This window comes from Gallinula chloropus (assembly GCF_964237585.1).
Source record: "Gallinula chloropus genome assembly, chromosome: 3".
Lineage (NCBI taxonomy): Eukaryota > Metazoa > Chordata > Aves > Gruiformes > Rallidae > Gallinula > Gallinula chloropus.
Window position 1 is genome coordinate 39,374,004 of NC_140087.1, and position 115,471 is coordinate 39,489,474.

At 37.3% G+C, this 115,471-nt stretch overlaps 1 protein-coding gene across 1 annotated transcript; it reads right to left on the minus strand.

Moving 5' to 3' along the window:
• Window positions 1–6,745: 6,745 nt before the first annotated feature.
• WDR27 (WD repeat domain 27) lies at window positions 6,746–114,292 on the minus strand (the record flags this gene model as incomplete). The annotated part of the gene is made up of 24 exons (XM_084261058.1): window positions 6,746–6,793; window positions 52,843–52,941; window positions 66,023–66,125; window positions 76,578–76,675; window positions 85,009–85,130; window positions 85,422–85,519; window positions 90,830–90,963; window positions 91,520–91,641; window positions 95,317–95,406; window positions 96,707–96,810; window positions 97,426–97,494; window positions 98,413–98,491; window positions 100,017–100,093; window positions 101,388–101,521; window positions 102,768–102,835; window positions 103,271–103,374; window positions 105,512–105,644; window positions 106,867–106,981; window positions 107,856–107,926; window positions 109,423–109,474; window positions 110,770–110,883; window positions 111,333–111,457; window positions 113,090–113,231; window positions 114,110–114,292. The coding sequence occupies 24 exons, from the start codon at window positions 114,290–114,292 to the stop codon at window positions 6,746–6,748; spliced, it is 2,484 nt and encodes an 827-aa protein (XP_084117184.1).
• Window positions 114,293–115,471: the final 1,179 nt, after the last annotated feature.

Genomic DNA, 115,471 nt, shown 5'->3' on the forward strand with positions numbered 1-115,471 from the left:
TGGCAGTGAATATATAAGCTAGAAGCCAAGTCAGCAGGTAATTTACTTCCTCCACCCACCGGAATCATTACTTATTTAATTTACAGACAATAATAAATGAGGACAGGCTGTGGACACACTTGGGAGACCAGGATCAGAATTCAGTGTGATGTCCAGTTGGAAAAATGAGCTGAAGTTCTGCAGGATCCAGCAAACCTAGGGAGCGAGTGTGAGTCTGTACTGCCCCGTAGCTGCAGACAAACTCAACACCACAGCGCAATGTCACATCATGAGCGCTGTATTTAAGACATGCCAAGCCTTCAGCCTACACAGCACTGACATAGCATGTAGTGCTGTGACCTTCTGGGAGCACTGCTCTTCCAGAAAGGGGAATGTGGAACTGGATAACGTACAGAAAACAACAAAAATTAGCAGAGGTCTAGAAAACATAACCTCTAAAGACAGATTGAAAGACCTGGCTTTGTTTAGACTAGAAAAGAGAAGTCTGCAGGGAGACATGGTAACAATTGCCAAGTATGTGGAAGGTTGCTACAGAAAGAATACAACTAATTATTCCCTGTGCCTAATGGATTAAGACAGAGAGTAATGGGTTTAAATTGTACCAAGCGGATCTCCCACCTGGGAAGGCTGTGGAATCTCTGTCACCAGAGGTTTTAAGGAACAGTTTAGACAAACATATATCAAGAATGATTTAGTAGCAGCTGCTTTGGACTAGTGGGATGATCTTTGGAGGCGGCTTCTCAGGCGTTCGTGTTCTGTGACTGGTTGATGGGATCAGCCTAATTGACACATTACCTTATAATACTTTTCTGCTCAGAACAGATTTTTGTCCAGTAACAGACAAAGCAAAACAAAACCCAACAAATCACAAACTCTTTTGTTTGAACAGAACAGAAGGCATGAGTTCATTTGTTTACATTAAATAAGAGAGTGCAAATCTTTCATTGTGTATTTAACTTTGGCCACAACGTAAAATTAATCTGGGAGCTCTTAATCTGAGAATGGAACGTATATAGCTGTAATCCTGCTCTTTCAGGGCACATCACTGTCTCTGTGTTTGGTTCAATATCTTCCTTCTGTCAACATTTGACTTTCATGAAAATATAACCTTCAGTTAAATGCTACCTTTTGGACTAAGGTGGGGATTTTTTTTAGGTAAAGATACCATATTCACATCACGCACAGGAAGATTTAACATTAACCAGTTAACACGGATATTACTTGCCACCAGTAACTTTTGTAGGCCTCCTGAGGTTGTATCCAGTTTTCAGAGCTTACACTGTTTCATCACTAAAACAATTGTTATTAACAGAGTATATTCTTCTCTTTTGGAAGTTACTCAAATGCCTGAGACAGAGTCCAGTCCAGCAGCACCATGTTCACAAAAGTAAGCAGAATTACCCTTATTTTTCACAAGTGCAGAATTCTGAAGAGCAGAATTTGGTTTAAGTGATTGTGGGAATGCTGGTAGACTAAAATCCAATTTAGCCAGTAAAATAAAAAGTCCTATCTCCAATCTTATTGTCCTTAAATTGAATCATAGAATGCATTAGATTGGAAGGGACCTTTAAAGACCATCTAGTCCAACCCCCCTGTAGTAAGCAGGGATGTCTTCACTAGATCAGGTCACTCAGGCCTCTACTACCTCTCTGGGAAACCTGTTCCAGTGATCTACAACCCTCATACTGAGGACTTGTTTTCCTAATATACAACCTAAATCTCCCCTTTTTGAGTTTAAAACCGTTATGCCTTGTCCTACTGCTACATGCCCTTGTGAACAGTTCTTCCCCAGCTTTCTTATAGGCACCTTTCAGGTATGAGAAGGCCACTATGAGGTCCCCCCAGAGCCTTCTCTTCTCCAAGCTGAACAAGCCCAATGCTCTCAGCCTGTCATCACAGGAGAGGTAATAAAATTACTTTTTTTAAACCTTCAAGGATTCCAAGGAAGGTACTGTTTTTCTTCCAGTTCTGTTGGTTTGTAATTTTTTTGCACTGAAGCAAGACATCCCAAATTATATTAACAGCAATATCATACCACATCATCCCATTTTTATTTATCATTTATTTAACATTTTTTAAATTGTTTTACACAATTTTTATTAATTTTTTTAGGGTTTTTTCATCCTGCAATAGAATACCGTAAGACAAACAGACCTGTTCATTGTTTGAAAGGGAAAATACCAGTCACGAGGCAGTTTTGAAAAGATAATTGGGTATGATTAAATGGAAGACTAAAGGAAGGAAGAAAAGAATGAGTTCCACTGACTACCTCCAAATATTCCAGGAGTATTTAACCGTGCATTAAAATGTAAGCGCCATGTAAAATGGAAAGACCATGTAGTCTTGAAGAATACATCCAAAGAGCACTTATTTTGTGGTGAATTAAGGAAGTGGCTAAAGGAAAGCTGAGTTTGTTTGTGGGCTCGCTCCTCCTCCTAAGAGCACAACCCAAACTTGCCATCTCTCATTCTACACTGAAAAATAGGTAGTGCCTGGTATTTTCCAAACCATTTAAAATCAAACAGTTTTTAAAAGGATCCACTTTCAGAACAGTGCTGGCTGGCCTCCCCTGTGCTTTCTGACCTTGCAGTTTTGTGAGGCTGTGCTGCTGAGACGGTTTCTTTAAGCAGCAGTTAGGAGTTTTCTGCCAGCCTAAACTATAAACAACGAGCAATTCAAGGCCAAAGTCGCGTCCCGAGAGATAGTTGAGCGCCTCTGAGAACCACATGTAGGAGAAAACAGCCCAGCAGCAGCTGCATTTTGCCACCAGAGAAGGGAGCGAGAAGATGGAAGGAGCTGTGCAGACACCAAGGCCGGGAAAGGGCGGGGGAGGAGGCGGCCCAGGTGTCGGAGAGGAAGATGGCCCTGCAGCCCATGGAGAAACCCATGGAAAAGGCCGAGACCCCACCTGCAGCCTGTGGAGGGGCTCCACGCTGGATGGAGCAGGTGGAGACATAGAGAAGCCGCTGTGACCCTACATTGGAACAAGCTGCTGCCAGCACTTGCAGCCATGAGGAGAACCAGAGACACAGAGATGAGAGAGAGTTTTGCATCGGAACAGGTTTGCTGGGGGAGGCTTATAACCCTGTGGGGGACTGGGACTGAGAGACACTGCGATAAAGAGATAAAGCCCTGTGGGAAAGGATTCACATTGGAGAAGTTTGTGGAGGACTGTCTCCTGTGGGTGAGACCCCCCGGTGCAGCAGGGGGAGGGTCTGGAATGAATGCCCCCGCCCCACCCCGGCCGAGAAGGAAACCAACTTGCAAGGGACTGACCAAAGCCCCCATCTCCCAGTCCGTGTCCCCCTGTGCTGCGATCAGGGGGAAGAAGGGAGTGAAATCATGACTAGAGTGAAGTCTGCTAAGAAGGGAACATGGGGTGGGGGGGAGGTTAGAGGTGTCTTAAGATATGGAAAACAGCTCATGAAGAAGTAACTGAGAACGCCATTTTCTCCTAGTCCCTGTGCCCCCTGTACTGCTAGCAGGGAGAAGAAGGGAGCAAGATCATGGCTAAAGGGAAGTCTGCTTAGATTGGAGGGGTGGGGGGAAAGTGTTTTAAGATCTGGTCATGCTCCCAACTTTTCACTGTTCTTTGTAGTGTAATGTAATAAATTAGGTAGTTTCTCTCTTCTTCACTGCGTTGAGTCTGCTTTGCCCATGTCATTGCTGACAGAATGATCTCTCCCTGTCCTGTTTTTTACTCCTGAGCCTCTTAATATATATTTTCTCCCCTGTCCAACTAAGAAGGGGAGTAATAGACTGACTTTGCTGGGCGTCTGGCCTCCAGCCACAGCTAAGCCATTCAAGAATTCTGCCACATTTGGTAAAAGGTGTTCTTAGGTGCTGAGGGATGTGGTTTGGTGGTGGACTTGGCAGTGCTAGGTTAACGGTTGGACTTCAGGATCTTAAAGGTCTTTTCCAACCCCAATGATTCTACAATTTTATGATCCTTCTATGATTCTATGTTCATTTGGGAAAGTCTCCCACACAACAGCACAAAACCACCATGCCTCTCCCCAGTGTATAGGACATTCAAGGACAGATGCTACATAATGACACAGCAAATGTTTAATGAAACTAGACTATTCTTCTTCCAACTGTTTTCCTCCCACACTGGCACATAGTCCTTAAAAGCCAGACTTCTAATTTCTGTAACATGTTTAGGAGATATACTACAGTCACTTTTTTTGGAAAAGCTTCTGAAAGCATACTCAAAATTCCTGACAATGACCTATTAAATATTCACACCTAAAGATGTCTCTGTGCCTTAGATAACCAAGAACTTTTCCTATCTGCTTTTAGGACCGTCTCATTTCAGTCTTGTCTTTATGCCAGAAACTGAAAATATAAACTGCCAGGTTTTTCTGTTTAAAGCTAAAGGTATAGTGCTTCTGTGGGTACAGCATTATGTTGAAGAGTAATTTTTTATAACTCTTTAGTACTTAAGTATAACCTCCTGTGTCCTTCCACCAAACAGATCTCAGAATGAAAACCTAGTGATTATGAAAATTTTAAATATAATATTGCAAGATGGTAGCACCATCCATGATTCTTTGTTCCTCCTATTTGCCATTAGAAAACCTGTTTTCAAGCATTTAACTTTGCCAGACTTGAAGTGTGTCAGCTAAAGTTTTCCATTCCCAAAACCACAGGCATTCAAGCATTTCTGAGGAGCCTACAGGGGATTTGTTTTATTATTTTTTTTAACATATGAAAAAATTGTGGTGAATTTCCATTTGAAAAGTTCTAGTGCTTGTGTGGTAGGGTAGATTCTCACTCCCTTGAAGGAAAAAAAGGCTAACAAATTCTTGGGCTACTAAAGAGCTGCCCATCTGCAAGTACTGATTTGGAAGAACTCCTCCAGCAGAGATCAAACTACCCCAAGATTAAGAGTGTTTTTGGGAGACAGACTGGTTGATGGGAACTGACAACAGCTAGTCCTAGGAGTTAGGACATCTAGAAAACTGAAGCCTTTCTCTTCTACTTCAGTCTTGTGGAGATTGAGAAAACCTCCATGCTTGCAGCAGGGATTCAGAGTTTATTCTGTTAGTCCTTTCCCTTGAGAATGTTCCTCTTCTGTTTCAGAAATGTGGAGCTTAAAAAAAAAAAAGTAATAATTACAGTTCACACCTCCTCAGGAGATGTTTCAAACTCTCCCCAAACAATGAATTACTGTTAAGCAAGTCACAACCCAGGTCTCCAGAACACTTCCCTTGCAAATACAGCAATGGACTATGCTATTTTTCCTTATTTCAATAGTGACTCCTGGTAGTGAGTCCAGAGCATGCAGATGAGAATGTTTGCTAGATGAAGTCTGAAGACGACAATCCTGAGGATCCCTGTGGCAGATCTAAAAACTACAATCTTGTTGATAATTCATAAGCGTAGTGTAATGCTGAGCAGCTACTACATAGAAGGTTATCTCTTGGTTAACCTGATTTTGAACTGAAAAAAATGATCAAGTTAGTTATTCCATGTTTGCTTTGATTGTATCTGGCCCAATTATGATATTCAGACTCCTGCTGAGTATGATCTAGCTGCACTACACTCCTACAGTTATTGACGAGGCCAATGTGTTGTGGAGAATATGGTACATAGTGGGAATATGTGATTTTTACTTAGCTAAAAACACCTAAAGCCTTTTCAAAATAACATCTGTTATGGAAATTAAACAACTTAGAGAAATACCTTGATTGACTTATACAGAATAGCATATGTATGAATTGGTGATTCCTATTAAATACAAACTTTACAATACTGAATGTGATCTGGCCATACTGATTGATGTTAAAGTGGTAATAGTAGTAATTCATTTTCTTTTTTTTTATTAATCTGATTAATAGAGTCTAGTGATTCTAATCTGGAAAATTTGACTGAAATGGTAGCACAATTTTGCAAGGAAAAGAAAAACATCTATCTCATTCCACCATTCACATGCTCTCTTACTTAGAGTTAATGAACACTTAGAATACCTCACTTTAAAAAAACAGTTGTCTAACAAATCTTTTCTAAGATCAAGTCAAGTAAACTAGTAAGAATACAGGCAATGAACATTTTTTCCCATAACCTTATTTTCATATTACTTAATTTAAAAAAAAAAGTTACTAAAAGACAAAAAATATTTCTTGACATTTAAAGCTGTTTTAATATCATACCAGAGGAACAAGATAATATTTTGAAAATAAGCTCTTTCACACGTATTCCCTAAGAAATTTACAGAAAATAGTATGGAGAATAAACCAGTAAAATTCTGCCTTCAAACTACATCCATGCTGATTGCAGTAACCCCAAAGGACTATGACAGAAGACTCTCAAATTAATTTAAATGTTTGGTCACAGGCAGATCTGGCCTTAAAAATGGAACAGTTGTTATTTTAACTGCACTTTCAATCTTGAGTAAAGTGGTCCCAGTCTAGGAAAGTACCACAGATTACACCAAACTGTAAGCATCCAAGAAGTCCTCTGAAAGCCACTTCTGTGATTATTTACTAGAATGAAGCCAGTATGAGTAGCCTCTTTCTTTTATTGATCTTTTGCCCTTATTTTTTGCAATAAGGGTGACAGATTGTACAATACAAAAACGTTGAGAACAGCTTGGAGAACTTGCAGAAAACAAAGTCAGAAGAAAACTGTAGCTAAAAAAGGGGTATTATGCGGCTTGCCTATGACCAGTTACCAGTCTTCTTTCGCTCAGCAAGTTGTTATTCTCAGAATACAGGGCCAAAGCTCCACAGCCTGGAAAATATCAGGGTAGAAACAATTGGAGTTTGCCATCCAAGGTGGCTGTGGTGAGCTGCAGTTCAAAAAAAAAGAAAAAGAACATAGGGCTTTAATAAAGCTCTTTACAGTGAGTGAAGTCTGCTTTAGAGCAACAAACTATACAATCATTAAGACGATATTTAAATTACTTCTACATTAAGAGATAGAGAATTCATTGCTAAAGGGAACAATTTAAGCTCTAGACTCTCCACAACCAAGCTAGTTTGAAAATTCCAGTTTGCTTCGATTTCTCTTTTCCAACTATTTTCAAACTTGTGTCAACATCCACTAACACATCAGCAGTCTGCAAAACCAAAGCATATGCTTAAACCACACAGAAAGTCGAAAAGACTTCACTGTGAATGACTCAAGACAGGAGCATGGAGGCAATAAGAAAGAGCTGGAATAAATGAAGATGGAAAATAATATTAATTAAATCCGGCATACCAACAAATGCAGTTTTCTGATTTTTATTGGTGTTAAATGTAGTACATGTATTCCTTTGTAAGAAGTATGTATGCTGAAAAAGGCCACAAACCGTTATGAACAGGCAAGCCTCAGAAAGATGCAAAAAGAGCCTTTAGCTGCCTTAGCTTTCTCTTACCAATCTCACAGAATCTTAATAAAAAACAAGAAATAGTACTATTTTCTGTAATTACTTCTAAAAAAAGCACTTGAAAACCCGCCGTAGCTCAGAAGGTGATAATCAACAAATGCCACCTTTTATTCAAGATGTTTACTCTTTGCATATTAGGATTTATAGTTATTCATACCAGTGACAAAAATCTGAAGAGCTGGAACCAAAATTCTACCTCACGCTCTAACCAGTTCATCCAGTTAACTTGTCTCAACCTTATTTTTCTTGATCTGTTCTTTGTTTGACATGTTTACACATTTGTTTTCTTCCTTTGGATAAAGTGGCTCTGTGGTCAATAAATTATCTTCTTGGCTTTGTATTCCTGTCTTCAACATATCCAATGATGAATTCTTTTAATCTCTCACAACTGTTATCTCTCAAGACAGTGACTTTTGTTCTCTTATTTTTTCTTTTTTTTCACTCTCACTTACGTAATCCTAAAGTATAGACTACCCAAAAATGTCCAATATAATTACTCTAACTGTATTTTTTACAGCTATCCAGACTATTACATCTTTCCAAAGACTTCTGTTAGCTCCTTATCTACCTCTGTAACTCACTATTGGAAAGATGCTATGTCTATAAAATATCTAAGGAATGTATCCTTTCTAAGTTTCTGTACCCATTTATCTTGTGGGGAAAAAAGAAAATGCTTTTATTTTTATTTCACCTTATGAGAGAAATCAGAGATGGATTCTATTCTAACTGAAATTATGCCAATGTTACATTTCTAAAAAGTGCAAGCATGTAACTTTGTTCATTCCCCTCAGCTCCCAACCATGCTACTCCAAACTTAATTCGAATTAAATTATAATTGCATTTGAAATCCTTATGGCAGCTAAGTCAATATACTACTTAAAATTTAAAAACATAAATAAAAAAATCCAGCTTACTGTTACATATTCAAATTGTGGCATCAGTTCTGCGAATAATTTGAAACCCATGTAAAGGTTTCCTATGGGACAAAGACTAGAACATTATGGAACATTAAAGCGAGTATGAGAACATGGACTACTTTTCGTATCAATGGATATATGAGTAAAGAAAAGACCTTTAAGTAGGGCAGAGAAGGTGATGTAGGTTTTGTGTGCCTTAGAAGCTTCAAGATTTAGAAAGCACCTATGACATCTGATGCAAGAACAGAGGGAGAGCAAGCTCTTGAACACAGCCCTTCTCTACTTGATGGGCTGCAGAAGATATGAGAGTTTACAGCAATAAAGTTAAAACTTTATATATATATATATATTTAGAATTATCTTTTGGGATGGGAAATATGCTTCTGTAGTGATGCCACCAAAAAAAAAAAAAAAAAAGAAGGAAAGAAAAAACCCACAAAAAATGGTGTACATTAGCGACCTGGAAGTTAAGCCACAAATACAAACAGTTGGCTTTGTAAAGGAATGCATATAACAAGTATGTTGTTTTAATATTTCACACAAGACGCTCGTGTATATATGGTGTAAGCTTCAAGACACGCTGTACTCAGGAAATAATAAGAATCAAAGCAATTCCAGCTAGTTCCACATTATAGGCACATAATATGATTTTGCTTTGTATTAATTTGTATAAATACATAAATAAGCACAATATGCAAATAGATATGAAAATACTGAAATGGTCTGCTAGAGGCACAACAAAAAGTATCATCTTGCCAAAATCCTGTATCTCAACAGACTAGACAGGAATGCAGATTTTAGCAATGTACTGTTTCTAGTTTTTATTATTCAAACCATTCTTTGAAAACAGCAAGGCACATGTAGAACCAAAACTGTCTGAAGCAGACGATGTAGACCTGCAAAAGTAGCTTTCAAGCTTCAAAAGATAAAGAAGTCTTCAGGTCAAGCTGTTATATGTGATTTATAGGAACAGCTGCCACAAACTGCATTTTCAAAGTAGCAATCGTTCAGGGAAACATGTTTATAGTTTTGCCAGTCAGTTAACCTTATTGTTCCCTTTATTTTCTTGTGTGCCATGTATTGATACTATAGAAATAAGTGATCAAAGCAGAAATTAAAGTATAGCATCTAGAATTGTTATTTAGTAATACCTGCATATAAGACTGGAGAAATATTTACATATAAATAACCTAAATGTTGTTGAAGCACCAATTGCAACTCCAACTTTTCCATGAGTCTGCAACTGCTGACTGATCAGTATGGACATTTAGAGCCTTTCTGCATTCCACCACGTACTTAAGAGGTAAAATAAACACACCGAGTTAGGTGAATGTACACATTTTCTACTCTAACTTACACTTTTTCACATCTGCTTTTGAACGTCCTGGTGGCATTTTTACATTACAGGCTTTAGTTCAAGAACATCTACTTAACATTTTCTGGACTCCTGTTCCACTTACTACAGAGGCTTGCAATTGCCTGTGCTTCAACAGGCCGAAACCTAATTTCACAATAAGTATCTGCTTTTCAAAGGAAATGCTAATTCACTACACAGCTATCAAACAGCATACACAGTAAGTTCAGGGTTTAAAGTACTTTCTGTTAGCTATACAGAGTGTCACCGACACCTCTTTTCCACACCTTTTACACTCGGGATAGCCAAACACAGGACAACCTCGCAATGTGGCTTAAGAGTGTAACCTACACTGAAGTCACAACAACCAAATACCAACTTAGCAAGTATTTTGAAAATTAACTTGGTGCTTTAGTTTCATGGCTTTCAGCTAATTATTAGAATTGAAAAGAAAAGCAGTGCTCAATGGGTTTGAAATGTGCTGCACAAGAACAAACGCCATCTCTTACTCCACATATTACGGTAGACAAACATTACTCACTGATACAATAAATCTCAATTTCAGGCCACTGGCGACAAGCCACATTCCAAATCAGTGCTGTAAATCCTACAGGAGTTTGACCACTGCTTTTATTTTTAAAGCTATAAACTTTAAATGCCAATGGAAATCTTTACATGCCAAGACTCTTCAAAAACTTTCAAGATAGAATTAACTCAGAACTAAACTTACATCAGAAATAACATTGTGACTGTAATGATTTTTAACATCAATTAAGTATTTATTTACATTGATGTTTACTTCAGGTACCTAAAATTCTTACACCATATTTTAAAACTCCAGATTCTTAATCAATATAGGTACCCTAGACTGACACAGGTTTTAGGAAACAACTCAGCTCTCTCTTCAGTGGGTACTGTCAATGTCTATTACAATGGATTTTTGTTTATGCTACCTTTGAACGAATAATCTCTGAATTTACTAATAGTGCACTCACATCTGCAATAGAAAACTGCCAGAAAGCCAATGATGTGGCTGAAATGAAATTGTTAGGAATACTACTAAATATTAGTGTTTATCAATGAAAACAAGACTACCAATATTGTAGTTCTTACTGTTGCTCTTGAATTCTGCATTGGCTTGACAGCTAGCAACAGTTGAGAGCAACAGGGAAAGGAGACACTACAGAACTGACTTTTATTACGTTTTTCCTTGTCAGAAAGTGGTGTCTGGAGCAATGCAGAATTCACCACCTTTACCCATGAAGTTCTACAGCACAGGAAGGCTTTACTAGATCTGGTTTGGTGGTTTAACCTAAGAAGGGAAGATATGTAAGTAGCACTTTGAAAGGATTTGTTTTCTTGAAAAGTTATTGTTCAATTTGACAGCTACACTCTTTAAGTGTTCAGTCACTCAGATCAAAGCCACATGTGTTTTCACAGACAAAGACAGAAGTTTTTATTGTTAAGATAGCTCTCCTACTGCAGAAATGAGAACTGAGGAGAAAATATAAAAAACAGGTTAGCAGCTTTATCCAGAATTCCTTGAGGTGTTACATATACAGGTGTTGAAGCTGAGTGTTCATTCAAGAGCTGACAACTTTTCTGTCTTCATAGCACCCATAGAATATGTTCACATTTTCCTTCTCATTATGCTCAGTGCATGGATAAATACGAATTGAGTACATTGCTGTAACTCTCTTTCAAACACAGAAACCAGGTCTCTTATCTCCAGAATGTAGGTGCACCTGTATTCAATGCTAGGGAAACTATCAGTGGGACCTAATCTAATTAACAGTTAGACTCGATGATCTTAAGGGTCTTTTGCAGCCAAAGTGATTCTATGATTTCCTGATTTCTATGATTTCCTGAGCCAGATCCAATTTCTACATATTTTGCACTGTAGTCAAGGGTTGAGTCTGGTGGTCTCCTTCACCACGGAAGTCATTCTTAGCACCTAAAATCTGATCTCTGTATACAGCCTCATATAGCAGGCTAGTGGACCTTGTTGCCCTTGCTGATCTAGAACACAGCCATCCTGGTCTTGTTATTAGGATGTAAGTCCAATACACTATTCTTCCTAAGGAGGCCTGGAATTTCAGTCTGCTCAGCAGTCCTTATTGCTTTGTGAGGTTTATTAATTTCTTCTATGCTGCCTTTATCACAAAGCACACCTTCACTGCCAGCAAGTTTTATTCTGTGTTCCCTCTACGTTTTGTAACCTCGTACTGGAGTGGCTCACTGATTACCCTTATTCCACCAAATTTGTGATAATGCTCACAGATCACCCAGGGCTGCCTTCACCCAGCACTGATTGTTCCATTTTCCTATCTTATTTCTTAGTATTTGTGCAAATGTATAGCTAGGTCCATTCTTTGGCAGCCTAACTTCTATTTTCTACATGAATGCTTTTACCCTCCGACATATCTGTGAGAATAGATGTGTCACCTCAAACCCCAGCTGAAGTTTTAAAACCTTAGCTCCCTTATGACTCAGATTAAGTTCATCTCTTTGCCACAGATTTTCATGGAACTGCCTGGGTAGTTTCCCTAAGGTACCTTATTTTTAAATGTTTTACCCATTGCAGCACATGCATCTCTCTGCTGTCAGCCATTAGTATTATTTATGTGCTTTGAAAAAGCAACATTCTCATCTATATTTAATGTGACTTTTTTATAAGTAAGTAAACTCAATATGTCTTTTGAAGCATGAAATTTACTTGACCAATAAACAACATGTGAAGCAAACTAAAATCAGTCTTCTTGCTTACATAATGACATTCAGAATTTTTTTTTTATTTAAATCTGGTATTGATGAAAGAAACATACAGGAATAAGCTATCCCAATTAACTAAAAACTCCTCTAATGGATCTAATTTGTTTAACTTAGCCTTCTCAAACATAGAAAAGAATCTAAATAAATATAATCCATATTTTTCTGCCTCTAGAGCTAATTAAGAAACAAATACATGAAAGAAGGTAATACTGCTTATGCCATTGTTGTAAGATAGGTCAACACCACAGCAATGCAAATCCTCAGAGGACAGATGTGATGCAGAATAGGATTTTATGGAAAGCTCTGCACATTTTCCAGCGTTAAGGTATAAGCCAACACTTGTTAAGTTTGGCAAGGGGCACTGAATCAGATCTTAATGTAAAAAGCGCCAATAACTGGAACGACACTAATGTGGAGTTACTCTTCACAACTCACAGCGATCAAAAAATCCAGTTTCACTGCTTGCTACTATACTAATAATGACAACTTACATTGGCCCCCAAATGCTGTTTTTCTTTTAATAGGCCATATTAAACATTTCCATTCCATAAAGTATGCCATTTTGGCAGTAGACCCTCATGTGTGCAGAGCACTAGGACAAAGTAGCTGTAAATGTTCCTTACACAATTAAATACATATCAGTACTTCAAATCCCAGCTGTGAGAATATAAATGAGAGAACTTAAAAACTAACTGAAAATAGAAATAAGTCATGCTTAATAAAAGGATGGGGTGAGCAGTGGCAACATTGGAGATTGGTTCAATAAACACAATATTCATATTTTAAGCACTCTCATATATGAAGTGCTGTTGGATGGGAGAACTACTGGGAGACTGTCTCATACAAGATCTGGTACCACAAACCTGAATAAACTATTTTTATCCTTTATTTAGTGTGAGCATTGCTCACCACAGATTTTTTCTTTCTCCAAACTTTCTATTTTTTAATGGAATCATTACACTGGCTTGGGCTTGATGACATCATACCTGTTTTTATGTAAGAAACTATTGTTATTGTTACTGATCTCAAAGCAAGCAGAAAGCTGAAGGGTAAAAGAACAGTTACTTTAAAAACCCCACACATCTTAGCAATAAAATGTGAACTTTTTCATCGGTTGTGATTTGCCATTGGTGTAATTTACAAGGCAACAGCAATGGAAGCAGGTAAATATGACGTATATACATTTTTTAAGTAGCCTTCCATCAGAATTATCCAGTCCTTTCAAACACACATCAACTGCTTAACTTTTAATCAAAATCATACATTGATGTAACACTCAGCTGATCTACAAGAAAGAAAAAAAATACTGTTTAGGAAATTTTCTTTGACTTATTCAGATCTAGAGGAAAAAATATAAGGAGCAAATCTAGTGAAAACACATCTCAGACAACAAAATCTGGCAAGGACACTTCTAATTTCTGCAGACTGCAGGGTTTCAATCCAGCTTGGCCAGTATTACATACATCCCCTGCATCCCTGGGGGGGTCACACAGAAGCTCCTTTCCTCCATCCCAGAGATGGTGGGATACCCCATCTTATGGTGCACCCAGCCCTCCATTACACATCAGTCCACCCACCCTGATTCTTACAGCAGAGGCCAAATGTGCCACCCTGTTCCCATCCACTTGTCTGTCTGTGGCACAGCGACACAGCGAGCCTTACTGGTGCAGGAATCCACATGCGGGGCAGCGAGTAAAATAACCAAAGCCACACATGTGCCCATCACCAGCCAGCAGAAAGACAGAAGAGGAAAAGTAAACCTTTCACAATTAAATAAGTTTTGGCAATGCCATCTTGCTCAGTATGATGTAATGTTCCCAGAGGACTGAGTTCAAGAATAAAGCATTTTGGAAATGCATGTGTGTGCTCCCAATGCAAAAAAAAAAAGGCAACGCACCACTAACACCACCTCTCCTGCTATAACCTTGCTTTCACCCCACAGTTGGTAAAACCATGTCATACATTAACAATAAATGTTTGTATGAGCATATATCCATGAGGTACTATCCACACACATATATAAAATTTAGTTGTTACTTTTTTCAGATTTCAGAAATTGGTTATGTGCTGGTTGTTTCAAAGAACACCCAGAGCCTCCCCTACTGAACCCACAAAGCTTCAGAAAGCTGCATTTAAACAAGAATGCTGTGTGGTATTACCATATCTTTATAAATACACATCAACGAACACAGAAAAACACACAACACAATGTAAAATACAGCTGGTTTGCCTCAGGATGTTATGCTGAGGGAATTAAAAATGTCTTTCTTTGCTGGTGCTTGTACTTAAAAGCAGCAGAATGATTACATCTTTCCATTGTTAGAATAATATAACCCAAACCTGTACTATTTGTTCAGAGTTCATGGTATCAGCCTGTGAACATTCATATCTGAGATTTCCTTTGAGAGTTCATGCTAGTCAGTGCTTCTTTGCTTTCTGATAAAAAACAGAAGAATGTCTGTGTTCCTGGATGAAGCTCTGGGACCACTGGACTCAAAAGGAAAGTCACCAGCAATTACAAAAAGTTGGAACTAATCTCTAGGAGTTTGTGGCTTGTACCACCAACAAAGTTTACCACTTCTGCTTTAGGTATTCATATCAACTGCTGCATCTGTTCTGTAGAGACTAATGAAGAATTATCTTTGCTTAAAAATCTTGAGGAGATGGAAATGTGGAACAGGAATGCCACAAAAATATTTTCAGTTGTAAGAACTGAGAGACTTTAGAACAGATTCTTATTTCTGATAGGATTTAAACTGGGTATCTCTACTGGTTTCCATATTGCAACTCCAAATTTCCATTGTTTTGACTGATACCATAATCAGTTACATCTCAGTTACAAATGATCCTTCTATCACAAAATTTGACCACACAGTTAATTTTCAAGATGGTCACCATAGCTCACCACAAAACAGCACAAGGTACAACCCCCAGAAAGGAATATGTAAGAGCAGCATGGTGAGGGGGAAGTGTCTTATTGTGGACTAGTCCATGGGAAGCTCATAGGAGACCTGATCTAGAACGTTCTGCTGCAAATTTTGGTTATGGGCTGCAATGCTGAGACTAAAGACTGACTAATGTGATTCATGAAGGATTTATTTTTTCTTCTGAATATTTCATTCAATGTTTGCTTCACCTATATATGTGTGTATATATATATAATCCAGACAGCAAGCTCCTCTAGACATGGACTGCCACTTTTTTGGGCACTTTCAAAGAACTGATACTACACAAGGGAAACTGATAGTAGGAAGACAACCTCCAATATATGTTATGGTATGTGGCTGCCATTATGTGCACAGCAGTTGTTTTAGTGTCACCCATTTCCAGATGAACCAAAAGATAACCTGCCCTGACATCTCCCAAAAAAGGTGGTATAGGACATGGAATACTAATTTTTTAAAAAAACAACCTAGATCAAGAAATGTTGATCTGTTTCATATATTATCAGGACTCATTCTACTCCCGCACGTCCAATCAGAAACCTGTTCCACATCCCCATGAATTTGATTATTGGGCATTAGGAAATGGTTTTAAAGTTTTTCCACAACTTCCGTGTCCAAGGATTTATTTTTGAAAGTTTCATGGCTATACTAAGAATTCTACTAAGAATTTCACATGTTCCAGATTCCAGAATATTTCCACAAAATTCTCCTTTCCTTGCAGTTCTTTAGCTCAAGTTCTGTGCAGCAGACACAAATTTGCACAAACCAGAGATCAGCTGCTAATCTGGGAGCTATTTTTGTCAGCCACATATCCAGACATATCTCTTACCTATTTCACTTTAAATGTAGGGTGCTGGAATAGAAGGTTTTTCATAGTTCCAGTAAACTGAAGACAATCTTGAAGCAGTCAGATTGCTGCTGTGGAGTCTCCATTCTTGGAGATATTCAAAAGCTGTCTGCACACCATGCTGAGCACCCTACTGTAGATGGCCCTGTTTGAGCAGAGGGGTTGGACTAGACGACCTCCCTTCTAACCTCAACCACTCTGTGATTCTGTGATACCAGAATGGTGAAGCAGGGATCTGAAGACACTGCATGATGAGCAACAACAAAGGGTGCAATGAAGTAGACTATATTATTGGCCTCAGTCATAATTATAGGGGAACGGATGCCCAAGGTTACTCAAACTCTTGGGTACACTAAAGAACTCCATTAAATTCAAAAGGATGAAAATACATAATCAGAAGGATGAAAGTGTCTAGTAAACTAATTTTTTTTAAATGCAGAAAAAAAAAATTACTATATTTTTACAATACCAGTTTTTGAAAGTCTGCAAAATACACTTGGAGCTCACATGGCTGGACAAATGTTCAGGAATGGTTTCCAGATCATTTTCTTTAATGATGGGTTTGAAAAAACTTCAATGTAATCTCAGACATTCTTCAAAAGACTGCCTTAATCTCTGAGGCTGCTAATGTTTGCATGACATCATTGTCATTACGATCCTGTCTCTTCACTCAGTAACGAGAAAAACTGAGGGAAACGTGAAAAAGAGTTTTTACTTGTGTCTTACTCAGGTGTACAATTTCAAATTCCACTTAAAAATCTGGACATTAGCTCACAACATAATACACTAAAACCCCAAAATTCTTTCATGCCAGGCTAACCACACAAGCATGGTCAGGCAGTCCCCTTACAAAGTAGCTGGTTTATAACCCTAATTATCTTTGATACACCAGAGGAATGGATTTTTCTTCCTAAAATTGAACCGTGTAACAGGCTCACATTTCTTCTTTCGTTATTCCACATTCAACTGACTGAACATGCTTACTTAAAGTATACGGCTGCTTTTGTTTTCCCCTCAAAACCCTGACATTCTCATATAACTTCTGCATTTAAAACAGTCACTTCATCATGAAATAATGTATCACAAGAGAAAGACAACTATCAAAAGAATAAACTTTTGTGTGAAGGTATTTCTGTGAGTTCTTGCATTCAATGTTTTCAAAACAAAATACAAGAGTAAATGGAAATTTTTTGTATTATTCATCTTGGGTGTGGTTTCTATCCCCATATGGAATTTACAAAATTTCTCCTACTGGCATAAAGTTCATGTGTTAGAAAATCAGGATGAAAGATCAACTTTTTTTAAAAAAAGTAGATGCTAAGTGCTGATCACGTAGGCACAAAGCACCATAAAGAAGTCATTTGTGACTGGCCAATCCGGACCCAGTTGAATGTAACTGCAAGTGGATTTATTTCTTCAGGGCATGCACAGATACACTTCAAATGGCCACCACAGTTTGAAAGATATTAAAAGATACAAAGGATTCTTATTCATAGAAAGTCAACATTGTCACAGCTGTCTAAAAGAAAGAGATACATATCACTAAAACATTTTGCAGTCACCAAAGTGACAGGAGGCATCTTAAATTTTGTTGGATTTACTTCTGGGTTAACAATTTCAATAAAGAAAAAAAGAAAAGTGATAAATTAGCAATCTTCTTGTATGCCCATACCAAAAAAGTCTGGTGAGATGTAGTAAATTTATTTTTAAATGTAATTTATACTAAAAATAACACCAAGGTAATTTTTAAAGAACATTACATTAATAGAAATGCTACACAACAACAGTTGTGCCTTAGCCCTACTAAATGTAGCACAATCTTTTTATATAAATTAACTTTACTAAAGTTTCTTTATATTTACTAATGATTTGTAGACACACTAAGTACTACATATCTATTCCAAAATTTATTAAAGTGAAAAAACAGTGACTAAATAAAAACAAATCCCAGATGTCTCTTCCTCTGGCCTAAAAAGGTAGAAAAGAAGGAAATGTGTATTTCCACCTTCCATAAATATCTGTATGCAAAAAAGCTTAACCTGAGAATAAAATGTAATTTTATACATGTAATTTGCACATGACTTTTATCTTCCTGATAGAGGTCATGAAAATGCAATTTCATAAAAAAAACCCCTTTGTACTAGTACTATACTATCACTTTCCTGAAGAAAGAAACAGAAAGCCCAGGGACATCACACTGTGTGAAAAATACTTCTGGCAGCAACTACTGAACGTATTTCTTAAGATGAACCTTGAAGAAAAGGAGAAGCCAAATGTGTTTTCCATGCATAATGAAGTATAGTTGTTGGCAGTCAAAAAGCATAAAACATAATGAGACTTCACCGCATGAAAAGAAGTGTCTTCCCAATACTTAGTGACACATTGCAACAGCTTGTACATGAAAGAGTTCAGGTAGCTCTGTGAATGGGCCTTTACAGTGTCCACAAGCTCTATTCTCAGAGACATGGGCTATTGTCTCTTAGAATCTAATACACTACAAAGCATGCATGAACCCTAACTCTGAGGGCTTTCCTGAGTTTAAAATCAGCAAGCTCACTTATCAAAGTATGGAAGATGACTTTTTACAGTGCTGGAAGCTACAAGGCAGTTACAAAACTCTATGGCAGCATCAGCCATGTGGGATAAATTTTCCATTCATGACCACTACAGCATGCATAACCATCTTGAAGAGAGGGAATGAATGTTCATTGCACTTCTGCCATTCTGCAGATGATTGTTCCAAACTTTTCCAAATAGACTTATATTTTGAGATGGTTGTTGACATTAGTAACTGCAAGAGCATTCTGAGATGCAAAGCATTAACAGCAAAATAGAGCACCATATATCTAAAGAAAAGAAAAACTGTAGACACGTAAAGATAGATCATTCTTGTTAAGAGGAATTTCTCAGAGATGCCATCTGTCTGAAGCCAGCAAAGCCTGCCCCTGGCTCTTCTGTTAGTGCAATAGCTGGAAAATTCTAGACTGTTGGATGAAAGCTCAAACTAATGATTGACAAGTAATCTGAAAACCATGCACACCATGCTGTGCTGATACATCTTGTTCACAGGTGTTTTCTACATGCCTGTTATCATGTAAAAGCACAGGTCAGGAAGCCTCCCTAGCAATCACTGGTATGTTAAGATGGCAAGGGTGCCTACCAGCTGGTCCTCTGAACTGCCAATGGATTTGGTCTGCCACGTAGCCAGTACACCTTCTCTCTTGTATCACCTGTGTAAAACAATTGTCCCAGTAACACATTTTCTGGCACCACACATAGCTCTTTCACTGAACAGCAAAAAAAAGTAGTTCTTTGAACCACCCTCGTGGAACCCTGCTGGACACCAGTTCATGATTGTCTTCAAGCCCACGCTACACTAGTCAGATTAGGTAACAGTCCAAATCCCTATTTTAATTCCACTGCATGTATTCAGGCTGCTTTTGGTTTTTATCAGGAAAACCAAACCTTTATGACCAAATGCAAAAAACAGCCTCTTAGTGCCCTGGTTATCCAATTAGGAAACCGGGAAAAGCAGACTTTCCTACTACCAATGGTAGGCTGCTGTGAAAGCACACAGAATAAAAAGGCAGGTATATCCGACAAGAGATCACAAGCAAGGAAAACAGAGAATTTATGTGTGTTATAGAGGTCAAGCTGTTTTTTTAAAGTATTGCTTTGCTGACCTTATAAATATATTCCTTGTTACATAATAGAATCATAGAATCACAGACTGGTTTGGGCTGGAAGGGACCTTATGGACCATCTGTTCCAACCCCCCCAGCCATGGGCAGGGACACCCTCCACTAGACTGATATCGAACATGAAAAAAACAAACAACTTGAGTCCTGTGTTTTGAAGAAGTTTAGAGTTTAAAAATAATTTTTTTAAGATAGTTAAAATCCTGTCTAGATTGACCTTTAAATCTTTTAAATCCATGCTGTAAGTCTTAGTGATACTTTAATATAAATGTCTCTTCAATAGTCTCCAATTCCTGCACGAAATAGGAGATGAGGGTGTAGGTATTTTTTAATTCGTAACCTTGCTGTGTTTGTAGAGTAGGTCATCACATCTGGAATGCTCTTCACTTCTTTCCCACAAAAGGAAGCAGGAGTAGAAGGAAAGCATGAACTGATTTTGCTTCTCACTTGTATTTTAATTTGGTTAAATTAGGAAGTTTGATGTTTCTGGTAGCTGAAATAATCCCATCAAAGGTGCAATTTCCAGATTCCTCACCAATGCAGTCTGAGGATGAAACAGGGGAATCACTACATGTGGAATTACTTATTGAAAATACAAAGACTATTTATAAAGAAATTATTTAATGCTGTTTGCTGCAACTTGGGAAATAAGGACTGTATTTTAAGTTCCTACAAATGATACACTTTGCTGTTTGTCAGTTCCTCACTAACCTGATACCTTTTGCTCAGCACATATTTTATAAATACACCTCATTGGAAAATTGCCAGTCATGCACTTTGAAAAGGGATTTTATATACATATATATGGGGAAGAGGGGAGAAGGGCACGACAAGACGGCATACTATGTACCAAGTTTATAAATATTCTGAGAATAAGATTCTCAGAAAAGAGGATTGCTCCTCAATTGACACATTCCTCAGATATGACTTCAGTGCACTTGGTGCTGGAGATCCGAGAGCTCAGCACATGAAGAACTGAGTGACTTGCCAGACTATTAGGAACAAATACCTTTCACTAGCCAGATACTAGATCAACAATCATAAAGAATAATCTGAACCAACTTCCATGGCCAAAGCCCAGGGACTTCAGGCATTTACAGAAGTATTGCAGATTTCAGTACCACAAATTGCCATATCAAATCTGTTATTTCACAAAAGAAAATAAAACACTTTTTTATTTTTTTTTTTTTTAGGGCATGTTTCATTTCTAAAAGCCAGTGTGCTCCAGTTGAGAAAATCCATTATTTAATACAAGAGGCTAAAGTCTTACCATTCATAACCCCTCTGAATTAAAACCAGTTATGTAAATTATCATTTTGGCTCTCTAGAAATATTTTTATGTCCTTGTGATTTTCTACTTTTTTTTTCTTTTCAAAGTAAGATGCTACAGACTATCTGAATTGTATTTTTCTTTTCTACTTTCGTGTCATTTCTATGAATAACAAACTGTTTATCCTATAGTAATGAGGGAAATATGATATTATTTATGTGAACATAATGTTAAATATCTTCATGCTACATATGATTTTGAATATAATCCTATAAAATATGAAAGCCCCTAAATATGCACCATGGGAAACATTCTCTAAGTCTATCAATATGGTGAACACACAAAATTAATAATATTTTAATTTTCAGAGCATTGAATATTGTTTTCAGAGCATTGAATATTGTTAACTTTTCAAAATTGTAAACATGGAGAAATATTCTGCAAGAAAAATTGCAATGCCACATTGAAATTTGGAACGGAAAAAAAAATACTAAAATAGTATACACTTACAAAATACCCAGAACACTAACTGAAGACTAACCAGAGTTAGTTTCCTGGAATTTCATAGCTCACAAAAAAAGAAAAAAAAATAGATTAATAGCTTTCTTAAAATGTGTTTTTCCTAAGTGCACGATTTGTACAGCCAAATGAGGAGACTAAATGTAGCATGTCAAGTAACAAGCTCATTCAGTGTGCTATACTTCAAATATACATATAAAAACATTTGCATTAAGTAACTCAAGGGTGGTTAGAATGTAAACATTAAATTTAAACCCAGGTTTTAAAACAGCTCTAAGTCTTATATGGAGAAGCCTGTTGTTTATGTTATAATAGAAACAAAACCAATGAACTTCAAGGCATGAAATCTAGGGTATGCCTATACTGTGAAATGGACCATGGTGCTGTTATCCTTGAGTCAACAGAGATTCCAGGTGGTATGTCCATATGGTTTGCTACAACACTGCAGAATTACTTGTGTGAGTTCATAGGCAATGTAGACATGTGAGTCTGGTATCACCTTCCAGTGAGCTAGTTAGTCCAACAAGAGTTATTAGCTCAGCTACAGTGCTGGAATAAAACAGTTAAACTGTCCCGAGCTGCAGTCTTCATGCACACCTACATAATTAGGTCCTCACTGCTGTCAGGACTTCAGCCTGTACTGACAAAGGGAGGTCATTTGTCAGTAACTCTGGGGTAATCTGCCCAGACATTCGCAGTCAGTGCATGCATGTGGAGTCAAGCATCGTAGACTGGGGATGTCTGCAAAGTTTGCACTCCCCTGTTCCCTCTCCTGCTGTCTGAACATATGGCAAAAGCCATAGGTAGTGCCCCACCTTGTTGGGTACAAACCCAACCTCTTTGAGAAAGGAATTCAAAGGGAAGGAATGCAGCTGTGAATATGCACAATGTCCCCCCCTAAGAATCTGCCCCCCTCACCGCCCCCCCCCCCCAAGTTTTAAGGAAACAATGTTTTCCTTCAAGCGATTATCCCTGCATACTCCCACACTGGGTGACCCCCAGCAGTATCACTCCTAGCATAACTGGTTAGACTAACACAGAGGTCCTAGAAGGACATGCACATCTGACTAGTGGCCTGATTCATAATAAAAGGACAGGTCAATTTTCAGGTGGCAAATAGCTGAGAAACACTTCCAGAATTTCCTTGTGAGTCCCTTTGGCTTGAGCTAACATCTTGCTGATGCTAATTCTCTCCAGGAGGTTCACAGTGGATTTACTCAAAGCTGGCACTGCTTTGGAGAGGAACTCAGCAAAAGTTTTAAGAATAATCATATCAGGAAAACAAAATAACATGCAGTAGTTCTTTTTGAAACTCTTGAAACTAATTTTTATTCTGAGACAAAGATACAAGGCTACAGACATTAAGGTTCACAGCAAGTTGATATTGCTTTTTATGATGTGGTCTGAAGAGGGAGCAAATGTCACTTGCTCAAAGCTAGGGGTGTCAGCTTATGAAAAAATTAAATACTCTTCCACAAAAGTACTAAGCAGAGATGGATGCCAAGTGCACCTTTGTGCAGTTCACATAAGTCCTCATGATAAAGGGGAAAGAAATTGGTCTTCTGGGATTGAAAGGGATCTGACTGCCTTCAACGTCAGAATGCCAGTCCACCTCACTAGATATCTGCAGGTTCCGTTCATTATTTATGTGTTCTGTTCATTAATTATGTGTCAAGTAAGCTCGTTTTAAACTTTAGACTTACACAATATTCCTGTAGTCTGGAGTAGATTGGTATAGTTTGTGTGAAAGCTTTACTCCAAGCTGTTAGACAAGTCTTTCATCAAACTTAAAGACTCCACTCATAAGCAGAGTAGGCCCTGAAATCAGGAGTTACCACTACCATGTATGTCAAGGAATTTTCTTGAACACATGCTGCCCCACTTTCCACTGCATTTATAGCACTAGAGGAAAATAGTTTGAAAAAGCACAAATAAAAGAATGTGTACTGGAGCCTCGGATGAAGACAAAAGATAGACCCAACAGGGATTCCCTAGACTGGTCCTGGAGCAGAGAAGCTGGCATGTTCTTACAGGTGGTCCTATTGGCAGGAGAGCTCGCAATAGAGGGAAACTGGGAAAAGGTTGATTGTGAGGCCAAGCCCTGGCTGGCAACAGAAACTCCTGGCATCAAGCCGACAGCACGGGCTGAGGCCACGACAGACACTGGCTGTTTCAGAGGAGGCAGAGCTCTGCTGGTGGGTTTGGGGTTTTTTTTAACCTCTATACTCATGTGAATGGTTCACATGCAACATACAGAAGTACCAGTTTTTGCATCCAAGTTGTAATGAACTGCCTGAGCTCCTTCTCTAGTGCAGCAGCCATAGAGAAGCCAGGAATGCCCTTCTTTACAAAGCCTGGACCAACAAAAAATCCTTGAACTATAGAGCCAAATTCCCTACTAAGACGACTCAAATTTTTCTCAGTGACTAAGTAAGAATCCAAGAATGAACATCTATGAGTTCCTGATGAGACAAAGACAGCAGAAAGAATGCTGGAGTTTTTCCTGATACTTCTGCCTAACTCAGGGTTCAGATACCCAAACATTTAGCTGCATGTATGTTGTCTTCCTTTGAAAACAAAGAGTAGATCCAGGTCCCCAAAACGGAGGCACAACTGACTCAACCAATTCATTTAGAAGGTGATAGAGAGAGACTAACAATGACAGAAAATGGCAAGATCAACAGTAAAATGTCAACACAGGCAACACAGACAAAAATCACAGTAACTAATCCAGCAGATGAACGTGGAGAGTATAACTAAAGTACTACAGCAGAAGAGATTTACCTCCACTGGACAGTTATGAAGAGAGATGGTACATGCTCTAGAGATTTCAGTCAACAGTGGAAGATTAGGAACATGTCCTGTGGTATTGCAGAGGTTATGAAAGTCAGGATATAAAAGTCTGGGGTCTTGTTTGCTGCCAAGGTATGCAGATCAGCTGTTAATTTTATTCTTAACACATGTAAATTGTTTAATTAGCAGATGCCTAGATGTGCACAAAAATGTAGGGAAATCAGCCCCACTAGACCTGTGTGGAATACATGCACAGAAAATAATTACAGGAATTGTTCTTCACACCTTAAAGATTTTAATGTTTTGTTGAATAAACTTGGCAAAAGCTATTCTGTAGTCACCTTTCCACACAGAGCTGTGCTATTTTGTGTATTTGGGTTCCCCTTTTTTTTACATTACATAACCTGTCTGTGGCTCCAGGTACAACTCTAGCAAGCAGTTTATTACAACTCCACCACAGCCTCTGGACACAGCACTGGTCCAAATGAAACAGATGGCTATTTCCACGAAGGTCAGTCAGAGTGAGATCTATAGTTACAGTCCTGTCACTTAAGCAGACAAAACACAAACACACCCCTGCTTATATTTTGAAATGACCGCAAAATAAGAGCAACTGTAGTGATTAACCTTTTAACAAGGTTCTATATTTAAAAAGAGATCCTGTCTGCAAATATCAAGATTTTTTTGCCATACATATTGTGTAATGTCCTATTTAGGCCAATCAAACACCAACCTCTTGGCCTGAAAAGCAGATTCAACAGCCAAATAAAATAGCACCGTGGATCTGTTATAAACATTTGATGAAAATTTGTCAAACCCAGTTTTCAATCCTGAGAGTATATTTTGTATTATGAAGGACTGAAATTCCTTGTATAATTAAGCTGATATTGAGTTCTTCTCTAAATTTTCTCTAAATTTTAACATGTCTACAAAATGGTGTAAATTAATAATATGTTATTGCTTTTTAAATTAGAATACTTACTAAAACAAATTTCCTCCCCAGAGCTCTGGGATTTAAAACTGGAAAATTGGACATACTCACAACAGTATGTTTGACACTACTATTACTATTAGTCCATCCTTATGCACAGCAGTCCCTGTAATCCTTTGCATTTTACATGTGAACAATAAAATGAGAATCCACTGTTCCATAGCAGAAAGTTGGTCCCATATGGTTAATAAAGAAAAATTCAATTTATGTTTAATTATTACTATTCTTGTGAAATACACAGAATCACAGGGGTTGGAAGGAACCCCGAGAGATCATCGCCATTGCCTTGCAAATACAAGGCAACTTGTTTTCACTCACATCATATTTACTGCGGAGGTTTTTTATTATTTTTTCATTACCCTTGCTTGTTTTAAGAATTTTTCATTTTACAAAATAAATGTTAGTTCTATAAAAGCTATAAAGCTTTGCACTAAAATTGTGTGTGAATACACATTTTTTCTGTATTTATTTCTTTCCTTCTAGACTGTGCTGTTTCTTTTTTATTTGGAGAGTTTAACTGTATACAATTGGTTTACATAATGCTTTAGTATTATGATGCACTAAATTGCTGAAACTTATTTTGAAAAATATTTTTAAGTCAAATCACTGCCAAATATATTCCAATATATCAATATTCCAAAGAACAAACCTGTGATACATTTTTCTCTGTCATTTTGCCTAAGATTTCTCCTTTTTGGTCACAGACAGACCAGAAACAGGGAGAAATCTTAATACATAATTACCTAGTGGATGCATTTCCTTCAGGAATAAAAGATTTAACAAATTGAAACTTTTAAAAAATTTTTTAAGAGATGGTACAAAAGCAAGGACATTAAACTGTCAAGGTCTGAAGGCAAGAACAGTGCTAATTCCTCACCTTCCAAAAGTACCTTTTGAATAAGCACAAGCAACCAGATTAATAATATGTTCCCTATATCAGTGCAGAGTAGGATGGTGCAAATAGCCTTCTTGGAATCTAGTATTTTATGGGGGAGAATGTAAAGTATAACTATTTTGACATGTAATTATCCAAATTTTCATTAATGGCATAAGTTCACACTAGTAAGAATTGTATCCATAAATTATGTAATTTGAAAAAGCCAAAACTTAAAGAAGTGCTAAGACTGATGGATCACTTTGGAACAGCAGATGCTAGAGTTGCCATCATTTCTATAAAGTTTAATCCATAAGGAATATTATATTGCCCTACATAGCAAATAAGTTTTTAAGAGGCTCAAGCAACTTACAACTATGGGGAAAGCATTTTAGAAACTTTTAAAGAAGGTTACTCCATTCTCATCCCCAAAAACATACATTTCACAGCACTTTGCATAATGACACATAATACCAATATAGATTAAACAGAGAACATTTGCAAAGATCTCTGTATATTCCATGAAGGGTTATCTCTTCTACCTTTGTGAGGAAAAGATCAAAGACAAATTCCACTGAAGATAAAATATGAGTTACCAGGAATTGTAGTAGCAAAACCCAACAAAGCCATGCCCAAATGATCGATGAAATTTGGTTAGTATGTATATGTATCCAGGAGCATCAATTCAACCAGACCTGACTAATCTTGCTAGATGAGCAGAACACCTTTAACTGTAGGAATTGCCAAGAGGTGTGCCAATTAACATTTTGAGTTTCTTTCTCTGCTTTTAGTGTGGTTACTACCTTGGCTAGATAACACTACTTTTCTAGTATGAAATTTCATGTCTATAATCCCCATTGTTTCTTTCCTCACCATCACTATTTCCCCACAGTGTTTTCCAACTTTTGTCTTCTTTTTCATTTCCCAGACTGTGATGCTTACTTCCCTGTCAGTTAAGGAATGTCTCTCCTGTTCTCCTTCCTTTGCCTCTGAGGTCCAGTCTCAAGCATTATTTTCCTTTATTCTCTCCCTTACTTATTAACACATCAATGTCAGACGGCTTTTCCATCTTCCAATGTAAACATTCTTAGTTTCTGTGTCCTTAAAAGGCCTGCTGTTGTCTACACTTGTTTCTCTATTTATAGATCACCTCTATTTACTTAATAACAAAGAATATGCTGTTTGCGGGTTTGGTGGTGGGTTTGGGTTTTTTCCAATTTCTCTACTTTAATGTAACTTTTGCCCTTGAATGAAACAAGAAAATCCTTCTAATGATCTGTTCCTAGACATAACTGAGAATAAATGTCACCCTTATCACTTCCATCTATCAAGCTGCCTTCAATACAGCTACCAATTACTTTTGTCTAGATCTCTTGGCTTCCTTGATTCTTCTCTGTCCTGATTATCTTTCTGCTTCATAAATTGGTCTTTCAGAAGAGCATTTTCATTTCTCAGTCAATTGCCTACAACATGTCACAGAAGCATGCCCTTTTCTTTTTTTCCTCCCTCTCTTTACATCTTCACATGTCAAGGTATTATTTCGCTAAGCATATCTCTCAGTTAAAACTCTGTTCCAGACCTAACTCCACACATATCTAATGAGTCACCATTATTTCAAATCCAACAATATTAGAACAAGGATTCTCATTTCTCTTTCACTGCAATTTTTGGTCAAACCTTCTTCATCATTGTACACAGCAAGTTGTTACTGGGGCAGATAAATTGGAGGTCATCTGCAAGTTTGATTTCCTTCTACATCAGCCCATCTAGGTTATGTGCTAGTCCTACAATTTCTTTCTGCTTACGATTTTAAGGATATAGTCTTCCACATACCTTTAAATAGCCTAGGTCTCCTTACAACGATGTCCTTTTTGCTCAGCTTGCCAATTGCTTTCCTCCTTCCTTTCCTTCACTATTGTCGCCCCTTGATTCAGAATAAGAATCAGAATTCTACCACTCTGACCATGCCACCACCTTCCCTTCTTTTTGTCACTCCATCAGATCTAAGTTGTTACACTACCAGATTTGCAAAGTTTGTCTCCATATCAAGATTTAAGTACCTTGATACACAGAAGCATAACTCATCTGTCAGGCATCTTTACCATAAATAATTCATTAGACTGCCACTCCATTTAAAAGAATAAAACAGTTATTGTTGGATGCTGCAAAGAGTTTATAAGTGCCACACATATATTTTTATATTAATAGACAGAAAATAATATAGAATCATAGAATCATGGGGGTTGGAAGGGACCTTGAGAGATCATCGGGTCCAACCCCCCTGCCAAAGCAGCTCCCTAGGACATATCACACAGATAGACATCCAGACGGGTCTTGAATATCTCCAGAGAAGGAGACTCCACCACCTCCCTGGGCAGCCTGTCCCAGGGCTCTGTCACCCTCACTGGGAAAAAGTTCTTCCGCATGTTGGTGCAGAACTTCCTGTGCTCCAACTTGCAGCCATTGCCCCTTCTCCTGTCTCCACAGACCACTGAAAAGGGGCTGGCCATTTCCCCCTGCATCCCATACTTAAGATATTTATAAACATTAATAAGGTCCCCCCCTTAGTCTTCTTTTCTGTAGGGTGAACAGTCCCAGCTTATTCAGCCTCTCCTCATAGGGTAGATGCTCCAGGCCCTTAATCATCTTTGTAGCCCTTCTTTGGACTCTCGACATATATTTTATTCAAAATTAATAGCAAAAATAGGAAAAGCAAAAATATTATGTTTTAATACCAAACAAAATTACTCCTGAAAAGATTATAAACATAATAGTCTTTAGGGTTTGCTGTTATGGTAATACAGGGAGAAAACATGTATGTAAGGTATGCTATAGTCTTCCAGAGTGTTAATTCTTGCAAGTCATTAATAAAAAATTACAATTTTGGATAAAGTTCTTAGATAAAGATTTAAGAGACAGACGGGTCTGGAGAAAATTTCATGTTTACTCTGAGCAGCATAATTAGGACTCACAGCCAAATATTACTGTGACTTAAAAGTAGAAAGACAGCTATTACTCTTTAAATTCTTTAAATTGAAGAGATTTACTAGTTTCAAAACATTTGATCTATAGCTGTATTATTATTCCTTATATAACCTTTCAGTTAAAAAAAATACTGTATTACATCAGCTATAATAATATGCCTTCCACATCTCCAGAAAACAGCCTAAAATGAGCATTCAACGCAAATTGCTAATGTCAAACACAGATTAAGTTTCTTTGGAACTTGGAATATTTAGCTTTGGGCATGCTGAATGTAGGTCTGATGTGAAATTCCAATACTCACAGTTGCCCACACATTGACCATAGAATACTTCTATGGCACAAAGACCAACAAGGCAGGGTAAGCAATCTCTAAATTTTCTTTAAATACGTCCCGCGGCAAGAATCTTTCTGCTTCAAGAAGACACACAATGGATGCTCATGAAATAATTTCTTTAAGAATAAGTATGTTCTTACCTTCTTGCAAAGTCTCTGGCTCATCTGGTAGATGTTTAGAAAATTCCCTACACTGGCCCCAAAGTAATACATCCTTCCTAAATGTCTGGAATTCAGTCAAAATGGATAATTCTGTGCACCTTTTTCTTCTGTCTCCTTTTGTTTTCTTTCCCTTGCCACTCTTTCCTTACCTAGACCTATCTCAACAACCTACTTCCTTTCCACTTCCCTTCAGCTCTACTCAGGACTCATGGACTTTTCAAAGGGGCACAGTTTCCTTGCCGATCAAATGCTGTGTAGAAGCCTAAGTGGAGAGTATATTTCTGGCAAGCTTGTTGCCCTGGCAAAGCTTTTGACAAGCATGCAGCTCAACATTTAACAATTTCTTGAGAAACGGTAAGTAATCAGTTTTGCATGATTATAATTTTTACATAGGAAATCATTAAAAACAAACCAGCAAAAATGGAAGTAGTTGGTTGTGTTGCAAATACATCTGTGATTGATCTTGTTCTGCAATTTTGATGTAAAGCGAAGTACAGATGCTTGACTACATCAGCCTACAACTCATTATTCATCCTCAGCATCCATGGTGTATTAATATTTGAAAGAAGTACAAGTCACTCTGCAGACACTTTGCTTTCTGAAAAATCTGTTAGCATGATATCTTTTAAAAGTCCACTAGTGATCTGGGAAGAGATTTCATTAATAGTGTTTGAGACACTGAGGATGTTTCAACTTGGTATCATAGAGAAGATTAATACAAAGCTGATTTTCAATAAGGACAGTTCTGGTCAGGAGCTGTATTAGTAACTGAGCCAGTATATATATACTTTCTTCACAAACTGTATTTGGTACCATTTGCAATGGCTTACAAAAATAAGCCCAAAATGGCACATCATCAATGCCAAATTTCCAAAGCAGAGTAGTGTTCAAACCAAGGTTATGCATTATCCAGCAAATCCAACAACCAAGGATTATTTGAAATTATCATGGAGCAGCTCTGATAAAGATACACTCAAATAGAAAAGTGCTGCCAACTGTTCTGCAAGATTTAATTATCCTTGACCTGTCCACCTCAGCAGGGTATCAGACCCTATATGAGATCTAACTGTGTAAAAATATTTTTTCAGCTGCACTGACAGGAAAAGATTACTGCCTAAACTAACTTCCCATTTAGAAATGTTCTAATACCTATAAATGCACAAATAGATCATTAATTTGCTGCCATTTTCTGCAATCCCATGAAAGATTTCTCTGCCATTACTCATCAGGAAAAAAAAAGGCTTTCATTTGCCCAAAGAAATAATTAACTTTTTAAAAAAATACCTGTATTTCTTAAGTAGCATGAAAAATGTCTTCATTGACAGGTGAGAATATTTATAGCATCACCATTATAAGCAGGTTGCAATCGCAGTCACAAATAGTTTAAGGTACACAACTACACATGATAAACAACTCTCCTAATATGCTTAAGTCTATGAGGCTGATTTCACCATCAATCAGGCCAAGGCTTTACGGCTCTGGTATGGAAATGTACCATAAACAAACTGTATATTAGTAACATCCCTCCCACCAAGAGGATAATTAACAAGATTGCATTCCCACCTCCCCTTCACTGTCTTCAGTCAGCAACAAATATTTTTGCTAAACAGGAATACTCAAATGCCATGTAAGAACACTGGACATGCCTCGACATCTGTAATTTGGTAATATTAGTCAGACCTAAAAGTTTCTTCAGAATAAGATGGTAAATTTTAGATTTTCTGATGATCTCTGTGAGAGAGTGTGTGCATTCAGGAAGTTTTACATATTCATGTACCAAACAACAATGATGTGAATTAAAAAATCAGAAGGGGATAGTTTTTCATAAACACTAATATACAGAGAAGTGGCCATACCATCCAAGACATAAACTATGAAATCAATTTGTTGTGAGGCAACGTTTCAGATTCACATTAGGAATCAAAAGAAATCAAGAGCCTGATTCTGAATTCATCAGCAAGCAAACTTGCAGTAAATGAAAACAAATTGTCAAATTTACACTCGCAAAATCCATGTTAGGGTGGCTGCTTACTTTGATCTTGGAACAAACTTTCATTTTTGTAGCCTAATTTTCTATGGATTTCTAAACAGCAAATGACAAGGGAAAACAATCCTATTTACAGCTAAATGGACACGTGTTGCAGATTTCAGTAACTGCAAAGACTGGCTTATATGTTTGCATAACCAACAATTAAATTGCCAACAGCTTATTCCTAACTAACCATAAGGTCACTCTGTGTGCCAAGCTAAACTAATAACAATTCTGTGTAGTTTATTTCTTTATGATCTTTTCCCCACACACACAAAATTAAGCTGCATAAATAATTAATGGATCGGATATAGTTGGGTTGGAAGGGACCTTTTTACAGGTCACCTAGTCCAATTCCCCTCCAATAAGCAGGGACATCTTCAACTAGATCAGGTTACTCAGAGCCCCATCCAGTCTTATCTTAAATGTTTCCAGGGAGGGGACATTATACCGCCATTCTGGGCAGCCTGTTCCAGTGTTTCACCAGTCCCTCTCCAGCTTTCCTATATGCATGTTGAGGTGCTGGAAGGCTGCTACAAGGTCTCTTTACAATCTTTTCTTCTCTAGACCAGACAAGCCCCACTCTCATCCCACCTTCCATCAGAGAACTGCTTAGCCCTCTGATCTTTGTCACCCTCCTCTAGACTTGCTCCAACAGCTGCATACCTTTCTTAAGATGAGGGCTCCAGACCTGCACACAGTACTTCAGATGGGGGTCTCAGGAGAGCAAACTAGAAGGGAGAGTTTTTGATGCAGCCCAGTATACAACTGACTTTCTGGATTGCAAGCATGCGTTGCTGGCTCATGTTGAGCTTTCCATCAAGCAACACACTCAAGACCTTCTCTGCAGGGCTTCTTTCAATCCCTTCATGTTCCAAGCTGTGTTGAACCTTGCACTTGGCTTTGTTGAAACTCATGAGGTTTACATGGTCCCACTTCTTGAGCTTGTCTGGGCTCTTCTGGATGGCATCTTGTCTCTCAAGTCAGGTTTGTTGTATGTATCAAACATGATGTAGTAGAAAATAAAAACTTGTCTTAAATCAATGAAAGATACTTCACAAAAATACTAGATCCTTGCTAGGATGATATTTCATGTTGCTGAAATATTCCCATTATTCAAGACAAACAAGCACAAAAAATGTGCAAATAATATCTTTTTTGCTTACTATTTACTTTAAAAATATAGAAACGTTTTTTTCTTGAGAGCTAATATGTGTTAATAATTTGTCCAAAGAGTAAAAAAAAAGTCAGAAATTAATAAACAACTGACATTCGACATTGAAAACATTCACAAAACTCTAGTATGATTCAACCCTAGTAGCTGTTTATAGCAATATGCTTTATCTGTTTTTTCTTCATTTTAACATTATATTTTTTGCTATTGAAGGATTGGCATTTTATAAAAAGATGACCTTAAGACTACTTCATAAACAACCAGACTACTGGAAATGAAAAAAATTGCTACTTTGCTGATTTGTCATGGTTAAATTTCTCTGACATAAATACACTGACATAAACCACCAAGAATGGGTAAATACACTGATATATAGAGAAGAGACAGAAGGATTTGAAACCATTAGCAATATCACCACGAGATTTTAAACAAAAGGAACTGTTCTATTGGAGGTAGGGTCATTCTTAAGAAACCATGAATAAAAAAAAAAGCCCTCTTCTCTAATTGAAAGGTAACCAAAGTGATTCAGTTTCATACTAAGCAAATATAATTCAAATCAACGTTTTCCTACAGCCATTTGGCACACAAATTCCCTTCAACTTTAAGGACTGGAAAAATTCTGTGGTTTGGCAAGAGCAGCACAAGGGTGCAACTATATACAGTATTACGAAGCAAAACCATATTCTTTTGGAAGAATGCAACTATACTTTTTAAAGAGTTTATCTATCATTAAAGTCATTACAAGATGTCTAATCAGATACTTTGATTTTTCACTACATTACAACAACCTGGTAACTATACCTGCCTCCTAGTTATAAACTTAAGAGTTGAAAACTCTAAATTTTCTTGACTCAAAAGAAGTTTTCTTTACCAAAAAATTAAAAAAAAGTAAACCAAAGTATGCCTTGAAATGAGACTGTGACCTATAAGACCATTTCATATGAAGTTATTATGCATGAAACCCCTTTTTTTTCTATAACGTGTCTCTCCTTCCCAGTAGAGTACGTGTCACAAGGTTATCCATGGTTAGCAGAATTAAATGAAGAGTGCATCTTTAAACAGAGGGCACTACTCCCATTCTAGCATCTTCCAGAAAACTCTTGGACCACCCATGTTACATGCTATTTGAGAGCTATTTGTTAATGATGGACTCTCCCAGACTGCCAAGGTATTATGACCACCCATTGTGGGTTTGCTTGAGGAATGTGACTCAGTCCACTCAAAAAAACAAGTGCCTCCATGAGTTGAGGTAAAGGACTAAAACCTCAAACACTGAATAAAAGATCTAACAAATGAATGAATGAGATCTAAATAGCTGACTGAAAAGTAGATTCCAATCCTATTCTCAAAAAGCATCTGTAAACTCTCCGAAGTCTAAATCACTTGAGTGTTTTTATATCCTTCTATTTAGTCCCCCCAAGCCAACATCTGTAGCATATACCTTACACTCTTATGAAACCCTGGAAGAGTACAAAAACCTCAGATACTTTACTCTAGGTTGCATGTTCTTGCAATCTTCTTAGATTTCCAGACTCCAGTATTACTAATAATAAAGTGCCACTGTTGTCTTGTGAACATCTGACGTGAATATTGCTGTATGACCTACTCTCTATCCACAGTCCAAAATTCCATTTCCTACAGAATATTGTCCCTAACATCTACTATATAAATCTCAGTCACTTTGATGTTCCCTTACTTTTAAATGTAGCTGTATTTATTTTTACTTTTAAATCGTTCCAATTTTTAGAGCCTAGAAACTTGTAACTTAGAAGCATAAGGGAAACGAAAATTAAACAAGAGGATGCACAGTGGATATGGTTTGAATATTTTCCATTAATGACCTGTAACTTATGTTTAGCTCTTAGGAAGACTTCATTCTAGGTCTTGACTGTAACTCTGATAGACCCTCTCTCATTTTTTCTCCTTTTGAGGCCTTTTTGGCCTTTTGAGGCCATATTTTGTGCCCATTAGGCACAAAAGGAGCAAACATACAATGAATTAAATAATGTCAGAAAAGGGAATACATGGCTAAGTTGAAAGGCACTTTGCCATCTAATATATAATATTCTACTAAATTAAAGTAAGTGATTTTCAATACTGCTCTTTATACTCTACTCATTGGCTCCTCTTCTTTGGAACCACTGCACATTAAATGTCTGAAAATAACTCAGTGGAACAGGAAATGTTTACAGAAGTGGGAGCTTAAAAACTATGACTGTTTTTCACTTTGGCCATAAGCACTATGACTGCCTGACCAGCTGTAGTGATGTCAGTCAAACGGATTCCAGACCTGGTATCATATAGATTCTTTTCCAAAAAAAATTTAATGAAATAAAAATCTTTTGCTTCCTTACAGTTTACTATGTAGGGCAACAGGTTAAAGAAAAGTCTCTCTCTTTCCCAGTGCGTCTTAATTATGTAATTAAACAAATATATTAACATTTAACTTGCTCTTTGAGAACCAAAGAGCATTGTCTTTTTCTCTAGACTCCATCATGATCTGGAATCTTCTGAAGAGGCCAAAAGTGCTAGCCCTAGCCCAGGGAATTCTATTAGCTCTCCTTGCAAGCAAACAAGAGGTAATACGGCTCATTTCGCTGTATAAAACTCCTTCACTTTGATCAACTTGTATTGGTTACATAATAAGCGTATTTTCATGAAAGGTGATTTGCCTTTTAAAATAACCTATCTGAAAGAAGTATTTCTGCCATTCCAACAAACCCCACAGTCCCTGGATACGGAGTCTCATCGTTCCATCCAAACATCTTAGGTAACAACTAGTTCCATTAATTCAGTATCGCTTCTCTTTTTTAAAGGTTTTGTTTTCCTCTAGATGGTACTCATCCTCTGTGGATGAGATATTTATAATGTGTATTTATGCCTGGATGCTATAGCTTCCTACTCAAAATACCTTTTGTTTCTGAATTATTCCGCACCATATCTATTTACCCCCAGAAAGAAAGTTGATTTTATTGTTGGGTAATCCACCTTTTCCTCAGGAAAATATATTGCAGATCATAGCAAATTGAAAAGCCAAACCATGGTCTTAAGTGACATGCTGCACATTTAAAGATTTTCAAGAGAAAAGGATATTCTGTTTAAAAATAAAGCATTTAACTCACACTTAAAGGAACTGGAATCATATTTATTCCATACAGACCTTTGTATCACTTCAGAGGAATCTTGAAATAACGCACTTAACTTTCACAAAGGACCTTATTATTTACAAGATGTTTTAAAAATCTGTGTTTCCCTATCTAAAGTAAAAGCAACAGGAGCTGTTCAAGTCATGGGATAGCAATGCTTGCATAACACTCTGTAAGTCAGTGGGAAAACCAGCTAAACCTGCCAGACTAGCAGCTTCCCAATGGAGAGTGTATCATATTCTGCAGTGCAAACAAAACATTTTGAAGTTGAGTCATTCGTAGACAGAACTTGTTCCAACCATCAAGTATAGAGTAAATCTGAAATCTGGAAAGAGAATGCTCTCCGAAGTGAGAAACACTTCACTTCGTAAGTATTATAACTGCATACATACATTATTGATTGGAGAGCCTCAAAAGTTTCATTTCAGAGCAGATGCCAACTTCTCAGATGCTAGCTGGATTCTATTAGAAACTTTCAGATCAAGTATAGATTACACGGAGAACACCAGTCACCCATGTTCACATTTCACAATAAAAATACAGTATACTGCAAGGCAGAAAAGGAACTTTGGAAATCCTTATGAATTTCTTGATGAATCACAGCTTCAATGTCCCTCATTAGGCATTTTTTTAACCTTAGGATGACTTCTAATAGGTATTTAACTAAAACTACCCAAACAAAACATGACTTTCCCCAAACAGTACTTTTCTGTAATTTTTGTTCCTTAACGATAATTAAATTACAAATGCCAGGCATTTGGTGATATCTTTGTTACCATTAATGCATTTCTCTTGACTTTTGAACTGCTTCTTAAGCAAAACCAAAATAGGTATTTCTTAATTTTGTATCAGACTTCACATTAAAAAAGCCCTGCAAATAGAATGGAAGGAATGTAACTTCTAGTTTGAATCACAGGAGAAAATGTTATGTGCTCCAGATACAAAAAAATGCTGCCAGATGTAGTGTGATATTTGGTTTACAGTACAATTTCTTGGAAGTTCTCAAGAGTCATCTGCTGGTTCTGTATCCACTACTCTTAAGAAATTCTAACACAAATATGTACACTTGAAAGAATGACCTTTATATCATAGTCTCCATAAATTTATATGAACTGTAATCTTACTTCATGCCTTTTTTTAGAATGATAGCTCTATGATTTCTGTTTTCCTTTTTTTATTATTATATTATTTATTATATTTGGCATCATACATTATAAAAGAAATGTCTTTACTATAGGAAAGTTAGCTAAAATCTGATAATTGGAATCAGATGTTGCTTTTCACTACTACAGGCTTCTTACCCCCAGTGTTCTGTCCAAATTCAAACTGAGCAATTACATTTTGATTATTCTGTTCTACAAAGGCTCCTACACTACACTCATCACATCTCACACCTAGAATTTTAATTATAAAAACATGTCATTCTGCAATGGCACATATTACATTTTGCTGTAAACTACTTTAAACCAGCAAAGACCAGCCAGTGACTTTTCAGAGCTACTGCTGAGACAGAGCTAGTAAAGACTAATGGACTCAAGCTGCCTACATATGATCATTATCTGTACCAGAATCCCATACCTCTAATAAAAGTGTCCATAATATGTATAATTTTTCATTGCTTTCAGTATACCAGACTTCACAGAACTAGGGGGAAAAAAAAAGTGATGTGCAAAGGCTGGCTTTCAAAACTTTTGAAGTGCACTAGATATACATTAACAGTTCTCACTGTAGAACCCATCGCTCATCCTCAGTAACATGCTATCAGCAGATGAATTATTTTACTCTTAACGTTTTTACTACTGAAGGACATTTTCATAGTTACAGTAGACCTGCTAATTTTCACCTTCCCCCTTAAGTCTCTGAGTGCTAAAATATTTCCAAGCAAATTATGATATTCTGAGAAGTCCCTCTTAAGTTTTTTTCCAAATGCTTAAAAGGAGAGAAAAAACAAAACACAAACCAGCAAAGAACTCAAGGTGACTGAAAACAGAACTGCATCATGGAAGACTCAAAGAGTTTCCTTAAATTCATAGAAGATGCTGCAAATGCCATACTTTACAGACTTGTGCTGCACCTCAGGAAACTTCATATCACGTAATGACAATACAAGGTTTATTGCTAACAAATACAATTAAATTTATGGTCATGACTTCTGGGAACCTACTGTGAGACCATGGTTGACTGTACGCAAGGAAAAAAGTATTTCTGCTGAATGTGCACCTTTATAATTGGCGATTTAAACCTATGATTACTTTATCTCTTTTGGATACACTAATAAAACACCTTTTGCCTAAATTTTTTCTCAGCTTTATAGTGAGAAACAAGACTCATATTTCCTTAGTCAGCTTTTAAGATGCCCAACAATGTAATTATGCTTCTCTCGTTTCAAAAATTCATATTTTATTAGATGGATAAATTTGATATTAAAGAGTATAACATTTTAAGCATATAATGAAGGTTTAATTTCTTTAGGAGTAAAAAAGCCAACTTTTTTTTCTGACACAGACAATTTGATGTAGAATTTCATAGCTTTCAGTTTAACAGAAAAGCACTTATTTCTTTAGTTCTAAATGCATTATTGATGAACTAGTTATATTGGATATGGTGCACGTAGATGATAAATATCTACACACATGGAGGCAAACATAGATAAAAACCAATTCAAGATATTCCTTCTGGATTTAGCTATCCTTGTTGTTTCTCAAAGTCTCTGCATCATAGCAATTGCACTTCCTCTGAATAAATTAAGTCATTTTCAAAAAGGAAGTTTGACTTTCAAACTTACTGAGAATAAGCAAGAGCCTACATTTTCTCCCAAATATTCTAGATAAAAAAATCATAGCCCTGTCTTCCTCAATCAATTTTTATGCAAAAACAATTCCTCTACTTCAGTAAGATACAAGATACAGGCTTCATGAGAGCAGGGTTTATGGAGTCATGCCAACAAAAAAAAAATTGGCTCTTTCAGCTGGTAAAATATTGTTTATCTTAAATAAAATTGTATTAAGTAATTCATCATAATGAAGAAATAGATTTTGACATATTATTGGGATTCAGAATAAACTAGTAAAATATAAGTTTGACATGTCTGCATTAGCTGTAAAAATAATGGAATAATCTGAAGTTTATGAGGCTATTTACAAAATCCAAGCAATAGAAACGTGCACAAGAAAATATAGAAATATCTCTCTCCCTTTACTTATTAGGTTTGTTGGATGGACACCTAGAAGACACCTAGCCTAGTAGTCATCTTGGGTTCCAGTGAACAGTTAATGAAATTAAAGAATTATTTTTTTTTCCCAGAATATGACTGAAGCATCTATGTGAAGGACACTAAATTCTTTTTTCAGTACCTATTAAAGGCCTCATGAACTCAGGATCCTCTGTGCTCAGGTCTAGGATTAGGTAACCAAAAATAATGTTTCCCCAATATATTTTGTCATGGTTTTACCCAACTGAGAGCCGAGATCCACACAGCTGCCTGCTCTTTAAAGGAAAAGAGCAGGGGGAGAAGTGTGGAGGGTGAGGGAAGGGAATGGAAAAGAAAGGGGCAAATAACAATCCCAAAACCAAGAAACCAAAAGCCCGTGGTTTGGGATAAAGATAGTTTACTAAAATAGCAGAAAGATAAAATATAACAATGCTAACAGGACTTTAGAGCAAAAAAATCTATGAAACTGTTGATACACAATGCAGTTTCTCACCGAACCCACAACTCAGGCCATGCCACCCAGAGCCGTGCCAGAACCCAACCGTACCCCAAAAACCGTGTGTCCTGGAGCCGTCCCTGCTCCTCCCATTAGCCCCCCTTTATACTGAGCATGAGGTAATTGGCATGGAATACTCTCTTTGGCCAGTTTGGGTCACCTGTCCTGGCTTTGTCCCCTCCTTTCTCATTAATAGAGAAATATGAAGAGCTGAGAAAGTCCCTGACTGCTTGACTCAACTAAAAACATCAGGGCGTTCTCAGCACAGCTCCCATTTTAACTCTCAAACACAGCATCCCATCCACTGCTACAAAAGTTAACTCCATCTTGACTGAAACCAGGACAATTTATATGTAAATATCTAGTAAATATAAGGTTTAGTAGATTCTTAAAATATATTGTATAGATTATCTGGTTGTGGTAATGACAGCCTACTTGAAATACGATTTAGTTATTTTTCTCCATACATTTTGTATGAAACCCACATGGAGATTTTTTGGTGTCAGTGTGCTAAAACACAGACTAAAATCATACCAAGGGGAGTTTTTGAGATATTTAAAACTTACACTCATAAAAAGATGAGGACTCCAAGATTTCTGCTTCCAAAAATAAGAACAGAGCATCAATTCAAAATTGCACTGTATACAGAGATACTTGCACCTGCATTCTATTCACAGATAGCTTTCAAGTCATACTTCAAGACCAGATATTTGATGTATATAGATATCAAGATGTTGGACTTCAGTTGGCTTTTTGCCTCATTTTGTAATACTTGTAATATTGTTAGTAAAGCAGAAGTTTGTAGTTGTTATAGCAAGTAGGAGAGCTAGTCTGTAAAACAAGATGGTCCAAATAGTAATGTATAAAGTTCTTTATTCCCTAAATTTTCCAGTACTGCTCTGAGAACATTTCTCCTGTGAGATAAATAGTAGGATGACATCTGAATCAACCTGAGCACTCCATAAATAACCAAAACAACAAACCACCTGAAGTGCAGAATTAATATTACTGCACCACAAAGGTGACACTGCTCTTAAGACGATTTAAGATGTTGTCCATATTACCCACTGTTATGTAAATAAGTAAGACCAACTTTGGCATTAAATATCCCTCCCCGCTTCTTAAAAGCATCCTATACTTTGCCCCTGCTCCAATAGATATGGGAGAATATTCATTGTGGAAAACCATAGAGAATTAACATATTTGGAGAAGAGGAGCAGAGCCTAATACTTAGGGAGGCCAGGTACAAAAGAAGAAATGGGGAAAGCAGAGAAAGAGGAACTCCGGCAGTTTTGTATAAAGAACTCAAACTTTACAGTAACTGGAATAATTAGTCAGCTAAATGAGTTGGCTAAACATACAATACAGAAACTTTTCAGTGACACCATAACCACATATTTCGTGGGGTTTTTTTCTTTATGACATAATAAAAGCAAAACATTTATTTAATGCACAACTATAAAATAAAAACTAAGCTATTAAATTTAAATATAGAGGTGGCTCTGCCTGTGGGCTAGGGAAAATATATGAAGTCCTTCATCCAGCCTTTTACTTTTATGAAGCTTCTACATCTCTTATTTCTAAGGATCAGAATGATCACAAAGATTTTCATTGAATATGGATTATACAAATGGGTCAGCCCACCATCCTGCCTCTGACCATGGTCCAAAGTGGGTGTTCAGAAAATCAGTATGTAGGAAAGAATGAACTTGTAAGAACATTAAGCTATAATATAAAAATAGACTAAGTATATAATCTCTAACATTACACTTGTAGAACTCGAAATCCAGGTACATTTTGCAGAAAAAAGGATCTCTGTGCCTTTTAATTTACCTTTAACAGAATTCTCAGCTATGAATCTGTCCAGTCTCCCCTTAAAGCAATATGGACTTCTAGCATTTGCAACATCCCATTAGAAGGTATTCCAAAGCTTAATTACAAGTTATGGAAAATAATCTTCTTCTGTATGTTTTTTTACCCTACAACAGGTTATCTTCATGTGACACCCATTAATTCTGTACTGGAAGATGAACTATCATTCCCTATTCATCCTCTGCAGGCTACAAAATTTACTCAGGATTCTTTAAGACATCTGATATACCATGTAAAAGTTGTTTCTTTCCTAGGCTAAAGAATCTTTAGCTGCTTCCTCTGTTGAAGCCTTTCCATTTCTTTGCTCAACTCTGTGTGACTTTTCTGAATTTTCTCAAATTCTATTAAAAGCTTTTTAAGATCAATAAATCTACACACAATCACAATTATACAATGGCAATATGAGGTCTCTGTTCTGCTTTCCATTCAATTCTTCATGATTTCTAACATGGATGCTGCAAGGGACAGGATCAAAAGCCTTACTAAAATAAAAAAAAAAAAACCCAAAACCTACATCCACCACCTTCCCTTTATCCACTTGGCAGATATCCTTATCAGAGAAGGATATCCTATTGAATTAAAGAGGACTTTCCCCTTGTGAACTTCTGATGAATGAGTCTGATAATTGCATTGCTATTTAAGTGCCTTTCAACAGTACCTAGTACAAGTTTACCCATAATCCATCCAGATGACAATGCCAACATTTTAATGCATGAATTACCCTATTTCCTAAACATCTCAAATCCCATTCTTCAGAAACACAGAGACTAGAAACAATGGTGATTCCAGCTGGTGAATGTTTCTACAGCATAAGAAAAAAGGTCACGGGATCCCCTTATCAGTACTCTTCCCTACCTACACCAGCACAGACAGCAGACGTGAAAGGAAGAAGGCAGAGCAGAAGTCCCACCCCTGCTGCCAAATCAGCTCACAGGGAAAACTTGTCAGAGAGCACAGAATCAAGCACTTCTGAGCCTGCTGTACTCTATGCAGTGGACTGGAAGAAAACAAAAAATGCACAAAAGCAGCTTTAAAGAATTCCTACTTCTCAACTTCCTCACATGATGCTGTACACAGTTCAGATGCAGCCAGGAGCTAGGCCAAATGGTTGGTGTGGCTATATCATACTCCATCAGACAGCTGGAATCATTTTATGTCGCTATTTTAATTTAAGACAGAAGTTGTGTCTCTTTTCCTTTTCATATTTAATGTTAGTTAAGATTTAGCTTTCTCTTTTCCCTTAGAATGCAGTTTATTCTACACATAATCTGCCTTCTATTTAATCTAATTTTAGTTTTAATGGCTAAAGTCTGCTTTCTTACACATCCTTGATAGATTTATATAATAATTGCCAATCAATTTGTCCATAGGTTTCTTAAAACCCACGTAAGAAGGGAGAATCCTCATGGAAAGCAAAGGCTTGAATTTTAATTGAAGTGGGGGAAGAAGCTTTGTTTTACATGAAAGCCCAGGAATTTTAGAACTGAAACCTCCTCAGAATGGTTTCTAGTATGAGCAATCTGCATTCTATGAATGTTATTTGTTGAGCAAGAGAAAGCATGATAGCAGTACTTTTCAAGATGGCAAGAAAAAGAAATGAGATAACATAAGGACAGCTTCCTAAAGGACTATGCAAGGTAATTAAATTCTAATTCCTACTTATATAAAAAAAAATTAGCTGAAGCAGCTCTTAATGATTAGTTCTTTAGTTCTTCCTGTTTGCCAAAGATTCCTCACTGTATTCAAAGTACAAAGAGACTGTATTCAAAGTACCCTTCACAAAATAATTTTCAAAAAGTCCCTTCATGAAGCATGAGAAGAGATGTTCACCTGCTTAACCCTTTCAATATTGCAATTATTAACTCCCGGAAGACAGTTGTGCAGTGTGTGAAGGGAGAAAGATTTATTTTACCTGGAAGCTTCTATTCATGTAATTTAAAAAGATGTTTTCTCTGAAGAATCATAGAATGGTATCGGTTGGAAGGGACCCCAAGGATCACAGAGTTCCAACCCCCCTGCCACAGGCAGGGCCACCAATCTTCAGTCCTGGATCTAGACAAGGTTGCCCAGGGCCCCATCCAACCTGGCCTTGAAGTGTTGAGCAAACGGTTCTGAAAATCAAGAAGGTCAAGAGCAACCTCTGGTTCTCAGCAACTCTGAAAACCCAGCCATGGACATCTCACTTTTATTTTTTCAGAAAAAAGAGACTTAACTAAAAATGTATAAACTATAGTTCTTAACATTACAGCGATCTTCTCTTACTTGTCTCTGCAGGGCTTTCATTCCCTCACTCTAGCCACTTTTTTCGTCTCTCCAATATCATCATATCATTACCCCTATGACTACAGTTAGTGCCTTTACTTCTTACTCCCAGCCAATACTAACTATTTCCAATCCACAAGTGACCTCCAACCTCCCTGTCTAGAATCTTGGAAAAAAGAATTCACATCGAACAGCTGAGTAACAAATTGCTTAGCATCATCCCTTTCAACCTAGTAGTGCCATTCAATAAAATATCTACACTTGTAAGAAGTACAGTAAAGATTTTATGACAAATGTGCTATGAATCGAGAAGCTTGCCACTGCAAGCATAGTTATCTAAAATCATGTGGTGTACAGCTGCTGTTTGCTGGCAACACGCTTGGAGTGGCTGGAGTATCCCATGATTAAACTGAATTACATTGTCCTTCCTAGCTTTCAGAAGGTTTTTTCTTCCTTTTTTAAAATCTGCCATTCTTACAAGAATTTCTTTAGTACGATTTTTTTTTCCACTAAACAATTTCAACTCCTATATGAATTGGCACATAGCATTAATGCTGTTTGCTATAAACTGTAAAAGAAATGGCCTTCCTGCTGTAAGCAGAGGTATACATGTGCAATGAGGAACCCTGATTCTGAATTCTCAGGGACTAGAATAAACTCAGTAGTACTATCTGCTGTCTCACACTAACAGGTTCTCCACAGGCTCAACCACCTTCATAGCTAGAGAATGTTACAACCCAAAGCTTTACATTCTCTTCCATCAAAGATCTTAAAAAGGAAAGGGTAAGTTTTGTAAACATAACCAGTATCTTAAAGGAAGCAGGCAAGCTAGACACCGTCAGAAACCAAGTCCCATTTGAGAACCAAAGGTGCATAAAGCTGAAGCCCCTTTTTCCCCCAAGCCCCTCAGATCAGGACTAACTTTAGGATAAAAGACAAGCTGTACTTTTGTGCTTTGACTGAATTTCTAAATCTGTTTCAACCATTGAAAGTTGAATGGTTATGCAATTCTATACATTTGAAGAATATACCCTCTGCCCGTGACTCAGTCAAAACGAACTGAGTTGGCTTAAATACTCCCAATATGTTTGCAAGCCTGTTTAGCTTTGGGTCAGCTTAATGGATTGGAGGGATTAGTAACCTGTGAGGCAAGATGGGGGAAATACCTTATTGTGGCTTTCCAATCCCTGAAAGGTGCCTATAAGAAAGCTGGGGAAGAACTGTTCATGAGGGCACGTAGCACTAGGACAAGGGGTAATGGTTTTAAACTCAAAAGGGGGAGATTTAGGTTGGATATTAGGAAAAAAGTCTTCAATATGAGGGAGGTAGATCACTAGAACAGGTTGTCCAAAGAGGTAGTGGAGCCCCATCCCTAGAGATATTCAAGGTCAAGCTTGATGGGGCTCTAAGCAGCCTGATCCAGTGAAGATGTCCCTGCTTACTGCAGGGGGTCTGGACTAGATGACCATTAAAGGTCACTTCTATGATCATTCTATGATTATTGACAAGTTATGGGCTCACAAACTACACAGCTGCATCAGTCAATGATTGCTAGTAATTTTTTTAAAAGCACTTACATAAAAAAACCAAAGGTCTCGCTTGCTGTCACAATGATTCATTTGCTCAACAGCACTCAGGGGCCTGTTACCTTTAGTAGAGATATTTTTACCTCAGTGTTTGGCCTAGTGAATCCAACTTCTCCTTCTCATAAGTCTTAAGAGTTTTGTAAGAATAAGAAAGTTCACGCGCAGCTGCCTTGGACTACTTTCCACAAGTGTCTTGGTACCATTTACAAGTTGATCACACTGGACAGCCTTTAGCCAATGAGCTAAAGATAGATTGTATTAACTGCCATCTCATTTTTTTTTTTCAATTAATTACATGATAATAAATCTGTACATTTGAGGATAAAAGAAGATGGATATTGAAAAAGATGGTGAATGAAAATAAAATGTTAATAAATTTTATTCAGACTGCTATATCAATAAATTGGATTGGAAAGTTAAACTTTCCTATTACTGAATAGGAGTTAAACCTATTTTTTGACATTGCACAAATGAAAGTACACAGATTTGGATAACAGTTCAAGGAGAAGACAAGGACAGAAATACATTCAACCTCTGAAAGCATGTATATGAAGTCAGCAGCAGGCTTTTTTTTTTTTCTTTTCAGTGCAGCTGTCTTCTTGGACATGGCTAAAGGAAATAACTTCTCACCAGAAACAAACTGCAGTACAGTCTTTGGCAAAGACAGTCTTCATACAAAGCCTGCATTACTGCACACCACTGCTCACAAAGAGAAGTGATGAAATTTCTTCAGCACCTTGAAGTAGTATGAAGAAAGAGAACAAGGTTATGAAATGATTGAAGGCTTGAGGACTTGAAACTAAGACACTTGAGGACATGCCCAAAACCCATTAAATATTCTCTCTCTTTCATAGTCTTCTCTTATTTGTCATGTAATATTAATCACACTCTGCATTGGAAGGTTCTCAGCCAAGCCGGTTGACTGACTCCATATATAAATACATATACATACATATATATATATCTCACCACATCTCATCAAAAGAGTGAAGTAAAATATGCTAGCTTAAACCATGGAAATTGCAAACATGTTTTAACATCTACAGTGATGTGATGTATGTGTACAAACTTTAAGACAACAGCACACCAGACGCTTCTACAGTAGATTTTTTTTGTATTCAGGAATAATTAACAATTCAGTAGTCCATTTCCAATCAAAGCATCTTTTTTCTTGTCCTTTACCACTAATTCCTAAGCAGGGCATTGTTGCATTTAGAGAATCCTGGATTATAAGCAAGTGATCTGTAATTGTTTAACCTTCATGTTAGAGACATGTTCAGTTAAGCTCCAGACAATCTGTGAATTTCCTAAAATTCCAGGAATTCTTCTGAGATGAACAGTAACCTATTTGCAAAGGACTATTTCTTCTAAATCCAATTAAAATCCAGAAGAAAATAATCAGTCTTCAGATTATCACCAGGTATCCTTTTACATAAATATGCTTATTACCCCAGCCTTAGTGTCTAGTAAACCAACCTTTACAGATTTGGATGATTTTACTATCTCAATACAAGGGGATTTCTGTCCATTGGCTGCTACCAAGTTGCTAGATTTAAATTTAACCAAGCTACCCACCCCAAAAATAAATGTCCCAATTGCTTCCTCAGACCTCTTTCTCAAGCCTTCTCATTGCTGCTCCCTCATTGCTTTCTTGTTCATTTTGAGAGCACTCACACTCCCAGAAATACTCCCTCTGAAGTTTTTCTGACACGAATACAGCTTTTTCTTAGATGTTCAAGATAGAAGCAGAAGATGGAAAGTAAGCTACTTCATTCAAGAGTATAATGGTTGGTTCATCCAAGGGCCACAAATAAAACAAAGGATTCTACTAAATTTTTCAACAAATGTCTACAGAAAACTTTTTAAAATCTGATTTTCTGAAGTTACCCTTGTCCTCCAGCAGAACTCAAAAATTGAAAATACATTTCAGAAATGCAAAATAAAAAAATAAAGGGGTTTTTGTTGTTTTTTTTTTTTTTTTTTAGAATTCGGTGACAATTTCTAGCCTTTGAATTTGAACTTATGGATTGGAAGACCAGAAAAGCTGAAAGCTGTGCTGCTTATTCCTCTCAGACATAAAAATACAGGAGAAAGAAAAACAAAAATTACCAAATTCCATTTGCATCTATTTTTGATGTATTTGTGGATTATGAGAGGGAGTAATTGGGACTGATTTTGCAGAACAGCAGGGCCAAAAGAACCATGTGAAACAACTTTCCTGGCTTCAGTGAGATCATATTAGAGATCAAGCTGGTCAGACATTTTAAATCCACAGGATTTAGTCTGTGACAAGATAGTCCTGAATCCCAAGGAAGAATATCATACTGGAAAAAATGTGCCCTACATCGGAATGAGACAAGACTAATTCAACACTAAAGCCAAAACTTAGCAAATTAAAGTCTGAAAAAGAATTTTCCAGATGACTACAAAAGATACCTCCATTGTGGAAAAAACTGTGATTAAGTGAACCACCGACGGTGAACCAAAATCACACAAGAATGGAGTTTTCATGTGAATTTTTCTAAAGTGAAATCTCCAGATGTGATCACCAGGAAAAGTATATTTTGTTAGTAGCTAGTAAAAGATGATAATTCGTATTTCCAGACACATCCAAAACCATCTGTAGTCAATTCTGACTGAAGTGATGGGTTTAGTGCTGTTAGATAGTATGACTATCTGAGACACCCGCAAGGAAACGTCCACACTGGGAACACAAAACGTGTCTCTCCAAGCAGGTCAGCAAAAAAAAAACCCAACCAATATGAAATTTTCAGTTGCTCCCATGCATATCAAGCTGTGAAAGAGATTTCCAGAGACACTTACCAGTTATTTTCCATCCTAAATGTGTCAAATTACAAATACTTAAAAACATAAAATCAAATTCATAAATGAATAAAAACTATTCTATTGAATAGCAATTTTAATTAATATTTTCCATATGTACATTTTTTTCTTGAAGTTATCTCTCAATGAGTCAGTTGTGTGGTCAGATTCAACTGTCATATAAATACTTCCTTTACTGACAAAGACAATGGAGCAGTTTTGCCATATTTCATCCAATACAAATTATAATTTTATTATTTTTCCATCGGATGCCCCATATTGACTTACTGAACCTGGGTTTAAATATATTTCAGATAGGTAGCATTCCGATGACTCATCTCAAACAGCTTTCTACTCTAAAATAAGGTCAACACTTAGATCAGGTAGCTCACAGCTTGTTCTATTAAAGTGGAGTTTGGGGTTCATTTTTTTCCCTCCACCTCTCAAAACTACCTCTCAGTGTATCAGTAGGATAGTAGCAACACGTAGTGATTTAACTAATGATTCTGCCATTAAAAATTAACTTCCAGCACAGTATATTGGCTCAGAGCTTGGATCTTTGCTCTGTTTCACTGCTTTTTCTTTTTTTTTTAAAAATCAACTACCAATAGTAGTTAATACAGACAGTAATATGGTTAGATGGCTCTGTCCTCAACTGTGCAAAAGCCAACAAAAAACAGTAGATGACAACAGTGTCCTTATTTCATTTTTATCCTGTTTCAAAAACATTTCAAATAGTGATGATTTATTGTTCCAAAGAATAAAACAACTCCCATCCTATTTTAACTAAGATTATAGTTAACAGTTAATAGCTCTTAAACGCTATATTGTAATATATATTCCCTAAAAGAAATTGAAATTCATTTAATATTTTTGGTAAGATAAACTCTTTGCCCAAATAAGTTTCAAACAATGGGTAAAAACCAGGAAACAACAATGAGAAGCTCAAACTGAGAAATCAACTTGAAAAGAAACCTAAGATAAATGCAGAGCTTCTTATCCTTATTCTCCAGCTTTCATATCAACCATTTTATAAATCATTCCAGAATACTTTATGATGAAAGCAGCAACACCCCCATCAATAAAATAAAAAAAAAGAAAATCATTATTATACCCATGCAGGTATTTCCCTCTTTTCTGGAAGAACATTTATGCAAGTGAAAGTTATAATAATGGTTGGAATAAACTACCTCATGGACAGGTGCTGGGCAAGCAACCACTGAACTGGAGTGCTGCCAGTACACCTCACTCTTGGCTAGATCCTTCCACTGCAGAAAGCTTAGCCATGATGTTCGAATTTCACTCATCGACCACTTCCCCTTTTTCACCCCTTACTTCTTCCCCTGCCAGTGTTTCCCTTTGAATGCAATGGGCCTTTGTGCAGAGGTTAGTCAGACCCCAATATAATTCTTAGCTCTATTCAGTCAAACTTTAGACAAAACAAGATTAGCGTCAATTTTAAATCCCTAAGTAGTGGTAGTGGGAGGTATAAAAATCTTCCAGTGTTGGAAACCCTGGCTACTTAATACAAAGTCATTCTTTCAAGGTATGGGGTTATGCTTTTATGATTCATTTGTGGTTTTCTTCTTTTCCACTCTACAAGCTTACCATTGCGCTTCTTCTCCTAGTGCCTTTCAATAGAACTTCACACTAAATCCTATATTGGAAAGTCCAGGTAATTCTTTTTCTTCTGTAACTCCCCCAGAAGTATGTATTTAGATAGCATTTCAGAGTGCTTATTATACAGAATTACTTGGTTAACAGAATTTACATTTCAGCCATAATCCTTCAAATGAGGAGTTTCTGCAAATTCCTTGCTTTTTAGTAAAGTGTTCCTGGTAACATCAGCTCCACAATTTTCCCCCAGGACTATATATAAGGACATTTCTAAACTGGTTCAAATACGCAGTTCTTGCATCTCAGGGAAGAGTTCTTCGACAAAGCCATTTCTGGTCACTGAACTTCAGATTCAGCTCTTAACCACAATACTGTATTCACTGTGCGATGTTTCGTAAGGTTCATGTGATAGAAAAACACTCAACTGGACATTCAATATATCACTATTGCAGGTTTTATGGCATAAATTGGAGAAATGCACTAAAAAAAATTCAGAAGTATGACTACACTTATCAGAACTACAAGAGATCACAAAATGCACTACTGCCAACAGCAGTCATGAAATGCAGTAACACGACCTGCAACAGTCATGCTACTCACTGTTACCACCCACAGGCAATTTACAAGAATCACTATTATAACCACAGCAGATTCATTGAACTCACTATCACAACTCACAAGCACACTAAATACTACGCGGGTTAGTCAGTCACCCGAGACTACAAACTTAAAGCATATCAAGTATTCACTTACCCATCTATCCAGGTAAGGGTTCTCAGTATGTTACCTTAGCTAGCATTCTGGCCAAGTGGGAAGAGTCTCCTCGGAGAGTTGAAGTGGCTCCACCTTCTCTGGCAGAATCTGAGGGGTTTTATTTATTTTGATATCTTTGATCTACGTCACAGTGGGCAGGACTGTGATGGAGTGGACAATACCAGCTTTCCTGTTTGTCATTGTAGTGTTCCCCCTTATATCATACCGTGTCTGTTGCATGTCTTTGTATTGTCCAGGCCCATTGAAGCCAAATGGGGACCCTCTGGTTTGCCGCTATCTTACTTTTAGGCAGCTGAATAGTGACTTGATTGGAACTCAGGGCATACTTGTTAAAGGAATGCAAAGGTCAACCCAGGTTTCAGTTAGTTGAAGTATGCAGCACTGCCCTGTTTAGTCTCGGCTTACATGACAACTCAGGTTTGAGCTACCTACACAGCTCCCCATGAGTTGTCTCTGTGGAGACAGGGCCTCAAGGCAATCCAAGGCTGAGTCGCTTTTATGACCCCCCCATGACAATCCTTTACAGTTCAATATTAAAGTCTTTGTGCCCCAAGAAACACTTTCAGGGTTACATTGGTCGGGCTTGCATTCACAGCCAATGTTTATTTTACCCCATTTATGGATTCTGTGCTCTTGATCAACAGCTGGTCTGCCTGAACTTAGTTTCTTCAAATTCTTTAGTCATAGCAATATAGCAACTGAGCCTCTAAGGCTTTTAACAGCTAAACTCTAACAACACATTTTCCACCAAAATGCATTTCAACAGCTGGACCACACATCAGGGTGCTGCAAGAATAAAGTCAGCTCTATCCTTCAGTATGTAAGATCTTTTTTTCAGAACTGTGTTCAGTGCTAAACCTGAAATTACTCTTAATCTGGGTGCAAAATTTAATAAAACATACCATTTGATTGAAGATACATTGCTGAATTCAAAGAGCAGAAATACATAATGTCCCCCACAAGATAGTAATTAAAAATTTCAGAGTTCAAAAAGTGTGTAAACAAGACTAAAACTTCTAGGAATTCTAAAAGTCACAGAAATGCTAGCATTTTTATTTACAAATGAAAGGAGATATGCAAGTTTGACTATATTTACCCACATAAATGAATTACATTTACTCCATAAATATTTTTAAGTCACAAGCACAGCCAATGTTGAGGAGGTAGTGAAGTAAAAAGGAGCACTCTTCTTATATAGTGACCACTTATCTCTTTAAAGTAAGAATTGTAGAAAGTAGAAAGCTTCAATGCAGTGTCAATACATGAAAATAAAGAGTCTATAGGATTCAGAACAGCAATACAAAGAATTCACATGATAAGCTAGCTGTAGGGAGGCTTTAGTTTCAAGATAAAATTCAGAAAAAAAAATCCTGTGTACACATTGCTGCACTATAATTAAAGCATTGCATTGAAATATAATGTAATTATATTAATGCACAGCATAAGTGATCAGTAGAAAAAGTAGGAATTGTCATTGCCTAATACATAACTTCTTTGGAGTACTGTTTACCTAAAGATACCTGAAAGGCTCAAAAAACAACAGTAGAAGTTTTTCAAAACTGGTGATAAAGCTATTTCACTATTTATTCTGAAACAGCAAATCTAAAATAACATTACTTTTTAAATCTTTCAGATCCTTCAGTAATTACAACAGGTTCAAGCCCCTTGCCACTTAATTGCCCCTATGTATTTCTCTCAAATTCTCTGAGCCAGAAGTCTAGCCAGGTAATTTGAGATGGGTTTTCCCAACTTTCAACAACTACAGGTTCACAATAGCTCCCATGCCAGATCTCTTCCCTGTATATGTTATGATACAGCATTTCTCTGTGGCATTGAGCATTTTGCATCAGTCTTTAATTGACATAATAACTATACTGTCACTGGAAGTAGATGAACGGCCTTACACCTGTATAGCATACTGGTGGGAAAATAAGAGAGTAGTAAACTTCAAGGTTATAGTGAAAATTTTATATATTTTAACTAAAAAGGGAAAAAAATAAAAACCCCAATGACTCACCTGTGGAGATGAGGGACTAAAAGTCACGTTGGTGACAGAATCTGCATGCCCTCCCAGTTTATGTGAAAAAGTGCTTGAATGCATTTCATATATGTAAGCCTAAAAAAAAAAGGATATTATATTTTAACTTCAAAGAAATATATCACATTCTGAAAGCACTAAGTTATAGTACAGGAAGAATAAAGAGTAAGCCTACAGGCAAGTTAGAAAATCAATATAGATAAATCAATATTAATAAATCAATATTAATAAAATTGACACCTTAGAACTGATTTCTATAATTTGGGGTAATATAGCAAATGCTTCAGTTAAAAAAAATAGAAGGGTGATGCAATGTTTTCCTTTTAACTAAAATGTAGGTATCTTTCAAGTAGGCGGATTAAAAAGTGACCCCTTTAAAATGTATTTTTATGAGTGTTCTTCAGAATTTAAATGCTTTAAGTAGAAACACAAAGAATCTAAACCCTTGGTTTCTAAATTTGAGAACTCTTACGATTTTTGCTACGTTAAATACAATTATTCTGTTTCTACATGCATCCTTGCCATTTTTAACTGAAGAGCATTGAATTCAATAGCAAATCAATAATATTACAAGTGGTGCAGGTATCATCAATGAGAAAAAAGTACACTGCCTACTTTTGATTCTCAAAGGAAAACGAAGTTATTTCCAAGGAGTAAATGATATTTAATAGCAAAATAATTGTATTTGTATAGGTATAGCTTCAAATAACAAAGAGTTGACAATGCAAAACTGCATTAAGAAACCAATCCAAAGCTCAGTGAAATTCTCAGACACACAGACTAAAAAAATGGTTGGTTTGTGTTATTACATTAGCATTATCTTACACAAACAAAATAGAAAATGTTTTAAAATAAATACTGTAATATAGGCCCTCCACATAAGAAACACTTATGGGAGTCACATGCTGGCATGCAGGACTGTTTTAGAGTATGCCTTATCTAATAAAAAGCCCAATTATTTGCAGGATACAGTCAGAGTGCATATAGAAGGCATATTAAAAAAAGACACATACATATATAGAAAATAAACATATTTATTTGGTACATGTCATAGTTTAACTCCAGTTGATAATGAAGCACTGGTTATCCCTCCCCAGTGAGATCAGGAATACATTTTTTAAAAAATAAAATAAAATTGGGAGTTGGGATAAAGACCGTTTAATAGAATAACAAAGGAAGAGAACAATAATAGAAATAATAACAACAATAATAACTGATGATGGTGATTATCATGGTAATAATAAAAACAACTACTTCAAATGACACAAATGCAATTGCTCACCATCTATAGAAAAAAACCAAAACCAAAACAGAACAGCTATCTGATGACCAGCCTGTTTCTGAGCAGCACCTGGCAGGGCATGGGAAGCTGTAAACTACAACTACCTAGAAACAAAGTGTTAGTGTGTTATCAACAATATTCTCACACTAAATCTAAAACAAAGCTCTATACCAGTTACTAGAAATAAAAAAATAACTATCTCAGCCAAAACCAGAACAGTACCTTATGAATAAATTGTGTACCTCAAAAGAATAAATAAATTGTAAAGCATGCAAAAAATAGTCAAAGTTGATAATCCAAATTTTACCATTTGAATAAAAAAATTAAATGTTTTGTTATCTTTACTAAGTCTTTGCAGTGAAGACTATGAACATGGAATTCAGAGCACAGCCTAACAAACTAAACCAAGCTGTGCACAGGCTAGTTAAACAATGTATTAGGCTTTGACTTGTCTTTTTGTTGATAATACCCTAAAATTATTTTAACCATTCCAACCCAAAGCAAAGGAGCTTTCCCTGTCAGACAGCAAACTGTGACAAAACATGTGTCTCCAAAACTTGACTCAGCTGACAGTCCTCCCAATTAATGAAAAGTTTCATGGCCCAATGCAGGTCCTGAAAGACACTTAATGCCTCACTCAGAAAACAGAGGCACTAAGGCTCTGAATAAAATGCTGGTTTGGACTAGAGAATCTTCGGTGGTGTTGATAGTCCTCAGTGTCAAATACTCCATTCATGTCCATATCCACTGAGAGGCAAATCAAGAGGCCAGCTGTAAATCTACTTAATTGCATCTAGTTTATAATCTCATATTTTCTAGATTCAGGCCAGAATGTGGAATTAAAGCCATCTACTGGCATAAATGAAGTACTTAGACAGAAATTTAGGTATCCATTTTTAGCTGCATTCCTCACATATATTGCCATACCAACTGGGAAAGTAACAGAGTTCCCAGTAATGTGTTAAAATCATCGTGTCCTTCCTAAAACAATAAAACAAATGCTTGTTAATTGGAAATTCTGCCTTAAAAAGTAATACCCTCCTCCCTACTTTTTAAACATCTCAGGAACCTGGTCATATTAATGAGTATTTGATTGTTAGTAATAAAAAAGCAGCAAATATTTTTGTTTGTTTTAAAATATATGGCCATACCACAGCTACTGTGACTTACCACTTGGATAAGTCCCCTTACTTGCCCCCTACCACCTAGGACATGATGAGTTCAAAAGGGAACAGATAGCCAAGGGGAACCCAAACAAAGTTATTTTCTCTGGTGGAAAATACAAGACCATATACCAGTAAATTCAGGCTCTACAGAGGACAACTGAAGTTCTTGCCACTTCCATGCAGAAACTGCAATTGCTAGTTGTGAATACCTCCAGTTAGTCATAAGATTCATCTTTATTCACACAAAAATATTAAGATATAGTGCTGGTTACTCACATCCTAAACATTGCAATATTGCCAAACAGCTAGGCTTAAACAGATAAGGTTCTAACTTAACAGTACCCTTCAAAACTTCCTTTATTTCATACAGCTATGAAATTACTATTATTATTATTCTCCTCCCTCCATACTGGCTCTCCATTCTTCACTCTGATGATACTATACCATGAGTCAATTAGTATGGAAATTATCAGATGCTGACACCCATGTGTTATCTTAGGACCTATAACATTGAATTCTCTTCTTCATAGACAAGTTTTGTCACACTACGTATCACCTGGTCCTACCATCCAGATTTCCCACAGGATTTCTTTCCGAGAACAGAGCGCTAGAAATGACCTTTTCACTCCAGCAAGGATGAGGTGTAAGAAAATGAACTTGTACTTGAGCACTATCACCTCAATGCTAGAGCAGATTACAGCAGTCATGCTTATATAATTAATGGGAATCTGCAAGACTCAAGAAAATGAGAGGTGAAATGCTGTAGATGTCCATATTCCAGGGAGACTCCAGGAAAGGAAGGAGTATGCTGAGTAAGAGGAGAACAAGAAGCATTGGAAGATGCACTGAAGTCTCCACTAAGTCAAGTCTTTGGCAGAGAGGTATAGACAGCAGGCAGGACTATGCTTTCTTCTCCTCACCAATTTTTCTCTTTCTAACTCCAAATTGTCTTACTGTCTCTCTTTGTCTCTAAATCTACTCTTTCCTCTCTTTCATGGAAGTAGACACAAAGAGGAGGCTAAGTCAAGGACACCAAGAGTCTAGAGCACAAAATGGTTCGAATCAGACCTACAATGCTTTCCAGTAATTTCTGAGCCAAGAAGAAACAAGGCTCCATGTTTTCTCCAAAAGAACATATCCCAGAGACATGGTTAGTGAAGCTGAAAAGTTTCCATCATAATCTAGTGGCTTACAGAACTTTGCCAAATTTATCCAATAAAAATTAATTTTCCATTCCAGGTTCTCAGTTCAATTTCAGGAGGAGCACATCCATTTTTGGCTAAATCTCTACGTCCCCATTCCTCCCTTTAAAACAGATATGATAATATATTTCATTTGAGGTTTTTTTGAAGACAAATCCAATGTTTGTGAAACCCGGGTATTCTAGTAATTTATGCTCTTCTATACAGTTCCTAAATCAATTATTTGGCTCATGCCTCTCTTTCAAAAAATGCTATGCAGTGGTTGTGCAGCTCCAGTAGAATCTAGCAAGCGTGTACTCAGTTGTCTAAAAAGAGATGCTAGCTAATCGCACTTCTCAACCTAGAAAGCATTCAAACTCTTACCTCCCACCTTTCAAGAAATTATTCAAAGCCATGAACTAGAGGTTTGGCTTGGCCCTCTTCTGAATCGTCACATTGTGTAAAAAGATTCATTGGGCTAGGGAAAAATAATGACAAGCAAGTCCAAACAGAAGCCCACCTGTAGCAAACCACTGAAGCATTCACTGGCACAGGAAAAACCTTTACTCTGATCTTCACTACAGAGACCACTTTCATATTGAACAATTTCTGGATAAGTCACACAGAACATGCCTGGGAACACAACTTTCCTACTGTACTTCATTCCTACAATTCAATCCTAACAGAACTAGTGTTAAGCTTCTTTCTGATATTGTATTTCTAGCCCAATAAATCTTAAATATTTAGGTGTGGTGTTTCAGCCTCAACAGAAAAAGTGAGAGTCCCTGACTACATACCAGAATAGTTTATTATGTCATGGCAGCTATCATCATCTCTCCCAGTAACTGTGCCGTTAAGGAAAGTAACAGCAAATATTTTAAATCAGAGTAGTTTTGATATGTAACACAATAAAATGAGATTGAAAGAAAAACATCACCATAAAAAGTATATAAAACCAGCTTCTGCTTAAGGAACTCTATTCATAAATATTTAAGCTAGCCAGTGATTGTCTAAATTCTGAGAAAAAAGTTAACTTGGTGCAAAATTCAAAATAAACTCTTCAGTAAATTTATTTTTAACTTCAGTAGTAAAAAAGAAAACAAGCTCAAACAACCCAACCAAAAGGAAATTGTATTTTAACAGAAATGACATTCAGGTGTTCATAAGAAGCGGAATAACTCCAGTATAAACATTCTCCTACTGTAGTCTGCCATCATTCTAGTTTTACTACATTTCTGATGTCATTCAAATTGATTTTATATTCTATATTTACTAAGATTTTTTTAGCATATTCTTCTCTACAGGGAAGAAAAAAAAAGACTAATAAGCGAATTACAAATAACATAACACTAGCCACAGATGAAAAAAAGTTGAAAATATTAATTCAATAACAGAGAAAGAACAGGTTTTTAGCAAACCAAATGTAATAAAAAGGAAAGCAAAATAGTCTAGGAAGTACTCAGAAATACCCAAAATGCATATGTGCATATAATCAGTTCTAGACTTCAGCCAAAGTCAATCCCTTTTTTTTATATTAAGACCAATTTCTTGCAATAAAAATACTGATTCAGTAGATATTGGTATTTCCTTTCCATTTCTGTTCAAGGGTCAGCCAAAAGTAAAAATAATTTACCTGTACCAATAGCTTCCAAACAAGTTTCCTGCACCCATAACCACATACTTACTTGTGTTTCCTTTCACTTGAAGTTTGAAGAAAATTTGTAGTCAGTTTTCATTAACCCACAGTGTGAGAGTGTATTTAGCACCTTATATTTATATACAAGCTTGTCCTTCCTTTAAATGTGTAGCAAGAGACAGGGAAGAAGGGTGAAGGTCCCTCCTCAAGGCAAAGAATTTTTATCCAAATGGAAAACTACTTAATTCTACTGCCTTTGTAGAGAGAGTGTGCTAAATAAATTGACTCTTTATCTGCAGAGTTTAACCATAAATTCTTTCCTCTATCTTCTTATATTCCATCTTCAAAGCAAACTTGTCCCCATCTGTTCCAAATGCCCCCTAGTCAAATCCATGGTGATACACATTCGGGTCAAACCACTTACACTCCTACTCCCTCCTGGAAGGGAAAGAGCAGGAAGCAAATCAAAGAGAAACACTGAAAGCTTAACTAAAAAAAAAAAAAAGTACTCGTTATCAGCTCTTGCACAGGGACCAGAAAAGCAGCACTAATTTCAAGAAAAACCCTTTGTAATTGCTGTGGCTTTATACCAGAGCACATATTTTACAGACAGATCACAAAAAAAGGGGGAGGGAGGAAGGCAAGAAAAGGCACTGGTATCCAAGATACCTAATTTGACCTTACACAAATGGAGGTTTTTTCTTCAGCAGTTTTCCATGGATTGGCCAAAGCCATCCCTTTCCTGTGATTATTTTTTCTAATATTTCAAATACAGAAGACGAAAGTGTTAAAGTCTCTTGATAGAAAAACAAATACATCTTACTTATACTTCTGTGAAAGACATCTGGATTTATTAATAAGGCATTAGTCTCCATTTCCCTCCATTAGTGCCATCAAACCTGATGCACACTTCTACACTAGGATATAATTGTTTGGCTTGCAATCCACCTTTCCGTGCTTACACTGGGGCACATCTCCCACTGAACCATGTATTTTTCCTCAATCTCAAGCTGAAAAAGCACCTAAACTACTTACACTAAAATAAAAAATAACAATCAGCCTGAATCAGACACCCAGAATGGAAAGTTTCAGCCCAAAATTTTCTTAATTATAAGCAACTGAAAACAGAATTATAGTGGAAAGTGTTAGACCGCCTTAACTACAGGCATCACTGCCAAATCCACACATAATAAAACCGATTTCACAAGTATCCTAAGCACTGATTAACACTCTTCAGTCCCAAGACATCTTACATACTTGCCACATGGTGGCATGGAAAGTCTACTCAGCCCTGTCACCAAAACGTTGAGTACAGCATGCCCTCTCATAGCGCCTTCCCTTTCTAATGCCACGTAAGGAAGCTCTTTCTGGTAGTTACAGGAAATTGCCCACCACAGTAAGATCCCAGTTTCCATCTGAGTTCCTTTGACATACCCACAAAAGACCTACAGTGATAATTAATAATGCTCTTCTCTCTTTTGTTCAGATTCAACAAAAGCAAGTGTAGAGTCTTGTGCCTGGGAAGGAATAACCGCTTCTATCAGTACAGTCTGGGGGATGACCTACTGGAGAAGAGGTCTGTGGAGAAGGACCTGGAGGTCCTGGTAGATGACAGGTTGGCCATGAGCCAGCAGTGTGCCCTGGTGGCTAAGAGCGCCAATGGGATCCTGGGGTGCATCAGGAGGAGTGTGGACAGCAGGTCGAGGGAGGTGATCCTCCCCCTCTACTCTGCCCTGGTCAGGCCCCACCTGGGGTATTGTGTCCAGTTCTGGGTTCCCTGGTATAAAAAGGACAGGGATCTCCTGGAGAGAGTCCAAAGAAGGGCTACAAAGATGATTAAGGGCCTGGAGCATCTCCCCTATGGGGAAAGACTGAGTGAGCTGAGACTGTTCAGCCTACAGAAAAAAAGACTAAGGGGGGACCTTATTAATGTTTATAAATATTTTAAGTATGGAATGCAGGGGGAATTGGCCAGCCCCTTTTCAGTGGTCTGTGGGGACAGGACAAGGGGCAATGGCTGCAAGTTGGAGCACAGGAAGTTCCGCACCAACATGTGGAAGAACTTTTTCACAGTGAGGGTGACAGAGCCCTGGGACAGGCTGCCCAGGGAGGTGGTGGAGTCTCCTTCTCTGGAGATATTCAAGACCCGTCTGGATTCCTATCTGTGTGATATGTCCTAGGGAGCTGCTTTGGCAGGGGGGTTGGGCCCAATGATCTCTCAAGGTCCCTTCCAACCCCTATGATTCTATGATTCATTATTTAAACAGTTAATATCATCAAAATCAGTCGTCTTTCCAGAGGCAGGGGATACTTTTCAAATGTGTCTGCACGCTGGCAGTTATAGTTAACACAGTTTGAATTTTCATCACTAAAAAAGGATTACATCAACTTGTAATCTCTCTCAGACTTACCTCTGTAAGGCACCTTTCTTAGAAGCTTCCAATTTATATTTTTCCTGATACTAGTTTCCATTTAATTGAACAATTTCAAAGCTTCATGTACATGCTTGCTTTTATTTGTCAGGATTTTTATTTGACAGGATTGTCAGTCCTGTTTTCTGCAGTAAACATCAGTAATGTTATTTTGTTCAAATGCTTTCTCTTAAAGCCTTAGTTAAACAATATGGACATATAAAATAAAACTTAAGCAAAGTATTATTTGGATATCAATGACACTGGAAACCAGAATACCCCAGATGGTCTCTACCAATGCTTCATAAACTACATTCTGTTCTGCAAGCACTCGAGTACAAAGTATAGATCAAGACAATTAATACTAAACATCATTATCAGATATTTCTAAAAGTAATTTTCCAGTAAATAAAATATCCTTCTATTTTTCCAAACTGAGTATTAAAGTCAACATCACTATCAGAGATCCCTTATATTAAACATCAGTGATACCTCCGAGATACACTCCCAAAAGAGAATGAAGTAAACATTCTGAATTATTAGCAAGCCCTGTCTCCTCCATTTACATACATCCATATCAGAATATATTTCTCAACCCCCTGCTTCTTTCCTCATCTGTAGTCTTTGATCATTCATTAGTACCTAAAAAGTCCTAGTGAAATTGTGGTCTCAAAGAGAGAACCACCAACAGGACAGAAAAACAAAACCATTTCTAATCTCCATTTTCTAAATCAGACCTGAGCCACAGAAGACTAATATGAATAATAATATATTTGTGGGAATTAAGAAATAGATCATAAACTCCTATGGCAACGATTATATTAGGAAGTACTGTAGTGAAAGAGGAGCATATATACAGAAAAAAAGAGTGCTGACAGCCCAACGTCCCAATGTATTTTGGTGCTTGTCTCTGGGTTACCTTATCTCTGAGTCTGTGGACTGAACACTACTAGCATTCAGTTTGCTCAAGGATTTGCTCTTCCACTACAACCTCACATGAAACGAATTGATCTCCATGATCCAAGACAACTCTGTGATACAAATCAAAGCACAGTATATAGGAGACGTGCTACAAGAAGGGGTGTGGACACTCCTTAGCCAAACTATAAAAGCAGATGCTCACTCTCCACCAGTGCACTGCAATTCAAACACTAGAGAAACTATGGTGGAAAACTTTAAAAATTTAAACTGCATCAAATTATAGAGCTCCTTTCACTATGACTTCTCAAAGCCAAAATATATGTGGCCGAGTAAAGTAAATGAGTTTAACAGACAAATGCAATGCTGGTATGAGTGACAAAAGAAAAAATATTTTTGAAACTACCCATCTTGGCATAAGAATAGATAAAAAATAACCAGACTGTTATATAATATGTATTTTTCTTGTTCTTTTTCATAGAAATTATTACTTTAATCTAATAGGGAAAGTCATAAAGATACTACGTGATTTGAGACAGTAAATTTTATAAATAAATAAATGTATGGTACCAAAACATTAAAAGTATATTGCTCGACAAACCCGAGACTCTATTTGGAATATTAGCCATTAACTATTTGAAACTAGGGTGTCAACTATAAACAAATTCTACAGTTTGTGTTATGCAAGGTGTACAATCTTGTATCCTAAAAAGAGTGAGTCTGCAAGCACTGCCAGGTCCAGATTTGTATCCAGCCATCATTCATGGGTTTGCAGAATTCTTTGGGTATGTTCCCTGACCAGTACGTTTCCAGCATCATTTGTATAATGCTAATTTACTCTAAAATGAGTTTTGACCAAGGGTCAACATTCAGGGATTAACATCCACGTGCAACCCATTCATTATATATAAGCATCAGATTGCCTTACCCTGTCTGCTGTTACTCCTTACAGTATTGATGTCCTCTGAAGAGTAAGAGCCAGTCTTCCTACTCTCTCTAGCTTTGGTACCTTCACAGCCAGAAGGTATAAATTTGATCCTGGATTTAGAGTGGGTTTCAAAGACAATGCTGTAGGCAAAATCCTACACTTTGATGAAAAGTGTAACTAACATAGAAGACAACTTCATTGTTGTCCATGTATTTTTATTATTCATATAGCAACCTGTTGTGCTAAAAAACTTCTAAATTTGTTGTACAGGTCAGTCAGTGCTAACTGCAAGCACAAGCTTTGAGGTTTGACATGGACACAGAGTTTCATGTCAGCAATTTCCATTTCAGTACTAGGGTCAAAATGTGCCCCTAAAGTCTACAGTTCAAAGAGAGCTAGAAAGAATTAATATGAAAACAGTTAAAAAGCCAAATCCATTTCTGCATTCCCTACTTCATCTCTGGAAAATTGGAATTTATTCAGAGACTCCTGAGGTCTTCAAAGACAAAAATGAACAACCTAATTAGACATGAAATAAAACAGCTAACTGGAACTACATGGAGCACAAGAGAATACTGGCTATTTCTATCTTAAAAATTAGCATTTCACACTCAAAAAAAATTTACCCTTTTAGACAAAGATTTCTTTGGTCAGCAAATGTTTAGGTGAGTATCTTTATAAAGCCCAGGAAAACTGATATCTAAATACAAGTAGAGTATTTGTCCAACATCCTTAGATATCCTGACAAACAGTCAAAAGTCTCAAACTGTCCATTTCTAAAATGGTTCAGAATTAAAATATTATGTGTATTCAGTTAAGAAAAAAAAAATCAAGCCATATGACTTTTAACTTCACACTATTTAATATGAAGATCTGGTATTCAAAATGTTAACCTCCTACATTTTCTAATCACAATGAATTGCAGAAAGAATAATTAGAGTTCAAAAATCAGGATATTGTGAGTACCTGCTTTGATCAGACTGTCAGGTCTGTGCTGGTTTTGACTGGGATAGAGTTAATTTTCTTCATAGTCTGGTATGGGGCTGTGTTTTGGATTTGTACTGAAAACAATACTGACAATACTGGTTTTGTTACCACTGAGCAGTGCTTACGCAGAGCCAAGGCCTTTTCTGCCTCTCACACCATCCCACCACTGAGGGAGATGGGGGCACACAAGGAGTTGGGAGGGGACACAGCTGGAACAGCTGACCCCAACTGACCAAAGGGGTATTCCATAGCGTATGACCTCATGCTCAGCATATAAAGCTGAGAGAAGAAACAAGTGATGACATTTGTCTTCCCAAGTAACCATTACGTATGACACTGTTTAAATGCTGGCTGGTGTTAAGCCATTACAGGGTCCTACACAGTGCATGATTTACAGGATGTATCAATCTCATACTAAACACACACAAATAAAAATAAGTAGCTACTTCAACCACACAAAAGCAATACCAAGCTCTTCTCATATAAAAAAGCTCATATACTTTGTCAGCAGAGAAAAGGCAGACAGAATATGCAACTCTGTTTACGATAATGTATTTTGCTTTTCTGATTCCACGCCCTGTAGGAATATGGTTTTGATTTTGCTATTAATCAACGTAGCCAATATATTCCTCTCTGTCAAACCCTTCAAATATTGTGAAATATAAGAGTCATTTTAAGATTAATGTCTCAATTATATTCCAATTCTGCTTCTTTTGGCTTTAAAATCAATCATATTTGTTAACCGCAGGGTCCAAGCATTGCGCTTGATAAGTTAAACTCCAAGATGATTAAAGATACAGTTGCTGGTCAGTGGAAAGTTACATAGCTTATTTCTAGAATGCACTGTTTCAGGATAATACTTTGCATCCAAAGTACTGAACTTTTATGCACGTTTTCAAACTCCAATGGACGTTCAGTTATAGAATACAATTCGCAAAAAATCTGTGGCTTCTTGATATTATTAAAACTGTTCCAGTTGCACATCAGTCCATCTGTCACAATGTTATTATGAATGGACTATTCAGTGTCATGTTCAATTTTCTTTTTCAAGAGGAAACACAAAAGTATATCCAGCCTAAACATTTCAAAGAGAAGCCTCCTAAAAATGCCCCAAAACAATATCTTTGTCCTAACAGTACAGCTGTGCTGAATCCAAAACTTGACTCAGTTTTCCTGAGGGGACAAGAAGAAGAACAATGAAAATTCTCTACAGACGTGCAATGCAAGTTATGAAAAATTCCAACCCAGAAGCCACGTAAAAAAGTATTGGCTGGCACTGTGCCCACCAGGGACCATATGCCAACTGGAGCAGGATGCAGTGTAGCTATTTGGCTTTCTATGACAAACAACCATGTTCCAAGAATTTGGAGTACGGGCAAAATCATGCCCTATGCCTTTCTTTTCTTGTATCAGCAGTAATTCCAAACAATAGCCTTAATGCAAGAGAGAAGACAAAAGGTCTTGTGACTGCACCTCTTTATATACTATTCAAAATCAACCTTGATTAATAATCTTGACTAAATATATTTATACCATATACATCATGACCTACCAATATTAGATGCATTTTGTTTCACAAACAAAGCAAAAAGCCTTTCTTTTGTATTGCAAACTATGTTTTTAAATGCCAATTACCAGAAACTTGAAAAAAATAGATTTTATCTGGAAATGTCAAACACATTAGCTACTGCCAAACCTCCAGCAACCTGCCAATAAAATCTCTAACCTTCACACATGATTGGAGCTAGCATTTCAAAACTACCCACAACAGTAAACTTAACTTGCTCTGAATTTGAAGTTGAGCAGAAACCTTATGTCATAGCCCTGATGAGTCACACAGAAAGACCTAGAAGAAAATACAACAGCTTTCCTACCCAGCTGCTCTGAAAATACGTGTTTACAGTGAACTCTACCCCAGTTGAATTTCAAAGGCCTATACTTAGGCTAGAAATCATCTCTCAGCAAACACCAAGGAAAACATTGTGGCAACAATGCAGGACTTACTGAATTAAAATTAGGTGCACACTCAAAAAGGTAGTAGTACATTTACTCAAGACTCTTTGCTAAGAATAATAATTTAAATACAGGTGACACTGAATGAGAAGAGAATCAGTCTGGAGAGGAAAATATTACACGGAGCTGCATCATGAATTATGAAAAGTTGTGACTGCAGTTGAAAGACTTCTCATTTTGTATTCAGCTGACTGGTTCATAAGAAACCACTAATAAGCGATTCATCAGTCTGTATTTGGGAGCTTAAGTAAATTAATGTGTAGTTGATACATAGTTCCTAGCGGTCAGACATGTACACACTACATCAAGCTGTGCTACAAGGCATACTGTTGTTCTCATTGATGGCACAATGAGAATTTTTCATAGTCAATCACTATGAAAACTTATTTCTGAAAGTTTTTAACAGTTACCTTGAGTACTAAGATTTGATTGTTCAGGGATTTTCAGGCAAAATAAAGAACAAGCATATCAGGAATCATGAGTAACTGCTACATATAAATGAAGTATATGAAAGTATAATAGACCTCAGGTTTGCATGTTAAGCAGAATCCCAGAAGCAGGCATAATAACACTATTATATTTAAAATATGAGTAACTCATGTATTTTAGGAAGAAAAGAACCAAAAGTATTACTTACACATTTGTCATCTGATCCACTGGCTATAAACCGTCCACAAGGAGATACCGCAATGCCACACGGATAGCAGCGGCTACTGTGCCCTTCGAAACGACGTTCACACCTTCAGAGAAATTTTAGTGTCATTAACACCAACTAAAAACTAGCTGTCTTACTACCATTTTCATTAAATCCTGATGAAGTCTTGTCCATTTTTCTTAGTCTAGAAATTTACTAAGGTAAATCAATAAATTATTTTTAAATATCTCTGTAATGGGAGTCTAACAAATTCTGGTTTTAATATCTCTGCAGTAGGATTTTGACAAAAATTAAATATATTAAAGAATATTGAAGACTAAAAATAAAATGAACACACAAAACTATCCGGGAACAGCTCCCAAAAACCATGCTTTGACCTTGTTTAGTTTACAAAGATAGAAACATCATTAGTGTTTACAAATGAGCTGTGAGTTTAAGCTACCCCTAGTTAGCTATCTCAGCAGGGAAAGCCAAACTCCTCTGCACTAAGGGAAGAGTATTGTGAAAGCCAGTCTGCTCTGTGAAGCATTAGAAATCTCCCTCAAGTAATTTATATCAAATGAAGAGCTGGTATGTGGAATCATAATGTAAATAATTACTGTTTGCTATTCTTATTCCCAAACCTGGATATTTAATCTGTGTTGCTCTGTTTACATTCCTATTCCATGCACTAATTTATTGCATCTTGCAAATTCAAGAAAGGTAATACCCCAATGACATTCCAAACTGATAAATCTAGCTAGCTATCCTACAGCTGTGGATAACTTCTTAACTGAGTTAATACAGTCTAGAGAAATGCATTTAAATGTAAGAATTAATTTCCTAGTTTTCATGTTAGTATTGCAAGATAACATTGTGGAGTAAGTTTCTGGTAGCTGAGCACACTTGGCCCATTTAAAAATAACAGTGTTACCATGAAGATTAATATCCATCTAAAAAAAAAGAAATCCATAGTTATAAAGAACTAGTGATAGCATTATAGTCATTACAAACTCAAGGGGGAAAAGTTGCATTTAGAGTTATTTCAATATTAAAAGACATTTTAATACAAGTTTCAACCCTATTCAGAATTATCATTTATGAGTTATTTCAGAGCTTTATTTGTTCAAAACACTCAGAATAACCTGTATTCCTCAGCTGCCTTAATTACGAAAGCTAGCAAGTTGACCTTGTTACAAAAAAGAAAAATTCACATACTTCATCATAATACAGCTGTCACAAGTTGTTTTTTTAATGTATTCTAGGTCCAGGAATAAATTGGAAAGCACAGTATCTCCTGCCAACACTTGTGACACACACTTTTTCCTGGACAGTGAAATCACAGGCACTATGTTAATTCAATTGACTGGACCCAAGTGCAGAAATCTCTATAACTCTACACCGTGTGTTTTAGACACACATGTATGTGTAAGATTACACTGAATGCCAAGTTGATTTTGTTCACCCAGGTGAAACAGGCATATTGAAACCAAAAACATTACTTTGTGACTGATCCAATGGCTGCCACTTAATAAAGCATTTAAAAAAAAAAAAAGGATTCTTTTGAATGCATGAAAATACACAATTTTACAGAGCCTAACTCTGAACTTTCACAGACTGTACATATCAGGATTAATTTCTGCATAACATAACTACTGATATCAATGGGCACTTTGAGTATACAGACCTTTCACCTCAGGTTAGTTCTACCTGACAACCGCTGTAAATAGTCCCATTTGAGAGCACACTACAGCTCAAAGTAACTTATGAAGCCAGTCAGTTATGGTGGCTAAGATGTAAAAATCACTCTCAGTTTGCACGTAGCTCTTGCATGAATATTCAGACTTTAAATGGCCACATTTGGACCATCGAATAACCTGCCTCTATTCAAGCAGTATTGACAGTAAAGAAGAATACTATCTACCCCAGTCTCCTCTCAAAAGCAGCATTCTAACATACGTGACTCCAAAGATTCAGCAAAGGAGCAGAAGTCATAGAACTCATCTCTGACTTGTATTTTCAAAGAATTTACTGTTTTGCAATCTAACTTTAAAAATAACCCCAACAAACAAAAACCATAAAGGGTAGCACATGCTTCTCATACCACAGCTTTCTCAGAAGCATCAAATGATTGAGGTTGGAAGGCATCTCTGGATATCATCTTGTCCAACTTCCCTGCTTACACACAGTCAGTTGCCAAGGTTTATGTCCAGATGAGTTTTGAACATCTCTAAGGTGCAAAACTCCACAACCTCACTGGGCAACCTGTGCTAATGCTCAGTGGCCAGAAATGGTTTCCAGAATTTAGTGTTCTTTTACCTTCCCAGGTATAAAGATGAAGTTGATCAGTTTGTAGTTTCCTGGAATCTCCTTCTTGCCCTTTTTGAAGATAGGAGTGATGTTTACTTTCCTTCAGTCCTCAATCAACTCTCCTGAACACCATAATCTTTCAAATGTAACTGAGGTTGACCTCACAATGATATCAAGTCATCAATGAGCTGAAGGCAGGCTTTAAAGAAGAGCTGGGCTCTTTTCAGTGGTGCCCAGGGACAAGAAAAGAGGCAATGGGCAACACAGGAGGCTCTGTCTGAACATCAGAAAACACTTTTTACTGTGAGTTCTGGCACAGGTTTTCCAGAGAGGTTGTACAATCTCCCTCTTTGCAGATACTCAAAAGTCATCATGACATGGTCATGGGCAACCAGATGTTGTTGACCTGCTTGAGCAAAGCAGTTAGACAAGACAATTCCCAAAGGTGATTAAGCAGCAAAGACATTATCGTACCTTTGGGCAAGTCTCTCTTTCAAGTATCTTGGACACAAATTAACTTGAAGCATGATGTGTTTCATCTGTCTGCTATTCCTCTCCACACTTACATGTGGCATGGCAAGATTTTGCCCTCAATTAGGCTCTTAATAAACGTTATTCATTGTGTAGAGTAGATCTTTCCCGCAACTCAGCTTCAGTCATGTTTTTCTTGTCTGTTAGTCACCACTGCACTGTTTTTAAAATTCAGAGTCCCCCAAAAGCTACAGTTCTTCCAAGTGCCTTTTCTCATTATCACCTATGGACAATGTCTATAGAAGTATTCGAAGAAAAAGGTTATTTTCGATCTCGCACTTCCAAAATACAACAGCATCTCAAGAAAGAAATTTCCTCATGAGAAAATTAACAAAATTCATATACCCTTTGTGCCTCCTGAACACGGCTTCAGGATCACCATCCTTCCTTAAGCAGAGCACCGACCATCAGGACTAGTTTACAACTCATTCCCGGGGCCTGTGAAAGCTAACTTCCTCAATGAGGGGTTTGTTTTTCACAAAAGCCTCCCCTGATAAATACTGTAAACAACTTCCTTTCAAAAGAAATTGACCCCTCTGGCCTCCACCTATAAATAGATGCATAAGAACCAACAGGATTCTAAGGCTTTCACTGCTTTTCACTGCTATGCCACAGCAATACAAAGCAATGTCTGAGTCATAGGAGAGTGCCACTTTTCCTTGTGATTTTAAGGCCACAGTAATAACTCTTATCCTGGATTCTATTTTCTTAATTGTTTTCTTCAACTTTTCCCTTATAATCAGGGTGCGTGTTCTACTACAATTAGAGCTACTTCCCCACCCCCTCAAAATCCTGTTAATAACAAGATGTTTTAAAAAAACCTGATTCCAATTAAACTTTCCACAAAATCCAGTTGTAAGTTTGTTATTAACTCCAGGTATCACAGGAATGGGAAAAAAAGTAGATTAGAAATCCTGAAATAAATGTGTATAATTTTATCTTATTCTAGGAGATCTGTTATTTCAGGCTTTTTCTGTGTCTTTTTGTTTGTTTGTTTGTTTTTAAAGTAGCAACAGGTGGTGATCAAACTTATTTTGGATATTGCAAAAACTGTACATGGCCAGCTGGCATTGCTGTTCAGCCTCCCAAGAATGCTTTTCTAGTCAGAGCTTTTCAGGGGTTACCATGACAAACATCTGGTAATTGCATGGGACAGCAAACAGCCAAGTCTTCCGTGTTCTCCATTGTACAGCTTTTAGCCTACATTCCAAAATATGAATCTTTTTATGTCACAAACAACTTGCAGAATATTAGAAAAAGTGTAACATGTTTTGTCTTTGTAAGAGAAAGATACCAGAATGGCACATGTATTTATAAATGAGGAAATATTCTCACATGACAGTCTATTTCATTCTACTTGTTGTGTTAAAAAAAAAAAATAACCCTTTGACTGCAAACCAAAGTTTCCTTTCATTTAACCACTTACCCTTATATTCTATTACTCTGTCCCAGTGCTCTGGTATTTGTTCAGAGCCCTCAGTACCAGCAGATCCACTGAGGCTCTACAAGATCCAAGTATAACCTGACAGTAGTGCTAGCTACCTTAGGGGTTCTGTATGTATGGGTTTTCATTTTAAACACAGACCAAACCCTTCACATAGGAGCTCAGCATGTTTTCACCAACAGTATCCAGTAGGGAACATGTTCCCCATCCTGTATACTTTCATGTACCCCTAGTACCAAACTTGGAGGAACTCCAGTCACTGCTTTAGCCCTTATTCCCCCTCAGAATCCAGATATGATTCAAAGCTCCAGGGGAGGGAGGGAAGGGAAAGAAAACAAAACAAAACAAAAGATGGCAAATCGGGGCATCCTCGCACTTGAAAGAGACTGAGTAGTAATCAAATTCTGAGTATGTGTATATGTGTATCTTGCTCAGGATTATGTCAAGCACTTAGCTCACAACAGAGGGGCAAACTGAAAAGTATCTGAAAAGGAAGGGCCATTCATTCAAACTGCGTGTCTGACCATAAGGCTCTCAAAGTGCAATTGCTTGAAAAAGTATGAACTGAGTTGCATGTGGCTGTAGGAACTCTGCTAAAATAGGTTTCCACAGGAGCTTATGATCTAGTTGCACAGAATCATAATACAAGTTGGAGATTTTACCTTAATGTCTAAATCTTTCATAGAATCATAGAATACTTTGGGTTGGAAGGGAGCTTGAAGATCATCTAATTCCAACCCTGATACAATTGGCAAATCTTTTCAGAGGCTGAAAGAAAGAGGATGAAACTGATTTTTCATGGGATCATGCAATGAAAGCATTGTCATGCATCTGAATATTCTGCAGAAGAAATCCAGCATGTCTAAGTAGTCCACTATTCTTCATATATCTTCAAAGTACTCCAATAAGCACCCACTGCCTTGTTTTGAGGAATGGCTATTTCAACAGCAAGCAGCATCAGAGCAGCTGAATTTCTATTCCTCAACTGTTCAGAGTGCGAGTTAGAGGTGGGCTGCTCCTGCTACCAAAGGTGTTAGTGTGGTGGTGGATGGGAGCTCCTTCCAACAGCTTGCACCTGCCAATCTCATTACCTATAATAGTAATCTAGCAGGTGTCACATCTACCTTTACACACCTAGTAGCAGCTTAGACTTCTAAATATTCCCTGCTTTCCCCACCTCTGGGTAGATAATGAGCACATCTTACAGCATAACAGAATGGTTCCATTCCTTCCTCCTAAATTATTTCCCAGTTTCAGCTGTTATTGTCCATCCTACTCTTCTATTCAATAATACATCAGTTCCCCAGCAAGTTTCCCATCTCTGTATTTCTCTGGCACGTAGAGATGAGACAATGTTAATTCCATAGAGAGGTGCATCATGTTTGAGGTTGGTGAACAACTCTGAAGCCCATTTTATCCAAGCTTCCTGCTCACATACAGCCAGAGTGGCTTCACCAATGCTAAACAGAGAAGAAGCATCACCTACTTCAACCTGCTAGCAACACTCCTCCATATGCAGTCCAGGACACCATTAGCCGCCTTTGCCCCAAGGGCACACTTTTGGCTCACGTTCATCTTTGTGTCCACCAGGACTCCCAGGTCCTTTTCTGCAAAGCTGCTTTCCAACTAGTCACGCCCACAGCATATATTGATGCCTGGGTGTTGCACTTTATGTCAAAGGGACTTTGAGCTTCCCCTTGTTGAACTTCATGAGGCTCCTGTCTGCCCATTTCTCCTGACTGTTGAGGTCCTTCTGGTTGGCAGCACAACCCACAACCCTCCAAGTGTATCAGACACTCCTTTCAGTTTTGTGACACCAGAGAACTTGCTACGTACTGCCACATCATTTAGATAGCTAATGAAGATGCAGAACAGGATTGGGACCAGTACTGGCCCCCGGGGTCCTCTGCTAATTACTGGTTTCTAATTAGACCTCATTCAACTGATCACAACCCTTTGAGGTTCCCATTCAGACAGTTTTCAATCCTCCTCACTGACTGTTCATTCATCCCATTTCATCAGCTTCTCTATGTTATGGAAGGCAGCGTGGAAAGCCTTAGTGAAGTCACAGCAGGCAATATTCTCTGCTCTCCCCTCATCTACCAAGCCAGCAATTTTATCACAGATCTTTAATGAATTGGGCAAAATGACTTTCCATGACTGAATCCATCCTGACTACTCCAAATCAAATCCTTGTCATTTAACTGTTCCATCTCTTCACCAGGAACTGAGGTGACCATCCTGTATGTAGTTCCTTGCCCTTTCTGAGGTCCTTTCCTCAGAAATTTACAGAAACTATCTCTTCTTTGTCAGCTATAGATAGAAACAGTTACTGAATAGATATTGTAAGATGACATAAAAGTCACCCAAGCTGCAGCTACAACAGCTTGTACCTTGTTCCATCTCATATTCTGCCAGACACTAAGTGTCTTAGATTAAGAAGTCTGCAGCTGTTGCATGTGTTCTTTCTTCAAAGGCAAAGCAATGACTGATAAGAGCAGACACAGAAGACCATGAAAAGATGAGCAGCTCTTCATGCATCCAAAAATGTTTCTTTGGGATAACATCTGCAAAATCAGTAAACCTTTTTTCAATTAGATAATCAGGATATTCATATGCTGATTCGTGCTCACAGTCTAGCAAATTCATCAGTGCATGGCTTCCTGTGCAGAGGTACTGACCTTGCAATATCTCATTCTGTTTATATATTATAGAGCTTGTATATACTATCTGTTACTATCCCTTTCAGAAGTGGAAGGAATTATTTCAAGTAAGGAGTATTGCTTAGAATACTAAACAGCTTTTGGTTTCAAATTAACTTCATGGAACACTTGCTAATTATCAGGACCAACTTATCAGAGGTCTTTTTGGAGCAGAAACAAGTAAAATAATCACCAGTGAAGCAGCGAAGAGAACAGTTACAGATTCCTGTGAATCACTGAGAGATTCCTGACTTCAGAAGGAGTTGTGATGTATCTAAAATGTATTCAATAGAGATGCAGCAGAAGGAGGTAGAACATTAAAGTTTCTTGTGTCTTACAAACATTTAAGGGTCTACCATGCTTGATCATATAGAACACTTAAACACCTTCAAAAAATGTAAGCATGTATCAATCTTTTGTACCTCCTGATATTTAAATGTTTGTCTGACTGTCTTGGTAATTCTGAAGCTGCTAACTATAGTGTTTCTCTCATTCAGATTCCCACTGCACTTCAGTCTTACACCTGTGTTGACTGCTTCCACTTTGGAATCATTCTTTTATACAAGATATACTTAAATTGCTCTTCACAATGTCTTGGAAGTTGGCCAAAAGACATTTTACCCTAATGCATGTATTCATAAAGCCTCATAGTCCTTTATCCCAACCTGGAAGAAGAGTAGCAAGAGTTGGTTCTTCTTCCAAAAAGATCTATTGTCCTTAATTCTTTATTCCTAGGTCTGCTTTGTAGATTGTCTGAAGGTTTTCTTAGCTACAGTTATAAATGAGGAGAATGCAGGATAAGTATAGAAATATTCAAAATCTTCAGACAAAACTATACAAATCCACGCATTTCAAAGCAAATGAAGCAGGAGTCTGAGTAGTGTCCAAGATTCACTCATTTATTGGCAAGATGACCTGGCTGTGTGAGGTTGGCTGAGAACATCAGAAACTTAAAATGCCTTTTCTTGTACCACCTTCAGAGGAACCCATAAGATTTCCTGGCACTCTCTGAAGCAATCTTGGAATGACTCCAGATCATCAACAGTGAAAGAGACATACAGATTCACAGCTTTATCCAGTAAGGATGATGAAGATGGAAGTTAAAATACTCTCACCAACTTCAAGAACAAAAGAAACGTTAAATTAATGTTCACTGGGAAAAAAAATGTTTGATAACACAGACTAAGTGGAAAACTTGCGGAACTCAAGAGGAAAAAAAAATAAATCAATATATTCAAAACCTATGAAGTTGCAGGCCAGAATAATGTCTGAAGATTTACTCTAAGCACAGATCAAAAAAGAACCTGAGCACCCCACTATGCTCCCCCAGTCAATTATAAGAAAAGGAATGCATGTCAGAATAAAAAAAAAAAAAAAAAACACACACCATTGTCAAAGAAATCAAATAAAGAAATAACTAAGACTCCCAGAAAATATGTGCAGTTACCCAGAAAATGACTTCCCATGCTTTCAACTGCAGCTTACAAGAGTGTTGTGTTAGAGTGGGGGTTTTTTCCCCTATTTAATCCAAATTTCGTACTTTACAATATTATTAAAGTAACAATGAATAGAACTCATTAAGGGCAACAAGCAGATTAAACAAAAGCAAAACAGTTTTCACTGTGGATGTCTAGGGCAAATATTTGGAATTTAATGTAAAAACAGTAAAGCTGAGATCCTGCATGAGTGTTACTGTCCACAACACTGTGAACAGTGTAACTGAGAAGGTGGACTTACCTTTGCTATATTTCAAGAACAGTGGACAAAGATCTCACTAAATAAACCCTATTCTGGCAACTCTAAGGAGACACAAAGAGAGATCATTCCAGAGGGACCATTCATGACACAGCAATGGCTGATGCACCAATTTTACAAATCAACAGCTTTAAGAGACTGAAGACACTGGCCCACCGTAAGTTTAAGAATTAATCACTCCTGTAAGCACCCAACAGTGCAAGGGATGCACCAATTTGATTTGACAAGACCTGTGAACTGAAAAAAGCAGCACAAGTTCTCAGTCTGAGTAGCTGTGTAGTAGACCTAACACTTCAGTGGCAACTTGTTCCAAGTTTAGATAGAGCTTTCCAAACTCAGTCTTTTCAAATTTATTTATGTGAAAAACACCTGGTGAACACATTAGGAAAAAGTGAACAGTTTTCTTCTTTATGAGAACTTAAGAATAGATTTTAAAATATAGCAGACTCAATCTCTGGTCTGAGCAATGAGAGAAAATTACATTAAAAATTCGGGGGGTTCTCCCTGAGAGTTACTAGCAAGTGAATAATAATGATTCATTTTATTTCTTCTCCACAACTGTTACTACCATGGATCACCAGGTCGTGTGTAACAAGCACATATACATAATACCTAATAAGCACCCTTAAAAAATGCGTCATTAAGGACTCGAATTTCTTTTTTGAAGTTTGGCTAACAGAACTCAGTGGACACTAGAATACACTGACTTTGCCAAATTAAATATAGAGAGGAAGAACATACATAAATTATTCCCCTCTTCCCAGGACACATGCATTTAATTGATTGCCCAGATTTTACACTTTAACTATTTTACCATTCACCTGCTCTGCTTATACTAGTATTTAGAAACAAAGAGACAGATAAGTGATCTGTGAAAAGCTTTCTACTTTTTCATTACTCTTCAGCAACACAGTTTGAGCAGCTTATTAGAAAAACATAAGGCAACAGCTTCCAACCCCAGCAGTCTCCAGTTTCATTGCTTTCTGACATTCAGTGCAAGTAACACAGTAATGCTGTTGGCAGGAACATATATGCCCCCTATAGGTTTAATGTATTCTTACAATAGAAAGATGGAAATAAAGACTCATTAAACATTGCCTAGATAGAAAAGTCAGTACTAAAAAAATTATATTGCAATTTTCAACAAATGCATGTTTACATACATACAGAGCAAATATGAAATTATTTTTTAAAATGTAAGACTTCCTCCTGTCCAAATCATGTTTGTTTTAAACATATTTCCTTTAGCCAGCACAACAAAGATTGCCCCAGGTATTTCCTTTCCCAAGCAATGTTCCCTCCCCATCAATCTTTCCCTTTGTCCCACAGCTTTCCCAAGTACAACACAGAAATGTGTAGCACTTTGAGTTTGTGGTACGTATTATGCAAATTTATAATATTGAATAGATGATTTGTAGTAATGTAATTACAATTACATTTGCATTTTAAAAGCGGAATCATAAATTTTACCTCCTTTAGCAGTAATGACATCCTGGTTTGGAAATAGCAAAATTAGCACTCAGTTCAATACACTTTTTGTTACATACAATTAGATTGACAAGGGTAGGTAAATATGGGTGATAAATCTTGACCATTTAACAGCTTCTGCATAACTAACTATACCTGAGGAATCAGAATTTTGTTTGGTTTCTCAAAATTAGTAAATTCCAATTAGCCTTTAATTTTCGTCTTTAAAGGTCTGACTCTGGATCTGACTCCACATTTGAAATTTACTGTTATATCACAGCAAGTATGACATTCCCAAATAGAGATAAAGCATAGGGGGTTTTTATTCCAAGGTCTAATTCAGCCTTACCTCAGTGTTCTTAAATCCCACAGTTTGATGGCATCACCTGCAGCTGTGGTCATGAAAAGATTGTAAGCTTCGGGTTGCTGAGTGCTGAAGGATGACCCCTATAAAATGAGACATCAGTTTCAGATAACTATTCTTGTGGCACTAGATATTTATAGAACCATAAAATACCTCAAGTTGGAAAGCATCCATAGGGATCATCAAATCTGACTCTCTGCTTCTCACAGGACTACCTAAAACTAAACCATATGACTAAGAGCAACGTCCAGATGCTCCTTAACTCGGACAGGCTTAGCGCTGTGACCACTTCCCTGAGAAGCCTGTCCCAGTGACCAAACATCCTCCCAGTGAAGAATTTAGTCAATTAAAAAAAAACCTCAATATTTGATAGGTTGTGTGATAAAAATCTTGTCTGCACACATAAAGGAGTGCAGTGGAAAACTGGCATGTGGAGAAATCCTCATAACCCAGTCAGAAAAATAGAGCATTGCCTCAACCCCTCTCAGTGTTGTCCCAGGACAGCAACGAGTCCTTAGCAGGAGCAACACTCACCATAGTAAGTCAATGCAAGAGGCTCTCCAGGGTCATCTCTCAGACTGGTGGGGATTAATACCTACCAGGGTATCTGCTAGGGGATGTAGGGGAAGATCATTTTGTGACTGAACAAGACTTTGAGATGTTTAAGGGAAGAAATAAGCAGTCAAAGAGTAATCCAACATTTAATGATAAACCACGTTTAGAGCCCTAGATTAAGTGGGGACACTTTCCACTGACTTCCATAGCAATTTCATTCATACATAACAGGCTGATCTTGGCTTTGTACTTTAAATAATTAAATCCAGTCAATCTCTGAACCTCTGATTTTTTATTTTGTTTCAATATCCACATTGGCACATCCTGTCCTTTTTGCTGCCTACAACCTTCTTTCTCCAGGGAACTAAATATAAACAGTTAAAACTCCTTCTTTCCTTTCCCCACCATTCACATTTTTGATTTGGCCGAATACATCACAGAAACCTCAAAGACATTTCCCCTTGTCAGTGCCTGACTGCCAGGAATCTTCTATTCGTTATGAGAACTGGTGTATAGCTGGAAAATGCTCTAGTACTTAGTCAATAGAATTCCCCAAATGGCAAGACAAAGTGAGGCACTCAGCACTAAAAAGATTATAGGAGCTTTCGCTTATTTTCTTTAAACAGGTTTCCTTCCTAAATGACAGACTAGCACAGCCTTCTCTAACAGATGAGCTAAAATGCACTGCGAAACAGATTTCTCAAAGTCTACATATTCACATACTAGCTGTGTATAACTATATAAAAAGAGTAATTGCAAAAGAGAAAGACAGTAGCTGTCCAAAGAATAGTACTCATTAAAACTTACAGAGCACCCTTTCTTTTTTGTTTCTGAAACTTTTACTCAACATCCCTTTTTGCAGTCAGCAATGATCGCAGAGTCTAATACAAAAAGTTCTACAGATAGATACACACTTACTTCAAGCACTACTCCTTTACTTTAGAATATACTAACAGCAATACAAGAGGGGCAATTCTTTTGTTCCTTCCCTGCCTTAACGTTTTGTTGGTAATAATCTCTACTAATAAAAAGCAATATTTGTATCTTCAAACTACATTTGCTACTGAACGTTGCTGTAGAAGACAAGTTGGGATAATGTGCAAGATGGATTTTGTTTATTCCTTTGTGTTTTTATAGTCCACTAACTTATGATAATTTAACACAAAAGAGTAACGTATTCCAACATACTCTTCAAACTAAACTATAGCCTTTCTTTCTGACAGATAAATTGCTTGCCTGTGTCCCATCACCTTCCACATCCACCACTGTAATCCTGTCTCAGCCTCTCTCTACATTACAGTTCCCCCAAAACTGTTATCCCACGCAGGACATGGTTCAACAGAATCCCCACCTGGTTCACTAATTCCATATGAACACCACTGGTATCATCCAAGCAGTGGAAATGGTTTATCCTAAAGGCACTGATCAATAGCTGTCTCAGGAAACACTCCACATCTATTAGGCAAGTACATTCCTTCAGACAGACGGGTTTGTCATTCTGTCTAGGAAAAAGTTAATGGACTGAAACCTCTGAGCTGCTGTTTATTAGGAAGACTGAGTGATGTGAAGGCCGAAAAAAAGTAAACAGACCGATGAATTCTGAAATGAAAGAATGTATGGAGAAAGCTAGAAAAACTGTTGTTTCTCTGAAAATGAAGATAAACTGTAACTGTGTTTGCTAAGAGGTCACACCATCCAAAGACTTATGGTTGATACTGATAGATTCCTGTTTAAATAATATGTTTTGCAGCTACAGATCTGAATCTTTGAGGTCTGATCTCAAATTACTATCTACTTCTGTACCAAAGAGGTTCCCAAACTCTAAGACAGGAACACAATTTTGATACTTCAATCAATTCATTTTATGTAGTTTCTTAAAAATTAGTATACAAAGCAATGGAGCTACAAAATGTTACATAATTGGCAATCATTGATAAACTATTGTCATAAGGTGATCTTTAGCATAAAATAAAAATCATCAAGTTGGAAATCACCGGTTAAATAAAAAAATTTACAGCAGCATAAATCATTTTTATCAGCTTCTATTTGCCTTGTTAGGCTTTGCGTAAGACAGCTAAAGGACTGTTTAAAAGTGTGAGGTGAAGTTACTACAGTCAGAAGAGCTACATTTACTCATTGCCTCAGCCTGAGCTTAACCACCACTCAGGTCTAGTAACACCCTGCTGTAACATACCATAAGCTATCCTGAGATTTCTGCAAACTATACACAGGTTCAGGGCAAAGAATGGAGTGTACCACAATACCAGCCTATCACTGGAAAGTGGGAGATTTCCACAAAATTCCTCAGTCTGAAGCAAACAATGAACTTCTTCCCCCCAGCTCCTAAGCAAACACTCTGAAAAGTAATCTATTATATGAACCTGCAGCAGTATCACCACCACATCTCTACAGCACCGGGTATTTAAGCCCCGTTCCCTGATGAAATGATGTTCATGAAACTGCACGGTCTGCTGACTCCCATCAAGATTTTTTTAACCTGCTTCTCTACTTAAACCCAACCTGACAGAGAGATAAAGGTCTTATGATAATTATGTTTCCACAAGATGCATGTAAATGAGTAACCAGCAGACAAACTCAAACCAGCAGACCCATTAAGGAAAGCAATTTTGTTTGACAAGCTATTAACCAGCCAACACAAGCATAATTTAGAACAGGCATGCAGCATGGCATGTGTCTCAGTCAAGAAGTAATATGGACATGACAGGAAGACAAGGTCCTGGCAGAGGAGGAATGTTTAGGGCACATAGGGAACAAAACTGAAAGTGGATGTGGTGGGGAGATGAAGGTTATAAATCACACAGTAGTCAAATTGGAGTTTGTATGGTGGATTTTAGAAGGTGATATTTAAGAGCACAGGCTTAAAACCCTTCTAGAAAGGATACTCAATTAGGTTTTTTACTGCTGGAAGAACCTGTATACAAAGACAGACCAGCTTTCCGTCATTATGGTCTCTCCTGAGCACTTCAGGGAAATTTGGTGCCAAAATGCTTTTTAAGGAAACAAAAGATGCACTGAGGTTTGGAATAACAACCATTAATATGCTCAATTACATTAAGATTGTAGAGGTTCTAAGCAAACACTATACGGCCTAAAGTTCTACAAGCAATTTAACTGTGTAAGCTTTAATCATATATGGAGCTTCAAGAGCTAGGCACATCTTTTATGGTTTCCTCTCTGGACTTTGATAACTAAGTTGCACTATTTTGGACGTAGGTCTAAGGGTTCTTTATATACACACACCACATCCTAAATAACTATACTAATCTGAAGTAGATGAAAAGTTGGAAGTAATGTGTCACAATTATCGCAAATATATGAACAAAAATCTGTTAGTAAGCACACTAGGGAGAAAACCTTCTCCCTAGGTGAGGGGGTTTTGTTATGATTTTTCCCATCTTCCTCTTTTTCTTCTACTGTTTTCTTCATCCAGTACTTTAGATTTGTCACAATGCCGTAAGTCTAGCTCTAAAATGGCCTTTTTCTAAGTTTCAAATTATCTCCCAAGTGAGAGATGCTTGCTACATTGCTGCTTTGGCTTCCCTTCCCTGATGTTCTATAGAATTGTCCTGGTTGCAGCTGAAATAAAATTATTTTTTCTTTCCAGTAGCTGGTATAGTTCTGTGTTTTGGATTTAAAATAATGTTGATAACACACTGATGTTTTCAATTGTTGCAAGGCAGTTGCAGTGCTTGACTAAGTCAAGGCCTTTTCACTTCCCACACCCTGCCAGGTGCACAAGGGGCTGGGAGAGCACAGCCAGGACAACTGTCCCAGGCTGGCCAAAGGGCCCCCCAACCATATAATGTCAGACTCCATATAGAAGTGTGGAAGTGAGCTGGGAGGTAGATTCACTGCTCAGAAATCAGTTGGGTATCGGGTTTGGGTTTGTTTTTTTACTTCTGTGGGTAGCAAGCAATCGCATTGTGCATCACTTCTTTTATTGTTGTAATTGTCTTCCTTTGTTACCCTTTTAAACTGTCTTTGTCTCAACTCATGAGTTATTCCTTATGTTCTCCTCCCCATTCCCTTGTGGGGGAGAGACATGAGCAAGCAGCTATACGGTTGTTAGTTACCAGCTGGGGTTAAACCGTGACAGTCACTACTGTTCATCTCACTATAAACATGTAAGAGCTAAGCTAGCTTCTTACCTTGTGCAAATATGGGAACTACTGTCTAAAAAATTGCCAACCAAGATCTTTTTCTTACATTTCTCACTGCTCTGAGTCACAGCAATGAACTTTTTCCCCAGCTTCCATGTAATTTTGTAATCTTCTTCAGCATCACACTATTGAATTTTTAATTTCTGAAGTAATCCTTTACATTAAAATCTAACTTTAAAATGGGAAGACTTTCTAACTCTGCTACTGCATTTAATTTAAAGATGTTTAGAATTATTCTTCATACTGAAACAGAAGTCTCAGCCTTCTGAGAGTGAGCTTTACTCATGCTGCTTACTACATTGTCCTCCTTCCTCATGGGCATCACCTCTCCAAATATGGTTTTTTCCAGTCCTTGCATCTGTCTCCTCCAGACACTTTCATAGTGCTGAGATTCAAAGTGGTAAGAAGAGATGACAATCAGGACAAAGGAGATCAGGGAACAAGAGTGACCTACATGGTTGTAGATGACTGCAACAGTATGGGGTGGTGGGCCGAGGATTCTACTGCAGTACAAGAAGAAGGAAGAGAAAGGAAAGAGGTAGAAGGAAGTGGAGAAGACTCATAACTGCAGAGACTGAGCACCTGTGATTCTATAGAGACATACTTGCTTCAACTGGTGAACTAAGTTTGGAGATGAAACTGGCCAAGAGGCACAGGATCAGAGAAGCAGGCTTCAACCATAGGTCTGGAGCTCCAGAAAACTGTCAGGAATGTTGAGGCTGTACAGTCACGACAGAGGATGCCAGTAAGAAAAGGAGAAGAGTGACAAGGTAGAAGACAAGCTGGAAGCCCCATTTGTTTGCTGTCACTGTTCTTGTCTCCAGGGAAGAGGGAGAACAGTCAGTAAGCATGGGCAGAACCACTAGATTCATATATCATCTGAAGAGGACCACTGCAGCTATGTGCTAGCCTACAACAACAGACACTCCGTGTACTCATTCTATGCACAGCATATGACTAAGTATCTGCAATATTTCATAAGGTGTTAACAACAGAGATTACTTTCCATAATTCAAGCTTCAGATAAGGGACAAGTTTTCATCAACTGTATGTACACCTCTACAGAAGCTGCAGATTTAATATCTCTGGGAAGGATATAGTCTGATTTTACAACCTAATTACAGTCAATAAGATTCAAAGCATTCCTGCTAAGACAGACAATCTGGGGCTAGTAATGATTCAGCAGAGCAGTTGATACTTCCAGCATACCATTACTGGATCAAGGCTTTATCATACTGATAACTGCCACTATAACAAAGTACTATACTAGACTAAATGTAAAGTGATGGTTCTGATCACACATGGTCATTAGAGAATTTGCAGAGCTGTGGGTGAATTCAATTATTTTAGCCAATATATTTTTGGGCACATTTCAAGAGAAGCGACTACAAAGAACTCTACTCTGGCTTCGTTACATTTACTGCAGATTTTGACAAGCAAAGTAAGAGTATCCTGCTTCTTGGGAGATACTTGTACAATAATTTTATTTAATGGGCCACAGAAAGAGATTTTCAAAATCTGATGTGAGAATAAGGCAACTCTTTCTTAGATTCAGCTGATATTTACATGTTTGAATGTTCCTCTGAACATGGTATCATGCAGACAATCTGCAAGCATCTTTACAGAAACACTGATTTAACAGCAGCTTATACACACATACAAGTAATATGAGAAGTTTATTTAATTTTCACTCCCAGTCTAAGCTTTTTGATTAGAAGTCATACAGACATAGCAATATTATCTTCTAAATACAGTTTCCCATTTAGAGTCCAAAATTCTAAAATGAAACAGCAATCAGACACCTATTTAAATGGGTGTTTCAACCCATCATCTTCTAAGAGATATACTTTGTAATACTCAGTGCAGCCAAATCTTTTATATGCATATATATATACACATGCATATACACACATGGAGTATTCCCTGCTAAGCTGTTCTGGAGGAAGGTTCAGAATCCTGTTCTATTATACATCAGACAACACGTGCTGTGGAGAGAACATATATGCCAAGTAATATAATAACCTTAATCAAGTAAGCCACAGGCTGAGCTGAATTTCACACATTGCCAATTTTTGCAAACAAACTCTAGAACAGACCAAAAGAACAATCTAAAATCAAAGTCATTACACTAAAAATTATATATACTTACATACAGCTGCTGCTGGACAAAATCAGAAGTAACAGATGGCATGCTCTTCACCTGTTTCTAGAATATCTTGTTTTTAATAATTTGCTAATAGGCTTGTCACACACTTAATCAGAACATCTTCCTCAGTATTTTACAAGACATTCTAAATAAATTTCCTTTTTAATTATTTATTTTAAAGCACAGTTCTCCTGACCATCTTCCTATAGTTCAGGTAGCATCACAAAGCCATCTTGGAACATGGGCACTAATCTGCGTGAATCTAAACCAGAAAATGCACTTCAAGAAGTGCAGACATATGCATACATATCTCATACAGATGAGATATACATATATAAAACCACTAATAAACGTTCAGTCCACAAGATGAAACTAGGGCTAGTCCAAATGAAAGCTTTCATAAGTTTTGTTATATAGGCATAGGATCTCCAGCATGAACTGGTTCACTCCAGGGATTTGCTTCTATTGCACCGCCCCTAATCAGTAGCTAACCTTAGATTCCAATGTATTTCATATTTTAAACAGTATTTAACTTACTCACAGCCTTCTCCATATTTTTAGAAGCCTATAAGATATTTCAGCATATTGTCTTAAAATAAATATGACTCTGCATTTACATTAACAGTTTTAAATCATACAACTGTAACAAAACAGTTGATGTGCAATTTTCCTATTGACTTATCTAAAGTATTAATTTTAAATAACCAAAAAAGTAGAGAACCTTGATCTACAACTTTCAAAGTAAAAAAAAAAAAAAAAAGTCAATTTTCTTTACTATACCACATACCTCTAGGGTTTTTCTTACTTGCCCACAGCTCTAAAGTTTTTCTTGATTAAATAACCTGAAGCCACTAAGCTGACCAAGCAAAAAGAAAAGCCAGAACTTTAAGCCTATGTGTGTTACAAATAGTACTGAAATAGTTAGCACAATTTTAAATGTTTTACCAGATTGCATCTCAGGAGAACCCACAGAAAGCTCCACAAAAGTAGTAATAAGGAACTGCTTTAAACCCACAGAAGCAACGACTTTCCAACTGGGAACCAAGAACCATATTCAACCCATCCTAATGCAATAGGCATGTACAGTACCATAAAAGACCTCTAAACATTCAAATCAATCTTCCAGTAACAAAAAGGAGCAAGGATGAAGGGATAAGCATAAGTCATCCATTCTATTGCAGTACTGGGCAATTACTTTCTTTGGGTGCTCTTTAAGTTTCAGAATAAATCAGATGACTTCAGATTCAACTTTAGAAGAGAATTGGTGCATAAGGAAAAGTTCTTGCTGAACTACAGTACTACATTCTGGTACAAGTAAGACAAAGGGTAATACACACTGCCCTAATAGTATTCTTGTTCAGTTTTCCACTGGGAACAAATGAGAGATGTCGGTGTCTTTGTCACATGGACATCTTTGTGACATCCTTTCTAACACATAGAAACTATTGATTACTATCAATTATATTCTGGCCTCCAATTTCTTTGTTGATAGAGTTATAGTGGTACTGCAAATAAGTTTCATTAAAGTATATACCTTATTTTGGCAGATCTGATGAACTGATCTAGTATGAGCTTCTGGTATCACTGCTGCGCTGCAGCCCGCATTGAGGTCAAAAACTTCCAACGCTCGGTTGCTACCAGCTGCAAGTACAATATCTGTACAGTTCTGTGTTAAAGCTAAACTCATCTAAAGGAACAAAAGCATATAGACAGAAAAAAAGACATAAGGCTGTTGTGTTTAGTGCTCTATGATCAGCAGCAAAAAAAATCTTACAGTCCTAAAACAATTGTGTCCAAAGCCAAAATTCAATACCGCAAAAAATACAGCGGTTTTACTGTAACAGAAAAGATTAGAATATAATCAAATGGTAATCACTTTAACTGAAAATATTTCCATGTCATTGATTCCAAAAGAACTATAAAGAAAATAAGAAATACAAAGGATACAAGAGTAGAAATCATTTACTGCTGAAAGGCTGGTAATCTCCACTGTTGAAGCCATGTGAAATTTCTGTACCAATTTGCAAACACTTTTCTGTTCGTATCTGCAAAAAATATCAAATGAACGGCAGTGTTAACAAAATATTATTTGTGGCCTCCATTAAACTCCCACTGGAACCATAAAGCAAATCAAAATGCTTTCTTTCAGTGCTAAAAATTAAAGCCACAGAACTTTTGATTTGTTGCTGAACTCTATTAAAAAACTTAGTAACAAAATTCATTTGGATGAAAAGAACTGTGATATTTGTACACATAAGATAAAACTTTAATTAACCTGAAACACTAAAATACTAAAATGACTTGATGATCTTAGAGGTCTTTTCCAACCTTAAAATTCTATGATTCTACACTGGACTCTTCAAGGTCTTGAGGTGTATCTGCCAGCCCCATGCAGATGTTACAGATATGCCAAGCGTTCTCAAATGTCTTCAGACTTATTTATATCACTCAATGCAGAGCTGTGTTGCGATTCAATCTGATTAGATCTTTGTTTATTGAAGTATATCTGCACAGACCACATGGATCTGATCTTAAATCCAAAGTCAATAGAAAACATTATTCCATAGATATGGATACGGATATGTTGGGCAAGAAGCATGTTTCCATAGAAGTCATGACCTAAAGAATATAAGCAGAGTTAACAACTGTACGAGGTCTGGTGGGGATATAATTAATTTTCTTCATAGTAGTTTGTATGGTGCTGTTTTACATTTGTGACCAAGACATAGTCGATAACACACCAGGGTTTTAGCTATTGCTGAACAGTGTCTGCACAGTGTTAAGATATTCTGTGTTTCTCGCTGTGCCCCAAATTTATTCAAAGATAAATCTGACAGTCTGCCATTCTAATTCCTTTGTTGCAGGGTTTCCAGTATAAATGCACTGTCAGAGACAGCTGTGAAGTTGTTTACAGCTGCTACAAAACATTACCCTGTCCTAGAAAATGCTGCACAAATGCTGCCAAGAGGTCGTATAGATAAAATTATACCTCCAAGTCAACTAGGGAGACTACTGAAGGTCAAATATAATCTTTAAGGTGTTTTCCAACCAAAACAATTCTGTGATTCTAAAAATTGTCTAAGTTAGACTAACAGAGCCTCAAGCCGCAGAAAACTTGTGTTGAAGGCAAAGAAATGGATGAACAGTATTTCTCACTACATCTTTTCCAGATCTCCAACCCTATGCACAGCACAATCTCAGCTGACAATCCTATAGACCAGATATCCAAATAAAAATCACATTTGTGTCAATATACTGAAAACTATAATTCTGTACTCTTTTAATGCCTTCAATCATTAGAATTCTGACAACAGTGTAAATAACTAATCTCATATTCCACATACTTTGGGAATGTAATAATTTTGGGGGTATACATTTACTGTACATAGTTATTTTCAGGAGATTAGTATATCTTCACAAATAAAATGTAGAAGAAGATTCTAACATAAAAACCCACCTTCCTGCAATGATTAGACACTGATGTGTTTACTTTCCAGTAGATTTGAAGTCCTTTGCTGACAGCATTTTTCAGAAGACTCAGATAAAGTAGAGATATTTTGATGACAGACTAAGAACTTAAATGTATAGGATGTTTTTTTAATGCCAAAAAAAAATATATCAGAAGACCCTTAAAAAAAGTCTCCAACTGCCCAAAAAGTCAGCTTGATAAAGATCTGACGCTGAAAAATTTAAGGAAAATGACGGCACAGATTGTCAAAACTAAGTGACAGACCACAAACACCATCAGTATAACAGATCATAATATTTCTAGTTACTAAAAAAAATTATTCACTGCAAAAATTAATCTTCAAACTCTAGTTCCATTATACATTTCCAAACACAGCCTTGAGTTAAGTAAGAAAATCAGTTACATTAGAAGAAAAAGAATCACTTCACCTTCTGTAATGCTTAGAATTTATAAACTACTGAAAAATACTCTCTCTTGCATTATGGAGGAGGATGGATATCATTCACTAAGCCTACATAATGAATCTTAGAATAAAGGATAACTGTGAAAATTTAAAGCATTTTGAGATTGTTGCTCTTAGAATTTTATTAGAATCCATCTTATGATTTATGTAATCTAGCTGCCATTATGTTTCTGATAAAAAGCCCAAAGCTCTCTGATTTAATGGCTAAAGCCCAAAAAGAACCAAGCTTAAAATATTCTTATTACGATACTGCTGAATCAGGTCTCTGTAGCCAATTTACTTAAGTTCAGATTGGCTTAAAGTTGTTTCCATGAAAATAATTATCCTGTTAAACATTAAATTTCCAGAAATACCTGAATGAAAACTCTCCTATGTATCATTAGCATACTAAATTTTAAGCCCCTGCAGCATGGCCTTTGGTCTAACTATAATATATTCTGGTATAGTTTCCCATTTGTCAGACTAGGTATTTTATCGTTACTTCCCTTACTGTAATTACTACAACCAGTTGCTAAATATAATGGCTTTAGAGAGCACTGTTTCTGTTAATCAACACAATTTTCTTCTCTTCAAACTCATTTCAAATTGCTCATATTGATCTCTATAACAACGTGAAGCTATAAAAATCAGATAACTCAGATTTTTTTTCTGCTCCAATTCTTATCTGAATTAAAAGTAATTAAGGATTTAAAAAGAAATTGAGAAGCAAATGGTTATAGTTCATATCAGCACACACGACTGCTGATAAGAATGGAAATTCAGTAGTTCGTAATTGTGGAGAATGTAGAAGACCTCTTTAGGTTACTAATAATTTTAAGCTTAATCATAAAAGCAGAGATCATGAGATGTGTAGTCTATTCCACAAACTGCAATTAAATCTCCTCTACGACATATTTAAATAAGCCAAAAAGAAAAATAACCTTTTTTTTATTTACACTTCAGTCTCACTTTTAAAACTGAATCAATATTTCGTAATCTACTTAAGTTTTTGTGATGCTTAGTTAATTAAAACTTATGGGGAGTTCTTTGAAAACTGCACAGAAAAATGGTGATATGATTTGTCATTGCACTGTCTTCCATCTCTGAAATACAGTAGCAATCTATCAGTAAGCCAGATTGCATTGCCATGCCCTTCCAATTACGGGTATAAAACATGCTTTGGGGTTAGATCTTCTTGAATCAATTCCATTCAAGCATTCTTCCAAGGTTGACTCAGCAGCAGAACAAAAAAAAGTTGAGAGAAAAGGAATGATGCAGTGTTCTATAAAAGAAAATGCTGGGAAATGAACTGGAGGGAATCCACACAAAAATGTCAAAGCAAATCAACCTTTAAAACCTTTTTTATAGATATGTACAACCAGGCCTCAGACTGGTTTGTGGATGTGTTGCAATGGCTGCAATTATGTGCTTGGTATTTGGACACTACACTAAATTCTCAGAGTCTAACTGCATATTTTTGAGTTAATGCATGACAATAACAAAACTCTTCTATACATACAACCCTATGTACGTACTTTTAACAGCTTTAAGCAAAGATGTTACATGTTTCTAACAAAGCAATTGGAACAACACAGGACACAACAGGAGTTCACTGCCCAAGTCCTTGAAAAACCGCTTGAGTGAGTTTTAAACTTACATCAAGTTCCACACTAACTTTAGTTGCTGAACTAATCAGCTTGAAGATAGTTCAGATAAATGTTCCACAACAGTGGAAACCTCCCCCCCCCCCCAAAAAAAAGCCACTAAACCCCAAATACCAGACTACAGTATTATATGCTACAATAAGAGTTCCTTATTAAAGCATAAGGCCCCACAAATAGAAAGAAAAAATATTTAACTAAGTATTAATCGTCCGAAAAATAATCAGAAGAGGGAAAGATCTAAAAGATCAGAATATTGTTTTCAATTTTCTTTTTCTAAATTCCTCCAAGATAGCCTGTATGAGTTTTAAGAGTTAATAACAGTATGAGAGAAGCAGTTGTAAGCCTCAGTTTCCAAATATTATTTGCTTACATTATGAATAGATTTCAAGTAGAACTGTGAAAGGGAATCACTTTTCCTGCCTTCCACATGCAAAGTTCCTTTATATTTAGTTTTCCAGTCTATTTGCTCCATTCCCATTCCAAATGGAGTACATAACTTTCATTCCTGAGTCTAATCATTTTAGTTAAAGAATCACAAGTGGCAATGGATTAACTGTAAAACTGAAGAGCTGACAGAAAAATCATAATTAATTAACCCTTTTGAAGAATTTTTAAACAGAACTTAGATCATAATCTGTTAGCTACTTTTTCAAATGAGAATGAATTTCTGGTTTTAAAAATTGTATTTTAGAGGAGTGATGTAATTTGGCATTTTTTTCCTCCTTTTGTTTTCTGTATGACCGTTTAAAGTTCCAGTGAACTTCAACCTAGTTAGGTTCATGCCTCTGTCCAGGAAATCACTCCTGTTCAAAAATGTATAAGCCTGTGCTCGGTATGTTTTTCTGTGCAGTGGCAAAGCTTCCAAGGAAATAAGCATCTAAGGATGCTGTCCAATACTAGTGAATATCATTAACAGAACACAACCTTCACAATATCAACCAATAGACTTCAGTGTTGTAACCTTAATTCTGTTTGTTCTTCTACTCAAAATCTAAAGTCGTAATATCAGACAAAGAAAAATATCTCTGAGGTGCTTTGAGATGCTATTGTGTCTAAACATATGAAAATATATATGCATATACACGTATATTTAAACATAATAGTGTCATATACAAAATATTGCTGAAATATTCCTTTTACCAAGGACACGAGGACAGTGTTAGCTCCAACTATAAACTGAAAGAACAGAAAAATGTATAGCAGATGTTTAATAGAAGAACTGATTCCAACTCAGAAAGGAGCCACATAATTACAAACAGAATATTAATTAAAAGTGCATGAAGAAATGGAGAAACACAGGGACAAAATAGGACAATAAGTAATTAGATAGAATATAATGGTTAAAAAGTCAGTGAAAATTATGTATGTGATCTACTTCGGTTTGAGAGAAGAAAACAGTCATATCATGTTGGAGTCTCTGAAAGAGAAAAGTATACAGAATATTCCCACAAGAGAAAGACTTACAATAGCTACTCAAACATAACAAGACATTAATGCACAATGAGATGTAATCAGGCAGAAGGCCTCAGAATGTCCCAAATGGTAACAGTACTAATAAAACAGTATTTGCAGAACTTAACGTATGCACTATAAAAAACTGACACATCAGAACAATGATATTTTATAATTAGCTCTCAGTATTTGTTCAATATTTTTTCTGTATTACTTTTGCTGCTCAGCCCACAGCACCATGCACAAAAATCCCAGATGGAACAGTACAAGTACGTTCACTGTTGGTGAACAGTACTTTCCCTGTCTGTTAATGAGAAATTGTACTCACCGTTTGAGGTCATCCTTGGTTGTGTCTAAATGGAAACTTAATAAATGAAACTCAGCTCCACAAGATAACAATATAAATGCATCTATAAAATAAAACTGTGCAAAGCGTACAGCCTTATGAAACTTCTCTTTTCCCTGAAATGCAAAGAAAATTTAGTGGATTATATTTTTTTCTGAGATTCCAGGTGTCAAGGCACAGTCTCCCTGTTATCCTGATTATAGGCTGAGACACTGAACTACTACGTACTTCTGACAAATATTAATCTCAAAATAAAGTTTTCGCTCTACTTAAATTAGCTGGCAGTAAAGTTTGTAGTATCTGCAGTCTATTGAATCTAATACAACCTGGCTTCTATAAACTTCCATTTGGATTGGGGAATGGACTGTAAAATCAAGAAGAGATGAGTCAATGAAAATAGAATACACAGAGCAGACAAAACCAAAACTTCCAAATACACCCAGTAGTTTTGCCTACCAAGGTGGTTTTTCTTCTTTTCATAAATTATCATGATAGAAGCCTAATTTAAAGTTAACGAAGACCACACAGATCACAGTATCTGTTGGCATCACCATCACTCCCAGCTCTGAAAATCAAGCTGTATGTTCCTTCTACAGAGCTGTTAAAATAGAAGTAGAAGGAAGTGCAGAACAGGGTCCTCCGAGAATCAAACTGACAGAAGCTTCTAATTACCAGAATTAGGGCAGGTTCATTGTTGCCGACTGACCAGACCCTTAAAGTCCTGTCCTCTGATGCAGAAACTAGCCACTTGTTGTCATGACTCCAGCCAACAGAGTTAATTGCCCCATCATGACCTATAAATATAATAATGGAAAGATCATAAAGCTTGTTTCTTGCATTTTGACCTTTCTCCAGAGTGAATCATATTGTTTTAATATAACTATACACAATATTAAAATACATTTTAAATACACGCTTAAATACCGTAAATACTTACTGGCACCAGTAAATCAGTTACTGGCTTTCCATCCACCAAAAAATACAGAAACATGTCTCTCATGAGTAACCAATGGCAATTCTGAAACTTTTTTTTTTTTCCAAAGATACTGGAAGAGCAGTTTCAAGAAACAGCCTTGAAATTCAATTTAAGCAAAGATATATTATTACTCAAATTATAATCTGAGTATTATATTCTAATGAAGTTAAATATGACCTGGAAACAGATTAAGATCTTGTAAACAGGTGCAATACTGTATTCATTAGGCTTTTATTACTGCTTACTCTTTTTGTAAAAAAACTACAAACATGCCAGTACAACAGCTTCTGCAGGACTGTCTTATTAGATTTTTAAAAACCTCTACCTATTAAAACAGTCATATTTTATAGTATTATAATCTCCAGTTAAGAGCAAAAAGCTTCTACTACAAACAGGCTTTTCTAGTTTGTTGTCAGTTAAAAAAAGGATTAGAAAGTTACAAATAAAGAATTTCAAAAGCCAGAAACATCATCCAGAAGCTAAATTTTATTTGATCTAAAATTATATTGAGTCTTATCAAAAAGGTCAAAATAGAAATGTGTCAAACAAATTCAACAGATTTTTGCCCATGTCATTCTAATTTGTCCAGATGAAGTCTGATGAATTTCCTCTAGCCTTAGAGGATTCAAAGTTCTTATGCTGCCCTCTTGTGCACATTTTCCCTTTAGTCAACTGAAGTTTTAAATTTAAAAATATATATATATTGCCTTGAATTCAGTAGTCTTCCTGTAATTTATCTCAGCAATTAAGCTCTTTTATGATAATATGGACCTATAAAAAGGATTATAAACTAGGTATTTTATTTCCCAGTTACCAAAATCCTGTGGAATTATGTATTGTATAAGTATGTAAGTACTATACTTGTTTGACTCTCAACACAAAGATTGTTTTGGAGGTTTTGGTTGTGTAAAAGCATTTGGAAGCCTTGAACTTTCTGCATTACAACGGGAAAAAAGGAAAAGAAAAGAGAAAAAAAACCTTACCAGAATATACCAAATCATTTTACAGAGCAGTAAGGAACATGAAAAATAACAGGGAAAATCTGAGGTTCGGAAAATTGGAAGAACCATACAAAAAGCTTAAGAACCTCTGCACTCCAGGTCCCCCAATCCCAAAGCACAATGAAGGAGATGCCAGAGGGCTTGCAAGAGGCCATTAAGATTCAAAACAGGTGTTCCTCAGGGTTTCCCTGTCCTGAAGCACGTCGAGAAGAACAGCTGCTGGTTTTGTAAAATGACTGGCTGTAACTCTTCTAAAGCTTTTGGGGTTTTTTTTAAGCTTTACCTGTGCTTCACTATAGGACACAGATAGCTGAAGAGCCAGCACTGAAAAGGAATGTAGAATTACTGAAAACAGCAACTGAGCACCTCAGGGAACAAAACTGAATAAATAAGGCTTAGAGCAAAATTGCTGGTTTTATACCACTCCTCTCTGATGGTGCATTATAAGTATACAATTTTTGATAATTAGCTATGTTCTGATGTTAATAATGACTTGAAATTGAAATTTTTAACAGAATAGGTATCATTGCCATTTCTTAAAAAAAGAAAGTTTTACATTGCCATCAACTGCACCTCTGAATAAGAGTACTGCAGCACGGTTCTAAATGAAAATGCATTTATTACAACACTCCAAAACCAAAAGGCGTCTGAAGCTAAAAATAAATAGGTGATTTCATGATAATCTGAACTGTACAGGAGAGCTATGTGAATGAAATAAGCATATAACTGATGGTCTGTGGTTCCTACTCCCCTAACATATTGCATCTGACAGTTTTACATGTTGCTGCTTTTGAAAGCTACATGCACAGGTTGCATTCCTATGCCACCTGAAGAGCCTGAAGTAAAGTGATTTACACTTCTTTCAGACTGAGCATCATGAAAAGAATAAAGAATGAAAGGTATCAGCAACAAATTTGATAGCAGTGCAAAAATGTATGAAAACTAATAGAACAAAGCCAATTGTCAAATGAACAATTTAGTGATTTGGTTGGTTGGATTTTTTTGTTACAGCAAGACAAGAACTAGCTCTTGACACCTTAACTACTGGCACCAGAAAAATCTTCTCAATAATACCATGAAGTTCAGTACAGGTCACTTTTCATCACAATAAAGGAGCTTTCACCTGCAGAGTACTGAAGTATTTTAGGGAGCTCTGAAAGCTGCAACACCTTGTAACATTATAATGAACATCTCTATTGAAAGAAAAAGTCTTTTGTTAATATGTCAAAACATAAATTGTGTTTCCTTCATGATTTACCAAGTAACATGAACTTAGATTTTCTTTCAAATGTAGAAACCTCTAATTTTTTTTCCTGCTCTCCAGTATGTCTAGCTAGATTATTTTATTAAACACTATGCTTTGCTATTATTTCCAGTACTGAGACATGCTTTCAGTATTATTTAAAGTGTGGGTATATGAAGGTATAGATACAAAGTCTATAAATTAGTATTATCCCCTGAGATGAAACAAAGATAAAACTCAGCTATTACCAGTCAAAAAAAAAAAAAAAAATCAATGAACCCTGCATAAAAACAAAACCCGGTGGAAAAAAGTCCAAAATAGTGTCCTTTTCTGCACCACATAATCTCTATATACATCCTGTAACTTCTTGATAGTGGTTCATATAAAGAGAGTTTTGTCTTTTTATCACAGATCGAACAGCTACAGAACCCTCCTTCAGGTTAAGGACATTCATTACTCCTTGTCTTGTCTCTACACTCCCTGATAAACAGCTCCTCTCCAGTGTTTCCAGTACCTTCCAGATTATCAGTTATTCACTTTGAAATGATTTCTAAAATACTTATAATAGTCCACTTTTATACTTTTTAAGATCTGCTCAGAAACAATAGTCATCTATTATGAACTTCCACAGAAAATTCATCCAGCCGAATAGATTTAACATTAGCTGTTATTAAAAATTTATCAGATATTTCTTGTAGAAATTCAGAATTCAGGTTTTTAAGGCACATTTATAATGTTAAGTAATGCTCACGTGCTCGCATGTGCATACATTTTTACAGGTATGAATTTCTCCAAAGGAATAATCCCTTTTTTAAAAATAGCTGTTCTTCAAAAGTCTGGAACTGCAAACCAAACTCATGTTCTGCAAAGTCATCACAGTAATTTTTTTTTGCTAATAACCTATTACAATATAATGCTGTCATATACATATCAATTATCATTATAATTGTTTCTATACTTCTATTTCATTTTTGCAATATATATACAAACAATGTAGATTGCAATATATATCATGATAGATTACTTATTAACTAAAAAAAAAAAAAAATAGGGAAGTGGGAAAACCTAGTAGACAGTTTTAGAATTAAACTAAATTAACCAGAGAGATAACTTCTACATCTTTATCGAGCAGTTCCCCTCTCCCTTGCTCATCTCAAGTTGATGTAGGTGGAATCTTTTAATTACTATGCCATTTAAAGTTACACTAAATCAGATACTATTTCTTTAATAATGAAATTGATAAAGTTACCTGAAAAAACATCGTATGTATCAGTGAGATTGGAGTTGAATATCAGCACAGTTTTGTCAGCCAGGCCACAAGCCAGCATCTCTCCATCTCCTGTAAGAAAGAATATCTAATATTTTATGTTTGAAAACGACAAGGACATAATATGCTGTTTCTTCTACTCATGTAAATCATGTCACTACAAAAAAGATCTGTTCTTGTTATTTCACACACTAAATAATGCTCTTAAAATATTTTCATCACTAAAAATATTTAGTCCTGGACAAAACTTGTAAAAAACTAATGGCCCACAAACTGAAAGGTATGAAGTCTTTGATGCAAAGGGTAGTGCTCTTCTGCAGATTATTTTTTCTTTCCAGTTTGACAGAATGTATTTCCAGCTTGAAAGCTGATCGTTTATGTATTGTTAATTCTCTTTGTGTGTATCACTTTGCTATGCATCATTCTTCTGTATACAGAATGAGAGAAAATAATTTTCATTGAATTTTGGAGGCTTATTTAATGGAACATCAACTCAAATCCTGAATAAAATTATTTTCTAGTAGAGCAAGAATGCGTAACTCATAACACCTCCAGTACTAACAAATCTACAATGGTTTGCCTTAACTCATTAATGAAACTTTACAATCTCTTTTAAGTTTTATGTAAGCTTTCTACTGTGTTTAAATATGCACATAAATATTTGATTCATAGTTTACAAAGATCATTTGAGAGATTGCCCTGAGCTTTAATTCCAAGCTGCATATTTGCAATAGAAAATACACTGTAAAGCTAGGAAACGTGATCAAGACAGGCTACAACAGTAATAGAACACCTCTTTACAAGTTTACAGTAATGATTTTTTTTTCTTAGAGAAAAAAACGTTGAGCAAAAATGTCATTTTTGCTAAACCTTGCTTTGTTAAACCGTAGTTCTTCAAGCCTCTGTGTGTATGCATGTGTGTGAAACAGAGAAAGATGTTCCTTCCTCAAAATACAAGAGGATTTATATCTAAAGTGCATTGTCAAAACTATATAAATGCTTGTTTGTTAAAAAAGAACTTGTAAGTCCACATAACATCCCAAGAAATAAACTCTACAACCAATTTGTTTCAGGATCCATAAAAAGAATTTCTTCCCACTATCCAGGGAACAGAGAGATGACTGGAATGCATTTCAGAAAAGTTACTGATTGCATCTAATTATTTTTATTTCTTGAAGATTTAAGTTGCTCTTTTTCTCAAAATATTTATAGAGCTATACATTTTAAAATACTTTGAAAAAATTTGGCTTGCAGAGTGTGCATTACCATTATATACTTGATAATACATTTGATTGCTAATCTCCAAAGTGGGCTTTGTGTAATATTTATATAGAATGAAAATGGCTGTACATTTTATAAAGCCTGTACCTACCAGAATACTGAATGCAACAGATTGGGGTTGGTTTACAAGTAACAGATATCCTGCTCTCATATTTGACTGGAGGATAACTGTCCAATGGGTATTCTTTATTTTTTCTTCAAAGAAGGAAAAAAATTAGAGAAAGAGATTAAAAATATTACGATATCTACACCTGGTACACTTCCATTTCAATTATAAAATAAATGTGGTTTGGGAGGTATTCTAGACATCTTTATATAAATATTTTCTGGAAAATTTATGAATCCACTGGTTAAACTGTACCATTGCATATACCCCATTTAAATCCACTAGACATTAAGCGTGCATTAGCTTAAGATAACACAATTTTAGAGGTGAATGAGGTGCATTATCTGAATTCATTAAATCTCACTGTGCCACTCTCAATTTTCTGACTCTGATGCAGCATAAGAACATGTTGATATTATGCTCCCAACCATATTTGGAACATGTTTTTCTTTCTGACAACCAAAATCTAAGAAAATAGGTATGTATGTTTTCTTTTATACACAAGACTTATTAAAATTTAATTGATAGTCTGAATCATTTGCTGCAGTAACTACATAACAAATTCACAAAGCCCCTTATTTCCAGGAAAACCCCTAACAAAATGCCCCAATGAAAGAAGCAGCTACAAACTATGCTTCCAATAGAACTGTATTTATCCTCATTTTTATTTGTTCCTCCTCTAATGGATTTACTAGATTACTTACCGTTTACCACTGGTCTTCCACTTTGATACCTCATTTTTCTTCACATTATTTGCAGAAAACATGGTCATTCTAAAACAAAGAACACAGATTCTGCTATATGAAACATTAAATGTCATGTGAAATAAATAGTTTATTTCAAACAAAAAAAAAGAATCCTACTTCCTTCTAAATATTTATGTCATTTTAACTATTTATATCAATTACAAGATTACTAGTAATATCAGCGGGTAAGGTAATGTACACATTGATGACAACTTTCTAATGATGTAATGCTCAAGTTTGCACATGATTTCTGCATTCTGTGGGTTATCTGTTGGATAATGGGTCCTGAAGGTCAACATCTATTCACATAAAGTTCTCAGCTATTTCTGCAAGCTAAAGACACACGAGTTTAACCATACGAAAGAGACAGAATGCCTTTTTTAAAAATACAGATTTTGAAATGAAGCTGAACACTGACCAGAAGCTGTGAAATTTTTTTTACAACACAGTTTTAAGATTATTTTGTTTGATAGTCACATCTGCTTTCACAGGTGATTAATTTCAGAAACTTGAGACTACATGGTTCTATTACATGGCTTTTGTGGTCCAGCCCCAGGCTGCTTGCCTGCCTCCTTCCCCAGGAAAAGGAACAGACCAAAGCACCCACAGAGTGGGGAAAAAACAATTATTGACACAGCACAGCAAGATGGGAACAACAACAGGACTCATGACAGAAAACACAAATGGTGATACAACAAAGCACATAACGACCCAACCACTGACTGGATGCCCAGTCTGCACTCAGACTGTCCCAGAGCCATGTAGACCTGCCCTGCCCCCTTTTAGGGGGGGTATGATTTGATGTGGTGTGGAAAACACCCTTAGCCAGCTCAGCTCACCTGTGTTGGTTTCTTGGGAAAGTCAACTCTGTCCTAGCCCAAACCAGGACAGGGACAAAATATGAGACACCGATAAAACCAACAACATAATAATGCATCTACTCACCGTGGTGCTGCTGTATAACCTGATGACTTAATTTTATTATGGAAAACCAATGGCTGATCTACCACCTTGCTTTTCCCTCCTACAGTAAAATAATTTAGTTTTCATTAAAATTAGGGGGGTTTACATTCTATTTCTAAGTCAGATACTCAGTTGGACTAACACAGTAGAAATATTTGATGTTTCTTTATGTTACAAAACACATTTATGACCAATCACTCTAAAATTATGATGACTAAGAAAATAAATATGAACTGTTACATTGCATAACAACCCTCCTCCAATAATATCAATGAGAAGGAACTTCTTTACACTTTGAATTAACAGGAATATTGTTCTGAGGAACTTTTCCATCATGCTTAGACTTTATACACATTAGCTATAATGTATTCATGCCTTATATTTGGAATATGGAATGCATCTAAAGACTATTAACAAACTGGCTGCTGGGTACACATAAATATTTTTGAGTTTACATGGCTTACATGTCATTAATAATACCTGCATTCTCACTGCTGCCACTAAGTCGTCTGAAGGGTGGCTTCCAGCCCAAAACTAAATATAAGCATTTCATATCAGCAGAAACAAGCTAATCAAATGTTGTAAATAGGGAAATCTTGTTGACATTCCCAGGGAAAACCTCCAGTTGCACTGGGAGTGATCTTGTGGACGTGTTTACCTATGCTGAGGACAGAAGCTCTATCAACTCCCACCAGCTATCCTTTCTTTTTACGTAGTGATGAGGCAGAAGAGGGACCTTTCTGGGTCCACTTTTCATAAGAAACCACAGGATTTCCTTACAGCACCTAATCTGAGTGTGAGCTTCAACAAGGGTAGCACAGGTATCAGTGCTGGGTGTCCAAAGTAGCCTGGAATTCTAGGTAAAACGCTGTAGATGCATATTTGTAATATAATACAACACTAAAAATACAACTTTTGACATTCCAACAGGTCCAACAATGACAATCAATATAGTAAAAAAAAATAAGTGTACAGCTACAAGTATTTTTACTTCTTTCCTAAAAGAAAATGATGATTAAAAAAATGACTTTGTAAATATTCTCTGGACATAGATTTTTACTTTGCAATGGTAAATCAAGAAGTGCTTCAACAGCAACTGGGAGTCAGATTCTATTATTTTTTTTTTAAACAGTAGGACATTGAGGCAAAAACTAACCTACTAAACTTGCAAGTATTGACGAAAGATTATTCAAGACAATAATATTAACTAGAACAGGTAACCCAGGTAACCAAATAAGTAACCAAAGTTAAGAAAGAAATTGAAAATTACACAGAAAAATACATTGCATTCTATAGAGAAATAATTACTTAGGAAAATATAAACAGTCTATGCTCTTTAACCCTTTAAATTCACAGAACATTCTCTGAGGATTGTGCTCAGAAGAAAACACACCTCATTACCATCATTTTCACTTCAAATACATACATATGACATGAAATCCTATAAATATAAGATTCTTCCTACTAAAGATATATAAACCAGATATCAATACACTGATTTCATTACGCAGCAGCCAGTTGTAAGTCAGTTACGGTTATCAAAAACATAATTTTATTAATTCATTTCAAGATTGGTTAATACTTACCAGGTGTTTTACTAAAAGGTTCTTTCATGTTTTTCTTTAAACTTTTACACAATGGAGAATTTGCCAATAAAGAACACCTAAGTTACAAAACCAAGCACAAAAATCAGTCAACACAATGGACAAAGGCATCAGATTAGGAAAAAGCATCAAAACTTTTTTTAGCTATTTGTGTGGATTTATGTGCAATACCAGAGAGCTTTTCATCGATACAGGTGATTAGCTACACTCTCAGACAAGCCTTGGCCCTAACTCGATTCACAGTCCATTGCATTTACATGTTAAATCCCATTTCTGTGAATATTAACAGATGATTTTATTACAAGCACTGAAATCTACACTACACTTCAGTATATGCTGTAGGGTTTTTGCCTTCAAGATGCTGGTATTTTCTTAGAAATCATTTACAAGAACATGAAGGACAAGAAAGTAGTAGTCATCATGGATTTACCATGGGGAAGTCATGCTTGATCAACTCGATAACCTCTATGATAAAATGACCGGCTTGGTGGATGACAAGAGAGCAGTGGATATGGCCTACTTTGACATCACTAAGCCCTTCCACACTGTCTCCCATAAGGCCTCATAGAGAAACTGATGAACCATGGGCTCGGTAAGCCCACAGTGAGGTGGGCTGAAAACCAGATGAACAGTCAGGCCTGACAGTGATGGTCAGCGGCACAAAGCCTAGGTGGAAGACAGTAATTAGTGGAGCAGCCCAGGCATAATTACTGGGCCAAGTTTTGTTTGAAATCTGCATTAATAATCTGGATGAAGGAGCAGAGCATATTTTCCACTGTTCTTGCTGATGACACAAAATTGAGAGGAGTATCTGGCACACCGAAGGGTCGTGCTGCCATCCAGAGACACATCCACAGCCTGGAGAAATGGACTGACAGCAACCTCAAAGTTCAAGAAAGAGAAGTGCAAAATCCTGCACCAGGGGAGGAAGAAGCCTATGTACCAGGCTGAAAAGCAGACTGTAGAGCCAGTGCCCAGTGAAAGACAATGGCAAATGGGCAAAACCAGAAGTACCGGAAGTTCTGTCTGAACACCAGGAAAAACTGGTTCCCCAAAGAGGCTGTGGTGCCTCCCTCCTTGAAGATACTCAAAAGCTGTTTGTATTTGGCACTGGGCAACAGGCTCTAGGTGGCCCTGCTTGCATAGGCTGGACAAGGTGACCAGTTGAGCCCTACAGCCTCAATCATTCTCTTACACTGTGATTTCTTCCACTCAATACATCTAAAACATGGCAGGAAAAAAAACAACAAACATGTCAACAAATAGCACTATACAAAACCAACTGATGCACTTCAGTGGAATATACACATGTATATTTCAAGTCAGAGGAAAAAACATTTAGTTATTCTGTACCTGGCAATAACTGATAGACTGTTCTTGTTTCCACATTGGAGAAAATCACTCTGCTGAGTTCTCACTAATGCAGCAACATTAATTTCCAACACAGCAATCATATCCTCAAACATGGAAGTGATCGAGCATAAAACCTGCAGCAATTATACCATAACATTCCATTTACTTCATAATTTAAGCTCCAACACTGAACCATTTATAATAGAAAACTGTCATGCTGGCAGCTGAGCACCATGCACCACTCACGCACCCACCCCCTCCCCCAGGCAAAGGGCTGACGCACCCATGGGGTGGGATAAGAGTAGTTACTGACCTGGGGAGAGGGGAACAACAATAACAACAGGACACAAACAGTGATAACACAAAGCACTTACCAAATGGAGGGCCAGCCAGACGCTCAGCCTGCACTTAGACAGTCTGGGAGCAACATGGACTCACCCCTTCCCTCACGGCCCCCTTTTATGGGGGAGGGTGGGGGGCAGAGGGTGACATCATGTAGTATGGAAAACACTCCTGGCCAGCTCAGACCACATATGCTAGCTCCTTAGGAAAGTTAGCTCTGTCCTAACCAAAACCAGGACATGGCTCAACATCTGCCTACCCATGCGAAGTGGGGAATTAATTCCTTGTCTTGCTTTTCTTTACCTATTAAACTGTCTTTACCTCAGCCCATGAGTTGGCTCACTTTTACCCTTCTGATTCTCTCCCCGGTCCCACTGAGAAAAAGTGAACAAGTGGCTGCGTGGTGCTTAATTGCCAGCTGGAGTTAAATCACAACACAGAGCCATGCTGAGAACATGCTAAAAGCTAAATTTGGAACAAAAACCTGCTATGCTGAATATATAGTAAGGCCTAGATTGAGATCAGTTCAGTAGGAAAACTGTAACATCAAAAATGGAGTACACAATGTGTATGACAAGAATGCCTTTCGTTTCCTTAAAAGCACTACTGACTTTCCACAGACATTGTCTCAGGACTCAAACAGTTTTCACAGATCTCTTGGAAGGATCAAAAGCAGTTCACCCTAACATTTCTTTGAGAAACAAGGTGTAGCAATGCTGAGACCTTTCTTCCCCTAAAAGACTGCCTCTGCTCCCCCAGTGGTCATTCTTGGCTTTCAAGGTACACACCAAACATTATAAAAAATAATTCACCTCCCGCACATTAATCACCTTGGACAGCATGAGAACTGTGAGAGCTTTAAAAGTACCCATAGATTCTATAAAGAAGCATCAACTGTCTCTAGAGAAACTATTGCGCAATTCACATCTATAAAAACAGACATGCACATTAATCTGTCAACAAAATATATAATTTGTATATATTGGAAATATCTGGAAATTTAAATATTCATTAAATTAACATTCATTGTATACTCACCTTTCCATTAACTGCCTGCCTTGTTAATGCACACGATCCAGCAAACTGAATGCCGAGGTCACTGTAATCTTTACCGAAAAGAACATGGTGCTATAAAATTGCATTTGCATTTCAAAAGAAAAAAATATCCTGTCTAAGACAAAAAAAAATTTCACTTATACTACTCTGACACTACCATAATCCACTGTTTTCTGTACATATCCTTCTAGCTTACCCCCACATTGTAAAGTAGGAGCAGAATAACATTCCTGGTATTGAACACAAATGCAAAATCGAATAAAAATTAATTACTAGCCACAATGGAAACCTAGTGTCAACACATCTTCTAAGACAAGTCAGCAGTGCCAGAAAAACATACAATCATTAATGAAAAAAAACCCCACCAAACCCACTTAGTTTCTACTGTATTTTGCTATTTCGTAAACTAATTCTTACACTATTTATATCAGATAACAAAGGAAAGCAATTGTATTATGGCATAGTCAGATATCTTCTAATCATACCTTTGTAAGATAAAAAAGCTTCTAATTCAAAGTTTGTCAAATTAATTATTAACAAGCCAGTAGAGCTTCCTATCCAAAAATAGCTAGATTTCAGTGCAGAATATCTATTTTAAAAAGGAGAAAAAAATGATCAGAGTATAATAAAGACATTTTTCTTATTACCATGTAAGACACAGAAATTGGGTTGCTTTAATACTTGTTACCCAAAGATATTTTTCCAATTAAGAGTGAGTAGACTTAACAGTTTTATTTATGAAGTCAGACCACAAGAGTTGAAATAAGAGTATGGTAAGATATAAAAGTGAAACTTGGACAAAAATACTCATCACAGCAACTTAATACTTTTTTTTTTTTTATTTAAAAAACCCCAAAAACCAATAAGACAAATATTTTAAAAAGGAGACTGGGAAAGGCAGTTTTACTTCCAGTTTGTGATACTTTTATATGCTCTATATCATTCTATTTGTGCTTTGCATTACTTACATGCATAGCAGTAACAGACTGATTTAATTTGTGAATTCTTTGAATTACATGTAAAGAAGTGGCACTACCAAATTATTTTGATCAAATATATATATCAAGTGATATACACAGGAAGTTGATATCATGCCCATTTTACAATAATAAAACGCCAACTACTGTGATGGAAATACTCAATGTCAAAAAGCTCAGGTAAGTATGAAATCCATTTTTTTTTTGGACATCAGTGTTGCACTTTATTGCAGACAGGAAATCAAGGATTGGTCAGTTCAGAAAAATCTGAACCACCTGCTAAAAATCAGCACACAGTAACTGTAACATTAAACAGAAAAATTACTTCTAAATACAAAATTCTAAAACCTAATCTAAACGGAACTGGATTAATAGTAAGATTTTAATGGTCATAGTTGTTTATAAGCAGAACAAAACCAACAGCTGATGTGATGGCTGAAAGGATAAATAGTCCTTAGATGTTCTCTTCAGCCAGGTGACAGGAGATAGGACAAGGGGAAATGGCACTAAACTGTGCAAGGGCAGGCTCAGATTAGATGTTAGGAAAAAGTCCTTCACTGAAAGAGTTGTCAGGGCCTGGAATAGGCTGCCCAGGGAGGTGGTTGAGTGGTTTAAAAGACCAGCAAATGAGATACTTAAAGGTCTTTTTCAACGTAATCATTCTGTGATTGGCAGGCAGTATCAGGTGGGTATGAAAACATGATCATAACTCAGAGAATTTTTTTATTACCCTATTACCATGGATCCATTTCAGGCAACCATGTGCCAAAAGTGCATTGAAAAAGAAATCTAATTGAATTTCGGAAAAAATTCAAAGGCAAATGTTAAAAAAGTTACAAAAACATACCTTATAGAAGGTCCAAATTATTTTATCCATAACCATATAGATAACTTGTTAACGAGCTATAACTTGCCATGCAAGGAGGGAACTTGATAGTAGTTGGCTCTAGACTACGAGAATAAAAAACAAGCTAAGAGCCAATAATTGTACACGAAAAGACGGTAACTCCAGTTAGAAGTGGAATGATTCAGTTACTGGAACAGCTTAACTAGGGACTCAGTGGATTCTTTATCACTGGAAAACTAGCCATCCTTAAAGATGTGCTGTAGTTCAAGTCAAGCCTACAATTTTGATGAAGACAATTTTTGATTATTTGAGAGTGGTATTGTACAACCAATAAGACTGTAGTAACTCATCTTTCAGTCTTATAGTTCTGACATTCCATTAATGTCAAGATGTACATCTTAAAACGATCACTTCTTTCCTCTCAATGCTAGTCCTCCTGAAAATGTAGGCAGAAGTTTGGCTTGAACAAGTTACGCAGTTCAAAAGTTATTTATATTTGGAAGGCAAACTGATACAGGCACAGTGACTGCATTAAATTCATGTCCTAAAAATAAATTTGGCTTTTTAATTCTAATTGACTTCTTAATTATTTTAATTGATCTTCCCTGATCAAGTGGATGCTAAATAGATCAATAGATGTGAAAATGGATATTGCCAATGCCATTTCTATAAAACTTTTTTTCACTAAAAAACAATTTTAGCTTAGTATCAGTTTGTGTGTATTATCTGCCTAAGAGTCGGCCACAAAAACTTGCAGATCCCTAAATATACTCTTTGATTTTCCTATTGGGTTTTGTTGGGTTTTTTAAATAGCAAATTACAGTGAAAATAATTCAAGAACCAAATGGAACTACTAGGAATAGACTCCAGCCAAACACTTGATGGTATTTTAAAGGACTTACACTTTTTCTTCATCGTGGAAACATTCTATAGAGTCACAGCGTTCAATTAAGTGGATAGGCAATGACGTTTCCACTGATCCTTCTGGTCTCACATTGTTTGTTTTGCAAGGTTTGGAAGTATTTTGCCCTTTGCCTAAGAAAGACAATCAACAATACTATGAAGGATAAAAAAATATAGTATTTAAAAGAGAACTGGAATTAGTATAGTAGTGTGAATGAAGACCACACTCAAAAGGTTTCTATTTCAAAAGATGGATACATCCTAAGAGCCAGCCATCTTGAAATATTTTTCCTCATTACTATATTTAGTACTGACTTCTTTCAAATACCTAGAGATAAAATCCAAATAATCTATTTAAGGACTTTGCAGAATTTAGGTGTGTTCGTTTCAAGAAAGTGACTCTGAAAGCCACATTCTAACAACCCTTAAATACACTGGATACCTTTCTACTTAGACTGAATATTCCTTTGACACTAAAGGTACAACATAAACCAAAAACAAGATGAAAAGCCACCTCATTTTGTCTTCCCAAGGAGTCACCAATCCCTTATGCACAAGGAGTTCACTACTCGCACTGCATTTAGCACTAGGCACAGACACTCTTTCAAACATCCACAGATGAAAGTGACATACATATAATTTCGGTAACCACAAGAAACTAAGCACTGACTCTCATTAGGTCAGGACCTTAGGGTGACCACTAGGCAACTGAAAACATAACAGTTATTGGAGGCAGGAAAAGAGCAAGCAAGGAAAAACAGATCTCCCTTTCCCTAAATAATGCTCGCTCTTGCTTGCCTTTTGGAGGACTTCAGGTGGCTTTCGGGTAGTCTGAGTGCCTCATCTGGAAATATGGAATCACTGTGCTGAGGTTACCAATACAGTCATTGAATTCATACAAGCATTCTGTGTTACACCACTAGAAATACCACATCCAGAAAAATATCACAGAGGCACTGGTACAATGAAAAAAAAAAAAAATCCTAGAAGCTTCAGGGGTAACTGAGAAATGGTACTCCACTTAGGCAACAGATTCTATTCTAAACAAAGCCTTGAGCAATGAATTCAATAAAAACCAAATCCTTACTAGTTCACATTATGCAATGTTTTATAAGCAGATACACTGACAAAGATTTCATTGCAGACATACACACATAATTCTTTTCAGGTATGTCACATAATTCTTTCCAGATATGGCAACGCTCAGCTTCATATCAGCCGCAGTAAGAATTCCGTGCCACAGTGAGAGTCATAACTCTGTCACTTACAATAAATTCTCATGGTACAAGGGGTACACACTCTGTAGCCAATAACTCAAATAGAACATAATCAGCATTCTAGAAGGATTATTTACCTATTTCTTTCCCAGATTTCCATACTTTATTAGAGAATTTCTCTTGCTTTCTCTTTAAATTGATACGTGCTATGCAACGGTAATTATGCTCAGGGATTAAACTGAAGACCCAAAGCTGCAAGAAAATGAAAAAGCAATTGCAATAATCTTTTGACACCAAACATGAAGCATGCATGGATACAAACTAAAGGTCCCATATTTAAAACTGTTGATGGAACCAATGAATTTTTGTACCTGGAATCTCACCTTACATCAGAAACCCAATTACGCACATTTCTAAGACTATGAAAGGATACATTCAATATTAGCAAAAGGAGACATTATCAATTTGAACTGCACATTTGTTTCCCACATGTCTACAACTCTGAAAAAAGCCTCCTCAGACTATTTCCCATAGTTAAAAATCACAGGTAACCTGCATGCATTTTCACACTGAGTCATCTATATGTATTTTATTTATGCTTTTCTCTCCTTAGTTACCACTATAGTCAAGTCTTATTTTCTTCACAATTCACTGAACTGTAACACTGAAAGAAAACAGCTGGAAAACCTCATGTGAAGATATTCCTAACTTTAAATTAAATAGGAGGTGAAATGTATAATCCCATTTATCACATTTTGATTAAAATTCCAATGTGCTGAAATAATAGCCTACTTCAATTACAGTCAGGTGTTTAACTCCTTGGCCTAAATAGAATACCATTTTTCACTTTTTTTCCTTTTAAAACAGATAAATTTCTAGTCTCTGAGTGTTCCCTTCTTATATAATCACTGATTATGCTCTTAAAATTATCCTGGTTTTCAGAAAAAAGTTTCTATTTTGTAATAGACTATATAGTAATTTACTATTTATGTTTTAAGCTCACAGCACTGAAATATGCTTACAATAACAGTTCAAAATATTTATGCAAATTGTGAAGCTTTTTATAGACAAATAATAATTGTTGACTATTTTGACATAGAAACCAAGTTTAATGGGTAATTCTTACCTGTCCCTCAGCACACCCAGTGATAAATTGTTTATTTTCTTCATCAATTAGCAGACTTAGCAAAGGAAATGCTGCCTCAAAAAAGGTGCAATTATTTCCAGAGTAGACAGAAAACAGATAATTAAAACACACAATTCAAAATTGAATCCTGCTATTCATGAAGATAGGTGGAAAAAAAAAAAACCCTTACCACAATTCTTACACTTGCACAATGCCTTTGTGTTGATAATAGCTCTCCATTTGCAGGTTTGTGGCCTGCCTTCCAGCCAAGCTGCCACAGCAGTGATTTTCTGTGCCCCTTTTACCCAAGTCACTGTGCCAAAATTTTCACAGCTCCTACAAGCAGTAGTTTTCCCTCATTGTTCCCATGTTGTTATTCTCACAGCCTTCCACCTGCAAACCCTGGTATTGCAGTTAAGGCAGGTTTTCAAGGGAAACAATTTGCACAGACAACCAGGAGAACGACCTGCCCTCCTCTCTTGTTTTGGCTTTTAGCCTATATGAGGTCATCCAATAATATGCATGCACAAAGCTCAACAACCACCATGAAGCTCATGCTCCCAATTTGTGATACAATCACCACTAACAGTACCACAAGCAGGAACAGCCAAGGGGGAGTTTCAGCAGGTGAAAGCTGTATGGTTCCTGAGGAAAAGGTGCTATTGGAGGAGAGGTCTCTGGTGCCCTGGGGACAATGTCTCTTCCTCTTTTCTCCTTTTTGCTTATCTTTCCACAAAATTAGCTTTCACTTTTAAGGTCAATATATGCTATCAACTGTAGATGCTGCTAACAAGTCTACATACTATATAGTATTTCATTCCATTTCATTTGAAAGAAAATGAGCAATAGAATCATAGAATTGTAGGGGTTGGAAGGGACCTCGAGAGATCATCGGGTCCAACTCCCCTGCCAAAGCAGCTCCCTAGCACATATCACTCAGATAGGCGTCCAGACGGGTCTTGAATATCTCCAGAGAAGGAGACTCCACCACCTCCCTGGGCAGCTTGTCCCAGGGCTCTGTCACCCTCACTGGGAAAAAGTTCTTCCGCATGTTGGTGCGGAACTTCCTGTGCTCCAACTTGCAGCCATTGCCCCTTCTCCTGTCCCCACAGAGCACTGAAAAGGGGCCGGCTGATTCCCCCTGCATCCCCTGCTTCAGATAATTATAGACTTTAATTAGGTCCCCCCTTAGTCTTCTCTTCTCAAGGCTGAACAGTCCCAACTTACTCAGCCTTTCCTCATAGGGGAAAATAGTATTCAGAGGAACTCTACCATACAAAACAAGACGGCTTCATTTATGTATCTCAGTAAATGGCAACAGTTCCACACACACCCTTGTGCAAAAAGGGTACTTTATGAAAGTACACTAAAACTATCTACCCACAGTACACTTTAAAGGAAAATATATTTACTACTGGCCCTAAAGAATGGTATGTTTACTCTTAGCTAGTCTATTAGAATTATTTTCACTAAATCAAATAGATGCTTGTATAATAATTTTATACTATTGTTTAGAGTAAGGATTTTTTTTCCCGAGGAAAAAGTATATATAAGAAAGAAAGTTTACCTGTTAATACTCCTGACTGATATATTAATTGGCCGGTAGAATAGTCCCACACCTTTTGGGAGGGGGGAAAAAAAAAAAAAAAAACAACAAATAAGTTTAGCACCTGCCTAGATCGTTACAGAAAAAACAAGTCAACAGCCACCATGTGGTGAAAGCAGAGAAATGCAAGCCGTTGAAAGTGATGCAATAAGGTAAGGGGTTTTTCCTGACTTTGCAGGTCAGTATCCATAGTGAAAAAGGGTGAAACTCGGCTGGTATGGATGCAGAAAGTAGTTAGGATTATTTATTATCACGTGTTCTTAGGTTGAGCTCTTAGTGACTTAAGCTGAATTAATGAAAAGACATACTTGAACTGGTTCTAGATTTCACACAGGGAGTTCAAATAAATTTACAATTTTCATACTGGACTCTGGGATAAAAGGTCATTGTTAATACTAATGATACTCATTCTGATCTTTAGACATAGAGATCTTTTCATTCAGTCATTTTTACTTTTATTTAATCTCTTAGATCAGCGTAGACTAAATAAGAAACAACTAGAAAGTCAGAATTATTAATATTCCTATATTTCATAAAATTCCAATTCAATCACAAAAGTAAAAATACCATATTCTCCAGAGCAGAGAGTTATATCAAAAATAAATATAGGAAAACAAAACTACCAAACAACCTTTGATATAGCAAGCTTTAATTTTAATTTAGCTTGTTGAACACAATGTTGGTCTGTGTTTAGAATCACAGAAAAGACAATCAGTAGTAGACTAAACTGCAGTTAATCAAGGTAACTAGCCCAGTATCTCCTGGAAGATACACCTGGGTTCACTCAGGCTCTCTGCCTAAGTTGCCTTCAATTGTCACCATGTACAGCAGCAGTAATCCATGGTGTCATCATACAAAATGTTATCTGGCAAAAAGTCTTACCAGTAAGCAATATCCCAGACATTACATGCAACAACCCAAACTAATATTCCTGAAAGGGAAAATTCCGATCAGTGTCAGCAGAGTTCAAGTTAAAGGCTTTCATTCAGTTCAGCATACCTGAAATATTTCAGTTACAGCCAAAGTGATCAAAATGCTTTATTTCCATTTGCCAGATGATAATAATCATCATAGTTAACACTTCACTGTAGAAATGTTTGAATATACAAAGCTTGCACTGCTCGTTTTTAAAAGTCAGTCATTTTTACAATAAAGTCCCAAGCAACTTTCCAAGAATAATGTGCTGATCTCTAGAAAGTCAAAGATGGGTTTTGCTTAATCTTCTGAGAATATTTAAAGGGGAACAAAGACTACTTCACATATTCAATAAATTATTCTTTTTTAAAGTACAGTTCTAAATTTCCTTGCCTTAAAGGTTCTGTCTTCTGACACAGATATAAGCATACTTTTTTCCCATGTGCAAAACTCAGCAGCAGTCACTGGAGCCAGGTGGCCATCCAACTCAGCTAGTGTAGCTTCGTTCTGTGATTTTTCAAGTCAAAATAAAACCAGATCAGATTTCAAACTAAAAATTAATGTTAAAAATAATAAAAATCAATAAACATTTTCATATTTGGATTCAAAATATTCTTTTTTTTTTTTCCTAATGAAAATGCAGCCCTGTATCCTGCTGGCAAAACCACTACACATTACATTTCCTTCTTTAGAATGAATGATATAGGAGTAATTTTTCAGATGCCCTCAGAATATTTTCTTCTTTTAAGTTATTGAGATATTGTCTGATTTCAACTTTTTAAATCAGTCTTCTATATGATATATGATGCATTATCAAGCATTAGTTCACACTTATTTTCATCTACATGAGAAAAAAATTGGTGCTTTTGCTTAATTACACTGACATTGTATCATGAATTTATCTGAAAGTAAGTTAGATAAATATCAACACATAGCTGCAAAGAATAGCATCTCACCTTTGCACTTAACATGTAGATCTTATTTCCAGCACATACTGCCACTTGTTGATCATCGGGACTAAATCTTACATGAAACACCGTTCCCAGAAGAGTTCCTATAACAATTCCTCGAGGTGTTAACCCTGCAGCAATTTTGTGGTTAATGAGAGTCAATGACATACAGAACTCTGGTGCAGTGAGATTCAATGAAATTTTGCGTAGCAGTTTACTAACCACACAGCTATCTCAGTTTCTGTCAGGAAGATGTACAGAACAACTCACAGTTTAATTATACCAGGCTTTTAGAAAGCAAGGCACAGAACTACACACCAGCAAGATTTCTCCGTCTGCCTGGCTGCCTTGATGTGACCTGGTACTATTTGAGATACTAATAATGAGTGTGTCCATCAAAGCATGTTTCCATCATTCCAAGGCTGTTAGGGACAGGGGTTTGGGATTAAGGTTATGTGCCCAAGGAACCCAGTAGTGCCACATTCATGTTGGAGGCAAAAAATTCTGACTGAAGCCCAGAAAAAAAGGTGGTTGAAAAACATTTCTCCTGGGAGAATATCCCAACCACTCAGACACCGAGCAATAGGGGCTTTCATTCTCTTGCTTTTCATTCTGCTGTGAGAAAGGAATGGAAGAAGAGCTTGCTGCTAAATGTTATTACAGAAGCTGATAAGACTAGCTTTGAAAACAGGCTCATGTTTCATCCCTCTCTTCCAAGTTTCATTCTGGTCATGTCACTGGCTCAAGTAGGCTGGTTTCTGCAGATTCTTATTTTATGATGCTACCTTTAATGATGTGAGGAGGCTTTGGATGTCTCATTAAATTTTATGATTTCACAGGAAACAATTTAACTAGGATAGAGGCATGATGACTACAGCTGTCCACAGGCTTCATCCCAGATGCTGTGGAGAATTTCTGCAATTGTTTAACATGTCAAGATCCACCAGGATGGAGAGATGGCTCACACCAACAGCTCCCTGATACAGTTGATACAGTTGAACCTTGATACAGTCGATAATTGTATGGTTAGAGAAAACATGCCACGACTGTGCAAAGCACTTGCATTGCTCCTTCACACACATGACAACAGCGATCCTGACAGACTGAGGAGAGGCTGGGCCATCTGTAAGATACTAAAATACTAGCTCCGCAGATATTCCGGGGGGGGGGGGGGGGGGAAGAGAAGCATTTAGGCATTGTGTGTTGTTATGCAGTGTTGCAGTGATTCAAAATGTCCCTGTCCATTCTATTCCACAGCGGTAGCACAGCCCCTGCAGCGCTTCCCCGCGTTTGCCCTGCTGGCGCTGGCCGACTCCCGCACAGCACCACGGCCAGCTCCCGGGGCCGCCCCGGCGGGGCCGCCGCCACCCGCCCGCTCGCCCCTGGCACCCCTGCCCTGCGGTGCGGTGGGCGCTGGCAGCGCGGCGGCTGTTAACGCGGGGTCTTCTGAGAAGGTATGATGACCGGGATGGCTGGGTTACTGGCCTGATTCATCTTGGCATTGCCGAAGAAGAGGAAGAGAGAAATGAGGCAGTATTTACTGCTGTCAGGGCTGCTGAGTCCAGTGGTAACGCATGCTACCCCGGTAGAACAATCTTTCTATCAAAGTAGTAGTGGAAGAAAAGGAGTTGCTGGGGAGGGGGTGTGTGTGTCTTCTACGGTGCATATTGTTCAGAGATTGGCTGGTCATTTGGCAGTTTGTAGGCGCGCTGCCTTTGCATCACTTCTCATATATAATACATATAATATGAATAATACTCTACCTTCTTGCACTTTCTGTATGCATTCATCGAGATTCCACACTATCACATATTCACGAGAAGCAGAGCAGACCAGAAGTGGATTGATTTTGCTTCCAAATGAGATTGCAGAAATTGAGTAACAATGTCCTAACAAACGCAATGGCTGACAAATGCAGACAAAGAATATTTAAATGAGTCACTCCAAACTAAGATTATAAACAAGCCAAAATAACAAATGGATAATGTACATGCAATTAACAAAACAACAACTAATTTTTCTTTATTGTTTCAAAATCACTTAACTACAGTGTAGCTGTACGGGGTTTGGCTGGGATGGCGATAACTTTCCTCCTAACAGTTTGCATGGTGCAGTGCTTTGGATTTTGTGACAAAACCCAGTGTTGATCGGCTGTTGCTAAACACTGCTTGCACAGTATTAAGGCTTTCTTTTTTTCCCACTCTGCCCCAGCCCCCCCATCCCTGCAGCAAATATGCTGGGTGTGCACAAGAGACTGGGAGGGGACACAGACAGCACAGCTCACCCAAACAGGGAATGCAATATTCCCTACTATATGATGTTGTGCTCAGCAGTAACACTGGGGTATTGGATGAAGAAGGTATTGGAGGGCTTGGGGATTGTCTTCTATGGTTGCTGTTGCTTGGAGACTGGCTGGGCACTTGTAGAAGATGGTGAATGATTGGCTTTACATCACTTCTTTTTTTCCTCTTTCCTTCACTCACTAAGCTATCTTTATCTCAACCTGTGACTTCCCATGACTTCTCACTGTTTTTCATCCGATTCTCTCCCCCACCCCTCTGGGAAGGAGACCGGACGGTGGTTTAGTTGCCAGCAGCATCAACCCGCCGCAACAGTTTATATTATTCCCATCACAATAACAAAGCTCACAACAAACGGTAGCTAGCACCATCCCAGCACCAAAGTGAAACCTGACCCGCTACCCCTCAGAGAGTTTGTTTATATCTTCCTTTTAAGCCTGCTCCTGAAACAGGAGCCTGCGGAGGGATCCATTGTGTTCTTACCTGATCGGTCGCCGTGTTCCAGATGCACAACTCATTCTGATTCCAAGGGAAAGCACAGTGACGGTGGCTACACCCCAGCTGAACAAGGGACTCGGACAGCGTCCATTTAAGCAAGTGTTTTACACAGATCACTTCAGGACGGCAGCTTCCTCCAGAAGAACAACCGTCCCCGTCGCTTTCCATCCTACGGCTGAAAAAAGGCCCCCTCGGCGGAGCCTCACCCGGCTGCGGCGGAGCCTCCACCGGCTGCGCCCTTACCGCCCGGCTGCGCGGAAGGCGCCCGGCCACACAACCCGCCGCGGGTCACGCTGACGTGCGGAGGCGGAGGGGCCAGCCCGGCTCCACGCCAGCAGGACGGGACAACGCGGCCCCTGCCCGACCCGACCCGACCCAACCGCCCGGCCCTGCTGCCCAACGGCCGGCCGTCGCCGACGGTCGCCGAGAAGGGCAACTCTCCCTCGCCTGCCGAGCGCGGCGGGCCCGGGGCAGTCGGCCCCCTCAAGGCCCCGCGCGGCCCGGCCGCTCTCAACTCCCGCGGCAGCGAGCGTGCCCTGCTCCGGGCAACGGCTGAGCCCGAGCCTCACGGCTCCGCCGCGCCCTCTGCGGGCGGCCGGCAATAGCAGCTCGGGGCTGTTTCCTTTCCCCAGAACAGCGCGGCCTCGCCAAGGCGCGTTCGCTCTCCGCACCGCACCCTGGGCCGCACAGAGAGCAGCGCGGTGCGCAGGTTGAAGGAGGTGATTGTCCCTCTCAGATCCACCCTCGTTAGACCCCACCTAGGGCATTGCGTCCAGCTCTGGGGTCCCCAGAGCAGGAAAGACACGAAGCTGCTGGAGCAAGTCCAGAGAAGAGCCATGAAGATGATCAGGGGGCTGGAGCACCTTTCATAGGAAGACAGGCTGAGAGAGTTGGGCTTGTTCAGCCTGGAGAAGAGAAAGCTCCAGGGAAACCTTACAGCAGCCTTCCAGTACCTGGAGGGGCCTACAGGAAAGCTGGGGAGGGGCTATTTGTAAGGGTAGGGAGCGATAGGACGAGGGGTAATGGCTTTAAACTGACAAAGGGCAGATTTTGATTAGCTATTAGGAATAAATTCTTGACTGTGAGGGCGGCGAGGCCCTGGCACAGGTTGCCCAGAGCGGCTGTGGCTGCCCCCTCCCTGGCAGTGTTCAAGGCCAGGCTGGATGGGGCTTTGGGCAGCCCGGTCTAGTGGAGGGTGTCCCTGCCCATGGCAGGGGGTTGGAACTAGAGGATATTTTAGGTCTCTTCCAACCCAAACCAGTCTGTGGCTCTGTGATGCATCAAGACAGCACACACCAACCAACCCATGAAAGTGTGTGGAGCAGCAGCATTGGAAAGAAAAACAAA